Genomic DNA, 113,791 nt, shown 5'->3' with positions numbered 1-113,791 from the left:
GATGGAACCCAGAGAAAGAGAACAATTGGGTAAACAAGGGAATGGGTAAAGGTCGGCCTGGGAGAATCAACAACTGCTACTGGGGACCATTAGTGGCAGACATTGAGTTTGCTATGGTAGCAGCCCATGTGATGACAAATTCAAGTGTGTGGGTATTGGGTAAGGCCATGGGAGAAGGTGCTCTGGCCCTAAAATTATTGAACTCGAGATTGAATCCAAAATGCTGCATGCAGAGTCCTCAAGCGGAAAATGAGATACTGGTTTCAAGTATGGGTATATGAGGAGTGTGTGGAGTTCAACTGTTCTGTGCCTTCTCATAAAGAGGTACAATGTACAGTATCATTTGGGACTTCTAAGTTACAAACTAGAGGTAGATGTAGGTTTCTGTTTGACAAAGGTAACATTTTCCTTTAAGTCAAAATCATTTAGAACAGTGATCAAAATACATAATTTTCAAGAACACAAGACATGAAACACCTAGTGGGACACCTGTGGCTTTAACTGAAATGTTTATACTGCTGAGTTTGACAAACAGATCACAGTCACTTTGTGAGTTTGGCTTCTGTTCAGGAAAACTATCTATCCAGTAGAAGTTTCAAATTTTCAATTTGGGCAGCAAGTTTCACCCCAGCAGGAGGATTTAGTTGTCAAGTTTCCATGTTGATACAGTCTTTATACAAGTTTAAGTTGTCTGAATTGGAGAGGTTTAGGGCAACAGACCTGGAAAAAAACGTCAGAAATTGGACTATTAGTTATGAAAGAAATTAGAGTTTAGATGGGAGTGATTTTTCTCTGGGATAGCTAGGAAAGATATAATTGGAAACAGGTTAAAACTTGTTTTACTGTTCAAGATCTTTCTAAACTGTCATATAGCTTTGTTGGTTTGTTTTCTTGTGTTGCAGAATTTGGGCAACCTCATGTTATATTCAATGACAAATCATCATTGGTAAGCCACTGTAAACAAATGATCCCTTCAAGTCACTACTGTGGGATCCGACTTGTCCAGTATAACTATTAGTTAGGTGCATAACAGCCTTTTGACAACAATCAGATATCCTGCTGATTATGGAAAATAAGAAATGAGTTGTTTTTTTCTGAAGACATCATGTGTGTTTGTTTGTGTGCACAAATTGGAATGGGGTGCAGTGCACTCAAGCTGGGGAAAGTGGATGAATGTTTAAGTAATAGGAAACAGCCTGGAGACTTAATTTTTCAGCAACAGAAATGGTTAAGGATTGAAAGATGAATAAAACCAATACAAAATGAAAAGACCCCCCTAGTTTAAGTTTCAGGTAGTGTAAAATGAAGCCAAATGTTTAATTTCAGCTATTTATTAGACTTCATCAAATTCATTGTCATCAGAAACATTTTCAGAAGGTGTAGACACCAACTCTCGATAAATAGTCTCCTGGTGACATCATTGGGATGATTTTATTTCTGTTCAGAACATCTGATATACTTCTATGTGGGGCGTTCACGGGGTCGTGTGACAATGTTCCACCACAGTGGAGGAAGATCACCCTCCTTACGAGCAGGGGGCAGAGCCTCACTCTTAGGATTATCAGTCACTTCTTGCTTCAGCTGCTTCACCTACAGAGCGAATGGAAATGAAATGTTACTGCATAGATAATTTCTTTTCCTCTAATGTTATCTGTTACGTTGTAACATCAAGCAATTTCACAATGCAAGTTTACTTGCCTGTCAGTAGCCATGGTCTGACTTAAGGTTCAGTCTAAATTATTAACCATTTTATATCAAGAATGACACCTATGACCAAACTGTAGCCACAATTTTACTTCCAAAATGTGTAAAGCAATTTTTACTATAGACTTTTAACCTTAAACAAATTGGTTATCAAATCACAAATTTCATCAAAGGTTGAGACTTGCCGCTGCCTTCAAGGACATTAGTTTTCACTGCTTATACAATTGTTAACAATTCTCCAATGACATGCATTGGAACGTCAAACAATATCATGGAGAGTTGACGAATGACCATAAGATGTAGGAGCAGAAGTTGGCCATTTAGCCCATCTAGCCCATCAAATCTGTTCTGTCATTTAACAAGATTATGACTGGTCTGATAATTCCTTCATTCCCTTACTGATTAAAAATCTACCAGTCTCAGGCTCGATGGTACTTAGTGGCGCAGCCTCTACAACTCTTCCGGTAACAAATTTCATAGATTCACTACAGTCAGAAATTTACCTTACCTGTCTGAAATGGCTGACGCTTTATTCTGAGATAATGCCCTACATTCCACATAAGGGGAGACAACCTGTCTGCATCTACTCAAGTGTCCTAAGAATCTTATGCTTCAATAAGTTCGCCTCTCATTCTTCTAAACTCCATCAAGTACATTGGAATGCATGTATTCTATCATTTAAATTTCTGTGCAGTGAGGGGAAGTGGAGGCAGGTGTTCACTCCCACTCACTAAAACACAAAAGAGAAATATGTAAATGGGAAAGTTACTGTATTGCATCCAATGATTATATAATATTCCCTATTTCTCAGTTGTAGTTCAGTCAGTAGCACTTTCACCATTAAGACAAACCACAAAATCTAGTCTGAAAAGATAATGTTGGCATTTTGTATATGAGTTTTTTTTTAAAAAGAAAACTTTAATTCAGTAAACTACTGAAACCATTAAAATTCATGGCTTTCACATTTCTGATCTAAGATCACACATGGCTCAGGAGTGGGCCACTTACTCCAAAGCCTGTTCTGCTATACACTAAAATCACAACTGAGATGATTATTCCATATTCCCACCCACTCCTGATAGCCATTTACTTCATATTACAATCTACTTTTACATTAAAAATACTTGAGGACTCTTCTTCCACGAGCTTTTGAGCAAAAAAAGAGTTCTAAAGACCCATGGCCCTGTGAGAAATGTTTTCTCATTTGTCCTAGTTGTGCAGCACCTTATTTTTAACATGGTGACCCCTGGTTCTAGATTCTTCCATAACTGAAGCATCTCTTCCACGCATCTATCAAGGCTCTAGGATTCTGCATTTCTAACAAGTCATTTCTTACTATAACTCCAGTAAAGAGTTATGGATACAAGCCTAAAATTGCCTTAACCTTTCCTTCCAAGACTATCCATCATATACAGTATTCTAGATGTGGTGTCACTAATGCCTTACATAACTGAAGCAGAAACCTCCTTACTTTTGTGTTCAATTCCCCAGGAACGTCCTAGTAGATCACTTCCAAATGGTTTTGCAATTCATGCACGACAACACCTGGATCCCGTGCACCTCAGAGCTCTAAAATCTCTTACCATTTAGATTTTCATATTCTTCCTGCCAAGATGAACAGTTTTCCCTATTTTGTTCCATTTGTCAAATCTGCCTGCTCACCTAACCCATCGATATATCAATTTGTAACCTCATAGTATTCTCTTCACTAAAATATTTGGAAATAATTTTAAGGTAATAAGCCAGGAATAAAGTTTTACAACACAGATTCTCTTGTTTCTCCCCTCTGACAAGTTGCCTCTTCTAATCCAACTGTACAGTTTGTTCTCCATACTCTTGAATATTCCAATTTTACAATCAACCATTTATTTCCTTTCTAAAAAGAATTTAAGAAATCTTTACAGATTTATGGCATAGAATTCTACATCCCAACAGATGACAGCATTTATCCATTTAAAAAAACTATGCATATTTTTAGATTGGAATGTGATACTAAAAAACATTGGGATGACAATTTCTTTACAAATACCGGTAAACTTTTGAACAATAAGTGCAGTAACTTGCTGCTAATAGGTTTGATAGCACTGATGATTTACTAGCCTCACAATGCTAAGAGCCCTAAAAGATGCCACAATTGTGCTTCAACAATGAAATGATTTTAAGTGAATGGGAAGCAGGTAAATGAAACATTTGGTTACAATCAATATAAATGCAGCATAAAACAAAAATCACCATGAGCTGATACCCACCTCTTTCTCCCAACTCATGAGACGCAGCTTCTTCCATTGCTCCCGCTTGGCAAAATAATCTGGATACATTGCTTTTTCAGATGGATGCCAATAATCCAAATAAGATTCAGGTGTCTAGGAGAAAGAGGGAAATGTTTCAAAATAAAATTAAAAACTCAATCTGAAAAACTGCTTCAGCACAATAAAATAAATTTTGAACTTGATACATAATTAAAACAGTATCAAGTTCAGGGAATAAGTCGAGATGAGAAATCTTCAAGTATCCATTAGTTATGTCCTGCTCTGATACATCTAAGTGCAAAACATAATTCAGTTTTGCTGATAACACTAAGTGCTTTATATTTGCGATGGAGCATCAAAGACTTTGTACTTCTTCTCAACATTCAAGTAGCTCAATACTCAGAAAATATTACCAAGCCCCAGCCAGTAGTAAACAAGAAGATTGGACAATTCCAGGTATCTGCTGAGCTAGGAAATGCCAGTGAATCAACAGCATTTTGACAATTAACCAAGCTGTAAAAAGATGTGAAAAAAATCAGATCATCCTCCAACAAACTATCTTTGAAGCACACATTTGCAAAGACTGGTAGAGGACAGGATTTCACTCTGAAAACAGTTGGAAAAAAAAAGACCTGCCAAAATGTTATTGGAGAGGACGACTGTGGTAGCAATTGGAAAAAAATGTCAGAGGGCCATCAAAGGCTTAGAGTCCTAAAACAGATGAGGAGAGACTAACAATGGTCCATAGACTAAATGAGTACTTTCTCTCAGTCTTTATTCAGAGAATTAAATGGTGCTATTTACAATTAAAAAGTATTCAAATACATGTGTGTAACAAATTTGGAACTTAAAATAGAGGGTGCTGGGGCAGATGATATTGTCAGCGGTCCTATAAGAAGGAGCTATGCCAGCCTGTAGCCTTCATCCTAATAGTTCACAGGAGTCAGAGTTCTTCTGGGAGACATACTAATAATGCCTAATCCTAGAAAGGGGGAGTAAAAGGAGGCCTGGGTTAAACTGGATGTATTAGATAAGCATGATAAAATATGTGCGGAACTCTTGATGGTTGCAAAGTGGATGCAGTTTCATAATAGTAATACAATGGGACTAAGAACCCACAGGCTAAGAATCTGGGGATACAGCTTCAAATCCCTCATAGCAGCTAGTGGAACTTGAATTCAACTAACAAGTCTGCAACCGAAATGGCTCAATAATGGTGACAATAAAAAATTGTAGATTGGCATTAAAAACTCACCTCCTTCACTTAATGACCTTTAGGGATGGAAATTCTCCAGCCTTATCTCCAAGTGATGTAAGGTGTGTGATTTATACCTTTTAGTACCAACAATTTTCAAGTTTTGTTTTTTGAATTTCAATTAGTGGATTTTTTTATGGGTGTACCTGAAAGAGGTTTAATGATTAACTTACAAGTATTTCTGTAACCACGATGATGTCTTTTAAAACAGTCAGAGAAGGACTTGGAGACTAATTGTTTCTTGTTTATATTGGGAGAGTGTACAAAGTAAACATTATGGTACAGTACGCTTTCAGGCAGAAGATTCTGGTATTTTCTTTGGGCTTAACAGAAAATATACATAACCAAGGGGGAAAAAAGATTATGTTTCGGTTTGGGCAGCTCTGCAGGGCTCTTAGGGTAACTCCTTTACATATTCAGCTTCTAATGAGAAAAAGATAAGATAGTTTAGAATTATTAAAAATAGATAACATTGGTTTAAGCAGTTTAGTAAAAGTCCCAGGCTGGAAATAGTTGGTTCAAACTGAAGGGGTTATTTGAAGTTGAGAAAGTTTATGCTCAGTTATATGATGAATCAAGAAAAGGCTACCAGATTTTCATGACTAAGAACTAAGCTATGTCAAACTTTTTTTGGAAGACAGAAATTCTCTCTGTAGCATGAACTGTAAAGGCATGTGGTTGAGATTGATTGGATTGTTCTTTCAACCACGTGTCTTGAATACTTAAATGTGTAATATGTAAATAACCCTTATAAAATCTTCCTTACAAACATCTGGGAACTTCAGTCAAAATTGGGCGAGTTGTTCTACAGATTGGTCAAAGATATTGCCCACCATAGTCTGACTCTCAGAAATACACTTTACACAGTAGCAGTGTCCCAGATATGACCTTAACTATTCTTGAATATGGCAGTACAGAGGTACACAGCCTAGAAGAGGTTGTTCCACGTGTCCTCAAAACTGACTGAATCCAATGAGGTTTCAAGGTACTGGGTCAAATATGAGCAAGCAAAGCTCCTACTTATGAACAACTTGGAAAGCACCAAGGGTAGCCAAGACATAGACTGTATTTTTGCGGGCGGCTTCAAAGTCCATCATGGTGAGTGGCTGGTAATACCACTACTGACCTCACCCCATCATTGATGATGACAGCCGGACATGTTCATCTTATGTGATTCCTACTGTTCTTATTTATTTATGTTCTTGCTTCATTTCAAAACTCAACTAATACAAAAAGTAACATTAGAAAGAGGAACAAAAACAAAGTTTCTGGAAAAGCTCAGTAGCTCTGGCAGCATTTGTGAAAGAAAAAAAACAGTTAACGTTTCAGGTCCGGTGACCCTTCCTCAGAACTTTAGAAAGAGGAGTTTTATTCCCCCGTTTCCTTGTACTGCCCATCAATCTCATTTTAGAGTAAGACCTTGTCATAAGTGTAAACAATTATATTCCACCTTTTTCACTCTACAAACATACAAAATACATTGAGCTTAATGCAGATAAATAGTAATTTTACATTACATAGACTTCACCTCATACCTTATAGCAATCGTATCTCTCATAAGATGTGCCTCCTGGTGAATCAGGAAAGATGTACGGCTGAGAATGCTGCGTTGCCCAGAATTCTTCTTCAGCAGCTTTCAGCAGCTTAGTAGCCTTCACCATGTCCTTCTCATCTTTATGTTCATCAAACCTTGCACGTAGCATGCAGGCATAAAAACGGTACTTGTCTCTAATTAGGAAAAAAGTAAACAAAGTCCAAACTAGTGGTACAGGTATTTTGCGTTAATCAAAGCAAAGTATTTTACAATTCATTCCAGCGGTTGTTTCAGTTACCCAAAATTATCCATCTCCAGATAGTGCTGGAAGGCAAAATGTTCAAAACTAGCATGCTATTGCAGACTATAGTGGGTAGTAAAGATACAACAAAACTAATGTCATGCTTTTCCAAAGGAGTTGTTTGTTTAGTCGCTAATGATATTTTTTTTTACCAAGATAAAATGAGTCTTAGCTTTGAAAGCTTTGCTGTGTTTAGTGAATTTTAATTGTAGAATTTGAAAAAGGTTACTTTGCCTTCACAGGACACAACGAGTACAATGTGATTCTGTTCAGAAAGCTGCAGTCAATAGAAATTGTAGTGGCACTTCGTCACATCTATTGACATCTTATCCAAAAATAAAAGTTACCTTCAAATTAACTCCTACTTTAAAATACTGTTTCACCCTCACGAGAGGCCATGCCTCACTGCTCAAGAAACAAAGCAACCAAACTGACTCTTACCACTATTCAAAATTTTATAATTCAGGACTAAGAATCCAAGCTAGCAATTTAGAATACTAAAACAAGTAGCTGCCGAAGGGGAGGTGAGAGAATAAGGTTGAGAAACTTATCAGTCATGACTGAATGGTGGAACAGTCTTGATGGGCTGAATGGCCCAATTTCTGCTCTTATGTCTTATGATCTTATATGTCCATTCATTTTACAAAATTCTATGAATGGGCTTTTGAAATTTGAGGGGAAAGCAAACGGCCATTGCACAGGAGGAGACTGAGCCTTGGAGGTAACATCCAACAATGGAAGTACCTCTACTTAATCCAACTTATTAATAACATTATTTCAGCACAGGGTTTGGAAATAGGGCTATATGCTGACGACTGAATACTATTTCACTCCATTCACAACTGCTCTGATAAAGAAGGGAGCATCAACATCCAAGAGTGGGCTGATAAATGGCAGCTAATAGTCATGCTACACAAGTGATTCCATAAGAGAATGCCCAAGTACCCATCCATGCATCCCTAGCTGACAAAAAATTAATTGGATTAGCCAGATCAAAGCAAATGTAAACAGGGCCGAGCCTACCACTCTGCAACCAACGTCTCCATGTCTTCTTACCAATGATAAAGTTTTAGTCAGAAATGTGATGGAATTGCTCACCACTTGCTTGGCTGCATTCAATTGCAGTAGTTGAAAAAGCGCAACAGCATTTAGAACACTACACTCTCCATCTATCATTTGACTGAATTTCTAGTCCCTTCACCACCAACACATCGTAGTCGTTCTGTCACATACATGATGTATGACAGTAACTCAAAAATTATTTCAACACCACCTCCAAGCCTTGCAAATTCCAACATCTAAGTCAACAAAAGGGCTATACTCTTGGAGCATAATCACCAATTTCATCTCAAGTCACAAAGGTCACAATAGTCACAAGAACTGCACTGGTTCAAGGTAGCAGCATGCGATCACCTTCTCAGAAGAAGCGAATGAATAACTAATCCAGCTAACACTGCTGCATATAAATAAATTTTAACAATCTGATAACTTCACAAAGTACCAGTAAACAGCAATAGCGTCAATGCTAGATTTGGAAAAGAAAATATGTTTCATAAAAGACAGTACAGAAAAATCTGAGATAACAAGGTGTAGAGCTGGATGAATGCCGCAGGCCAAGCAGCATCATAGGAGCAGGAAGGCTGGCATTACGGGCCTAGACCGTTCTTTAGAAATGGGCGAGAGGAATGGGGTTCTGAAATAAATAGGAAGAGAGGGGGAGGCGGATAGAAGGTGGCTGGAGGAAAAGATAGTTGGAGAGGAGGCAGACAAGTCAAAGAGGTGGAGATGGAGCCAATAAAGGTGCGTGTAGGTGGGGAGGTAGGGAGGAAATACGTCAGTCCAGGGAGGGGGCAGGATGAGGTTAGTAAATAGGAGATGGGGGTGGGGCTTGAGGTAGGAGGAAGGACAGGTTAGGGAGGCAGGAACGAGCTGGGCTGATTTTGGGATGTGATAGGGAGGCGGGGAGATTTTGAAGCTTGTGAAATCCACATTGATACCATTGGGCTGCAGGGTTGCCAAGCGGAATGTGAGTTCCTTCGGGTGCATCATTGTGGCACTGCAGGAGGCCCAGGATGGACTTGTCTGCGAAATGGGAGGGGGTGCTGAAATGGTTCGTGCCTGGGAGGTGCAGTTGTTTAGTGCAAACTGAGCGTAGGTGTTCTGCAAAGTGGTACCCAAGCCTCCGCTTGGTTTCCCCAATGTAGAGGAGGCCACAATGGGAATAGCGGATGCAGTACACCAAATTAGCAGATGTGCAGCTGTGGGAGTCGGTGGGCTTGGAATGGATATCGGTTCCTAGGTAGTTGCCAGAGATGGAAACAGAGGCGCCCAGGAAGGAGAGAGAGGTATTAGAGATGGTCCAGGCAAACCTAAGGTTGGGGTGCTAGGGGTTGGTGAAGTGGATGAACTGTTCGAGCTCCTCGTGGGAGCACGAGGCGGCGCCAATACAGTCATCAATGTAACAGAGGAAGAAGTGGGGTTTAGGGCCAGTGTAGGTGTGGTACGGGGATTGACCCACGTAACCTACAAAGAAGCAGGCATAACTTGGGCCCATGCAGGTACCCATGACCACCCCTTGTGTCCATAGGAAGTGGGAGGAATTGAAAGAGAAGTTGTTGAGAGTGAGGACAAATTCAGCTAAAAATCACAGTAATTCAGTTTCATGCCAACATTGAATTTACTTTTACTTTTAAAATACACATTCATGGAATATAGGTTTCACTGGGTGGGTCAGCATTTTCCACCCAGCCTTCTTTGTCCTCAAGAGCTTTGGGGTGAGCTCACTCCTCAAACCACAGCTATCGATTTAGCCTAGGTAGATATACAATGCTGTTATGGACAGACGACCAAAATACTGACCAAGTGAAGGAATGGCGATGAGTTTCCAAAACGAGATGGTGAGTGGCTTGGATGTGAACTTACAGTCAGACAGTAATACAGCATAGAAACAGGCCCTTTTGCCTAAATTGGTCCATGCTGACCATGGTGCCTATTCAGCTAGTTCCACTTGCCTGCATTTGGTCCTCATCCCCCAAAAGTTTCCCATCCACATGCTTATCCAAATATTTTTCTAATGTTTCTATGGCACCTGCCTCAACCACTTTTCCTGGCAGCCCATTCCACAAACGCACCACTCTCTGCATGAAGCAACTGCCCCTCAGGTCCTTCTTAAGTCTCTCTCCTCGCCACCCCTCTTTCCCTTCCCTTCCTCTCCTCTCCTCCCTGCACCACCGCCCCCCCCCCCCCCAACTTTAAACCTATACCCTCTAGTTTTCAATTCCCCATCCTTGGGAAAAAGACTACATACATTCATCCTATCCAAGCCCCTCATCCAGGCAAGTGGAAATATTCTACCACACTTCTGACTTCAGCCTCAGTTTGTGGTCTGTTTTTGAGGAGTCAGGTGGTGAGTTACTTGCAGTATTCCTAGCTGTTGGCCTGCTGTTGCAGCCACTGTATTTATATGGTGAGTCTGATTACGTTTCTGGTCAATTGGAAACCCATGATGTTGATAGTGGGGAAGTCAGTGATGTGAATGCCATTGAATGTCAAGGGACAAGAGTTAGATTCTCTCAAACTTAGAAAATAGGAACAGGAGTATACCATTTGGCCCATGAGGCCTACACTAACATTCAATGTGATCATGACTGATCATCCAATTGTGCTCTGTTCTGCTTACCCCCCTCCCCCTCCCCCACCCTTTCCCTTTGGTTCCTTTATCCCCAAGAACTATATCTAACTTCTAGAAAACATTCACTCAATGTTTCAGCCTCAACTGCTTTCTACGACAGAGAATTTCACAAGTTCACCACTCTCTGGGTGAATGATTTATCATCTCAGTCCTAACTGACCTCCTCCATATCCTTAGACTGTGAGCATGGTTCTGGATTGCTGGGTCATTAGGAACATACTTCCTTCATTTACATGGTCTTTCCTTGCTGGAATTTATACATTTCTTGAAAAAAAACTTGTTGAAGATGGTCATTAGCTGGCACTTGTGTGATACAAATGTCAACTGTCACTAATCTGGATATTGTCTTAGGTCTTGTTGCACTGGACATGAGCTGCTCAGTATCTGACAAGTGCTAAAGCATGAAATCATTGGAAAATATCCTGCCAACTGACTTTCTGATGGTGTGAAAGTCACTGATAAAGCAGCTGAGGATAGTAGTGTCCATGATATATTTTTGAAGAGCAAGGTGTACTGGAACAGCTTACAGCTTAGCTTGTTTTGCAAAAGATTCCGAATAAAAGTCTTCAGTAATGTAGCTAGAATGTTATTGTGGCCCATAGCTTTTGCAGTAACTATCACCTCCAGCCATTTCTTGATATCATATAAATCTAATTGGTTGAAGACAGAGTTGAGAGATGCTGGGAACCTCTGAAGGAAGCTGAGATAGGTCATCCACTCACTAAAATTTGGTTGAAGATTGTTATAAATGCTTCATTCTTATCTGCTGCAATGATGTGTTGGACTCCCCCAGCATTGAGGATGAGAATATTCGTGTAGTCTCTTTCTCCAGTGAGTTGTTACAATAGTTGAACACCATTTATGACTGGGTGTAGTAGTATTACATACTTTAGATCAGATCTGATTCTTGTGGAATTGCTTATCCCTATCAGTTTCTGCTTATGTTGTCTGGTAAACAAGTGCACTGAGCATAGGTTCAGGAGGTTAGATTACATTAGATTCCCTACAGTGTGGAAACAGACCCTTCGGCCCAGCAAGTCCACACCGCCCCTTGAAGCATCTCACCCAGACCCATCCCCCTGTAACCCACACAGCCCTGAACACTACAGGCAATTTAGCACGGCCAATCCACCTAGCATGCACATCTTTGGACTGTGGGAGGGAACCGGAGCACCCGGAGGAAACCCACGCAGACACAGGGAGAATGTGCAAACTCCACACAGACAGTTGCCAGAGGCTGGAATCGATCCCGGGTCCCTGGCACTGTGAGGCTGCAGTGCTAACCACTGAGCCACTGTTGACCGCTCAGTTTTACAAATGGCTGGAACTGCTCCTGGCATGCTGTCTTGCAATTTTCATTGAACTAGAGTTGATCCTCTGACTTGATAGAAATGGTAGGTTGGGGAATATGCTGGACCTTGAGGTTGCAGATTATGTTGGAGCACAATTCTGCTAATAGTCCACAGTACCTCATGAATGCCCAGTCCTGAACTGCTAGATCCACTTAAAAATCAATCTTATTTAACATGGTGCTTGTGCCACACAACATGATGGAGAGTATCTTCATTGTGAATGCAGGATTTCATCTCCACATGGACTGTGCAACAGTCGATACGGTCACGGACAAATGCAAGGCCGGCAGCTAGATTGTTGAGGATAACATCAAGTATATCTTTCTTACTTTCAGAAACTGCTGGCAATACTTGTCAGCTCTGGCAGCTTCTGAGGGGAGAAAGCAGAGTTAACGTTTCGATTCTGGTGACTCTTCATGAGGCCTCCACTTTCTCCCAAAAATGCTGCCAAATGTGCTGTGTTTTTGCTTCGGATCTCCTACATCGGCAGTTCTTGGTTTCATTTCAGTATTTTTCTATCTTGTTAGTTCCTTCATCATCTGCTGCAAACCCAGTGCAGCCACTATGTTCATTAGGATTTGACCTGGCAGAATGGGGAGGACAAGATCACTCAGGTTGTTCTTTCTTTTTGCACTGAATTTCCCTTTGATTCAAGATCCTGAGGGCACCTACACCAAAGATTCTGAAAGGATTTACTGGCTCTTGTGGTAGAGATTAGGTCTAGAGTCACAGTTTAAAAGTATGGGACCTGCTATTTAAAACAGACATTAGGAGACCTTTCTTTCCTCCCCTCTCTGAGATCTGAAACTCTATGAAATTATCTGCAAAACTGGCAGAAGTGGAGGTTAAGTTATTGAATAATTTTTAAGGGACAGTAGAGGTATTGAGAAAAAAAACAAGGTACAGTTGAGGTCACATTATTTTGTCACAGTTTATCTTACTCAACAATTGTAATGGCTTGAGGGACCAAATAGTTACTCCTGCACCCAATCTGTACATCCTACAATGCTGGAATGGTGAAGATGCAAAAGTGTTTCTGAAAAAGGCTCATTGGACCTGAAACTTAATTCTGCTTTCTCTCCACAGATGTTGCCAGACCTGCTGAGTTTCTCCAGCAATTTCTGTTTTCATACAGAAAAATATTTCATAGTTTCAAATTTATATTAATACTTTAAATTAAACAATTGTAATGTTAGGATGTTGAAACCATAACTGGAAATAACAGAAATGCCAACAGATTTTATACAAAAAGACAGAATTTGTGTTAATGTTTCCCCTTCATCAAAACACAACAGTCCAGCATCCAGCAACATTTCCCCCTAACAGTTTGTAATCTACTTAACAAAGATGTAAACGTGTTATAAAAATTATTGTCGAATATTACACGAGTTCAGTTACATGTAACATTCAAACAGAATATCTCGATATTGCATTTCCACACCAAGTATCTTCTATGAATTAACTATCAAAAGCACCGACTACATATCTTGTCAACTCCACCAATTTCTCTGACACTTAATCCCCGTCATCACACTGACTCAAGTGAGAAGAACACACCTAAATATGCACCAGGATTCTAAGTGCCGCAGAGCCCGTTTGTAAAGTCGAAGCACTTTCTGTTGGTGAGTCAAATACGCAGCCATCGTCCTTTCCGGTCACCTTCCCGCCCGAAGAACCCTGGGAAATTGGAGGACCACAGCCTGCCGGTGCCGAAAGCGATCATGGGAAGGTCGAGGATTACAGACCGCCAGCCAGGAACGACGGGAACTTGAAGGACTACGGTTACCGCCTACACAAAGCCGCCTATGGTAACATTTAAAGTCAGTTGAAAGGGAAGGGGTTCTTCCACTCACTGATTACAGACCATAAGCCATACGAGCAGTAGACAATCAAGTCTCTGTGATCTGCTGCATCATTCAATGAGATAATAGCTGATCTGATAATCCTAAACTCCACGTTCCTGTCCTTTCCCCATAACCCTTGATTCCCTTACTGATTGAGGATGTATATTGCTCATCCTTCAGTGTATTTTAATGATTCAGTCTCAATAGCCCTTGAGATAAAGAACTTTACAGATGCACAACAGTCTGAAAGAAATTTTCATCTGTTTTAAATGTAACCCCTCATTCTGAGAGTATGCCCTCTGGTGTTAGATTCTTCCACAATGTGAAACAGTATTTCCACATTTATGCTGTCATGTCCTCTAAGACATGTTTCAATAAGGTAGGCTCTCACTTTTCTGGATTCCAACTATACCAAGAATAATAAACAGCACGTTTATGATTCTGCTCGACGTTTCACTGCATCTCACTGTCTCCAAGCAATGACACTACATTAAGACTGAGAGATAGTAGGAACTGCCAGTGCCGGAGAATCTGAGATAACAAGGTGTAGAGATGGATGAACACAGCAGGCCAGGCAGCATCAGAAGAGCAGGAAAGCTGACGTTTTGAGTCTGGACCCTTCTTTATTAAAACTGTTTTAGTTTTTAATGTCGAATGATTTTTCATCGATGAACATACTGGTTATGTAAAATACTTATGTAGTCTTTTACATGTAGCATTTTTAACAGTAAAATGTCCCAAGGACCTTCAAATGAGTACTCATGGATGAAATGTGAATTTAGAAGGTATAATTAGAATATATAACCAAAAGCATAGTCAAAGCTTTAAAAGCTAATTTTTAAGAAATGTCCTAAGGGAGGAGAAAGGAGAACATTAGCAAAAGAATTCCAATAATTAGGGCCAACAGCTGAAGGTACTACTTTTAATCATGGGTGAAGGAAACCAGGAACATTGGTTAAGATAACAGTGTGGAGCTGGAGGTACACAGCAGGCCAGGCAGCATCAGAGGAGCAGGAGAGTTGACTTCTCGGAAGAAGTTTCTGAAGAAGGGTCCCAACAAGAAACGTCAACTTTCCTGCTTCTCTGATGCTGTCTGGCCTGATGTGTTCCTCCAGCTCCACAGTGTGTTATCTCTGACTCCAGCATTGGCAGTTCTTACTATCTCACATTGGTTATGATATTTGTCATATAATATTCATATTTTTAGTTATGTATAGCATTCCCCCCCCATTTCTATAAGAACAATAAAAATGTGTATGGAGTTTTAGACCAAATCAGCCGGGGAAGGTGAAGGAGTAAGAAAAAATGCTTCCAGATGAATCGAGATGACTGAATTAACAGTATAACAATTATACTTTCCCATATATTATACCAACAGAGTCATCATAGTCATAATTACACCGCAGCAAATGAAGGAAAATGTCCCAAGTTCTCTGCTATAACTGATAGCACATTCCAAACATGTGACCTCTATCAAATAGAAGGACCGTGAATGAATGGGAACCCCATCACCTACAAGTTCAAGTGCAAGCCACGCACAGGCCTAACGAACTATATTGCCATTTTTTTGATGTTGTGCCTGACTCGGAACAAGCGGGTGGATTAAAGCGCATTAATCATTACGATATTTCCATTTGTTTCTGTTGCAACACCACAGCAAGCTAGGCTCGTTGGCGTTTCGTGCGTGTGCGCGCCAGAATTCCTGCTTGCTAACCTTTGCTGGGCATTAGATGCAACGCGTGCACCCCGGGATGCGCAAGACGCTCCTCGCGGGATGTGTGCGGACCGCGTCGTCAGATTCGAACCGCCGACGGTTACGGGAGTTCGGGGCCGCGGACCAGGCGCCCTTGGCGTCGTCTTTGCGAAAATAGAGCAACTGTCTGCCGCTTGACTACAACTGGCTCCTCCGCCTGGCCGGAGTAAGACAAGAGTTACCACCATATTTAATTGGATCCCCAACCTCAACTCCACAATCACGACCACCCCCCCCCCCCCGAACTCCCGCGGGAAGAAAAACTCAATAGAGAGCATCAGCGTGCGAGACGAGCTCTTCTTGGACGGAGACTTTGCATCGTTCTTTGGGGTTCCCCAGAAAGAAAAAGACGAGCGTTCATGTAGTGCTTTTCACCATCAGGATTTCACAAAAGGCTGTACAGTCAAGAGAAGTAGATTTGAAATGTATTCATGTTGTCTTGTAGCAAAACGTGTGTACTCACAGCTCCTACTGGAATATCACACTAATAACTGTGAGAGTGACCATTTGTTTTGCGAAGTTAATTGAGGATAAATACTAATTGGCCAGGACAGCAGATATAAACGTTCGTCAAAGAAGTGTAATAAGATCTTTAATGCTTGCCTGAGGAAATAGGGCCTCAAGATTATGGCCTAATCCAAAAACGCACAACTGTTAACATTGCCACACTCCTACAATTACTGCACGATTCTTGATCTCAATTCGGCGGGGGGTGGGGGGGAGGGCAACATGATGAGATTAGAAAAACAGAATATATTTTCAATAGAGAGAGATTGTAGAACTAGAAGTTACAGAGGGATCTGGGTGCCCAGGTACACAAACTAGATTTAGTTTGACAGCAACCGATTAGAGTTAGAGATGTACAACAGACCCTTCGATCAATCTCGTCCATGCCGACCAGACATCCTAAATTAATCTAGTCCCATTTGCCAACATTTGGCCCATATCCTTCTAAACCTTTCCTATTCAAGTACCCATCCAGATGCCTTTTAAATGTTGTAACTGTACCAGCCTCCTCTATTTCCTCTGGCAGCTCATTCTCTTTATGCACAACCCTCTGTGCAAAAAAGTTGCTTTTAAGTGCTTCCCCTATCACCTTAAATCAAAACCCTGTAGTTTTGGACTCCCGTACTCTGGGGAAAAGACTTTGGCTGTTCACCCTACCCATGCCCCTCATGATTTCATAAACTTCTATAAGAGCACCCCTCAGCCTATGACGCACCAGGGAAAATGGCCCCAGCCTATTCTCCCTCACCCTATAGCTCAAACTGACAACATCCCTTTAATTTTTTTTCAACCCTTTCAAGTTTCACAACATCCTTCCTACATCAAGGATACCAGAATTGAACGTATTATTCCAAAAGTGGCCTAACCAGTGTCCTGTACAGTTACAATATGACTCCCAACTTTTATACTCAAAGCACTGACCAATAATAGTAAGCATACCAAACACTGACTTCATATCTTGTCTGTGACTCTACTTTCACGAAGCTATGAACCATGGTGTCTTTGTTCAGCATCACCCCCCAGGTTCTTACCTTCAAGTGTGTACTTCTGCCCTGACTTGCCTTACCAAAATGCAGCATCTTACATTTATCTCATTAAACTCCATCTGCCACTCCTCAGTCCATTGGCCATCTGATTCTGTTGTACTCTGAGGTAACCTTCTTGACTTTCCACTGCACCACTAATTTTGGCATCATCAGCAAATTTACTAACCATACCTCCTGTATTCACATCTAAATCATTTACATAAATGACAAAAAGCAGTGGACCCAGCACCAATCCTTGCGGCACTCTGCTCATCACAGGTCCCCAGTTTGAAAAACAACTCTCCATCACCACCCTCTGTCTACCACCTTCTAGCCAATTTTGTTGCATGGGTAGTGCTGTCCTCTCTGGAGAGCAGTATATTCGATATAACACAGTAATTCTTTTTGAAAGTGACTGAAAGTCTCAGAAAAAAAAGGTGCATTTAAGTCCCTGCTTCTATGTTCTAGGAAGTCACTTTTCATCAACCTATAACTACAACCTGGAAGGGACCTCGCATTGCTGGAACCTCTTTACATAACTCTCCACAGTGTTTTAGCCATTTAATATATTGCAATACTACTATCTAAAAATCAGACATTAATATTTTAAATTTTAGTTATGCATTGCCTGTGGTGGTTCTCACCATGAATAGAAAGACTTGCTAACATAAAAAATAGGAGCAGAAGAATATTGTATGACTGCCAAGCCTTCTCTGCGTTCTCCCCTTCAGTATAATCACAGCTAATTCATGTCAAGAGGAGTTTGATTCAACTTTCCTACCAGTTTCACATTTGCAGTCATGAAATGGTAATGTCACTGCACTAGTAATCCAGAGCTTGTGGCTAATGTTCTGGGAAATGGGTTTGAATACCACCATAATAGATGGTGAAATTTGAATTCCATAAAATTTGGAGTCAACAAAAGTGAGTCTTAAATGATGACTGTAACAATTGTCACAAAAAACATCTGATTCACTAATAATGCTTTTTAGGGAATGAAATCCGCCATCTTTACCTGGTCTGGCCTACATGTGGTTCCAGATTCACAATAACATGGTTGACTCTTAAGTGTCCTCTAAGATGGATGATAATACTAGCCTAGCCGGTAATAGTTGTATTCCATAAGCAAGTGAAAATAAAACAAGTTTGATTCTAAAAGGCCAAATATCTGTCTGGCTTAGCTTTAAATCTATGTTATTTTATAATCACTCGTGTATTCTAGCAGGTAATAAACATGCCATTTTAATGAAAGCAAAACGCTGCGGATGCTATAAATCTGAAATAAAAACAAAACATGCTGGAGAAACTTAGCAGGTCTGGCAGCATTTGTGGAGAGAGAATCAGAGGTAGCATTTCAAATCCAGAAGAAGAGCCATACTGGACTCAAAACATTCTGTTGTCCTTTTGGTATCCTGATCTGCTACAGTTTCTAGAAATAAACCCAGACTAAAATTAATCAGGATTTAATTACTGCTGGCCACAGAAACATTGTAAGATGTAAGAACGTTCATTGCATTTAGGATGTGTGCATATTAGTCAAAGTAAATGGGCAAGACTTAATCATGATGTAGATGGTAATAAGGGAATAAAATTTCAGGAGCATTGTTTCTAGGTGCTTTCTAGGACCCAGGCTGCAGCCTGCTTTGAAGTTGCATCATTTCCAAGCTACCTACTTGGACTTGGGGTAGGTGCCAGTCGACTGGAAATTGTAAACGTTACTGCTTTGTTCAAGGAACGTTGTATCCCAGCAATTATAGATTATCGTTTGACTTCAGTTTCAGGGAAGCTTCGAGAAACAATTGCTTGGGATAGAATTAGTAGTCACATGGAAAAAGGTGGATTGATTAGGAAGAGTCAGTTTGGATTTTGAAAGGGGAAATTGTATTTAACTAACTTGGAATTTTTCAAAGAGGTAACAGAAAGGTTTGATGAGGGTAATGCTGTTGATTTGATACGCATGAACTTCCAGAATGTGTTTGTTACATGCCACATAATAGACTTATGAAGAAAACTATCGATAATGGTGTAACAATGTGGATACAAAATTAGCTGAGTGATACAAAACAGAGAGTAGTGGTTCATGGATATTTTCTGGGCTAGAGGTAGATCATTAAAGGTGACAAGACAGGTGGAGACAGCATACGGTATTCTCAGCTTCATTAATAGAGGCATAACGTACAAGAGCAACGATTTGAGGCTGAACTTGTAGAAGACACATGAGATTTCATTTGGAGTATTGTGTATAGTTGTGGCTATTACATTGTAGGAAACGTGAACTCATTGGAGAGATTGCAGAAGGAATTTACAAGAATGGTTTCAGGAGTGAGAAACTTCAGTTATGAGAATAGATTGAAGAAATCGGGACTGTTCTCCTTGCAGGTAAGAGGAAATTTGTTAGAGGTTTCCAAAATTATGAGAACCTGGTGAGGGATCGTTTTCAATAATGACCAAGATTGGTGAGTGATAAAGAAATCCTCTTTAGTGAGCATCTGCTATAGTACAGTTTGAGGCAGTGAAGGAATCTAAAGTACAGTTTTACAGTAGCCTTTTAAGTACACAGTTTTTACATACAATAAAATTTTAGCATTGTGTTGTCACTTAGTTGTTTCTATTGTACACAAGTTTGCATGACATCTGTCCTGGGGAAGCAGGAGATGGTTAAGCACTTCCTAAATGCTGGCTGTTACTCCTGGTGGGGTTAGAATATCTGACCAGTCTAAGATTGCATGATTAAGAGGTGTTAGTCACTAAATAAGTGAAAAATTATGCATGTACTAAATAAAAGTATAGAGCATATTAAACTGATCTCCTGCAGCTGGGTCATGAGATTTCATTTACTATTGCTGGCTTTGACAGTTCTTACACATTCATTCATGCAGTTTCATGGAAGCACTGTTTTGATAGTAAATTTCTAGTAAGATAGTGGCCCTATTTAATAGGTATTTAAAAAGTTCATACTATTGAAGGAAATGGTTTGATGTTCTGCAACCCATTCTGGTCCCGAGAAATAGTTGCTAAGGACTAATTAATATTATAATCTTTCCATAGTTTTGAGTGCGTTGTAGAGATACGATGTTGGGGATGGCATTGTTCTGAGCAGGTTACTGTGTTAACTCTTATTTCGGAGTAGCATTTCGGTTGCTAAGAACTCAGTGATATTATAATCTTTCCATAGTTTTGATAGAGTTATGAGACTCATTGGTGGGGATGGCATTGTTCTGAGTAGGTTACAGCATTAACACTTACTCAAAGGTACCATTTGATATGGAAACAAAAGTCTAAATGCTGCTTGCAGCATGGGGTCAATAAGAATTGAAAGGTATAAAGAAGCAGTAATTGGTTGGAAGGGATATTTAATTTAGTTTAATGAGGTTTTATGAATGACTGAATGGAAACGCAGTATAGTAAACATAATGCACTTGTGAATGAGTTAGTAAAGAGAATCATAATACAATACCTCACACTGGACTGAGTAGATAGGAAGAAACCTCATTAAAGGAACAGAATGAGAGGACATGGATTTAAAATAATGTGCAATAGAAGCAGGGATAATGAGAGAAAAAAACTTTTTCACTCGGGGAGCAGCTGGGGTATGGGAATACAATATCAGGAATGGTGGTGACTGCACTTTCAATTGAGGCATTCAGGACTGTGTTGGATGACTATTTGAATGGAAATAGTGTGCAAGAGTTTGGAGAGAAAACAGGAGATTGAAGTTAGGTAATAATGCATATTTGAAGAGCCAGATGGTCTTACCCTGCACTATAACAATTTTGTCATTCTGTGATACAACTTGCTTCCTATAATGATATTACAAGACCACAAGACTGGCAGGGAAAATAACTCTTTGAGGGTGCTCATGTCAACAATTTTCTACTGTTGATGAGTTGATAGGGCAAAGGGTAGAACAATGCAAGATGAAGTTCAGTGAAGAGTCATAGACCCATACAGTACAGAAACAGAACTTTCTGATCCAACCAATCCATGCCGACCATAATCTCAAACCAAACTAGTCCCACCTGCCTGTGCATCATATGGAAATGAACAAACTATTTTTCTATTCACTCACTGGATGTGGGTTTCCCTAGGTATGTACATTTATTACCCATCACTAATTGTCCAGAGGACAGTGAAGATTCAACACATTGCTGTGAATCTGGAGGTACGCAGGCCAGACCAGGTAGAAACTGCAGGTTTCCTTCCCTAAAGGAATTGTTGAAATGGGTGGATTTTTATGACAATCAACAATGGTTAGCATGAGGTTAGATTTTAATTCCACATTTTATTGAGTTCAAATTTCACCATCTGCTCATGGTGAGAACATCAACATCGGGTTCGGGATTAAAGATTCATTGATACCAGCGCTACCCCAATAAACTCCCCAACTGATTATCATGTTGCTCCATTTTGAAGTGAATGCCCGTTTTACTGGTTATGCCTTCCGGGGCCTTACAGAAGTTTCCCATAGCACCTGCATCTTATTGTCACCTTTCCAACACAGAGAGATGATTACTACTACACTGTCCTTTGCAGCCTTTCCAGCAAATGCAAGTGATTTCCTCATTTGGGTCTTGTTGCTTCAGCAGTGCTGAGTATGCAACACACCAAACAGTTAATGGCAAGACCAATCCAAAAAAAGTGTCTGCTGTGTGATGGAAAATAATTTCACACCCTCATTGTTCTCCAGTTTGGTGACATAAAGAAATATCTTTATAAGCAAACTAATATGGGAAAGGGATAACAAGGTGCAGAGCTGGATGAACACAACAGCCAAGCAGTATCAGAGGAGCAGGAAAGCTGACATTTCGGCCCGAAACATCAGCTTTCGCTCCTCTGTTGCTGCTTGGCCTATTGTGTTCATCCAGCTCTGCACCTTGTTATCTCAGATTCTCCAACATCTGCAGTTTCTAGTATCTCTAATATGGGAAATGTTTTTTTTATCTGGCATAGGTATAGCCACTGAGCTGCTATCATGCACAGTTACACTTTATCCTATCATGAGTTAAACATTTTTGCCCATGTTTGATCCAAGCTCTAATTACCTTAGGAGCCAAATGGACTTAGTAGAAACCCACCAGAACATTAGTTAGCAGCTTATTGTGAGGTAAATGGTGTCTGAGAACCCTGTCTATAATACCACTGTCATTTTACTGATGATTGAGGGAAGGCTGATTGTGCTGTAATTGGCTAGTTTGGATCTTTTTTTTAAAGACAGGATGTACCTGATCAATTTGCACATTGTTGGTTGATATCAGTGTTTTAGGTAAACTGGAATAATAATCTGGATCAGAAAAATAAAAATTAGAGTATTTTCTTAGTGGCCAGAGACTAGAATTTCAGCAGGAGCAAAAAGAAAATTTATTTATGTACAGAAATCAGCAGAGGCTAGTGTGAAGGAACACAGCATAATCAAAAAAGTCTATTAGAGTGATTTTGTTTTATCTCAAAAGCATTGGGATAAAAAAAATTGAAAAAAATATACTGCTTCGGTTTATAAGCCTTGGTCAGACTCTTCCTTATTTAGTTTTGAAAACGAATGAGGGCTCTAGGCCCGAAACCTCAGCATTTGTGCTCCTGAGATGCTGCTTGGCCTGCTGTGTTCATCCAGCTTCACACTTTGTTATCTTGGATTCTCCAGCATCTGCAGTTCCCGTTATCTCTCAGGAAACATGTACTGGCTTTAGAAAGAGAACAGTGGAGAGTCACCAGAATAAACCAGATCTTAGCCATTTAAATCATGAAGACAAATTGTTTGATTTGATAAAGTTTTGACAAACTTAAATTACATTCCCTTGAAGTTAAAAGATTGAACAGGTAACCTAATCAACGAATGTAAAATAAGACCATAAGACATAGGAGTGGAAGTAAGGCCATTCGGCCCATCAAGTCCACTCCGCCATTTAAATCATGGCTGATGGGCATTTCAGTACCACTTCCCTGCACTCTCTCCGTAGCCCTTGATTCCTTCTGAGACCAAGAATTTGTCGATCTCTGCCTTGAAGGCATCCAACGTCCCAGCCTCCACTGCACTCTGCGGCAATGAATTCCAGAAGCCCACCACTCGCTGACTGAAGAAATGTCGTCTCATGTCAGTTTTAAATTTACCCCCCCTAATTTTAAGGCTGTGCCCATGGGTCCTAGTCTCCCTGCCTAACGGAAACAACTTCCTAGCGTCCACCCCTTCTAAACCACTTCTTAAAATGATACAAGAATTCAATAGCTTAGATTCAGAGAATGTATTTCCTCTGATAGAGGAATTCAGAATAAAAGGGCATGAAATTAAGGGCAGAATTACTGTCACAAAATTACAGAATAGTGATAGCCATTCAGCCCATCATGTCTCTGCTGGTTTTACTGAGGAGCAATGCACCTAGTGCTACTCCTCCAATATCTGCCTATAACCCTACAGGTCCTTTTCAGATAATTCACTGTTAACTGCCTCAATTAACATTTCTAACACTTTCTAACAGTATATTCCAGATCTTACCCAATCAATGCATGAGAAAAGTTATCCCCCATGTTGTCATTGTTGTTTTTGCCAATGACGTTTAAACTGTGCCATGCTGTTTTGATCATTCCAATTCCAGTGGGAATTGTTTTTGCCTATCTCTCTGACCAGACCCTTCATGATTTTCAATGTCTCTATTAAACATTCGCTCAAGTTCCTCTTAACTAAGAAGGCAGTCTCAACTTATCCAATCTGTCTTTGTAACTGAAAATCTTTATTCCTGGAGCTATTTTTGTCATTTTTCTCTGCACGCTTCCCAGTATATTTCTTTTCAAGGATGCTGGGAGGTACTAGAATGGGGAGGGAAAGAAACACTCTGGTGTGTGAGAGAGATGTGACAGCAAGGGAAGGCGTGAGGTATTTAACCAAAACAGAAATTCTAAGTAAAAAAAACTTCTACTCTCCACTGGAATTTTCAGGACAGGATTAGGTCCCAAATAGGTGGCAAATAATTGAAATTAAAGCATCTGGGATTAAAGACAATATGCTGGATTGCATGTTAGCAGGTTAACAGGTAAAAGGCAACAGTAACAATAAATGGGTCTTTCTTTGGTTGGTATGCTGTAGCCAATAGAGTATAGCAAGAATAATTTCTTGTGTGCCAGCTGTTCATAATATATATCAATGGTTTGGATGTGCCAATTGAAATATTTCCAATTTTGCAGATGATACAAAAATTGTTGGAAAAGTGAGGAGAATGCAAAGAGGCTTGAAGGGGATTTAGACAGGCTGAGTATGTGGGCAAGATCACTTTGGATGCAAAATAATGTGGGTGGTTTAGAGTTTTTGAGAAGATTTGTAGCTTGGGTTGTGGATGAGGTTGTAGACATGCTTGCTGAGCTGGTGGGTTTGGTGACAAATATTTTATCACCCTGCTAGGTGACATCATCAGTACACCTCCAGTGAAGTGTCAGTATTCTGTTCTGCTTGCTATTTATATGCCTCGGTTTAGTGGTTGGTATTACTTCCAGTTCTGTTTCTCATTGGTTTGTACACAGGGTCTAATTCAGTGGCTTGTTGATGGAGTTCCAGTTGAATACCAGGCCTCCTGGAATTCCCTGACATATCTCTGTTTGGCTTGTATGATTATGGATGTGTTGTCCCAGTCAGTTCGTGTCCCTCATTGTCAGTGTGTAGTGAGACAACTGAGAATTGGTCGTGTCTCTTGGAGGCTAGTTGACATTTGTGTATCTGTATTGTCAGTTTTCTTCCAGTTTGGCCTATGTAGTATTTCTCGAAGTCTTTGCATGGTATTTTGTATATTACACCGGTTTTGCTGGTTTAGGGTTTCGGATCCTTTACATTCATCAATGTCTGAGGCTATTTGCTTTCTTAGGAGATCATAAGACCATAAAATATAGGAGCAGAATTAGGCCAGTCTTTCAGTCTGTTGAGTCTTCTCTGCCTTTGATTGTGGCTGATATGTTTCTCAACTCCATTCCCCTGCCTTCTCCCCATAATCCTTGACTCTCTTATTAATCAAGAACCTATCTATCTTCATCTTAAATACACTCAATGACTTGGCTTCTACAGTCCTCTGGGGCAATGAGTTCCACAGAGTCAACCCCTCTGGCTGAAGAAATTCCTTATCTCAGTTCTAAAATGTTGTCGATTCACCTGAGGCTGTGCCCCCAAGTCTAAGCCTCTCCTAATAGGGAAACATCTTCTCCACATTCAGTCTGTCCAGACTTCTCAGTGTCATGTGAGTTTCAATCGGAACTCCCCTCATTCTTCCAAACTCAACCGCTGCTCATCCCTAGCATCATTCTTATAAACCTCCTCGGGACCCCCTTCAATGCCAGCACATCCTTCCTTCGGTACGGGACCCAAAACTGCTCACAATATTCCAAATGTGGTCTGACCAGAGTCTTATACATCCTCAGCAGTACATCTCTGCTCTTGTTTTCTAGCCCTCTTGAATACCATCATTATATTTGCCTTCCTACTTGCCAACTGAACCTGCATTGTTAACCTTAAAAGAATCCTAAACTAGAACTCCCAAGTCCCTTTACACTTCAGATTTCCGAAGCCTTTCCCCATATCCAAAATACTGTGAACTTCTATTCTTCCTTCCAAATGTATAACCTAACACTTTGCCACATTGCTGCTTCTTTACCAACTTGCATAGCATGTCAAAATTGTTCTGCAGCCTCTCTGTTTCCTTAATATTACCTGTCCCTACACCTATTTTGTATCGTCTGCAAGTGAGCAACAATGCATTCAATTCCTTGGCCCTGATTGTTAATGCATAACGTGAATAGTTGTGGTTACAACACAGATCTCTTTGCAACTCCATTAGTCACAATCTGACATCTAGAAAAAGACCCTTTTATACCTTCTCTCTGCTTTCTGCCAGTCAGCCAATCCTCCATAGTACCTGTTAGTACATTACTCCTAACACCATTGGTTCTTAAATTATTTAGCGGCTTCCTGTGTGACAACTTGTCAGAGGCTTTCTGAAAATCCAAATAGATCTTGCCCACTGGTTCCTTTATCCAATTTTCTCATTTCCCGTTGAAAGAAATTCTAATAGATTTGTCATGTGTTACTATTGCTTGATGAAACTGTGCTGACTCTGCCCTATTTTATCATGCTCTTCCAAGCACACCATAATCTCATCCTAAACAATTGACTCCAAAATTTTACCAACGACTGAGGTCAAACTAACCGGTATTTAATTTCCTGCCTTCTCCCTCCATCCCTTCTTAAACAGGGATGTTGTATTAGTCACTTTCCAGAATCTCCCTGGCTCATGTAGTTCCTGAAAAATCACCACCAATACCTCTATAATCTTCTCAGCTATCTCCTTAAGAACTCTGGGATTTAGTCCATTTGTTTCAGATGATTTATCCAACTTCAGACTTTTCAACTTACCCAATATCTCCTTAAGTGATGGCCACTACACTTAACCTCTGTCCTCAGACTCTGTTGAAATCCTTGTATGTTGTGGGTGGCTTCCATTGTGAAAACAGATGTAAAATACCAATTTAACTCTTCCTCCATTTCTTTATTCTCCATGATTACTTCTCCAGTCTCATTTTCCAGTGGTCCAATATTCACTGTTGCATCTCTTTTACCTTTTAGGTAGCTAAAAATAAACTTTTGTAATCTTTTTTCATATTTTTAGCTAGCTTACGCTCATATTTCATCTTCTTCACCCTTACTGCTTTTTTAGTTATCTTCGGTTGGGTTTTAAAGGTGCCCCAATCCTTTGATTTTCCACTAATCTTCATCGCATTATCTGCTTTTCCCTTTGCTTTTATGCTGCCCCTGACTTTCCTTGTCAGCAACGGTTGCTTCATCCAGCCCCTATTATTTTTCTTCCCTGTTGGGCTTCAGTTCTGAGGAAGGGTCACTGGACCCGAAACATTAACTCTGTTTTCTCCTTCATGGATGCTGTCATCAGACCTGCTGAGCTTTTCCAGCAACTTTGTTTTTGCTCCTGATTTACAGCATCCACAGCTCTTTTGGTTTATATTTCGTCTTTCTTGGGAATGAGTTTCTGCTTTGTCTTAGAAATTACCCCCAGAGACTCCAGTCATTGCTGTTCCACTGTCTTCCCTGTTAGGCTTCCCTTCCAATCAACTCTTGGCCAGTTCCTCCATCACGTCTTTGTAGTTAACTTTACTCAATTGTATTACCATTACATCTGATTCCAGTTGTTCCCTCTCTAAGTGCAGGGTGAATACTATCATATTATGGTCACTGCCCCTTTGGGATTACTTCAGTTTCAACTCCCTCATCAAGTCTGCCTCATTGCACATCACTAAATCCAGAATTGCCTGTTTGCTAGTGAGCTCTACCACAAGCTGCTCCAAAAACAATCCTGGAGGGGGAGTAAAGGAGCAGCATGATTTTTAAATACTGAGAGTTTGGAAAGCGTTGATGCCCAAAGGCACCTAGGTGTCCTCGTTCATAATGTGGAGCTGACGGTGCTAGATTGGGGTGAGTGAGGCCAGAAATTACACGACACTAGGTTAAAGTCGAACAGGTTTATTTGAAAATACAAGCTTTCAGAGCGTTACTTCAGGTGTTAGTGAGAGAGGAAGTATCAGACACAGAATTTATAAATAAAAGATCAGAAGGTCACACCATTGATGATGATATACTAAACAAACCGAAGATGCCATTAAGTCTTTAATCAGAAGGTTTTAATTGATTAATATTTATATGTAAATTTCTGAATTCCTTTCAAATCAGTGCCCTTTGAGAACTAAAGGTTTTATTTGTGTAACGAAGAAGTGACATTTTAGGTCAGACAATGCTTGTTAGGTGTGAGAATCTGTTTAGAATTGTTTGTGTTTTGGTTTGGAGTCAGACTGGCTTTATTTCTAAAGTAGGAATTCATAAAATGCTGCATTGATTGACTGTCAATAAGATGGGTGCTTTTTGACCTAAATAGAATGTATCTGAAGTAGAAATTCACCCCACAGATTCATGTGTGTGCATGTGTGTCTGTGTGTGCGCGTGTGTGAGTGTGTGTGTGTGTGAGAGAGACAGAGAGAGAGTAATTGTGTGTATGCTTGTATGTGCGTGTGTTCATGGGAGTGTACAGTGTGGTGGGGCCACCTGTAGTGCGACATGAACCCAAGATCCCACTTGAAGCCATCCTCATGGGTACCAAACTTGGCTTTGAGCACCTGCTCAATAACCCTGCGTTGTTGTGTGTCCTGAAGTCTGCCTTGGAGGATGTTTACCTGAAGATCTGAGGCCAAATGCCCTTGACAGCTGAAGTGTTCCCTCGCTGGGAGGGAACATCCCTGTCTGGCAAAGATTGCGCGATGTCCATTCATCCATTGTTGTAGCGTCAGCATGGTTTTGCCAATATACCATGCCTTGGGGCTTCCTTGCCTGCAGCATATGAGATAGACAAAGTTGACCAAATCAATGAGTATCTGCCATACACGTGGCGGGTGGTGCTCCCACGTATGATGGTAGTATCCAAGTCAAAGGTCTGACATGTCTTGCAGAGGTTGCCATGACAGGTTTGTATAGTGCCAATGTTTTCCTGAAGGCTTGGTAGTTTGCTGTGAACAATGGTCTGTTTAAGGTTTGGTGGTTGTTTGAAGGATTGAGGTGAAGGTTGGGGAAGATCTTGGCAAGGTGCTCATTGCCATCGATAATGTGTTGAAAGCTGTGAAGAACATGGCGTAGTTGCCCTTGACATAGCCAGAGAGGGACTTCTGTTCAACTAAACAGACTGGTCAAGACTTTTGATCCAGTCCTTCAGACTACTCTACACACACTTATCCCGTGTACTTCCTATGTAGGGGACTTCTACTGCCTTCCAAAGATACACAAAGCCACCTGAACGTCCAATCATATGAGGCAATAGGAGTCCTTGTGAGAACCTCTCTGGCCATGTTGAGGACATCTTGAAACCCATTGTACAGGGAAAACCCTGTTTCTGCCCCCACACTACAGATTTCTTAGAGAAACTCAGCACCCACGGACCAGTCGAACCAGGAACATTCCTTATCACAATGGACGTTTTGGCACTCTACACTAACATCTCTCATGAAGACCGCATCGTTGCAACAGCCTCAGTACTCAAACCACTAACTGCCAATTTCCAGACACCATCCTACAACTCCACTTCATCGTTGACCACAACGTCTTCACAGTTGAAAACCAGTTCTTCATCCTGACCCACAGAACAGCCATGGGGACCAGATTTGCTCCCCAATGTGCCAACATTTTCATACACTCGTTCAAACAAGACTTCTTTGCTGCACAGAACCTCCAACCAATGCTATTTACCAGATACATTGACAATATTTTCTTCCTTTGGACTCATCGCAAGGAGTTACTGAAACAACTACGTAGCAATATTATCAGAGATAATGGGAACTGCAGATGCTGCAGAATTCCAAGATAATAGGATGTGAGGCTGGATGAACACAGCAGGCCAAGCAGCATCTCAGGAGCACAAAAGCTGACGTTTCGGGCCTAGACCCTTCATGAGAGGGGGGGATGGGGAGAAGGAACTGGAATAAATAGGGAGAGAGGGGGAGGCGGACCGAAGATGGGGAGTAAAGAAGATAGGTGGAGAGAGTATAGGTGGGGAGGTAGGGAGGGGATAGGTCAGTCCAGGGAAGACGGACAGGCCAAGGAGGTGGGATGAGGTTAGTAGGTAGATGGGGGTGCGGCTTGGGGTGGGAGGAAGGGATGGGTGAGAGGAAGAACCGGTTAGGGAGGCAGAGACAGGTTGGACTGGTTTTGGGATGCAGTGGGTGGGGGGGAAGAGCTGGGCTGGTTGTGTGGTGCAGTGGGGGGAGGGGACAAACTGGGCTGGTTTAGGGATGCAGTTGGGGAAGGGGAGATTTTGAAACTGGTGAAGTCCACATTGATACTATATGGCTGCAGGGTTCCCAGGCGGAATATGAGTTGCTGTTCCTGCAACCTTCGGGTGGCATCATTGTGGCACTGCAGGAGGCCCATGATGGGCATGTCATCTAAAGAATGGGAGGGGGAGTGGAAATGGTTTGCGACTGGGAGGTGCAGTTGTTTGTTGCGAACTGAGCGGAGGTGTTCTGCAAAGCGGTCTCCAAGCCTCTGCTTGGTTTCCCCAATGTAGAGGAAGCCACACCGGGTACAGTGGATGCAGTAAACCACATTGGCAGATGTGCAGGTGAACCTCTGCCTAATGTGGAATGTCATCTTGGGGCCTGGGATAGGGATAGCAATATTAACAAGTTTCATTCCATCATCAAACTTACCATGGACTACTCTTTATAATCAGCCTCATTCTTAGACACACGCAGCTTCATCAAGTACGGACACCTCTGTACCTCACTCTACCCCAAGCCCACAGATAACCTTGTGATGCTGCACTTCTCTAGCTTCCACCCCAAACATATTAAACAACCATTCCCTATGGACAAGCCCTGTGCATACACAGGATTTGCTCGGATGAGCAGGAACGAGATAAACACTTGAAGGTATTGAAGGATGCCCTCATAGGAACAGGATATTATGCTCAACTTATCGACCCCCAATTCCCACGTGCCACAGCAAAAAACTGTAATGACCTGCTCAGAAGACAGACACAGGTTACATCCAATAGGGTACCGTTTGTTGTCCGGTACTTCCCGTGAGCAGAGAAACTACACCATGATCTTCGCAGCCTTCAACACATTATTGATGAAAATGAGCACTTCTCCAAGATAATCCCCATACCTCCACTTCTCATCTCCAAACAACCGCCAAAACCTGAACAGACCATTGTTTGCAGCAAACTACCCAGTCTTCAGGACAACATCGACCACAACACTCTACAACCCTGTCATGGCAGCCTCTGCCAGACATGTCAGATCTTCGACATGGACACTACCATCACACGTGGAAACACCACACACCTTGTGCACGACAGATACTCATGTGACTCGGCTAATGTCTATCTCATACACTGCAGGCAAGGAGGCCCCAAGGCAAGGTATATTGGCGAAACCGTGCAGATGCTACAACAACGGATGAATGGGCATGGCACAGCAATCGCCAGACAGGGATGTTCCCTCCCAGCAAGGGAATGCTCAAGCATTCAAGGACATTTGGCCTCAGATTTTCACGTAAACATCCTCTAAGGCAAACTTTAGGATACACAACAGAGCCACCGATTAGAGGTTGATAGCCAGGTTCAGTAACCATGAGGATGGCCTCAACCAGGATCTTGGGTTTATGGCGCACAATATTTGAGCCCACCACACTATACACTCTCATATACACACACACGCACTCGCACAAACGCCTACACACATTCACACAGATCCTCTCTCATACACATGCTGTCTCTCAAGCACACAAACACGTGCACAAGCACACTCTCTGTCTCCCCCCCAACACACACACACACACACACACACACACACACACACACTCCCTCTCTGTCTCACACAGACACTCAAACACACACACACACACAGTTTGTGAATCTGTGGGATGAATTTGTATTTGCAGATATAGACAATCAGTCAATGTGACTTTTTATGAATTCCTACTTTAGAAATAAAACCAGTCTGACTCCAAGCCAAAACACAGGTTCTAAACAAGGCTTCACACTTAATATGCATTGTCTGGCCTAAAATGTCACCTCTTCTTACACTGATAAAACATTTAATTCTCACAGGACAGTGACTTGTAAGGAGTTTGGGAATTTATATATACATATTAATCAATTTAAACCTTCTAACTGATTAAAGATTTAACAGCATCTTAGGTTTGTTTAGTATATCCTTATCAATGGTATGACCCTTTGATCTTTTACTTATAAAATCTGTGTCTGATACTTCCTCTCTCACTAAGACCTGTGGCTGAAGTAAGGCTCTGAAAGGTTGTATTTTTAAAAAAACCTGTTAGCCTGTAACCTGGTGTAGTGTGATTTCTGTCCTAACTCATAAGTCACTAAAATCTAGCATATAGGTGCAGCAAGCAATCTAGAAGGCAAATGATGTGTTGACCTTTATTACAAGAGGATTTCAGTAAAGGGGTTAAGAAATCTTGTTTCAAAGATATAAAATATTGGTGAAAGCAAACCTTGAGTATTGCGTGAAGTTCTGGTTCCTTTGCCAAACAAAGGTTATATTTGCAATAAAAGGAGTGTAGCAGATGTTCACCAGACTTAATTCTGGAATGGGGGGATTGTCCACTGATGAGACTGGAATTATATTATTTGTTTTGTAGAAGAATGAGGGACAATGACGTAAAATCTTGTATATTTCTTAAAGGGATAGATAGATTAGATGCAGAAAGGATACATCCTCTCGGTGCAGGGTCTAGAACTGGGGCAGAGTCTCAGAATAGAAGGCAGTACCTCTTCACTCAGAGTATGGTGAATCTTGAAATTCTCTACACCAGAGGAATCTGGAAGGGCAGTCATTTAAGTAATTTCAAGGCAGAGATTGATAAATTTCTAGTTACTAATTGTGTCGAGGAATTTGGGGATAATGCAGGAATATGGCATTGATGCAGATGCACAATCTAGAATGGCAGAGCTGGCTTCAGGGCCTCATGTGCTCCCATTCACACCTCAAGGATCAGCCAGTTAGGCCATGCATGCAACTATGGAGGAACCTGAGATTTAAAGAGATCACACAGCTGTTAATCTTTGGTTGGAACTTCGCAGTAGCAATTTCTGCCTCAGAGGTCGCAAATCCAAAACCTTGGTTGCAGACCGAAGACCCACAGTTAGAGAAACTGGACACAGTATTCCAGTAGAAGCGAAACTAGGGTTGTAAATTTGTGTAATATATCTTCCTTGTTTCTGTGTTATACACCTTATTAATAAAACTGGAATGCTATATGTTTTGTTAACCCTCTCTTAATCTGTCATGTCATCTTCAACAATTTATGCTGTTCTGATCATGAGGGAGAGCATTAATATTGGCAAAATAGTTGAAATTCCAGATATTATCTGAAAGAACTACTCTACAAAGTTTAATACTTTAAGTAAAATCATTGACTCTTCAAAAATTAAAGTGTGTATTGCTAATTTAGCATCATATATAGTATATCTGTGTTTGCCAAATTCTGAATAGGTTAAGAGATCACTTTCCATCTGTTTTTAATTCCATCCTAGGGTTTCCCCATACTCTCTAGAATTTTGAGAAATTCATTTTGTCTTTTCAATTTTGCAATCTAGCAAATTAACACAGAGCTATTTCTGTATCTGAGGATTCAACTGTTGTTTCTTCCTTGGCTCTATCAGACAGCCTGACAATTTTAATTCTTCATTAATTTAGCTTTTTCTTCAGGGCATTCTCAATTCTTGCTTCGTGAATATAGACATAAAGTACTCTTGTTTCTTAATATCTACTACGCCCCTTGATCAGACAGCTGGCAGATGTACTTCTGACAGTCTGCCAAGCCATCTATTTCTGTGAGAAAAATACACATATAAACCCAAAACAAAAGGTTGCCTCCCCTTATCTATCCTCAAGGAAATGTGGCACTCATTGGATGTTTCAGATAGAGATTTCAATTAATAAAGCTCAATTTTAAGCTGTATTTGAAAGTATTTGGATACTTTAAATGCTTCCCTTTTTTACTCATTGCTTCCAAACCTTTCTTTGGTCAGGTACACACATAAGTAACCTAAAACCCTTATGAAGACAAATGTAGACATCTTGTCTCCATCAAAACTCAGGAAGGAGCCACATAATGTTTACAGTTTTCTCCTCTGAGTCATAATTGTCTTAGAGATCTTTGCCCATTTCCCTTACATTTAAGAATTCAGTTCTCCAAACATGTGAATCATGAAATTAAATATTTTTATATCAAAGCACAAATGAACCCATGTCATACTGTGTGGAAACAGGCCACTTGAGTTCACCCTGATCCTCTAAATAGCATTCCAACTTGAACCCTTCCCTGCTTCCAATTCTTCTAACTCAGCTTTTTCAATGGCTTATCTGCCTAACCTGCATATATTTGGACTATGGGAGGAAACTGGTGCACCTGGAGGAAATCCATGCAGACACATAGAGAATGTGCAAACTATACACAGACAGTCACCCGAGGGTGGAATCAAACCTGTTTCCTGGTGTTGTGAGGCAGCAGTGCTACCTACTGAGCCATGATGTCACCCAAAATCTTTCTGCTCCTGCTCTCCCTTTAAAATTGTACCCTTTATTTTATGTTATCCCTCTGTGTTCTTCTTACTAATCATAGAGTTACACAGAATGGAAACAGCCCCTTCAATCCAATCAGTCCATGCTGATCATGTTCCAAACTAAACTAGTCCCACCTGCCTGTGCTTTCCTGTTCATGAACCTTTCCAAATGTCTTTTAAACGTTTTAACTGTATGTACATTAACCACTGTCTCTGGCAGTTCACGTCACACACAAACCACTCTCTGTAAGCAAATTGCCACTCATATCCTTTTTAAATCTTCCCTCCTCTCACGTTAAAATTATGCCCCCTAGTTTTGAACTACCCCACCTAGGAAAAAAACCCTTGTTGTTCACCTTATCTATGCCTCTCATGATTTTATAAACCTCAATAAGGTTATACCTAAATCTCCAGTGGAAAACTCCCAGCCTTTCAGTCTGTTTTTGTATCTCAAATTCTCAATTCCCAGCAATATCCTGGTGAATCTTTATGAATCCTCTCCAATTTAATAATATCCTTTCTATAACAGGGTGACCAGAATTCCATACAATACTGCAGAAGAAGCCTCACCAACGTCCTGTAAACATGATGTCCCAACCCCTATGCTCAAAAGTCTGAGTAATGAAGGCAGGCATCCTAAATGTCTTCTTAACTACCCTGTCTACCTGTGACATAAATTTCAAAGAATTATGTTCCTGAACCCTTAAGTATCTGTTCTACAACATTACTAGGGCCTTACCATTAATTGTATAATTGTCCTTGTTTGAATTATAGAACATAGAACATTACAGCGCAGTACAGGGCCTTCGTCCCTCGATGTTGCGCCGAACCTGTGAAACCAATCTGAAGCCCATCTAACCTACACTATTCCATTATCATCCATATGCTTATCCAATGACCATTTAAATGCCCTTAAAGTTGGCGAGTCTACTACTGTTGTCGGCAGGGCATTCCATGCCCTTACTACTCTCTGAGGAAAGAAGCTACTTCTGACATCTGTCCTAAATCTATCACCCCTCAATTTAAAGCTATGTCCCCATGTGCTAGCCATCACCATCCAAGGAAAAGGCTCTCACTGCCCACCCTATCTAATCCTCTGATCATGTTGTAAGTCAGTATTAAGTCACCTCTTAACCTTCTTCTCTCTAACAAAGACAGCCTCAAGTCCCTCAGCCTTTCCTCATAAGACCTTACCTCCATATTAGGTGACATTTTGGTAAATCTCCTCTGCACCCTTTCCAATGCTTCCACATCCTTCCTATAATCAAAATGCAAATTAAATTCCATCTGTCACTCCAGCCCATCAACGCATTTAATCACTTCGTAATCTCTTCGTATTCTCCAAACAGTTCACTATACTTCCAAATTTTGTATTTGCCAACAGATTTCTAAAATGTGCCCCATATGCCAAGGTGTTGATTGATAATATACATACTGGGAAAAGGGGCCCTAACTGACCCCTGCACAACTCCACTATAAACCATTTGCCGGACTGAAATACTTATATTAACCATTACTGTTGGTTTCCTGTACCCGCAGGCAAATTTTTTATTTATGTTACTTATGTTCCATTAACCATAAATTTGCCCTCAAGTATGTCACATGGTGCTGTTTTCAATGCCCTTTCGAAGTCCATGCTTTTTATGTGATTATGATTACTTTCGCAAACTTTCTAAAATACCTCATATCAACAAATAAAGGAGGAACTGTTTCACACAACTAGTAGTAGCAGAAAATTGGATTTTCTCCCCAAACAGATGCTGATTCTGGGTCAAATGAAATTAAGACATATTTATAATATACTTTTGGGTTGTAAGGTTACTTAAGCATATGTCATTGAAATTTGGTAGAGATCAATTGACAAATGTTAAACAGGCTCCTGGTCGTTCTTGTTTCAAGGATGTGTTACAGATATTGTTGTATATATTGATGTAGAAATCTAATGTGAGTAGGGATCAGTTAAACAGAGCACTGAAATAAACTTCCAAGGCTGACTGTGGAATGGTTGATGCCAGGCACAAGGTGATGAGGAAGGTATTTAGCATGCTGGCCTTCATCAGTTGAGGAATGAGTAAAGGATTTGTGATGTTATGTTACAGTTGTAGCAGTCGTTGGTGAGGCCACACTTGGAGTATTGTGTACAGTTTTGGTCACCCCAGAAAGACATAGTTAAACTGGAAATGTGCAAAGAAGATTTACAAGGATGTTGCCAGGACTGATGGGTCTCAGTTATACAGAGAGTTGGCCAGGACTTTATTCCTTGGAACGTAGGAGAATGAGAGGAGGCCTTATTGAAGTGTATAAAATCATGAAAAATCATGTTTTTCCCAGGGATGGGAATTGAAAACCAGAGAGCATAGGTTTAAGGTGAGGGGGCAAAGATTCAAGAAGGACCTGAGGGGCAGCTTCTCTTCATGCAGAGAATTGTGCATATATGGAAAGGGCTGCCAGGGAAAGTGATCAAGGCAGGTACAGTAGCAACGTTTAAAAAACATCTGTATATGTTGGAAGCATTTAGAGCGATATGGTCCAAATACGGGTAATTGGAACTAGCTGAAAGGGCACCATGGTCAGCATGGATCAGTTTGGGCAGAAGGGCCTGTTTCCGTGCTGTAATATTCTGTCACTCAATATTGATAGTGAGGGAGAAAGGAAGATGCCGAAAATGGTATTGTCAGTTCCAGAAACCTCAGAGATGGTGAGGCTATAAGAAATGATAAGATTAAGGATACAACTGTGGAGATTGGTTCATGAGTTGACATGGAGAGTGTCTGTGAAGGTGGGAGTGCACAAAAATTAGGAGAGGGTGATGGAGAATATAAGAATCAGCTGAAATTGTTCAGGTTGCAAAAGCAAGGAAAATAAGAATATTTATTTACACTTAGCAGAGATTTCTAAAAGAAATCTTTAAATAACAGATCTACTGTAACTCAACGTGTGGAATGGGGTTTGGAAAAGAGTGATTTAGTGTAGAACATATATTTGAATGCCAGTAAGGAGAGCACTGTAGTCAAATTGAGGTGATAGAGGAATTTGGATAAATTTTTGCAGTGGAGAAGTTGAAATTGAGTGAAAGTGAGGGTAGTAAATGTCACAGAATTGAAATCGATGACTGATAAATCAACTGTAACTGGCCCTCAGTGTATGTGTCTATTCACCTGCAAACATAACCCTTGCCACCGTAACTTTACTGACAATTACTACATTGACATCATAGCTTTGCGTGAAACTAATTCCTAGGTGTTTACATCATAGTGAAATTTCACTCTCTGACAATATTATTCTGCCCAAGCAATGTGGTTTTAATCACCAAATCACATCTAGATTTCTTTCTATTCTGGAATCTTCTTCCTTAAGCTCCTTCAATAGCACATTCTAAACCCATTATCTCTATCACCAAAGGATAAGGGCAGAAAATGCATGGGACCACCACCAGCTAAAGGTTTCCCGCCAAGCCACATACCATACTAACTTTGAACTAAAATTACTGTTTTGTTCACTGTTGTTGGCTCAAAATTCTGGACCTCCCTTCCCTACAGTACTGTGGGTGCACTAAAACCTCCACAGACTGCAGCAACCTCATATCACCTGAACAAATAAAACAAGGTTGTCCTTTACAGAACTCCTGAGAATTTTGACAGCCTATTGTAAGAGAACCATCGAGATGTACAGCACTAAAACAGATTCAACTCAGTTCAGTCCAACTCATCCATGCCAACCAGATATCTTAAATTAATCTGGTCCCTTTTGCCAGCATTTGGCCGAGATCCCTCTAAACTGTTCCTGTTCATATACCCATCCAGATGCCTTTCAAATGTTATAATTGTAGCAACCTCCACCTCTTCCTCTGGCAGCTCATTCAATACACGCACCATCCTCTGCGTGAAAAAAATGCCCCCAAGGTTCCTTTTAAATCTTTCCCCTCTCACCTTAAGCCTATGCCTTCTGGGGAAAAGACCTTAGCTATTCACCCTATGCATTCCTCTCTTGATTTTGTAAACCTCTATAAGGTCACCTTCAGTTCCTGGAAAAATAGCCCCAGCCTATTCTGCGTCTCCCTGTAGCTCAAAATCTCAAACCCTGGCAACATCCTTGTAAATCTTTTCTGATCCCTTTCAAGTTTCCCAACATCTTTCCTATAGTCGGGAGACAGTTCAAACTGTCAGAATGTAAAGTAGTGGGCTGAATCCATTTTTTCTCAGTGTAGGGCCTGACCGAAAGATGGGAGATACTCATGATTGGGAGTCGGGGGAGACTGTGTCACTCAATTACGTTTTTGCTCGTGCATATGCATTCAAGAATGCAATGCCAAATCTTATGTACAGCCTGTACTGAAGCTCACTGTAACCTCCAAATCTTCTACTTCTGTGTGTCATATATAAAAAGCATCTGTAGTGATTTGGAATAAGGTCAGTCAGGTAGACCTCAAAGAATATGATCCCCCTGACTGAATGCATTAACTGGTCCATTCAGGGAGTCCTGGCTGACAGATATAAGCAGGAGTGTTAGGGGTTCTGTTCACTCTAGAAACCGGCTCTGAGCTAGCTGGGCCATTGTCAGGTACTATACACGTGCAAATAAAAGGTAACTTGGTGATGAGATATCGGCCTTCATGGAGTTATTTTTGTGGCGACAAGAGAAGACAACGCCCCTGAAGAGATTCACTTGCCACAGTTATCTTTGAGTTGAGGCAAGTGAATCATTTCTAGCATCATGCAGCTATTTGGAAAGCTTGACTCATTCAATCCTGCTGTCAAAGACTGGGATCCGTATGTGGAAAGAATGCATTATTTTTTGTGGGCAAATGACATGGGGGCAGACCAAAATAATAGTGGATCCACATGTATTTCTGTGATTAGAAACCTAACTTTCCTTGAGGTACCAGGTACTGAAACCTTTCAAGAGTTAACAGATTTGAGAAAAAGAACCTTCCGACCTCATACTTCCTCTAATTCTGAGGTGCTATTGGTTTTACTCAGCAGTTTGACAACCAGGGAATCATATCAGGATTAAGATGACTGGCAGAGTCATGTGATTCTAGTTTAACCCTAAGTGGGATGCTGAGAAACCATATAGTATATGGGATTGATGATGTGACCATGCAAAAGCGCCTGCTGGCTGAAGCTAATCTGGATTACAACTGGCTTTGTCATTAGAAATTGCGGCAACTGGAGCTTATGAGTTACAACAGAAGTGGATGCCCTCACCAGGCCAACTGAGCTTGGGGATCACCAGTTGAGTGAAATTAATTGCATAGCCTCAGTCTGAACAGACGGCCAGCCTGCAGCAAAACCCCAAAATAAGGCCAAGTTTCTCAGCCAAATGGTTAAAATTTTCTTGAGGATCTGCCCCAAAAGGCCATTGTAGTTACTACTGGTATGTGGACTCAAGACGGTGAAAGAATCTCACTAGGCATGAATTGAGTAAGATAAGTCATAGACTGATATCAAGGAGAGTGCACACCCTGGAAAGTCTGTCAGCATCTGGTTTGAAACAGTTATATTGCTAATCAGAATAGATGTCTGGTTAAATGGCCACCGGTTCTAATGGAGGTCGATACTGGTGTGGTTTTATCAGTGATTGTGGAGCCAGACTTTATCAAAATTTGCTGTGGTCTCCAAGCCTTATGTTTGCTAAGAATGTATACTGAGAAAACTTTACAGATTAAGGGTACACCTTCCGTTTGGTCTGTTATAAGATGGAGCTGGTTCAGTTATCACTGATTGTAGTAAAAGGCTCGGCCCAAACTTGACAGGGCAAAATTGCTTAAGAAAGATTCAATTTAGTTAGCTCAACATTATATTAGAAAACGGCTGCCTGAGAGAAGTCCCCATTAAGTACCTGGAGGTTTTTCAGGAAGTTCCAGGGACTGTCAAAGGGACCAAGGCCACCCCACATGTTGCCTAATAAGCAATTCCACAAATCTGCAAGGCCTGCCCAGTGCCATTTGCCCCACATGCAAAATAACAGGTAGAAATCAGGCTGGAAAGTGAAGGAATCATCTAACCAGTACTGTTTGTGGAGTAGGCAGCACCAGTTACACCAGTTGTGAAGCACAATGGGCCAGTTTGCCTTTAAACAAACAGTAAACTGCTTTTCGCAGCTGGATACGCAATCCATCACATAGAGGACTTACATGCAGAACTGGAAGCAAAAGACTGTCCTTCACAAAGCTGGACATGAGCCATGCATGCTTGCATTTGCAGTTAAATGAGGATTCCCAAGAGTATGCTACAATTAATATCCATAAGGGTTTGTACCAAAATACAAGGCTGCCATTTTTGGTATCATCAGCCTCTGCCATTTTCCAGTGGTCTATGGAGAACATTTTACAAGATCCACCCAGCATCATCATTTATCTGGATAATGTGCTAATAAATGGAAATACCAATAAATAGCATTCAGACAACTTGAACATAGTGCTTAACTGGTTCTGAAAGGTGGGTGTATGCCTTAGAAGGGGAAAATATGTGTTCAAGGCATCCAAGTAACCTACTTGGGCTACAGTTTCAACAGCGCTGGGTTACCACTGTTGGAAGGTAAAGGTGTCCAGGCTCCTGTGTTTATATGGGAGCTTAGGTCTTTCCTTGGGCTGGTGAATTATTACAGAAAATTCATACATGACCTGGCCTCCATCCTGACAGCCTTAATTCCGCTATTGAAAAAGGGTCAGTTTTTGAAGTGATCTTGTAGCCAAGAAGTAGACTTTAGGGAAGTAAAGAAGCAGTTATTGTCATCTGTTGTCACACGATGACCCTGAATGAGATGAGGTGCTGACATGCAATGCCTCTTGTTACAGTATCGGGGTTGTGGCTTAAGAGTGGCCCAATGGAGAGGGACATCTAGTAGCATTTGCTTCTTGGACTTCAGCTGATGCTGATTGAAGGTACGCCCAGATAGAGAAGGAAGGTTTAGTGGTCATCTTTGGTGTAAGAAAGTTCCTTCAAAACCTTTACAGAGGCAAATTTGTAATAGGAACAGCCCATAAGCCCCTGCTAGGACTACTTAAAGAGGAAGGCCTACAGCTTCAAATCAGATTTAGCAGTGGGCTTTTATTCTGAGTGTGTACAATTACAAGTTGAAACACTTCGTTAGGCCAAGTAGCCAATGTGGATGCCTTGAGCCATCTCTTGCTGGTGGATACGCCACCGGTGATACTGCCTCTAGAACAGAGATAATGGGAACTGCAGATGCTGGAGAATTCCAAGATAATAAAATGTGAGGCTGGATGAACACAGCAGGCCAAGCAGCATCTCAGGAGCACAGTCTGTTCTGGTTTTAAACTTTCTGGACACCTATCTGGGCACTGCTCACAATATCAGACTGCAGGCACAAAAAGGTACCATCTTGACAAAATTAAATCAGATGGTGGTGTTAGGGGAAACAGAAGGGCCATCTCGACTCAAATTGAAACCTTTTCAGACCTGGTGAGACTAGATCACCATAGAGGACAGCATATTATTATCGGGAGCGGAGTGATTGTCCCAAGAAAAGATTGCCATTGGATACTAGCTGGATTCCAGGGTGATTCAGGGGTTTCCAAACTGAAGATGTTGGTGAGAAGTTATATCTCATGGCCAGGATTATAGCCGTGTTATTTGGGCAGTGCCCAGAGTGCCAACAGAGTAAAAATTACTGCCAGCAGCTCCCCACATTCATGGGAATGGCTGGGTAAACCTAGACACAGATATTTGATGACTATTCCAGTCATATCATGGGCCCTATGTTTTTAGTCATTGTGGACGTTCATTCAAAGTGATCAGATGTGCATAAAGTCCATTCGTTAAACACAGGGATAATGATTGAAAAGTTGCGAACATCTTTTGCAATACACAGATTTCCAGAGGTTTTGGTCACAGACAACAGGGCCATTTTGTACCAGCAGGGAATTTGAGTATTCCCCAAAGTGGAATGGCGTTCGGCATGTAAGGACAGCTCCAAACCATTCATTGTCCAATGGTCTAACGGAAAGAGAAGTCCAAACTTTGAGGGCAGGCTTAAAGAAACAATCTACATCTTCACATGATACTAAACTGTCCCAGTTCCTGTTTGATTAAAAGATTACCCCTCATACAACTGCAGCAGAATTGCTAATTGAGAGAAGACTCTGCACCAGGTTAAACCTGACATTCCTGAACCTGGGGTGAGGGTGTAACAGCATCAGGCCAGACAGAAGACTCTTCAAAGTCCAAGAGGCAGTTTATTTCAGAAGACAAAGTTTGGCGTCCTTTGGAATGGCCCTGCATGGATACAAGACAAAGTCAGTGTGAGGATAGGTCCCGTGATATACAAGATTCAAGTAGGAGAGGTAGCCCTAAACAAGTATGTGTACCACATGAAAACTGCAACCTTGCAAATGGAGCAGGAGCAAAATGTATTCGCTACCTCAGAACATCTGGCAAGGCTGTCAGAACCCAAGGGTTCTCCCGCTAAGCTAAGCGTCAAAGAAGCCCCTGAGGACAGATAGCAGATGTCACAGACTGCACACCATTACTGCCTGAAGCAGATGAATTTCTGCCAAGAAACTCTGGGCACCAGAGGCAGAGTATGGTCCGGTACACGCCGCAGGTATCCATGGCAGATCAGGAACCGGACCTGCTGCGAATACCCAAGGAGAAGCTACAGGCAAAAAGCTGGCCTACACCCCAGAAAATAAAGGAAGAGGGATGTAGTGATTGGAACGAGATAGGCCAGGTAGACCTCTTTCAATTCCTCCCACTTCCTACAGACAAAGGGGGTGGCCTTGGGCACCCACATGGGCCCAAGCAATGCCTGCCTCTTTGTAGGATGTGTGGAACAATCCCTCTTCTGTACCTACACTGGCCCTAAACCCCACCTCTTCTTGTGTTGCATTGAAGACTGTATCGGCACCGCCTCATGCTCCCACGAGGAGCTCGAACAATTTATCCACTTCACCAACACCTTCCACCCCAACCTTAAGTTCACCTGGATTATCCCTAACATCTCCCTCACCTTTGTGGACCTCTCTGTCTCCATTTCTGGCAACCACCTACAAACTAATGTCCATTTCAAGCCCACCGACTCCCACAGCTACCTAGAATACACCACCTCCCACCCACCTTCCTGTAAAAATGCCATCCCCTATTCCCAATTCCTTCACCTCCACCGCGTCTGCTCCCAGGATGAGGCATTCTACTCCCGCACATCTCAGATGTCCTCATTTTTCAAAGACCGCAACCTTCCCCCCTCAGTGGTCGAGAACGCCCTCGACCGTGTCTCCCGCATTTCCCACAGCTCATCCCTCACACCCTGTCCCCCCAATAACAACCCAAAAAGAATCCCCCTCATCCTCACATACCACCCCACCATCCTCCGGATCCAACGCATCAACCTCTGACACTTCTGCCATCTGCAATCTGACCCCACCACCAAAGACATTTTTCCGTCCCTGCCCTTATATGCTTTTCAGAGATACCACTCTCTCCGTAACTCCCTTGTCCGCTCCACACTCCCCTCCAGCACCTGGCACTTTTCCCTGCAACTGCAGGAACTGCTACACCTGCCCCTACACCTCCATCCTCCCCCCATCCCAGGCCCCAAGAAGATTTTGCACATCAAGCAGAGGTTCACCTGCACGTTTGCTAATGTGGTATACTGCATCCGCTGTACCCGTTGTGGCCTCCTCTACATCGGGGAAACCAAGTGGAAGCTTGGCGACGGCTTTGCAGAACACCTACACTCGTTTCGCAATAAACAGCTGCACCTCCCAGTCGCGAACCATTTCAATTCACCTTCCCATTCCTCAGACGTTGTGTCCATCCTGGGCCTCCTGCAGTGCCAAAACGATGCCACCTGAAGTTTGCAGGAACGGCAACTCATATTCCGCTTGGGAACCCTGCAGCCCAATGGTATCAATGTGGATTTCACAAGCTTCAAAATCTCCCCTCCCCCTACCGCATCCCAAAACCAGCCCAGCTCGTCCCCGCCTCCCTAACCTGTTCTTCCTCTCACCTATTGCCTCCTCCCACCCCAAGCCTAACCTCATCCCGCCCCCTTGACCTATCTGTCTTCCCTGGACTGACCTATCTCCTCCCTACCCCCCCTCACCTTTACTGGCTCCATCCCTGCCTCTTTAACTTGTCTGTCTCCTCTCCACCTATCTTCTCCTCTATCCATCTTTAATCTGCTTCCCCCTCTCTCCCTATTTATTTCAGAACCCTCTTTGCCTCCCCCATTTCTGATGAAGAGTCTAGGCCCAAAATGTCAGCTTTCCTGCTCTTAAGATGCTGTTTGGCCTGCGATGTTCATCCAGCTCCACACCTTGTTATCCCTAGACCTCACTGAATATCACTTCCCTGATTGGGACAGTTAACGGGGTCCAATCAGGGATTCCTGAATGATAGATATAAATAGGAGCATCAGCAGTTCTGTTCACTCTAGGAACTGCTCTGAGATAGCTGGGCCTGTACTATGAATGTGTAAATAAAGGGTGACTTGGTGATGGGATAATGGCCTTTGTGGAATTATTTCAGCATCCAGATCACAGTTCTGAAAGCCAGAGGCATCTGTTGGTTGCCCCACCCACCCCTGGAAATGTCTAACTCCATACAGAAAGTGACTCCATGCTTTAGCACTGCTTCCCTTGAGGATCTTCAGCAGACTGTCTGAGAGAGATAGAGAAGTTCTGTTGGCCACTGGAAACTACCCTGACTGACAAAAGCAGTCCAGTCCAACATCAGCGCCTGTGGGCATTTTAAGAGAATATTTATTCAACACTGCAAGAGAATGAATAATCCTCTATGTATCACCAGTGCAATTGCCACTGTTTACTCAATGCTTTATGCAACTGTGAGTATGAGTTAGCATTGCAAATTTACAACTACAGAGAATTGTTAAAAAGAGATTGGTGGCCAGTTTGCATCAGATGCTTCATTTCTAGGGAGTGTATCTCAATTAGTGAGAGCAACCCATTGCACAACAGTTCTATGGGCTCTCATACATTAGCCAGGGTTTGCAATTAAAATATAAATGGAGCTTCAACCCTCACCGGTGTCTGGAAGACCAGGCTACTGACCTTTCATCTTGAAGAACTTGCATGTCTGAAAATTTTTCACCAAGTGGCTGCTTGGGACAAGCTTCCAACTGCAAAAGGTGGCTTTGATCAGAACAGCACTATCTGAGAAACACAGTGTGCTGAGTCCTGAAGTATTGTATCCTGTGCAGCCCATGCAGTGGAAGTGCATCTTTATTTGACCAATTGTCTGCAGAGTGGTAATCGTTGTGGATCCATGGGTAGCATTGTACAGCTGTTTAGCATTAGTATGCAGGCTATGCATTGGGGTGATTAGCCAAGTCTTCTGGGAGTATCCCTTGTCTTCCAGAAACCAACCATAGTGATGATTCTGGGGAGTGAAAATCTGTGGCACCTGAGGGTTGTGTGAAGTGGAAGCATTCAGACAGCTCCCTGGATAGCAGGCACGTACCAGCAGGAATTGTTGCCTGTGGTCACCAGCAAGTTCAAGAATCTAGCTGGATGATGCCAGGAAACCTGAATTCCACATGCAGTCAATATCCCCTTAGATCTGAGGGAACTCAGCAATGAATGAAAATTTGGCAGTTCAGTTTGCTTAGCTCACTGAGTCCATGATGAACTGCTCAAACAAATGTGCTTACATGAGATGGTCATCTGTGGACAGATGCCAGTTGCGTTTTGAAAGGTGCCAGCGGTGAAAAAATTCAACCCTCTTGTGATCTTCAGCACCACAGGCATAGCACATTCTCCCAAACCATCCAACTACTGATCCTGCTACAGGCATAGTTAACAGTGTCCTGAATCATGTGAAGAAGCTTGTGGCATTGCTGTTCACGCATCTATAGGTCACTGCAACTCCTTTATCAGACTCTCCCACAGGACATTACTCAATGGCACTGAAACTCTGATTGCCCTTTTCAGGTATAGCTTGTTGCTTCACTATGAAGTTTCAGGTTCTGTTGGTACTGAGCATTCCTACGTCTTCTTCCACTGGCACCTACAGCAACCACACCATTTAAGCTGAACTAAACATCCACAATTCTTTTGGTTTTGTAAATCAGAAGCTAAAATTGAAGTTGCTGGAAAAGCTCAGCAGGTCTGGCAGTATTTGTGGAGAGAAATCAGAGTTAACTTTTTGGGTCGAGTGAGGTTCAGTTAATGTTTCAGGTCGAGTTCTGAGTAAGGATCACTTGACCCAAAACGTTAACTCTAATTTAAGTTTAACTCCTTGCTGCACCACCTACCTTTAGTTGTAATTTTTATGTTGAGCTCTTTTTATCTTCAATCTCTTGCTATTGAACCACTATCCTTATGCCTGCTGTGGTCAGGTTTGCTGGTGTCAGCCAGTGTGGCTGGACTACCTCACTTAGGTGAACTATACAGTCTGCATCCCTTGGCATTAAAAACTCAGTTCTGAAGAAGAAGCATGCTCAAAACATTCACTTTGTTTCTCTCTCCACAGGTGATGCCAGACAGGCCAAGTTTCTCTTGCATTATGTGTTGATCCCATCATGGTTGGGAAATGTTCTGAAAACTTAATTTCAAAGCTTTAATCTGATAAAGCAAAACTGAATTTTGTCTCTCTGCGCAATTAAGGTACTCCTCCCACCTTCCTAAACACACCAATCATCCCAGTACAATAGTAACAACAGATTGCTTATTGGTTTGGTGTGTGTTTCGGTGCAAATACAACAGGTGTAGTTTCACTAACAATCATAGTTACTTACTTTTTGTCTGTTTTAGTTTTAGATTTTTTCTGGATTTAAAGGAACAAAGAGTAAAATGCAGTCAAAATCTAAACCAAAGCAATATGAGAACATTCAAAGAAACGAAAGTACCACTGCACCAAGTAAGTGAATTCCTAAAAAATTACGATTTTTACAAAATTTCTTCAAACGTAATTGCAGCTGAATTAAACAATCCAGGTTTTTAGATTTTGAATCCCTACAGTGTGGAAACAGGCCCTTTGGCCCAACAAGTCCACACTGAACCTCAAAACATCCCACCTAGACCCATCCCCCTAATCTACACCTCCCTGAACACTATGGGCAATTTTGCATGGCCAATCCACCTAGCCTGCACATCTTTGGACTGTGGGAGGAAACTGGAGCACCTGGAGGAAACCCACGCAGGCATGGGGAGAGTGTGCAAACTCCACGCAGACAGTTGCCCAAGGCTAGAATTGAACTTGGGTCCCTGGTGCTGTGAGGCAGCAGTGCCCGCCACTGTGCCACCGTGCCGCCCCTTTGTAAAGATTTTCATAGTGCACTTGGGAGGAGTCCTTTGTTAGACAGCCGTATTACTATTCTTAATGCACCCCATCCATTATGTTGGTTGAGGCCAGAAAAATTCCAGGGCTTGTGCTTGGATAGGTGATAGGCATATTCAAATATGGGGTCAATGGCCATTTAATTCAGCCTCTGTCTGCTGTGTTCAAGAAAATTATGTTTTGCGTTTCACGAAAGCAGGAATTCTTGAAGTGCCACCATCAATACATTTTATAAAATTACTTGAACATAGAGCTGATAAGTGTAAGAATGCTAGTGATGCTTTTGGCTAAATGACACTGAAACAAAATCCTTCTCAGCCCCTGATCAGCTCCCTCCCTCTCCAATGGTTGCTTTGTCCATCAACCACATTGTTCCCTCACCCACCCAAGACCTACCTAAGGGTTTCTGTCAAAATTGCAATATTCAAAAATTGAAATCATATTCAGTGGTGAGCTGCCTACTGGTGCTATGGTGCTGTCTGGAACTCCCTACCGTTATGTAAATGAAGCCTGAAAGACAATATCTTGTTCCTTCTATTTGTCCCAGTCTTCTATAGGACAGCAACATCCCTTTAAAATATCCTGATCTGGATATGCCCAGACATGTTCCTAGCCTGAAAAGCAACAGGTAGGGTGGCATGGTGGATCAGTGGTTAGCCATGCTGTGTCACTGCACCAGGGGTCCAGGTTCGATTCCAGCCTCGGGCGACTGTCTGTGAGGAGTTTGCACATTCTCCCCATGTCTGTTTCCTCCGGATGCTCTGGTTTTCTCCCACAGTCCAAAGATGCACAGGTTTGTTGAATTGGGGCTGTGCTAAATTGCCCATAGCCTTCAGGGATGTGTAGATGGTTTATAGGGGGATGGGTCTGGGTGGGATGCTCTGAGGGTCGATGTAGACTTGTTGGGCTGCAGGGCCTGTTTCCACGTCGTAGGGATTCGAAGAGCTACTTTATGTGCTTGTGCATAAAATGACTAAAATCATGAAGGCTTGAAGATTTCTATGAAGAATGGTAAGAATGATAGCAGCCAAAATAAATGGCTAGCAATAAGAGCAGGTACCATAATTTATGTACCTGGGAAGCATCTTGACTTAAGTTAGTAACTGCCACAGAATATTCAAAGATAGAAAAACAGTACTATGGAATGTATTCTCCAAACATAAAGCATCGGTCAACTTATGTATCAAAAGAGATCATAAGTAAATAATTGATAACTGATATTGAGGATCATGTGTGGGGTTTTAATATGGACCTTGAGAAAAACATACATTCAAAGGCTAGAAAGTTGTGAAATGTCCACCATCTACAAGGCACAAGATAGGAGTGTGAGATAACAAAGTTTGGAGCTGGATGAACACAGCAGGCCAAGCAGCATCTCAGGAGCACAAAAGCTGACGTTTCGGGCCTAGACCCATTATCTCTGATCACAAGCTAGGAGTGTGATGGAATACTCCCCACTTGCCTAGAAGAATGCAATCCCAACAACACACAAGCTTAACACCATCCAAGACAAAGCAGCCCACTTGATTGGCACTACATTCACAGGGATCCACTCCCTCTGCTGCCAATGCTCAGTAGCAACAGTGTATACCATCTACAAGGTGCACTGTAGACACTCACCAAAGATCCTCAGACAGCACCTTCCAAACTCATGACCACTTCCACCTAGAGGCTCAAGAGCAGCAGATATATGGTTCCCCTACAAACCACACAATCCTGACTTGAAAATATATTGCAGTTACTTCACCATTGCGAGGTCAAAGTCCTGGAATTCCCTCCCTAATGGCAATGTGCGTCAACCCACAGCAGGTGGACACAAGTTGTTCAAGAAGGCAGCTCACCACCACCTTCTTAAGGCCATCTAGGGAATGGCAATAAATGGTGGCCAGTCGGTGTTCTTCCCCTCCTCCCCCAACACACACACACACACACACACACACACAAAATGAATTTTAAAAATCATAATAAGACAACAAGATTGGATTCGCCTTTTTTAAAGGAATGCAAATCTGCTGAAGAATGTCCTCAGGGGAAGATTAAGGATATGTAGACCAAAAGGGAGATAGAGAATGATGTTAGACTATATACAATTAGAAATGGTAGGCTGCTGCAAACAACTAAAGAGGACAATGCAAGAATTCAAAGTTTGAAGGAACTTATCACTGTTACGTAAATTTGTTTGTTTCAAAAGCAGTTAAACATTCTAAACTGAACTGAGTTCTTTTGACCTCTCCTAGACTCTGTTGCTGCACAAGCTTCCTCATACATATGATTTCTACTGTTTTATGCATGCCTGAGCTCAACCTTATTAAACTAAAATTTTGTCAGTCTTTATCATCATTGTGAATTGATTCATTTTAGACAGAACTGAAGTGTTTTAATTTTAGTGGCTGCAGGAACAGCAGTACCTGGGGATGTATTTTGAAGTCAGAAACAAAAACAAATTTGCTGGAAAAGCTCAGCAAGTCTGACAGCATCTGTGAAGGAGAAAACAGAGTTAACATTTTGGGTCTGGTCACTCTTCCTCAGAACTGATGGTTGCTGGGAAAACGTCAGTTTATATGCAGAAAATAGGGATGAGTGGGGTAAAGAGTAAATGATAGGATAGAGCCCAAAGAGAGAGAAAGACAAAGGAGTTGCTAATGATCAGGCTGGGAGGGTGAATAGTTGTTAATGGGGACTGTTAGTGACTAACAACAGGGGGCATGTACTGGCAGGCTATGTGATTTACAGTATCCGCAGTTCTTTTGGTTTTTATTATGTGTATTTTGAAGCGTTTGAAGTCTCATGAAGTAAACTTAGTGGGTGTTAAAGAGGCATATGGAATCTATGGCTTTGTTAATTGACACATAGGGCAGAATTTTATTGATGTAGACTTGTTTACAGCAGAATGGGGTGAGTACTGGCAGTATGTTGGCAACCTTTGATTTGATTGTCGTGCAGACGGAGATATGGTGAAAAATATTGTTTTGTGTGCATTCCAGACAAGTTAGACATCAAGGTAATAGAACAGAATGCAGAATATAGTGCTATAGCTGTAGAGAAGGTGCAGAGAAAGATCAACTCTAACATATGGGAGGTCATTTATAAGTCTGACAATAGTGGGGAAGAAGCTGTTCTTGAATCTGTTGGTATGTGTTTTCAAACATTTGTATATTGTGCCCAATGGAAGAGGGTGGGAGAGAGTATAACTGGGGTGAGAGGAGTATTTGATAATGTTGGCTGCTTTTCTGAGGCAGTGGGAAATAGAGGTGGAGTCAATGGAAGGATTGTAGCATCAATGTGGATGGACCAGGACAGATTATTGGTGATATTTATTCCTAAGAACTTGAAGCTCTTGACCATTTCCACCCCAACACCGTTGATATAGGCAGGGGTGTGCCCTCCACTCTGCTTCCTGAAGTTGATGATCAGCTCATTCGTTTTGCAGACATTGAGGGAGAGATTATTGTCTTTACACCTTGCTACTATGGTACTCTATCGCTGACTTCTTTGTCAAACAAGTGGCTTTGCTGTGCTTATTTAACTCAGCAGCGGCATCACCCTACTTCCAGGCTTCCTGAGCAATCAGAGTGAGCCTGATGATGACCTATGCTCCATCTATTTCATGATAGAGATTAATGTGGCTGAATTCTGCATTTTTTGCTGACACTACAAGCAACTGCAATATGGAAAAGATACACTGGAGGCTGACCTTGCCTCGCCACCCAATCACCTGCACTCCTATCCTAACCTGTGACACTTCCTTGGTGTCCTGTTACAGAATCTGAGAGACCAAAATCAAATGCTGTTTCCTCTGGACAGAATAGATCAGCTTCTGAAATTAAACAGGCATGAATGGAAGTGGCGGAGGAAGTGAGTAGCAGGAATACGGCCTTTGAACCTGAAAATATGCTCAAAGAGGTTCAGTGACCTCATGAGAAAAGGAATTATGAAGAAAATCCCACTTTCACATACCAATTCCCATACACTGACTTCCCCAGCACTCTCTACACATTACTTCTCCTACTGGCATATCTTACAGCTCCATCCATTCCTCTGTTTCTAAGCAACTTCTCAAATCCCCTTCCGAACAGTCAGAAATCGTACTGCCTGTTTTGTGATACTTTGCAGTGATTCTTCACAGTTGCCCTTTGCAAATGTTGTAATTGCATCACTTCTACAAAAGCCATCTTTCATAACTCTCTAAATTCCTCCTGGCAGAAGGAAGTATACTATTATAGGGAGAGACAGAGAAGCCAGGATGGCCTTCCAGTGATAGCCACCTTGATGACTGTTGACAGTGCACACCCAATTATGTTATGGTAAAGGCTCTCTTTCTCTAGAACGTTGAAATGTTAACAGAAGTCTTCTGTGAAAACTTGAGTTTCATGAAATAGTAAAATTCAGATATATCATGAAAGCTAATCAGCATCTGTGCAGTTTCATTGTCGAAAAGCTTTCACTATCTAAAGTCTGGATACTGTCCATTTCTGTGATTCATAGCTCTCCACTGTGTTGTCTTTATATCATGGCAACATCCACAAAGCTCAGGAAACCAAACTGCTAATTCAAAATTCAGGCTTAACGACTGAATTGTTAATTTATTTAAATATTTAAATGACTGCCTACTGCTCCATGGACTTTTCCTCTCATCCCCCATGGTACTCAAAATGAAGTTAGAATTTGATGGGTTTATGTTGAGTTTTCAATCCTCCTGAACCTGGACCCAGACCTGTAAGTTACAACCAGATCTCAACACCATACTTTGGGAAAGATATCAAGGCATTAGAAAGATTACAAAAGGAATTTACTGGAATGGAGCCAGGCTTGACTAAGTTCAGTTGCATGAAGAGATGAGACACAGCTCTTTAGAGCAGAGAAAGTTAAGGGTAGATTTGATAAAGGAAATCAGGAACTAGGTACGTAAGATTTTATCACCATGGCCACCCTCACAGCCAATGACAGCAATATTTCACAATGGAAGACAAGCTTAGATTGTGTCTGCTGCAAATGTAACTTGTAAACAGGTCATCCTTCGTAATATCTGGAGCACAGTAAAATGTGCTTATAGAGTCATAGATTTATAGAGATGTACAGCACGGAAACAGACCCTTAAATCCAACTTGTGCATGCCGACCAGATATCCAAAATAAATCTAGTCCCATTTGCCAGCATTTGGCGCATATCCCTCTAAACACTTACTATTAATATACTCATCCAGATGCCATTTAAGTGGTGTAATTGTACTATCTTCCACCACTTCCTCTGGCAGCTCATTCCACACACACACACCATCCTCTGTGTGAAAATGTTGCCCGTTAGGACCCTTTTAAATCTTTTCCCCTCTCACCTTAAACCTGTGCCATCTAGTTTTGGATACTCCAACCCCACTGAAAAGACAGTTTTTATTTACCCTATCCATGAACCTCATGATTTTATAAATCTCTATAAGATCACCCTTCAGCCTCCTATAGCCCCACTCTATTTAGCCTCTCTAGTTCAAACACTTCAACTATGACAAAATCCTTGTAAATCGTTTCTGAACCCTTTCAGGTTTCACAACCTCCCATAGCAAGGAGATCAGAATTGAACACAGTATTCCAAAAGTGGCTTAACCAATGTCCTGTACAGCCGCAACATGACCATGTTTGTTTTAGAAGCTGGATTTTAATAGGTTTGGAGATAGACTCTGGAACCAGGTGCCTTTGGTTTGAAACGAAAGAAACTGCTGAGCAACAGCTTTGGATTGATTAAAAGTGAGAGGTTGACACAGACAGAGAAGAGATACAACAGATGGGCTGACAGACCTCCAGTCAACCTCCAGCAAATCAGATGCCTCTCCTTCTGTGGGTTTGCAAGGACAGTGGTGTCAAAGGTGGTCCATTGGAAAGGAGGCATGCAGGAGAGGCAGCTAATCGAATTGTTTCAATCTAAGTCACAAAGCTTCATGAGCTCCTCACACTTGGTATTGGACCTGGGAATTGAGGAGACAGGGGAAAAGGAGAGCTCTTCACAAGGAAACGACCTGGGATATTTCTTGTGAGCACTATAAAGACTCAAGACACTATACTTAACACAAAGCTGGTATACTTGGCTTTTGTCCAGAATATTAACCCCTATAACTGGGACGAATTTGTGAACGTCAGCAGAAAAAGACTCCAATGAACATGGTTCAGCACTAGATGGGATTACCTGAAAAATCCATCATTAGAGTGACTTGTGAGCTCACTGGTGTTTCAGAAGAGAAGATGACCAAGTGAACTTCTTCCCACACTCAGGGCAGGTGAATGGTCTCTAATGGAGTGAACTCGATTGTGTGCAAACAGGCTGTATGACTGAACAGCACCTCATATTCCGCTTGGGAACCCTGCAGCCCAATGGTATCAATATGGACTTCACAAGCTTCAAAATCTCCCCTTCCCCCACTGCATCCCAAAACCAGCCCAGTTCTTCCCCTCCCCCCACTGCATCACAAAACTAGCCCACCTCCTCCCCTCCCCCCACTGCACCCCAAAAACAGCCCAGCCTGTTTCCGCTTCCCTAACCTGTTCTTCCTCTCACCCATCCCTTCCTCCCACCTCAAGCCGCACCTCCATTTCCTACCTACTACCTCATCCCGCCTCCTTGACCTATCCGTCTTCCCTGGACTGACCTATCCCTTCCCTACATTCCCACCTATACTCTCCTCTCCACCTATCTTCTTTTCTCTCCATCTTCGGTCCACCTCCCCCTCTCTCCCTATTTATTCCAGAACCCTTTCCCCATCCCCCTCTCTGATGAAGGGTCTAGGCCCGAAACGTCAGCTTTTGTGCTCCTGAGATGCTGCTTGGCCTGCTGTGTTCACCCAGCTTCACACTTTGTTATCTTTATGACTGAGCGAATCCTTTCCCACACAGAGGGCAGGTGAATGGCCTCTGTCAAGTGTGAATGCACAGACGCACAGTCAGTTCAGATGATGTACTGAAACCAGACCAACAGTGAGAGCACGTGAATTTTTTCTCACCAGTGTGAACACATGGATGAAACTTCAGCCCCTGGAAACTTATAAAGCACTTCACACACCCTGGACATTTAAATGATCTCAGTTTGAACCCCCTGGTGTATCAGTAGGTTGGATGACTGAGTGTATTGTTTCCCACATTCAGAACATTGAAATGGCCCCTCACCAGTGTGAATAAACTGGTGTCTCAGCAAATTTGATAAGTGAGTGAATCTTGTCCCGCCTTCAGAGCAGGTGAATGGCCTCTCTCCAGTCTCGGAATAACTCTCTGTATCAGAAGTCAACAGCATAATTCCCCGGAATGGCTACCTCTACATTGGGGAAACCAAGCGGAGGCTTGGGGACCGCTTTGCAGAACACCTCCGCTTCGTTCGCAATAAACAACTGCACCTCCCAGTCACAAACCGTTTTAACTCCCCCTCCCGTTCCTCAGACGACATGTCCATCATGGGCCTCCTGCAGTGCCACAATGATGCCACCCGAAGGTTGCAGAAACAGCAACTCATATTCCGCTTGGGAACCCTGCAGCCCAATGGTATCAATATGGACTTCACAAGCTTCAAAATCTCCCCTTCCCCCACTGCATCTCAAAACCAGCCCAGCCTGTCCCCGCCTCCCTAACCTGTTCTTCCTCTCACCTATCCCTTCCTCCCACCTCAAGCCGCACCTCCATTTCCTACCTACTAACCTCATCCCGCCTCCTTGACCTGTCCGTCTTCCCTAGACTGACCTATCCCCTCCCTACCTCCCCACCTATACTCTCCTCTCCACCTATCTTCTTTTCTTTCCATCTTCGGTCCGCCTCCCCCCTTCTCCCTATTTATTCCAGAACCCGCTCCCCATCCCCCTCTCTGATGAAGGGTCTAGGCCCGAAACGTCAGCTTTTGTGCTCCTGAGATGCTGCTTCATCCAGCTTCACACTCTCATCCAGCATCTGCAGTTCCCGTTATTTCTGAGCATAATTCCACTCCACTTTCTTTCTACGAGAGACTTTAATATGAGACTGACATGTTCTTCATCTCTTTCTATTGCATATGTACATAAGGCCAGGACAGTAGTTCCTCGGACTGCATACCTCTTTTTATTCAGTCATGGGACGTGGACATCATTGGCTTCACCAACATTTATTTTCTGTCCTAAGATGCCCTCAAGAAGGTGTTGTGAGCTGCCACATTGAACTGCTATAGTCTTGCAAATAGTTCCGTAATGCCATTAGGGAAAGAATTCCAGGGTATCTGACCAAACAAAACTGAAGGAACAGTGTTACATTTTCAAGTCAGGATGGTGAGTGACTTGGAAGGGAACTTGCAGCTGGTGGTGTTCCCGCATCCTTGCCCATGTCCTTGTAGAGAGAAGTGATTGTGAATTTGAAAGGTATTCTTTAAAGATCGTTGATGAATTTCTTAATTAATGATGGCAATATACTGATAGGGTGGTTATTAACCACATTGCCTGCATTTTGTATAGAGGACATATGGGAGTTTACAGATTGCCATGTAATTGCCAGTGTTGCTGCTGTACTGAAATAGCTTAGTTAAGTCTGCAGCCCAGTCTTCAGGACTCTTGGCAGAATATTGTCAGGTTCATAAGCCTTGGAATATCCAATGCCTTCAAACATTTCTTGACATCATGTGGAGTGAATCAAATTGGCATCTGGAGATCTCTGGAGGAGACCGCGATGGATGATCCACTTGGCATTTCTGGCTGAACATTGTTGTGATTTTTTCAGCCTTAATGTTCTTTATTTTTGCTCTCTGCCTTGCCCCTCAGCTCCCCGACTTAAACAAATTTGATTTAATTGCTGTCCCTTCTATTTTGGAAGAAAGCTGTGAAAGTATATAGGTAGTTTTTTTTGTTTTTTGGTTCCAGCCTTATGATTGACATGGTTATGCAATTTGACTTCCTGAGCAGGTCATGGAAATTCTTTTAATTAGAACTGCACATATTCTATCTTCATGTTTAATTAACTTATTATTAACTTGCATGACAAAACTCTTACTGGTTGCCTGTTCATTCTTACCATTTGTTCTGAGCAGCTATTTATAGAAAATTAAGGGTTAACTGATACCTAACTAGACTTTCAGTATATAGTATATAATTTGAAAAACCATAAATGGTATCACCAAAGAATTTGCATGATAAGAAAACAAAGGAAAAAAATGGAATTTTTAATTTTGTTGTTTTGAGGTAAATATGAGTAATCTTGTTGTGCTTATTGCTATCTAAGATATTGTAAATAGTCTATCCTACAGAAGTTGCAGTATGCTTAATATATTTTCTTTTCCTCACAGCTTCTGGAGTTCCTCCTAGAACCTTTTCAGGTTTAGAATGGATAAACCTCACTGCTCTGAAATTCGATCATGACTTTGAAAGGATTCCTGAAGCAGAAAATACAATACAATTACTAAGCGAAACCTTGATCTACCACTTTATTTCCGCTGCAAAATCAAATCAACCAAATTCCATGGTACTATAAAACTCTGCATTTGTTGTGGATGGTTGTCGTTGGCAAAAGGTGTTGAAAAGGCATATTTAGCACTGAATATATCATCAGAAAGAATTGGTATTTTCCAGAATTTTTAGAATGTTCGAAGTGCTATAAAGACAGATATTTGTACACTTTCTGGTGCATCCTAACTGTGCCTTTGTTCCTTGAACTCTTTCTTTAAAATTATTGGATTGAGATTGTCATTTTATGTATTTCACAATGCAGCATTCCCATTCTGTAAAATAGAATTTTATAATGCTAAAGGAAAGTCTTTCATTTGCTCTTAAGTTCTCACTAGTTGTGAAGTAAGAATAAATAAAATATGTTGATAATTCAGGAATTCTTACCTGGATGGAGTTCTGCTCTACTCTCCAATGGAGTTTCCATTTGATTCTCCGACCTTGTTCACCTACCTTGCTTTGTATTTCCTTTTTTGTGCTTAGTCACATAAAGATAAACTACTTCTGCAGTCATATTTCCTTCATTAGCAAATGTCTCTGGCTTCAATTTATACTGCATGGATTCATGCTTAAGTTCTGCTCTTCTTAGTACGATCAGAGATATCTCTGAGACTTCCATAATTCCTTGAACTGCTGTTTCCACTGCACCCCAAGAAGCACTCTCAATGTCATGGACTACCACATGCACTCTGTTGATCTTTCCATTTCATTCTTTGCCTCATTCAGCGTTTTAACAAAAAGACTTTTTATTCTCCTTCCTGTTGTGAAAATCAGGTTCCATCAACTCATGGCTACTAGTATCACTCTGCATATTTCATCCTCTTCTCTTCCTCTATTGCCTTCTGTTCTTCAAGATTCATCTATTGCCTATCATTCACAATATCTGCTGACCCTGATCTCTCTCACTGAATGCTCTGTGCATAGTGAAAGCCTCAGCTTCATCCCCTAATTTCCCATCTATCCCTCTGCTTTGATGTGCAACTGGATCTTTCCCTCTGGCCTGTTACCCTCTTTGAATCATTTCATTAATAACTCCCTGCATGACATTGGTCATCCCTCAGTTTCTCTTCTATCTAGCTCTAACCTGCTCTCTGTTCTTTGAGGTCCAAGCATAAGACTGTCATTAAATCTGCCGACAAGTGTGCTGCTGTTGTTGGAGGACTAACCTCTCCTTAGCAGAACTGAATGCCAACTCCTTGACACTTCTTCTCAGCTCCACTTGGACTATGACCCCACAACCAAACATCAAGCCATTGTTCCCAGCTCCAAACATGGACAAAAGTGCTGAATTACAGAGGTGACGTGAGAGTGACAACTCTCGATATCAAGTCTGTATTTGACTCAGTATCAAGGAATCTTAACAAAACAGAAGTCGGGAAAACTCTCTGTCATAACCCGCACAAAGTAAGATATTTATGTTTGGAGATTAGTCATCTCAGCTTCAGGACATCTCTACAGGATAGTGTCCTTGGCCCACCCATTTTCAGCTGCTCCCATCAATGACCTTTCCTCCATCATAAGGTCAGAAGTGTGGATGCTTGCTGCTGTCTACACAATATTCAGCACTATTGTGACTCCTTAAACGCTGAATCAGTCCATGCCCAAATGTAACTTTCAACATCTGTGTCCTCACTTCCTCTGAGGAAAAGACTCTTGTCCTGCTGGAGAAGACAGTGACCCCAGGGATATAGAAATACCCATTCCTGGCACTTAATTAATGCTTGACATTCCACCGCAGTGGTCACATTAACTAGGCATTGAACACCACTACTAACCAGTGGCTATAATGCCATTTGTGTCTTACAGATAGACCCATACTTTTGTCCTGACCAGCCTGTCTCCTGCAGGGGAGAGTTTCTTCACCTCCGCAATTATTATAGGGAAAGATTGGAGGGACCATCAGCAGCATTACCTTTTAGACACCAACATCACTAATCTCATCATATTGCTAGGGTCTGAGAAGTCATCCATTGCGTTCTGCACAGCTGCATCTCTGCAAATCAGTGAAAGATAAATGCCCCAGGCCACTTGCAGTTGGAGGACAGCTGGAGATCAGGTACCTGCTGAGTCCCCAGCTGAGGCCTTGGCCATGAGGGATTTTGTGCAGATATACAGGGAGGAGCACTGGTGCAGGCAGGCATTCAGGACTCACCATCTCTCATTGCTGAGAAGTTGGAATGATGCAGCCACTGTATGGATTTGCTACTTGTCATTGTTCAGATACAATAGCTATGCAGGTGGTCTATCAATTTGTTACCTCGTTGCTCAAATTCTGACTCTTGAGCCAGACTTAAGACTTACTTGCTTCCGTTAACAGATTGGTGGCAGCCCAAGGGGCTGCTGGAGAATTGACAGCACATGTACTTCCCAGCACTAAAGGCAGAGCAGGAGTGGGACAGGGAGCCTTGATCTAATCCAGGTGCTCCATCCTATCAAGGAGGCAGGGCAGTGTCATGGGCAACCAACCAGAGGAAGAGTCATACTGTCCAGTATATAAAGATAAATATTGCCTACTGTGCAGGTGTTAGCGTGCGCAGGATTATAATCCCAAAGAGTTTCCGAGCAGTGGCAGTGACATGGAGGTGCAACTGGGATAGTCTTTGCTGCACAATATCCAGGGAACCAGCACCATGTACATCTTTGCAGACAACATTTCATTTGTTTGAGGACAATATTGCTCCCCGTACAGATGCAAAGTCAGCTCGTCTACCCTATCCAATGAGAATCCCTTTGAAGCTGTTCCCCTGAACATTGTGCAGTATCCGTAGCAAGCAATAAATTATCATCAATTTTGAACTTGCTGCTCCCTGTTGGCAATCTCACCATGCAGCTTGAACAAAGGAGTAAAGTTCTGGCAAGATCATTGAGACATCTGTTCAGAGCCTGGTTCGGATTCCACCCCGTAGTTGGATTAACCATGGTAAAATGGAGTTACTGGGGTAGGTTGGGGATTGCTGGGTCTGGGTGGGATGCTTTCAAGAGGATGCAGACTCAATGGGCTGAATGGCCTTGTTCCACACTGGAGGGATTCTGAAATTCTAAGCTGGGTTGTTGCTATTACACACTGTTCTCCTTACTACCCTAGGTGGCAACACAGATGGCAGCTGTCACATAACAAAATGAATGACATTTAATTATAAAAATTTACAGCACAGAAAGAAGTCATTATCCTATTGTGTCTGTGGTGGACCAATGCTAGAACAGTTCAAAACCAAACTACTATTTTGTTCATGGTCCTTTTAATATCATGCATCCCCCTCCCCATCTCCGGAAGGTCTGTAACGTGCACTGATGCTGTATCCACGCCTCCCTCCTCCTACAACATGCTGACAATGTTCTCACATCCAATCCCTGCATGCTACACTCTACCCATTCACCCAGGCCTCACCTCCTGTCACCTTCCTGACACCACACACTCGGTCTTGGACCCTGGGAGCTGTTAAGTACTGGCCATTGCATCTTCCTGCACTGGGATGGAAGAGCTGCTCACCAATCAACTCTCTAAAGCAGGATCTCTTCAGGATGGGGTAGTATTCCCATTTCCAGTCAATAAATGAACCTTAACAAAAAATAGAGATTGCTGGAGAAACTCAGCAGATCAGGCAACAGGGAGAAAACAATGTTAGCATTTTGAGTACAGTGACCCTTCATCAGAACTACTGCAGAGATGGAGACACTGGGAGAATGGAATGGAATCTTTACAAGATGTAAGGTGTGAGGATGTGTAGTCCAGGTAACTGTGAGAGTCAGTGGATTTATCGTTGATATCGGTGGCCAACCTATCCTCCGGAGTGGAAACAGAGATTTTGAGAAAAAGAAGGGAGAAGTCAGGGAAGAACCAGGTGATGGTGAGGTCAGGGTGTGACTTTATAGAATCCCCAGTGTGGAAGCAAGCCTTTTGGCCCATTGACTCCACACCAGTCCTCTGAACAGCAACCCATTCAGACACACACTCCTACCCTGCCTGTAGCCCTGCATTTCTCACGGCTAATCCACCTAGCTTGCACATCCATGGACACTATGGGCAATTTATCATGGCTAGTCCACCTAACCTGCAGATATTTGGACTGTTGGAGGAAACCTAAGCAGCTGGAGGAAATCCACGCTGACATGGGGAAAATGTGCAATCTCCACACAGACAATCATCAAAGGGTGGAATCAAACCTGAGTCCCTGCTAACCACTGAGCCACCGTGCCAAAATTAGAAGCAAAGTTGTTAAACTTTTCTAATTCTGAATAAGAAAGGGAGGCAATACCAACCACCAATCAGGTCACTGATATACCAGAGAAAGAGTTTTGAAGAGGGACCCAAGTAGGATTGAACAAGGAATGTTCCACTTATCCGACAATAATCCTGAAATGTTTGCTGGGCAGCCAGTATTGGTAGAGTACATTCCCACCAACACTTTGGGTGGTGAGCTAGGAGTCCTCCTGACCCTGGCCTCACTGTCACATGTTAAATTGCTTTACTCATTTTAAACAACACTGAAAGCCTTTAAAACGTCTAATATCTTTTATTCCAAAGTGCAGTAAAATTCGATTAAACTAGATCCATTATGTTCTAGGTAAATCTGGAATTCGTAGATAAATTGTTACGAAAGGGAGCTAGAATTGACACTTCAGATAAACATGGACAAACCTTGCTTCATGAGGTATATATAAATTTTAATCTTTTTAAAGTGTTATAATAATTCTTTTCAAAATACAAAGTTTTTTTAAATTTGTTCATAAGATATGGATGTCACTGGCAAAGTTAGCTTTACTAGCCCTTCTCTTATGGTCCTTGAGAAAGTGACAGTGGGCTACCTTCTTAAGTCTGTTGTATTCCATCTGCTGCAGGTGTACCCATGTTGCTGCCTGGAAAGGGACTTTCAGGAATTTGATTCTGTGATAGTGAAGGAAAGACAATATAGTTTATGTCAGGAGGATGTGCAGGCTATGTGGAATAGGCATGGGAAAAACCAAGTTGACTTGATAAAAGCAGACTTGATAAGGGAGCTCAAGGTGAAGGAACCTTTAGGGGGCAGTGATCATAATATGATAGAATTTACTCTGTAATTTGAGAGGTAGAAGATAGAATCAGAGGTAACTGTATTATGGCTGAATAAAGGCGGCTACAGAGGAATGAGGGAGGAGCTGGGCAGATTTGGATAGAAGACGAGCCTCGCAGGAAAGACAGTGGAACTGCAATAGCAGGAGTTTCTGGGAGTAATTCAGCAAAAATTCATCCCTAAGAAAAAGAAACATGGTACCCGGAGAATGAAGCAACCATGGCTGACTATAGAAGTCAGGGATAGCATAAAAGCAAAAAAGAAAACATATAATGTGGCGAAGGGCAGTGGGAAACCAGAGGACTGGGAAGCTTACAAAGACCAACAGAGGACAACAAAGAAAGAAATATGGAGGGAGAAGATTTAATATGAGGGTAAGCTAGCCAGCAATATAAATGAAGACTGTAAGAGTTTCTTTAGATATAAAAAAAAGGACAAAAGAGAGGCAAAAGTGGACATTGGGCCATTGGAAAATGACAATGGAGAGATAGTAGTGGAAAACAAGGAATTAGCTGAGGAACTGAATAATTACTTTGCGTCAGTCTTCACAGTGGAAGACATGAGTAATCTTCCAAAAATTCAAGAAAGTCAGGGAGCAGAGCTGAATCTGGTGGCCATCACCAAGGAGAAGGTGCTAGTAAAACAGATTGGCCTGAAGGTGGGCAAATCACCTGGACCAGATGGACTATACCCCAGAGTTCTAAAGGAAAAACTAAAGAGATAGTGGAAGCATTAGTGTTGATCCTTTAGGAATTGCTAGAGTCAGGGAGGGTCCCAGAGAACTAGAAAATTGCTAACGTGACGCCCCTGTTTAAAAACTGAGTAAGGCAAAAGATGGAAAATTAGTGGCCAATTAGCCTAACCTCGGTCGTTGGTAAGACTTTGGAGTCCATTGTAAAGAATGAGATTTCTGAATATTTGGAATTGTATGATAAAATAGGGCAAAATCAGCATGGTTTTGTTAAGGGGAGGTGATGCCTGACAAAATCTGCTAGCATTCTTTGAGGAAGTAACAAGCGTGGTAGACCAAGAAGAGCAAATTGCTATTATCTATCTGGACTTCAAGAAGACCTTCGACAAAGTGCCACACAGGAGGCTGCTGAGTAAGATAAGGGCTCATGGTGTTACAGGCAAGGTGCTAGCGTGGATAGAAGATTGGCTGTCTGGCAGGAAGCAGAGAGTGGAGGTAAAAGGGTCTTTCTCAAGATGGCAGCCAGTGACAAGTGGTGTTCTGCAAGGGTCAGTGTTGGTACCACAACTTTTCACTTTATACATTAATGATCTAGTTGAAGGAACTGTGGGCATTCTGGCTAAGTTTGCAGATGATACAAAGATAGGTGGAAGGACAGGTAGTATTGAGGAGATGTAGAGGCTACAGAAGGATTTGGACAGGCTAGGAGAGTGGGCAAAGAAGTGGCAGATGGAGTACAATGTGGGTAAGTGTGAGGCCATGCATTTTGGTAAGAAGAATAAAAGCATGGACTATTTTCTAAATGGGGAGAAAATTCAGAAGCCTGAATTGCAAAACGACAGGAATTTTAGTCAAGGATTCTCTCAAGGTAAACTTGCGGGTTGAGTCAGTAGTCAGGAAGGCAAATGCAATGTTCGCATTTATTTTGAGAGGACTTGAATATAAAAGCAGGGATGTACTACTGAGGTTTTATATGGCCCTAGTCAGGCCACATTTGGAGTACTGTGTGCAGTTTTGGGCCCCATATCTCAGGAAGGATGTGCTGACCCTGGAGTGGGTTCAGAGGAGGTTCACGAGAATGGTCCCATGAATGAAAAGCTTAAAATATGAGGAATGTTTGAGGAGTCTGGGACTAATTGGAGTTTAGAAGGATGGGTGGGGGTGGGGGTGGCACAGGAAATCGAATTGAAACTTACAGAATAGTAAACAGCCTGGACAGAGTGGATGTTGGGAAGATGTTTTCATTTGTAGGAGAGACTAGGACCCGAGGCCAGAGCCTTAGAGTAAAGGGAAGACCTATTAGAATGGAGATAAGGAGAAACGTCTTCAGCCAGAGAGTGGTGAATCTATGGAATTCACTGCCACAGAAGGCTTTGGAGGCCAGGTCATTGAGCATATTTAAGACCGAGATAGATAAGTCCTTGATTATCAAAGGGATCAAGGGTTACGGGGAGAAAGCAAGAGAATGGGGTTGAGGAACTTATCAGCCATGATTGAATGGCAGAGCAGACTGGATGAGCTGAATGGCCATATGTCTTATGGTCTTATTGTTACAGGGATAAGGTGAGGGGTTGGGATGCTCTTCAGAGGGTCAGTGTGGGGTAAATGAGGTGATATTGCAGGTGGTGATTTACCCATGTGTCTACTTCCCTTGTCCCTCTTGATGATAGAGATAGAAAAGTGATGGGAGCATCAGTGAATTGCTGCAGTGCTGCAGTATATTGTATATAAAGCTACCACTGTGTGTCATTGGTGGAGGGAGTCGATGTTTTAATTGATGCATGGGGTGTGAGTGAAGCGGACTGCTTTGTTTTGGATGTTGTCAAGATTCTCAAGTCTTGTTGAAACAGGACTTCTCTATGCAAAGTACTTTATTATGTCTGTGTAAGGTGGACATGCATAGCAGTCAGGAGTGTGAGTTACTCACCTCAGATTTCACACCCTCTGACCTGCTGTTGTAGCTACCGTATTTACATGACTGGCCAAGTTCAGTATCTAGTCAGTGGTAATGCCCAGGATGATGAGAGTAGGGGAATTCAACAATGTCAATGTTTTTAAACCTCAAGGAGCAATGGTTAGATTTCTCATCTGAGATGGTCATTGCCTAGCACAAATGTGGTAATTAGCTGAAGACTGGATGCTGTCCAGGTCTTGCTGTATATGAACACAAACTGATTTAAAATCTGAGGAGTCATCATCAGTGAACATCTCTAATTCTGGTTTTATAGTAGAGGAAAAGTCATTGATGAAATAGCTGACCACAGTTGGGCCCAGGACACAACCATGAACAACACCTGCTGTGATGCCCTGGACTGAAATGATTGACCTTCATCAACCTCAGCCATCTTCGTTTGGGCTGTGCAATGCTCCAAGCAGTGGGCAGTTCTTTTCTGATTTCCATTGATTCCAGGTTTGAACATAGAACATAGAACAGTGCAGCACAGTACAGGCCCTTCAGCCCACAGTGTTATGCCAACCTATTATCCTACTAAGATCAAACTATGCTGCATACCCTATATTTTACTATCGTTCCATGTACCTATGCAAGAGTTACTTAAAGGTCTCTAAAATATCTGACTCCACTGCCAGCAGCACATTCCACACACCCACCACTCTCTGTGTAAAGAACCTACTTCTGACATCCCCCCTATACTTTGCTGCAACCACCTTAAAATTATGCCCCCTCGTAATAGTCATTCCCACCCTGGGAAAAAGTCTCTGGCTATCCACTCTATCTATGCCTCTCATCATCTTGTATAACTCTATCAAGTCACCTCTCATCGTTCTCTCCAATGAAAAAATCCTTAGATCCCTCAACCATTCCTCATAAGATCTGCCCTCCAGTCCAGGCAGCATCCTGGTAAATCCCCTCTGCACCTTCTCTAAAGCTTCCACGTCCTTCCAATAATGAGGCAACCAGAACTGAACACAATATTCCAAGTGTGGTCTAACCAGGGTTTTATAAAGTAACCTCGCGGTTCTTAAACTCAATCCCCCTGCCAATGAAAGTCAACACACTGTACGCCTTCTTTACACACCCTTTTTAACTTGGGTAGTAACTTTGAGGGATCTATGGACGTGGACCCCGAGATTCCTCTGTTCCTCCACATTGCCAGGAATCCTGCCATTAGCCCTGTATTCTGCATTCAAACTTAATCTTTCAAAATGAATCACTTCACACTTTTTTGGGCTAAATTCCATCTGCCACTTCTTTGTCCAGCTCTGCATCTTGTCAGTATCCCATTGGAACCTACAACAGCCCTCCATGCTGTCCACAACTCCACCAACCTTCCTGTCATCGGCAAACTAACTAACCCCCCCTTCATCGAAGGCATTTTTAAAAAATCACAAAGAGCAGAGGTCTCAGAAGACATCCCTGCAGAACACCATTGGTCACCAAGCTCCAGGCTGAATACTTTTCATCTATTACTATCCTCTGTCTTCCATTGGATGGCCAGTTTTGGATCCAGACAGCCAAATTGCCCTGAATCCTATGCCTCCTTACTTTGTGAATGAGCCTACCATAGAGAACTTTATCAAATGCTTTGTTAACACTGCATCCACTGCTCTGCTTTCATCAATGTGTTTTGTCACATCCTCAAAGAATTCGGTAAGGCTTGTGAGACTTGATCTGCCCCTGACAAAGCCATGCTGACTTTCTAATCAAACTGTGCTTTTCCAAATAATCATAAATACTATCTCTCAGAATCCTCTCCAATAATTTGCCCACCACAGAAGTAAGACTGACTGGTCTGTAATTCCCAGGATTGTCTCTATTTCTTTTCTTGAACAGGGAATGACATTAGCCACCCTCCAATCATCTGGTACTACTCCAGTGGACAGTGAGGACACAAAGGTCATTGCCAAAGGGGCAGCAATCTCTTCCCTTGATTCCCATAGTAACCTTGGGTGTATCCCGCCTGGCCCAGGGGACTTATTTGACCTCATGTTTTTCAAAATTTCTAACACATCCTCCTTCCTAACATCAACCTGTTCAAGCATATCTGCCTCTTTCCTGTTGTCCTCACAGATGTCAAGGTTCCTCTCACTGGCAAATACTGAAGCTAGGGCTTTTTGCTAGGGCTTTTGGTGCTAGTGTTGTCAAATGCTGCCTTGGTGTCGAGGGCAGTCATTGTCACTCATCTCTCCAGTTCAACTGTTTTGTCACCATTTAGTTCAAGTCTGTAACAAGATCAAAAACTGAGCAGACCTGGCAGAAATGAAAGTGAGTGAGAGTGGACAGGCACATACTACACAAATACCACTCCAATTTAACATGTTGTTATCACTACATAATATCATGGAGGGTAAGTCCATGTTAAGATGGAACTTCTTCTCCGCACACCTTCCTATACTGGTGTAATGCCTCAGATGTCAATGAAAACAATTCACTGTCAACAAGAGCTTGTAGTTTACTGCCCCTGGGTTGATGTTGACTGGTCCATCCAGTTTCATTACTTACGTTCGACTTTACAGCCATTTTGATACAGCTGAATGGTTTGGTAGTCCATTTCAGAGGACTCTTAAGAGTCAGACATTTTACTTGGGATCTGAAGTTGCAATTAGGCCAGATCAGACGAGGTTGACAGATTTCTTCCTTTAGAACGTTAGTGAAGTAGATTGGTTTTTAATTCCAGATTTTTTTATTGAATTCAAGTTTCACAATCTGCTGGGATTTGAACTATTGCCTGTAGATCATTAGTCTGGGATTATGGAGTACTAGTCCAGTAACAATAACACTACACCTCCACCTCTCAAAATTTCAAAACTATGCCTGGGAGGGAAGCATACCAACTCCTGGACTTGCATGTTGAATGTCTGCAAAATCTAGGTAAGTATATATCCCACTACTCTGTGTCGTTGTTGAATACTTTGTGTGGTAGTTGAAACATATTACTGATACATTTGTTGGGAAGTTTGATACATGTGCAAGGAGGAGGAAGAATTTGGAGACATACGGATTTTGTAATCTGATGTACTTGTTCCTTTAAAGATATGCATCTTAAACTGTTGCCAATCACCAACACCTCTATGGTACATGATCTTCTAATCTCATGACCTTTAGGCAGTCTACAAAAGCAGGAGTAGAAGTGGATGCTATATCCACTATTTTCTCATGAACGTTATTTATATATAGTCTTATTCCGAATTAGGAATCTGCATTATTATTTTACAAATCCATGTTGTGCAATTGATCTATTTATGTCAAATAGAAGAACGTTACACATGGCAGAATAGATTTTGAAGATTTACTGTAATGTATTATACATACCTTAAGTATTACACATCTGGTTTAAAAGCTGACATAAAAATGAAACAACTGTATGTAACTCAATGTACGTATGTTAGTTTGCAACTGTGTACCGATCTTACAGATCCTATTCCTTCATTTGGGGATTGTGTCTTGCTCCATGCAGTAATCATTGGGTCCTGGTATGATTATTCAAATTTGTGAGAGCTTAACTACTACAAGTGTACTTGCTGCAAATTTTGTGCAGGTGAAGAAATTAACGGTGAACTAAATAAACTAGGAGTTGTAAGCAGGATTCTTTAGATAAAACAGAATCCATTGCTACTATTTGCTGTCCTTACGAAAGATCAAGAGAAAGTTACACATTGCAGACTAGGATGCGAGAAAGAATCCATCTAGTATAGCTCATAAGAAATGAAAGAAGACAGTAAAAAAGCTTTTTTTGAGCACTGTTTAATTCCTTCTCTGACACTTGTAGTATATTTACACACCATAATTTTATTAGCAGAACTTCAGTACTCTTGTGAAATAGTGCCAACACAGCTGTCAGGCAACACCCATTAAAAGTATTTCAACTCAGGAACAAAAAAATGTTGAGTAGGTGTCAGTCATGATATCAGATAACATGACAAATCTTGCAAAAAGCAAAATGATAACAATAAAGATTCTAATGCTCAATAGATGGGAAAGAAAGTTACAATAAAGAAATGAGAGATTTATAAATGGATATTGATACGTTGGGTAAATGGGTCAAAATTTGGCAGATGGAGTTTAACCTGAATAAGTGGGAACTTATCCAGAATAAAAAAGTTCTGGTGCCGTCATGCTTGAACCTCAGAAAGCTAGTATGTGTGTACATCAAGTTATAAGGCAAGCAGATGGAATTTTGGCATTTATTGCTAAAGGAATAGAATATAAAAGTAGGGAAGCATTGTTACAACTGTACAAGGCATTGATGAGACTGCCTTTAGAGTACTGCACACAGTTTGGTCCTCTTACTTGAGGAAAAATGTAATTGCACTGGAGGCAGTTAGAGAAGATTCACTACATTAATTCCAGTGATGAAAGGCTTATGAGTAGAGATTGAGCAGTTTAGGCTTGTACTCATTAGAGTTCAGAAGAATGAGAGAAAAATCTAATTGAAGTGCATAAGGTACTAACGGGGATTGACAAAGTAATTATAGATGTTTCCCCTTTGGGACAATCTAGAATGAGAGGTCAGGTGGAGGGATGCATGGTGGCTCAGTGATTAGTACTGCTGGCTCACAGTATTAGAGACCTGGGTTCATTTTCACCCTCAGGCAACTGTGTGGAGTTTGCGCATTCTCCCTGTGTTTGTGTAGGTTTCCTCCAGGTTCTGCAGTTTCCTCTCACAATGCAAAAATGTGCAGGTTAGGTGTATTGGCCATGCTAAATTGCCCCATAGTGTCCAGGGATGTGGATCTAGGTGGGCTAGCCATGGAAAATGTAGGGATGACCTAGTGGTATGTGGATATATGAGTGGGAAGCTCTTCAGAGGGTCAGTGTGGACTCAATGGGTGAAATGGCCTGCTTCCACATTGCAGGAATTCTATAATAGCTTTAGGCTAAAGGACAGCAAACTTAAAACAGAAATGAGGACAAATTATTTTTCTCAATAGCTGGTGAATCTCCGGAATTCGTTAGCCAAGATGTGGTGGATGCTGAGACACATAGTAAATTTAAGGACCAGATAGTCAGATGTTTAATTAGTAATATGTAGGGCCTCTTGAAGCGGGCAAGAAAAATTCTTGAGGCTGAGATGAGATCAGCCATGAGCATATTAAATGGGAAAGCAGGCTTGAAGGACTGAACTGCCTACTCCTGCTCTTTGTTCTCATGCCTCATATTTAATTGGAAGGCGACAGATTGCTGATCTGAGTTTACTTTATTCCAACTATTGGTGGATCTGTGTTTTCTGGACCTCAATATTTCAGAATCAGATGAACATGCCACTAAGTTTTGAAACTATCAGAGGCAGTGAAGGTTTCCACAATCTAAGTGCATTTGGCCTTTTCAATGACCATCTTACAAATCCAGGTAAAATGTGGCCAACCACTCGAAGATTCATAAAACTTCTGAATTCACAGCATGGAAGTCATGCTCTTCAGCTTACAACTGACTGAGACCATTGATAGATTCAGAAGTAGATGCAAGGGCAAGTAGAGTGATTGTGACTTTATAGCTTCATAGAATAATTGAAGTCAGTTATTTATTGCCATATATATCTAGAAAGTTGTGAGAAGTATTTTGTCATCATAATCCAGTGCTGTTTTGACTTACAAAAAGAACTAAAAGAAATTACGTAAACAGAGTTCATCATCTGTACAAGGGATCTTTACACAATGGAATCATTACAAAGAGACATCCTGGAGAAACTAACAGGCACAGGAGCACTACTGTTAAGTGGGTACAAGTATATACTTATATTACTGGGTATGCAGTGTCTACAAGCTATACATAATTTGCCCATTGGCACTGTAGTCAATGCAGAGAAGTCTAGTAAACAAAGTGGACAATGTTGCCTTATACATGTAACTTTCAGTGATCTATGCAAGGCATTGGGCACCAGAGGAAATTAGAGGTATAAATGCGGAAAGCTAAGACGAAAAAGTGGTCCAATGTCATTGAAAAGCAACACCCAGAATCCAGACAGGGACAATATTCCAAATAACCAAGAAATCATATTGAACTGTGTCAAGCCAAGATTCAAGAAATTTCTAGCCAAGGTAGTCAGTCAAATAATGGGGCTGACCAGACCAGTGAGATACAAAGTGAGTTGGTGAACATCAAAGAGTGTATTTTCACAGTGGTACCAACAGATCCAGATTCTATGTCCAGGATCAACATAGTCTGAATGAAAAACTGGATTCTGGTACAGGTGCAATTAAAGTGTTTTTATAGAGTGAGAGTCATAGTATCCAGTTTGCCGTGGCTTGGAGTCAGTTTTCTCATAAAACTTTCTACTCTTCCCTTGTTTATTAGGCAACCAGATTCTTGGCCACGTACCTCAGGGAATCACGTGGCAGGAAAGGTGGAAGTACTCACCATTTCAGCTATGTTCTGGCTTTCATATCACTTGTGCTTTTTTAAAAGCACAACTACAGACTCAAACTCTGAAGCTGGTAACTGGTCTTCAAACTGTGATGCTTGACTGCTATTGTTAAAAACATGGCCCAGAGGAAAGGAAAAATCACTCACAGAGGGAAGGTGTTAGTAGATGAGGTGGTAGAGACAGGAAGCAGTCCTGTTTTACCAATTGACCACCAGTGAAGGCCATGTTGCCAAAAAAGCCACCCAGGACACAGGTTTGCAGCCCAGGTCAGTGCTGTATCCCAGCAGGATACTAAACATGTATATGATCTTCTGTGCTCTGCAAGGGTAAGTGCCACCACCTCCTCTCTGCTGCCATACACTTATAGAACCAGAACTCAGTCTAACTTTGCCAGAGCACACACATCTCACCAATGCTCCTGGACAACAACTATCAGTATTACATTCATGATAACCATTTTCCTCATTCTCCAAACTGTTAATCTAGTTTGCTTACAGTGCTTTTTACTCACTCAAGATACTTCATCACCTCTCCTGCTTATGCACCAAGCTACTCAATTTTTCCCTTTCTGTAATTGCAGAAAAAAAACTGACCAGCCTCAGGCTCATATCTTAACAGCACCCTGACTAACTTACCTGTAATCCATGGACTACTTGCACTTAACCTGCAGGACTGTTCATAATGGCCCAGTCCCCCAACTGCAAGGATATGAATCATGTACCTGACTGACCATGAACAGCTGATAATGGGAACTGCAGATGCTGGACAATCCAAGATAATAAAATGTGAGGCTGGATGAACACAACAGGCCCAGCAGCATCTCAGGAGCACAAAAGCTGATGTTTTGGGCCTAGACCCTTCATCAGAGAGGGGGATGGGGTGAGGGTTCTGGAATAAATAGGGAGAGACGGGGAGGTGGACCGAAGATGGAGAGAAAAGAAGATAGGTGGAGAGGAGAGTATAGGTGGGGAGGTAGGGAGGGGATAGGTCAGTCCAGGGAAGACGGACAGGTCAAGAACGTGGGATGAGGTTAGTAGGTAGGAGATGGAGGTGCGGCTTGGGGTGGGAGGAAGGGATGGGTGAGAGGAAGAACAGGTTAGGGAGGCAGAGACAGGCTGGACTGGTTTTGTGATGCAGTGGGTGGAGGGGAAGAGCTGGGCTGGTTGTGTGGTGCAGTGGGGGGAGGGGATGAACTGGGCTGGTTTTGGGATGCGGTGGGGGAAGGGGAGATTTTGAAGCTGGTGAAGTCCACATTGATACCATTGGGCTGCAGGGTTCCCAAGCGGAATATGAGTTACTGTTCCTGCAACCTTCGGGTGGCATCATTGTGGCACTGCAGGAGGCCCATGATGGACATGTCATCTAAAGAATGGGAGGGGGAGTGGAAATGGTCCGCGACTGGGAGGTGCAGTTGTTTATTGCGAACTGAGCGGAGGTGTTCTGCAAAGCGGTCCCCAAGCCTCCGCTTGGTTTCCCCAATGTAGAGGAGGCCACACCAGGTACAGTGGATACAGTATACCACGTTGGCAGATGTTCAGGTGAACCTCTGCTTAATATGGAAAGTCATCTTGGGGCCTGGGATAGGGGTGAGGGAAGAGGTGTGGGGGCAAGTGTAGCATTTCCTGCGGTTGCAGGGGAAGGTGCCGGGTGTGGTGGGGTTGGAGGGCAGTGTGGAGCGAACAAGGGAGTCACGGAGAGAGTGGTCTCTCCGGAAAGCAGACAAGGGTGGGGATGGAAAAATGTCTTGGGTGGTGGGGTCGGATTGTAGATGGCAGAAGTGTCGGAGGATGATGCGTTGTATCTGGAGGTTGGTGGGGTGTTGTGTGAGAACAAGGGGGATCCTTTTTGGGTGGTTGTGGCGGGGGCGGGATGTGAGGGATGTGTTGCAGGAAATGCAGGAGACGTGGTCAAGGGCATTCTTGACCACTGTGGGGGGAAAGTTGCAGACCTTGAAGAACTTGGACATCTGGGATGTGCAGGAGTGGAATGCCTCATTGTGGGAGCAGATGTGGCAGAGGCGGAGGAATTGGGAATAGGGAATGGAATTTTCGCAGGAGGGTGGGTGGGAGGAGGTGTATTCTAGGTAGCTGTGGAGGCTTGGGGACTGCTTTGCAGAACACCTCCGCTCGGTTCGCAATAAACAACTGCACCTCCCAGTCGCAAACCATTTCCACTCCCCCTCCCATTCTTTAGATGACATGTCCATCATGGGCCTCCTGCAGTGCCACAATGATGCCACCCGAAGGTTGCAGGAACAGTAACTCATATTCCGCTTGGGAACCCTGCAGCCCAATGGTATCAATGTGGACTTCACCAGCTTCAAAATCTCCCCTTCCCCAACTGCATCCCAAAACCAGCCCAGTTTGTCCCCTCCCCCGACTGCACCACACAACCAGCCCAGCTCTTCCCCTCCACCCACTGCATCCCAAAACCAGTCCAACCTGTCTCTGCCTCCCTAACCTGTTCTTCCTCTCACCCATCTCTTCCTCCCACCCCAAGCCGCACCTCCATCTCCTACCTACTAACCTCATCCCACGTCCTTGACCTGTCCATCTTCCCTGGACTGACCTATCCCCTCCCTACCTCCCCACCTATACTCTCCTCTCCACCTATCTTCTTTTCTCTCCATCTTCGGTCCGCATCCCCCTCTTTCCCTATTTATTCCAGAACCCTCACCCCATCCCCCTCTCTGAAGAAGGGTCCAGGCCCGAAACGTCAGCTTTTGTGCTCCTGAGATGCTGCTGGGCCTGCTGTGTTCATCCAGCCTCACATTTTATTACCATGAACAGCTCCCTGGAATGGAGCATGAAGAGACCCTTGACTGACTGTGGCAGTATCCCTTGACTGAGTCTAGTTCCCCTTCACCCCACTAAGGATTGCTACCTTTGACTCTCACATCTGGTCATCTGCTTGAAGTACACACAGTATGTTTGCCACATAATGTGCTGGCACATACTGCATTTCTGACATTGATGTATAATGCTCCAACACAGCAACTTATTAACCTTCAATCTGACAGATAAATTGACTTTTCAGTATTCCCCACTGCCATAATCTGCCTGCCTCTCCCTCTGCACTGAAAAGCAATATACGTTCCAGAGACTGGAAGCCTATAATTGAACACTAAAACCGCTGTATCATAAGAATGCAAGGTGAGCCACAGAAAGGCTGGCAGCCTGTACATTGGTGCTGAAGTCAGTGAAAAACTAATGTGAAGAATACAAAGGATTTCAGCCTCCAAGTAGGTTCAAAGTGAATGAGTGCGAAGGAAGCAAGCTAAGAATCAAATGCTGCATCCTGTGCAGATGCATGAGATGTGTATTTGTGTCTCTGCAAGTTGTAGGTGGTTGTGAGGTGCAAAGTAAAGTGTTATAGGGCTGAACTGCATGTATTATCCTAGAGAAGGCATGGTGACATGGTGAGATTGGTAGTTTGCCAGTGCCAACTTGCATGGATGAAGGGCTGAGGACAGTGGTGGCTATAGAGCATGCAGGGAGGTGAAGAAGCAGGCGCATGAGGGACTAGAATTGCTGCCAAGTATCTACAGTGATGTACATGTCAGGAATTTGCGTATTTAGTTTCTTGGTAAAGGAAAAAATTTAAATTGCCATATAAATAAGGCAAGTTTGGACATTAATAAGAACAAATGCATCGAAATAACACAAGTCATCACTCAATACAAGATTCTGTTTCACCATTTATTGCTTGAGGAGAAAATTAGGAAAATGTTGACATTGAGAATCATCTTTTTTGTTCCCACCGTACTTTGTGTACAAACATACAGTATTTCCCACTTTCCTAGCCATTACTTATTTTATATCATGCAAGGGAAGGGAAAGTGCCATCCAGTGTCTTTTTATGTTGTATCTGTGGCAGGATGGGAAGTGATTATTAGAATGAGTAGAACATCATGTACAGTACAAACAATGGTATAGACTAGTTAGGCCAGATTTCTCAGTAATAGATTCTATTTTTTTGTGCTCAAAAATGCATTACTGCAGGAAAGCAAGTATGTTTCCTTCATCTAGTAAATGTAGAAGGAAGAAAATTAGATTCCTCTTAACATTACTGCCAAATAAATGCTCCTCTGATAAGTATGCTAATATAATAAGTATGATGGAACTAAATGTCCAATTTTCAGTTTTTATTTATTTTCTAGGTTGCACGTAATTGGCATGTTGATGTAGCCACCTTTTTAATAGAAAGAGGAGCTTCTGTAAACCAACCTGATCATTACGGTCGAACACCACTCCATGTTGCTGCGTCCTTGAACTACATTGGAATGATCGAGCTGCTGGTAGCAAATAATGGTAAAACACAACTCTTTAATTTCAGTTCTAACAAATTAGAACTATACTTCAAATTTAAATTATTCCTAAGTTTTGGTAGTGCTTTTTGATAATGTGATATGACTTATGTGCATTTCTGATTTGGATACTAGAATACAGTTAGAATAACGTCCAAACCGTGTAAGTGGTCATTGATTGCATTCATATAGTCATCTGGGTCAAAGTGCAAAATAGGGTTTAATATTAGTTTCCAGCTAATGTGTGACCATCAGGGCACACTGATACATGTGATGCCTGTGTTTTTTGGGTCTCTCACATTGCTGTCATTGCAATCTATATTTGAAATGGTAGGAAGATTGGAAACTAGTTTCTGGGAGGTGGATTAGGGACAAAATGTTATTATTTAAGTTTCTGGAACCATTGCAGAATATTTTCTAGTTGTGAACTCAAGCCCTTGATTCACACGGCCTTCTTTTGTTCTTTATCAGAGCCAATTATTGGGGACTGCCTGGACTTGAATAGTTAGAGAGGGTGACAAAATGATTCCTCAAAGCCTGTCTGTCATGTACAAGGCACAACTGAAGAGTTTGATGGAATATTGCCCACTTGTCTGGATGAGTGTGGCTTCAATAATACTCAAAAAAATGAACAATCTGCGGATGCCAGAAATCTGAAACAAAAATAGAAATTGCTGGAAAATCTCAGCAGGCCTGGCAGTATCTGTGGAGAAAAACCAGCGTTAATGTTTTAGAACATAGAACTTAGAACATTACAGCACAGTACAGGCCCTTCGGCCCTCAATGTTGTGCCGACCTGACATCCCGATCTCAAGCCCATCTAACCTACAGTATTCCATGTACGTCCATATGCTTGTCCATTGACGACTTAAATGTACCTAAAGTTGGCAAATCTACTACCGTTGCAGGCAAAGCGTTCCATTCCCTTACTACTCTCTGAGTAAAGAAACTACCTCTGACATCTGTCCTATATCTTTCACCCCCCAATTTAAAGCTGTGCCCCCTCGTGCTCGACGTCACCATCCCAGGAAACAGGCTCTCCCTATCCACCCTATCTAACCCTCTGATTATTTTATATGTTTCAACTAAGTCACCTCTCAACCTTCTTCTCTCTAATGAAAACAGTCTCAAGTCCCTCAGCCTTTCCTCGTAAGACCTTCCCTCCATACCAGGCAACATCCGAGTAAATCTCCTCTGCACCCTTTCCAAAGCTTCCACATCCTTCTTATATTGCTGTGACCAGAACTGTACGCAATACTCCAAGTGCGGCCGCACCAGAGTTTTGCACAGCTTCACCATAACCCCTTGGTTCTGGGACTCGATCCCTCTATTAATAAAAGCTAAAACACTGTATGCCTTCTTAACAGCCCTGTCAACCTGGGTGGCAACTTTCAAGGATCTGTGTACATGGACACCGAGATCTCTCTGCTCATCTACACTACTAAGAATCTTGCCATTAGCCCTGTACTTTTCCTTCTGGTTACTCCTACCAAAGTGCATCACCTCACACTATCCAGTGACCCTTCTTCAGAACTGATGGTAACTAGGAAAAAGATAGTTTGTATACAGATGATGGGGTGAGAGGAAGAGGGAGAAGAAATGATAGGTGGAGCCCAAAGAGCCCGGACAGACAAAGGAGTGTTTAAAGGTCAGTCTGGGGGAATTAATAGTTGCTAATGGGGGCAAATTGTGGCTGACAATGTGTAGTGTGTGGTAACAGCCAATGCAAAGGCAAGGCCTGGAGTGTGGGGTGGGGGAAAGCATGGAGGAAAGGTGCTTAAGTCCTAAAACTGTTGAACTCAATGCTAATCCCAGAAGGCTACAGTGTTCTCAAGTGGAAAATGAGGTGTTGGTTTTCCAGCTTGTGCTGCTCTTATGAGGCTGGAAAGATTGCTTGCTGAATATACTGCTTAGAAAAATGATGACAATAGGTTTGGCAATATTCAAGTGAATAATATTTCTGTTGCTTGCCTGACAGGGCAGAGGGAAAGGAAGAATATGGATGCATAAAAACAAAACCTGGAAAATTTGCAGTCCCTGTACCTTTTCATTTTCTCAATCTTTTAAATTTGTGACCAAAGAGAAAGCAACTTGGGAAAATAACTATTCACCAAGAACTTCTACAAATTTTACTGCTGCTGCAGACCCAATCTTTGAATTTCAGATTCCTCTCCAAACCACACACCATCCTGACTTGGAAATATATTTAACCCCTTCACTGTTACAGGGTCAAAATCCTGGAATTACCTCCCTAAGGGCATTGCCAACCTGCAGCACATGGACTGCAGCTGTTAAAAAGGCAACTCACCACCACTATCTCAAGGGTAACTAGGAATGGAAAATAGATGCTGGCCAGCCACTGACACCCAGGGAACCAGGATTGAATGAAAAAGAATCAGCCAGTGAAACTACCAATATTCTATCACCTCCCAATTTGGAGTCACAGAGTTGTAAAGCACAGAAACAGATCCTTCCATCCAATTCATCCACGCCAACCAAACATCCCAATCTGACCTGGTCTCATTTGCCAGCATTTGGCCCATATCCCTCTAAATGCTTCCTGTTCACCTACCCATCCAGATGCCTTTTAAATGTTGTAATTGCACCTGCCTCCACCACTTCCTGTGGCAGCTTGTTCCACATATACATCATTTTCTCTTGAAAAGATGACTTCTTCTCAAATCTTTCCCCTCTTACCTTAAACCTATGCCCTCTAATTTTGGACTCCCCCACCCTAGGAAAAAGGCCTTTGCTATTCATCCTATCCATGCCCCTCATGATTTTATAAATTTCTGTAAGGAAAACCCCTCAACCTCCATGCTCCAGTGATAAAAGCCCCAGCCTGTTCAGCCTTTCCCTATAATTCAAACCCTCCAGTCCTGGCAACATCCTTGTAAATCCTTTCTGCACCTGTTCAAGTTTATTACATCTTTTCTATAGAAGGGGGACCAGAATTGTATGCAGTATTCTAAAAGTGGCCTCACCAACGTCCTGTACAGTCACAAAATAGCATTCCAACTCCTGTACTCAGTTTTCTGACCAATGATGGCAAGCAGGCCAAATGCCTTCTTCACCACCCTGTCTGATTGTGACTCCAGGAAGGAACTATGCACCTGAACCCCTAGTTCTTTTGTTCAGCAACACTCCCCAAGGCCCTACCATCGACTGTATAAGTCCTACAATTTCATGTTTCCCAAAATCAGTTTTATGTTCGTACTACTTCAAGCTCGGGTGACCATTGTTAGTCTTCAGGAATACTGGACTCCAATACATGCACAGTTGTTTAAATTAAAATAGAATGCTGCACATAATAGCCCCAATGTCTTAGAATGATCTGGGCAAAACCAAGCAAAAGACTGCAAAAGATTTTAATTGTAAATTAAAATGAAATCAACCTGACTGGATTGATCTTTTTCTGTAATCCTTTCCATGAATCAAAACTTAATTCAACCTAATCAGGCTACCATTCTGGTTAAAAATTGAGAAATTCCAGCAATAGCACAGGTTCAGAAGACTTTTTAAAATTGTTGTCATTTACTTAAACACTCAGGCACTTTTTCCGTTTTTTACTTCAAAAAACATTAAGTTTACTGCCAATCAAACTGTTATGAATGAAACTACTAAATGGTTCATCTATATGTGTCTGAAAGGGGTAAAATCTGCCCGAAAGTAATAAACACTGCCCATTCTGATTATGTCAAATATGGCCAGCTGGGCAGAGATACAAGGAGATACAGAAGGAGAGAAAGAAAGAGAGAGACAGCAAATGGGAGTTATGGATGTTTTGTGTAACTTGTATATAGTGCAGTCATGCAATAAATTGTTATATTTAGCTGCTTCTCATGCAACAATCCAGTTTTGTCTGGGATAGTCCTGTATCCAAAATGATTGATACCATTCATGTACGGGTTGATCAGCATAACTCAATAAGCTGGTGAGAAGATAAATCCTATTTCTACAGCAGATGAAAGTTTAGCAAAATGTTCCAAGAGCAAAATATTCACAAAACTTGTGAGGAATAGTAGCTTTTAGCAGGTTCCATTAGATGAACAATCAGTGCTACCAATGACTTTCATAATCCCCTTCATAAGATTTTGCTTTAATCACTTATCATTTGGCATTGCATCAGTGGCAGATATCTCCCAAAGTGCAATGCTGAATAACTTAAGGATGTAATGAAATTGCCTGCCACACGGATGACATTTTAATCCATGGAAAATCAGCTGAAGGCCATGTTCTGAGAGAGTAGTTTTAAATTGTTTTCAGGGAGAAGGCCTCACACTTAAAAATGAAAGTAAATTCTCCAAAGTGTCCTCTTGTTTTCTTATGTCACCTTATTAATAATAAAAAGGCTCAATGCAGTCTCACAAGATGCAAAAACCATCAAAAAATTCTAATCCAAAATTCAGTCCAGGATCTCCAAAATTTTCTGGGAATGGTCAATTAGGTGGCAAAAGCCTTACTTAATTTTACAATCATCATTGAACTTTTTGGAAAATTCTTAAAGAAGGCACAAGCATCGTGCTGCTTATCAAGGAAAGTAATTTTAGAACATGGGAGAAATGCCAATTTCCATAGACATTTTGACACATTACAATTTTATGTTACTGAATCTACAATAGCAGACTTTTCAGCTACAGGCTTCGGTGAAGTACTTTTTTAGGAACAACCAGATGGTGTCCAAACCAGTTTATTATGCATCCTGAGCACCAGCAGACACAGAGATAAGATTCACTGTTATAGAAAATTAAGCACTCTCAGTTACATGGACTTGAAAGAAATTATCATACTATATTGCTCTGAAAATAGTTATTGCAGCAGACCACAAACCCTTCATATACATGCTTGATAAGAATAAACTTGCAACAATTCCTCCAAGAATGATTAAAATTTATGAGGTTGCTTTATTTTAAAGGTAAAACTACGTAAAATAGTAGATGCATCTTTCAGAGTGTCTGATGTTAATCTTAAACAATAAGCAGATAACATAGGTGAAGAAATCAAGTCATACACCCAGTCTGCTTGGCACAATGGCCAGAAGCCAAAATGAAGTCAAACAGGAACAATTACAGGACAAAGGGTGCATCAAAGGTTATTAATTTTGTATCAGAGATAATGGGAACTGCAGATGCTGGAGAATTCCAAGATAATAAAATGTGAGGCTGGATGAACACTGCAGGCCAAGCAGCATCTCAGGAGCTGCTTGGCCTGCTGTGTTCATCCAGCCTCACATTTTATTATCTTATTAATTTTGTACCTAGGTTTGGCCAGATTAGTGATCTGGTGTTAGAATCGTGAACCTTTATTGTTAACATAGAAAACACTTCACTATTGATGATATATCAGTCTATGACGAGAGATGAGTTGCTGAACTTCACTCAGAAAAAAGATTTTAGAGAAGCTACATCAGTTCGCATGGGCATTACCGAGTGTCAAGCTAGGGCTAGGTCATCAATGTGGTGGCCCAGAATTTGAAAGTATATTGAAAAAATGATTTCCAGTTGCCAAATATAGACAACATACTGGCCAGAACACAGACAACCATAGATGTCAAATAAATTTGTAAACAAGCCATGTGAATGCATCAATTTGTATTCAGTGGTGAGTGATGTTTGATTATTGACTATATTTCAAGATGGATTATAGTTAGAAAGTGTATAATTTGATTACAGAAACAATCATGATAGCATTGGAAGAGATTTTTGCTACTTATGGAATTCAAGATATGGTTGTTCCTGACAGCAGACCACATTTTGCAGTTGGATACTTCCAGTATTTTGCAGAAAATAGTGAATTCCAAAGTATTACGTGTTTGTCAATATATCCTCAGTTTAATGGAGCAGCATAATGTGGGGCTAGAACAACCAAATCAATTTTGAAAAGAAATGAAGAATTGCCCACAGCAGTACTGGACTATAGAGCAACTCTATTATAATATAGACTAGCCCCTTCTGAATTATTAATTGGAAGAAAACTCAAAACTCAAATTCATATTCTAGGAAATCATTTCCAAGATTACAACAAGAGTTTACCAGATAATTCAAGACAAAGATAAGTCTTACAGAAAGCAACAGCTCTAGAATTATAATAAAACATTTACCAAAGCTCTGGAAAGGTTAGAAAGATCAAACTAGAGAAGGTATGATTTTTCAATCTGATAAAAATCAGCAAATATCTTTTGTAATATGTATAGCTGGAAGGCAACTGATATCACGTTAGATTGATCCAAATGTTGAATCTAACATCAGAAGGAACAGGAAACATCAAACCTTAAGGAAGACCATTTAAGTCATGAGCCAATTTCTGTAGAGAGATATTTATTCTTCCGGGTCAGAAGTAAATAAATATGGGAAAGTCGTTAAGTGTCCAAACTGACTGAATATGTGAAAACCTAAGGGGAGATGAGGGTTGAATGTTAAGACAAAGTTAACAAGATGATTATATCATAACAGTAATAATTGGGACCACAACTCAAAGGTGGCAAGGCACAAGGGTTGTTGTATAAGGGTTTGAATAGGTTAATTTCTGCAAGTGTGATGAACACACTCACTTTATGATGATATGCAGAAAGTCACATTGACAGACTGAGAGATAGGGAGAAACAGAGGGACAAAGGAGAGATCTTGAAGTTTTTGTTTGGTCAATGGCTTTGTGTAGTCATGGGTCAAGAAGAAGCCCTATCAGCTGTTTGATAGCTCATGCAATTAGAACTCAAGGGAAGCTTTAGTGGGTTGAATTTAGTGATCAACTGCATGGAAAAGAGTCTTTAACCTGAAAAGGGGGCTGCTGAAGCAGGTTCTGCGCAGTAGGACTAAGAAAAGTCATGGGAACTTGCAGAAACAGCAAAGTATTCTGGCTTGGGCTCAGCCAAAACCCTTGCTTGGAAGGGCTTGTCTCCTAGGGCTAATCATCTTCAGCTGCTTCATCAATGACTTTCGCTTTGCCACAAGGCCAGAAGTGGGGATGTTCATTGATGAGTACACAATGTTCAGCACTATTCACAACTTCTCAGATTCTGAAGCTGCCTGTGTCCAAATGCAGCAATATCAAGGTTTAGGCTGACAAATAACAAATGTCATTTGTGCCACGCAAGTGCCAGGCAATGACCATCTCCAATAAGACAGAAATCTTACAATCACCCGTGACAGTCAATGGCATCACCAGTGCTAAATCCTCCACTAGCAACATATTATGCATTACCATTGACCAGAAACTGAACTGGACTAGCCATATAAATACCAGCTAGAGCAGGTCAGTAGCTAGAAATGTGGCAGTGAGTAACTCACATCCTGTCTTCCAAAACCTCTTTACCATCTACAAGGCACAAGTCAAGAGTGTGTTGGAGCATTTTCTACTTACCTGGATTACCAGCTCCAGCAACACTCAAGAAATTTGAAATGATTTAAGACAAAACATTCTACCTGTCTGGCACAACATCCACAAATGTTCACTCATCTACCACCAACACTCAGAAGCAGCAGTGTGAACCGTCCACAAGATGCACTGAAAGAATTTACTGAAGTTCCTTCTATTAGCATCTTCCAAACCCTAGAGTACTACCATCTGGAGGGACAAGGATGGCAGACACATGGATACACCACCACTGCAAATTCCCATTCAAGCCACTCACCACCCAGGCTTGGAAATACATTGTCATTCCTTCAGAGTTGCCAGTCAAAATCCTGGAACTCCCTCCCATCTGTATTGTGCGTTTACTTACATCAGGTGGATTGCAGTGGTCCAAGAAGGTAGTTCACCAACATCTTGTCAAGAGCTATAGGGATATGTTATAAATGCTGGCCCAACCAGTGACACTTACATCTCATAAATGATTTTTAAAAAATGCTCATTCCCCTTTACTGGGTGCATCTAATGTGTAACCTTGTGTTAGGACCAGTGATAGTGGGAGGTAACATCATCCTGATTGTGGACAGGATTGACCTTCTCAGCAATAGTCTGGCCAGTTCAAACGTGATAGTGATAATTAATGGTCTTCTAAGAAGCCGCTTGAGGTCAGGAAGACAAAACAGCTGCAAACTAGGGGGAGGTGATGGCCTCGTGGTATTATAACTGAACTGTTAATCCAGCAATCTAGATAATGTTTTGGGGACCTGGGTTCAAATCCCACTTTGACAGATGGCAGAATTTGAATTCAATAAAATATCTGGAATTAAGAGTCTAATGATGACCATGAATTCATTGTCAATTATTGGAAAAACACATCTGGTTCAACAATTTCCTTTAGGGAAGGAAAATGCCATCCTTACCTGGTCTGGCCAACATGTGACTCCAAACCCACAGTAATGTGGTTGACTCTGAGCTGACCTCAGAGCAATTAGAGATGGGCAATAAATGCTGCCTAGGCAGTAATGTCCACAACCCATTAATTAATTAAAAAAAAGGAAATGTGCCTGGCATTTTCCCTGATTTTGTGGTTACCTGGTCTAGCTCAGCCAGTGAAAGCTGAGGTGATACTACAAACAAAAGACTCTCTGGTCTGGTCATATGACACCTTTTACAAAGGTGTAGAAGACTGTAGGAGAGTAATAAATGGATCATTCTCAGTAGAAGCTTTGTAATTAGAATTAGATTTAATTGTCATGTGTATTCAAGTACTGGAATACAGGAGTGTAGTGAAAATTGTACAAAGTTGCCATTTCACAGCACCATCTTAAAATAAAAGATACCAGACCAGAATTTTCAAAAATCAAAGAGAGGACATAAAAGAATCAGAGCCAGAAGGAAAAGAAAAACACCCAGATCTTAAAGTCCTTATCCAAAAAGCAAGTAAGAAGTCCAGATTTTAAAGTCTTATATCCCTGGGCCTAGCCTTGGCCTGGAGTTTTGGTCAACTACCTGCTGGGACATGCTCCACTGATTGCATTTTCTACCATCACAGATTGCTAGGATGAGCTGCCTCTGATGCCTCCGTAGCTGCCACTGATCATTAGAACAAGCCGCCTCCATTGCTGCTGTTGCTGCCGTTGCTGCCACTGATCAGCAGGAGGAGCTGACTGTGTTGCTGCCACTGTCACCTCCAATTGCCGGAATAGGGATGGGAAGGTCTCCAACATGTTTCAAGAGCCTCTTGGTTGAGTTGCCAGAACCAGCAGCCTCCATAGTCCCACCAAATTGTTAATGGTCCAGGAGCAGAGGGAAAACTCACTCCTCCATCACCTTGACTGCTTCTGTGCATGCTGACTCACTGTTGAAAATGCTAGTACAAGTTGCTCACACTGAACCTGAGGCAGGAGCAGTCTCTGAGTAGTACTATTGTGGATACACCACCACAAATTACCCATAATTCAATTACTTATTAAGAAATCTCACATATAATTAAGTACTGAAGCAATGATTTAAATTTTATTCCATGTAGCAACCAAAATAAGATCCTTCAGTAAGCAAGTTAAGCCTCATGATTCAACTTGACTATTGCCTTGGAACATCTCAGAAAAAATTTGTTTTCTTTCTCAGGTGGAAAAGGTGTTAAGGCGGTGACTTCCGCTGTGTCTGACTCAGATTCTGAGGTCTTTTCAATGCTTGATGGAGAGGGAGAACCCATGGGTTACAACTGCCTTGTTGATTGTTTTGAGGAGCCAAGCACATTTTGCTCCCTCCCCATTTGTAAGTTTGCAGCATTCATATGGTCCACATTCTTCTTCAGGACTGTTGCACCTTCACTTCACTTTGTGTGTCCCTGGACCTGACCTTGTGTTGACCATGCTTCTTACCCATGCAGGGCTTTCCCCATAATTACTATGCCCTAACTTTGGCCCCTGAAGTAAACTGCCTCTCTTGCTTTGCGGGGTCTAGTGTCTAGCATTTATGATTCTGTTTCGCCCTCCCCTTACTCCACCCCAAGATCATATTTAACCTTGTGAGGAGTCTTCTCCCCATTCGCAACTCTGCTGGAGCTATCCCTGGAATTGCATAGGACTGGTCCTGTAATCAAATAGGAACCAGGACAGTCTGTTATCTAATGATGTTGTACACTATTTCTTTAAGCTTGCCTTCAAACTTTGGACTGCTGTTTCTACCAGACCAGTGGAGCTGGTATGGAACTGTCTTTTAATGTCAAATGCCTTTCAACTTTAGGAAATATTCAAATTCCCTGCTGGTAAACAATGACCTGTTATCTGTGACCAACATTTCCAGGAGCCCATGTATTGCAAAAGATGCACACAGGTTTTCTATTGTTTTCTATCCAAAGTCTGATATTGTCAGCTGTGACTAGAAGTGTATCCAAAAAAATTTAAACCATTAGGGACTGGTGTACCTGCCAGTGGGAGGCAGCTCAATGTATTTGCATTCACGACTTGGCCTCCCAGATAGTGTTCTCAGTTGTAATTATACACATTTAGTATTAGAGCTCACCACTAACATCAGCCTTGAAGGTATGGGCAGCACTGCTTAGACTTTTTTAAATAGACCGAGCAGGGATTTGTGATCCATTATTTATTATTATAAATTGAAGGCACCTAGGGTGCCCGGAACATACATTTTTCCTTCTAAAGCATATGCCTGTCTGGCAAAAACATCTAAGGACTATGTTCAAGTTCTGTAAGTCCTCCTTATTGGCCTTCCCCGATATTGGCACTTCATCTAGATAAATGGCGACCTGGGGTAGATCTTATGTAATGTTCTCCATCGTGAACTAAAAAATTACACAGGCTGATGAAACCCCAAGTAGCAGCCATGTATATTGATACAAACCTTTATGGGTATTAATTGAAGCATACATCTGGAAATCCTCATCTAACCACAATTGGCTCGTGTTCATTATTGAGAAGAAGAGGCTCCTGCCAGCTGTTTGCATAAATCCTCTATGCAAGGGATTGGGTATTTATCCAGCTGTGAAAAGCAGTTTACTGTTTGTTTAAAATCCCCACAAAGGAAAACCTGTCAAGCTTCACAATTCGTGCACCCAATGTTGCCCATTCTACAAATTGTACTGGTTTGATTCCAGCCTTCTGATTTCTGCCTCTCCTTTTGCCAATAAGGCAAATGGGGCAGGCTTTGCTGAGTCGTGCAATTGCTTCCGGATCAATGTGCAAAGTGGCCTTGGCCCCTTTGATAGTCTTACAACGTTGCTGAAAAACTTCTCGGTATTTAATGAGGACATCACTGCCATTTTCTGATCAAAAACTTTTGAGCCAATCCAGGTGATTCTTTATCAAACAATTCCACCCCATTAAATTTGGGCCCTAGCTTTTTACCATAATCAGTGATAATTAGACTAGCTGCTTCTTGTAAGAGACTAGAACTAAAGTTGTATCCTCAATCTAGCCAAGGACTTGTGAAAACTTAAGAGTGGAGTCCAGAGTGAATTTTGTTAAAGACTTGTTCTGCGATCACTGAAATGGCTCTGCTGGTATTGACCTCCATTAGAACTGGGTGACCATTTAACCAGACGTTTATTTTGATTGGTTCTCGTTTGGATATTGCTAAGCAATTTAAATGTTCCAAACTAGATGTAGGTGGACTTTCCAGGGTGTAGACTTTCCTGGATACAGCCTGGAATTCGCTTAGTCAGTTTAGATGTAGTGGTCCACGGCTCACTGCTATATAGGAGAGTGTTGAAGACAATTGCTGTGAACACTAAAATTTAAAGAGTCATGGAATCATTCAGCATGGAAACAGACCCTTCAATCCAACTAGTCCACTCCGACCAGGTTCCCAAACTAAACTTGTCCTACTTGCCTGTGTTTGGCCCATATCCCTCCAAACCTTTCCTATTCGTATACTTGCCCAAATGTCTTTTAAAATATACTTATTTTTACTTATGAATGACTTTGTTGTAAAATGCTTACTGCCATAGCTTATGGAAGACTGAGCTGGCACATCTAGTGTTGATTATCCTCATCATTTGTCCCTTTTGAATGAGATAGCTGCCAAGATATGGAAGGTGCTCAATGTATTCCAGAGTTTGTGTTTTAACGCATATGAGAAATGGAATATTTGGCTGACCAGATGAGGACTGATATTTGAGTTTTGTTTTGATAATGTTCAAAGACTTGCATCAGTTTCTTCCATGCAGAATTCAAGGATCGGGAGTGGCTTGAAAATCTGATAGAGTAGGCAATATCGCTGCAGTCATCCTCAAACTATAGATCATGCAAGTTTATGATGACCAGTTTAGTGCTGGCATGGAGGTAACTGAGGTTACAAAACTTACCATCTAAATAGTATTTAATACTAACACCAAAGGACCAATGATCCTTGATGAGGTTAATAATCACTTTTGGGTAGATTGCTACTAATTTGAGGGTTATCATATAGCCCGCTTGAACCCTGTAGAAGTTCCCCATCTCGAACAATATAATCAAGCAAGCGCATGATCTGTGGAGTATTGTGTAGTCACATTATAGACATATGCCAAAATTATATATATTTTTGAGGTATAATTATTTTTATGCACATTTTGACTCATGGCTCCCAGCATTCCAGTTATTAGCTGGTTGCATTAGACACAGAACAGAGTAAACCTCAAGGTTTTAGGCTGGATATTTGCAGGGTAAAAATAATAGCTAGGACCTAGTGCTAGGATTCCTGCACTCATTCCCAGCATCTGTTTTGACTGCGCCGGAGAAGGGTGTGGCGAGCTTTCAAGTGATCTACCAACTTCATCATTGGGATAGGCATCGCCTAGGTTCCTGAAATTATCATGGAGTTGGATCAGCTTCTCAAGGAATCATGGTTCACAGTCCCTTAGCAGGGCCATGAACCATTGTCTACATTAGGGAATCTTCTGAACCAACACATCAAAATGATTTACTTGGGTTCTCCACGCCAACTTATATATCCATCCAACCACAATAGATGCTCAAACCTGCATTCCAACTCATTTTTCATTTGCCCTAATGGCCCCTTACACACTTGACAACAACACATTGCACTTCTACGCCCATTCACCTAGTATATGCTTTGGATATACCAAAAAACCCTACAGTCACATTGGCTTAAAAAGCTGAACATTAAGAATCTATAACAGTTCAGTCCCATTCAAGAATATATTCTGTGTTTTGGCTGAGAAGTGACATATTCACTAGTCTGTTGAAACAGGCACACGGAGTGAAAAAATGCTTTATCGATAGCTTTTTTTCCCTCTTAGATCTATTTTGTCAATTTTATAATGCTTAATTATTCAAGATAAAGAGCAATCAAGGGCTTGTAGCTTTTGCTATCAATACTTTAAAAGTCTGATTGAAGTGGGATTATTTTCTTACATCCACTATGGTTAAAATAAAATCTTTTCCACATATTCTCAGTATCTGTTCATTTATTTCTAGCAAATATTGAGGCACGGACTAATGGCGAATGGCAGACACCATTCCATTATGCAGCTAAGTATGACGCAACAAATTCTCTTCAGTGCTTACAGAACCACGGTGCGGCTATTAATGTTCTAGATTACAAGCGGAGAACTGCATTGCATCTTGCAGCACTTTATGGTAATTATCAAGATGAATAAAACTAAATTATTAGTTAGTACAAACCTTCGGTGAAAAGATTGTTTATGATCTTAGTAATGCAAGGTACATGTGTTCTTATTGTTATCAGATAAGATTTTTAAGAGAAAAAAATGAAGAATAAATAAAACAAACATTGTAGTGAAAATTAGAGTTAACTGAATTTAGAAATAGAAAATGTTGAAAATTGTCAGATGATCAGACAGAGAAAACAGTGCTTATGGGTTGAAGTTAACACTCAGTGTTGGTAGATTTGAAAGTGGTGTGGCATGTCCATTAGGTAGAGTGTCTGCTACTTACCTACATGCCACTGTTATCATTGATTTAAGCAGCCTGCCTACCATTGGGCCAATTGAGGCCTTACGTGGGCAGTTAACACTGCTTTTTAACTTGTGATGAGAGAAGACCGATCAAAGGACCTGCCTCGCCAGCTTCCTTAACTGCTCTCCAGAATGCATTGGAGGGCTGTCATGGTGTAGCCCTCTCCCAGGTTTCCCTGCACCATAGCCTCTGAATTAGAGCCACCAGCTCCTCATTGACCTCCAAATGCTTATGCAGTTGACCGGTAACTTTCTAAGTGCAATAACTGGGGTAACCACTGCTTCCATACTGGTACATCAACAACTGCTGACGTGTAGATGGCCGCAAGCCTCTCAGGGAAGACTTCCTGTTCCTCAGAGTCAGAGATTCTGCTTCTATCATATAAAAGTCAATTGAGAAGGCTTTTGTTGACATTTTTTCCAAGTGGAGTAGGGACCATAATGTCTTCTCTAATTCAGTCTACCATTGCAGGTTAATGATCTTTCATCAGAACTGGCAAAAGTAAGAATGTAAAACAGAAACAGAAATAGCTAGAGAAACATGATCAGGTCTGGCAGCATCTGTGGAGAAAAAATTAGAGTTAACAGCTCAGGTCCAGTGACCCTTCTTCAGAACTGATTGTCACTAGGAAATGGTAGTTTATATGTTGAAAACAGTGGGAATTGGTGGGGTGTTAAAGGAGAAAGTGAGTAATCGACAGGTGGACAGAACAACAAAGGGGCAGACAAAGAGATGGATCATATTGAGCTGGGAGAAAGATAAGCTGATAATAAGGACCATTAGATTGTTGGCAAAAGATCTGAAAAATATGGTGTTCAGGCCCTAAAAATTATTGAACTTGATTTTGATACCTGAAGGCTACAAGGCCCCTAAATGAAAAATGAGGTGCTGTTCTTCCACCTTGCACTGAATCTCTAATTCTAACTCCTTTACAACAAGGCAGAGCATCAGCTGAGGAAAAAAAATGAAAGCAAATTCTGTACTCCAAATCCAACTACGTCATTGGGATGTTCTGGCCCATGTAGCCCAAGATCTGTAGGATAAGAATCCATCACTCAGCATGAAGATCCATGGCAGAAACACATGATGCCGAATAGACGTCATCTTCAAATCGAGGGACAGCTGCATTTAACCTTGCAGCAGACCCAAGGGAACACAATGGTGTTTTGAGGAGGAGCAGTCTCAAAGGTCTTATTAAGTACAAGCACCAGAATGGAAGGAAGATTGAGAAAACAAGGGAACATCTGTGATAGGATGAATGACAGGAGAAAATAAATGAAGAGAAGTATGATGGTGCAATGTAAAAGAGGGAGATGATGGAACAAGTGAAAGAATTAACAATGTGTCTCAAAAAGATCTAAATTTTGGCAGCAGAATAATCGCCAACAGCTGCTGTCAGAAAAAGATAGCTAGACTGGATTCAATTTAAAGTCATTAATTCTAAGTTAATTCCAGAAGGCTGTAAAATGTCTAATTGAATGATGAGTTATACTTGATTAGGTGACTTACAGTATCATTTTGAGAATTGTCTTTTTTTATATTTTGGCATGAAAAGTGTGTTCCTGCTATAGAAATACATTAAATATTGCAGAAAAGTATATTGATAGGGAAATTAACATTTTAAAGTGCGCAAGCAAAAACGTTAGATATTATGAATTTGCCAACAGCCGAACCTCGATTTGAAGATGACGTCTATTCGGCATCATATGTTTCTGCCATGGATCTTCATGCTGAGTGATGGATTCTTGTCCTACAGATCTTGGGCTACATGGGCCAGAACATCCCAATGACATAGTTGGATTTGGAGTGCAGCATTTGCTTTTTTTTTCCCTCAGCTGATGCTCTGCCTTGTTGTAAAGGAGTTAGAACTAGAAGCATCATGCACCACAGTGGTCAAGTTTTTAAAAATTTAACTTATTTTTCCTAATCAATCTGTTTATAGATGTTATTACACATCTCTGGAGCAAGTGGGTCTTGAACCCTATCCTCCTGGTCCAGAGGTAGGCACACAACTACTGCTTCACAAGAGGGCCCTCAGTGGACAAGTTTACTGGCACTCTGAATGACTGATAGTCAGCTCCTCTCAGTCACTAAATTCAATCTGTCATTCATTAGTGATAACTTCAAAGTGCCTTTGAAGCATTTACTTTGCTCTCTCCTAGAATATGGGCCATTTGAGAGTGGAGAGAATATGGACCTGAGGGGAGAGATAGTTTTGGCCATATGAGCGCTCTGGCTAGTTAATCTAAATTGATTTTGCAACAGGTTTGTTTATAAGCTGCATGCAAGCCTAGCCTTGAGAAGGATACCAGTGCAACTGAACCCAAAAGATACGGTTGAGTCAAACAGTCGTACAGATGTACAACATGGAAACAGACCCTTTGGTCTGACTCATTCACGCCCACCTCATATCCTAAATTAATCTAGTCCCATTTTCCAGCATTTGGCTCATATCCATCTAAACCCTTCCTTATTCTTGTGTCCTTAGGATGCCTTTTAAGTGTTGAAATGTACCCCAGTTGCTCTGCAAGCTTGTTCCATACATATACCACCCTCTGTATGAAAGAGTTGCCCCTTAGGCTCATTTTAAATCTTTCCTCTTTCACTTTAAACCTATGCCCTCTAGTTTGGAACTACCCTACCCTGAAACCATGGCTGTTCACCCTATTCATGCTGCTCATGATTTTATAAAATTCTATAAGCCAACCGCTCAGCCTTTGACACTCCAGGGAAAATAGCCCCAGCCCATTCAGCCTCTCCGTATAGATAAAACCCTCCAACCCTGGCAACACCCTTTGGACTTTTTCTGTTGCTTTTATACGTTGCTGATAGAACAAAGAGCAAACAAAACAAAGAATACAGCACAGGAGCAAGTATTTCAGCTCTCCAAGTCTACCCCGACACATTTTATCCTTCTGTGCTAACACTGTCTTCACTTAAAGGACCCGTATCCCTCTGTTCCCTTCTTATTCATGTATTCTTCCAGGTACTTCTTGAATGCTGCTTTTGTATCTGCTTCGACCACCTCCTCTGGCAGCGCATTCCGGATACTCACCGCCCTTTGTGTGAAAAACTTGTCTCATACGTCTCTTTTAAACTTTCTCCTTGCACCTTGAACCTGTGTCCCCGATTAATTGTCCCCTCCATCTTTCCACTCTGTCCATACCACTCACAATCTTATAAATTTCTATCAGGTTGCCCCTCAATGTCCTGTGTTCCAGTGAAAACAAACCCAGCCTATCCAACACGTCTTCATAGCTAAAATTCCCCATACCAGGCAACATCTTGGTAAGCCTTTTCTGTACCCCTCTCCAAAGCATCCACATCCTTATGTTAGCGTGGTGATCACAACTTTAATCAGCATTCCGAGTCTGGCCTAACTAAAGTTCTATAAAGCTGCAGCATAACTTGTCTATCCTTATACTTAAAGCCCCTTCCAATGAAGGCAAGCATGCCATAGGCCTTTTTTTTAACTACCTTATCTACCTGTGCTGCCACCTTCAGTGATCTGTGGAAATGCACACCCAGATCCCTCTGCATATCAATACTCCTGAGGGTTCCATCATTCACTGTATAATTTCCACCTGTACTTGACCTTCCCAAGTGCATCACCTCACATTTGTCCAGCTTGAACTCCATCTGCCTTTTTTCTGCCCATGCCTCCAACTCATCCCTATCTTGCTGCATCCTCTGACAATCCTCCGTAGTATCCGCAACTCCGTTATTTTTAAAATTGTCAGCAAATGTACTTATTAGACCAACTATGTTATGTTTTCCTCCATATCATTTATGTAGATCACGAACAGCAGAGGTCCCAGCTTTGATCCAATGGAACCTCACTATTCACAACTCTCCATGCTGAAAAGCATCCTTCCACTGCTACGCTCTGTCTCATGTGACTCAGCAGTTCTGTATCCATCTTGCCAGCTCACCCCGATACTATATGACTTCACCTATTGTACCAGTCTATACCAGTTTTGAGTCTGATAAGACTCTTCTTCAGAACTGAGTAGCTGCTCAGAAGCAGGTATTGTCAAAGGCCCATTTGTGTATTCCTGAGTCTGCTTGTTATTTTCCCAAGCTGAATACTCCACAGATAACTTTTCACCTCAATTTGTTAGTTCCAGAAGCTTGTGAATTAGCCAGGTGATGCAGATCTGAGTTTCAGTGCACTTTTATAACAATATTAATGTTGGCTGAGACTGATCCTTGTTGACTGACGTACCAGGAGCTTGACTCAACCTAGTCATGTAATCATAGTAGCAATTCTATGCTAGTAGCTTTTGTGCTCCTGAGATGCTGCTTGGCCTGCTGTGTTCATCCAGCTTCACACTTTGTTATCTCGTTATTACGCTAGTACCCGTCCTTTTTGAACTCATTTTTACTCCATGAAAGCCTTGGATATTAAAACTGAATGATAAAAGTTGAAAATGGACAGTTCATTTTCACTACAGTCATGACAAGACATATAACCAACATGTTTTGAAGACTCTTTAACAAACTTTTGTTCATTTCCAGGTAGCGATTGTGTTCGAAGATAGCAATTTCATGAGTTTAACTTTCACACAAAATAGATGGATGTGAAAAATAGTTTTAATGCTTGTCATGTTGACTGAATTATTCTGGCCACCTGTGATTTTGTTTTGAATGGTAGTTTATTTAAAAAATTAAATAATTTTAATTAAACAGACTGCCCAAAGATGTTATTATACAGCTTTGTAGCAAGTGGGATTTGAACCTGGGCTTTATAGGTCTGAGGTTGGTAGGGACTCTACCTCTGCACCACAAGAGCCTCCCCCTTTGAAGCACAGAAAGCTAGAATCATCAACCTGCCTGTTTGTGACAACTGAATACTTGAGCCTGTTGCCAGTTCATCCAGGGCCAGTTGCCGACAGCTGGAACACCAGTCATATTCTGCCCAAGTATCAATGTATAGCTCTCGTCGTCGGGCTGCATTGTTAAACCCCAGCTCTGTTAACTCATAACTCTATGGCTGGTGGTTCACACAGAAGATGAAACTCAGATTGTATTGAGCCTGGCTAGTTGTGCCCATAAAATATGGAAATATAATTCCACTATACTCTTATTTCTACCAATGGTGTCACTTTTAATTTCCGTATTTCATGATTGAAGATTTAGGGAACCAATACCTGGACCCAGACAAATAACATGGCTAACTGTGATATCACTGACTACGTCTGAACACATATGGGAATTGCTATCACTGGCATTACAGTGACAATATGTATAGCCCTCTAAAAATCAGAGGTGGCCTTTTGGAAATGAAACACTTTTCACAGCACCATTAGTAAATCTACCATTAATCTTTAGTTTTGTTTTTGAGCATTGTATGCTGCTTTCATTTTTGCAAGGAATGTGGGTGTCACTGTCAAGGCCAACATTTGTTGCCCATCCCTTGAGTTGATTGGTTCTGTATGGTGTTTCAGAGTGCAGTTAGCAGTCAGCCATACTCTGAGAGACTGGAGCCACATGTAGGCCATGCTGTGTAAGAACACCAAATTTTTATTACAACAATTGACAATGGCCACCATTAGCTTCTAATTCCAAACTATACTGAATTCAAATTTCACCATCTGCCATGTGGAAATAGAAGCATGTTCCAAGAACAATAGACTGTGCCTCTGGATTACCAAACAGTGACATTCCACTACAACACGTTGTACTCCAGTGCTTTCTTTAACTGAAAGGATAATGACAGGACCCACTTTAGAACAAGAAAAGAAATGCTCACAGAGGTAATTTGACTTCAAATTGTGGCATTTCTTTTACTATGGTGGCCAGGATTCATGTCAACGTTACAAAAAGATATTTTGATATAAAATACAGTCACAATCATTTGTGGGATAATACTGTCAAATTTGGTGAATAAATTGTATTTATCACTGTTGAATAATGAATGTATCGGAACAACAATGACTTTTCATCATGAAGCTATAATAAACTTTTTTTTAGGTCGAAGTGAAGCAACAATGTTACTCTTAAAGTTTGGTTGTCATGCTGATGCTCTAGATGCCTTTGATCAAAGTTGCTTGAATATAATATTACTCAAGATTCCTCATTTGGTGAGATATTTATTAAAATTTCCTATATTTGCCACAAAAACCTTTCCTTCAGAATGTGAAACTTAAGAGTTGACACTGTTGATTAGCGTTGGTAATATATTTTACAGAAATGCTAACTCAGTGCTGTAGAGATTTTGTTTTAGGCATAATTAGGGATTACATCAGAAATTGTGTGCATTTTGAAAATTCTTTTGTTCCCTTTTGAATTTCCTTGCCAATTCATGTGTATATCAACAAAATTTGCCAATGAATACATCAAACTGATACAATTTTAACATAAAAATAAGCTTTAAAATATTGTTTAGTATATTTAAGAGTGCTGGTATTCTAGCTGAAAGTGAGTTTAATCAGAAAAAAACTTTTTGAAATGCATTGATAATTCACCACAATAACTCAATTGAAAATTACTTTTAAGGAATATGCAAAACTATTTTCCTAATGGCTGGGAGTACAGTATTAATTTCCTTAGTAATTATTTTTAGATTCATCATAACCTTTAAAACAAATGGCTATTTATGTTCTTGCACCTATAAGTTCAAGCATGAGTTTTTTCTATTCATGGGGTGTCGGAATCATTGACGAGGTCAGCATTTATTGCCTATCCCTAGTTGCTGTTAAATGGTAGTAGTGAGCTCTTTCCTAAACTCCTACAGTCCATTTACTGTAGGTAGACCCAAAACCTCGACACGGAGTGAGTTGTAGGATTTTGACCCTGCAATATTGAGGGAATGATGATATATTTCCAAGTCATAAGTCCCACAGTGATCCTCATGTTTGAGCTGGGCTATTCAAATCTCCTTCCTCCTGAAATAAGGTTGGCTCTCTTCCAAGAATGTAGGACTTGCAGGTCAGGTCGATTTTCTCTCCGTTTCTCTCTGTGTCCATGCCTTTGGCCAATGAGGTCATGTGCAGGGTTCAAAGCATCCATTAAGGTCACCCCAACACTCTTTGCTGTTGCTTTGCCAGGAAAGCGTAAAGTGCACACTTTTAGACACTGTCTGCAAGTCAAGGTGCCAGAAATTCCAATCGATACTCCTCCAATACACAACTCTGGTTGCATGTAAGATAGTAAAATGTGAGGCTGGATGAACACAGCAGGCCCAGCAGCATCTCAGGAGCACAAAAGCTGACGTTTCGGGCCTGCACCCCTCTGATGAAGGGTCCAGGCCCGAAACGTCAGCTTTTGTGCTCCTGAGATGCTGCTGGGCCTGCTGTGTTCATCCAGCCTCACATTTTATTATCTTGGATTCTCCAGCATCTGCAGTTCCCATTATCTCTGGTTGCATGTAGCTGGTTTCCCTGAACCGTCATGATAATTTGACCTTGGTTTCCACTATTCTCTGTAGTCAATAGCTACTGGTTAGTGTTTAATTTAGTTTAGTTAGTTTGCTGTCAGAGCCAATTTCTCTGGTTGTGGGCCAGTTCAGAATGTCCAAACGTGGGTTCATGGTCTCTTGATCACAGTCCCTCCTGTTGATCCTTTGCAGCATCTAGCAGTAATCGGATCACAGGCTTAATCCATGCTGTCTTGCTAGTATATATCTAGTCTCAGATGGATAGCCTAACAACCTGAGTACCTGGGTTCATAGTCAGCATTGCTCTATACACTATCTCCTTTATGCACATTAGTAAGCTGAACAGTACTAAACACAAATGATTTAATACATAAATTGAGAGTTAGCGACTATTTACATAAATTGGCTCATGCTCAAGCCTCTTTGCCAATAAGTAACACTCAATAGAGTAAAATTCATCCTGCGTAGCAGTTTACGTAGTCCTTTTTTGATACAGTCTGAGTTAATTAATCCCTTGGCTCTTGCTGTTGGAGCATAAGGTCCATATTTAGTTTCTGGATGAGTACCTTCTTCCAGTGGATGAATTTAACCACAAGGATGGTGAGGTAGATCAAAGGAAACAGGATGAACAACACAGCCAAGTGGGATAGGAGATGTACCCATGTGTGTGCCTGGATGTTTGAGTTCCAGTCTCAGAAGTCATTCCACCAAATAGTCGCCTTGATTTCCCTACTATCTTTTTGAATTTGCTGTGTCTGCAGAATAACAGGAACAAAACTAGTATTTGCCAATTGTGTCCAGACCTGCTGTAATTTTTTCTGGTAGGAGTTCAGTGTCAGTGTCGCACTTCTCCCAATAACCCCAAAGTTTTGCCTGAGTTTGTCACCAACATTGACAAAGATATCATTCCTCCTGTGGATGTCAGTGAATTCAGTTAGGCCTAACCTGTTTGGTATGTGTTGTCCATTACAAAAGATGGTATTTTGGATATGAAGGTCCAATACTCTTCGTGTTTTAGGCAATTTGTGATGCAGTATTCTTCCTTCTACATATATACTCTCCTGCTGATGTGTTTTGTTTTGGCTTCAGATCTCTAAAGTACAATTTAGAATGGTGTTTGTCCATAAACCACACAAGACATGTTCATTTGAATATATGGGGTAAGGGCACATAAGTACTTCTTTTGTCTGATGACGTTTATCCACAGTGGTGCCTTCGAACATTCCCTCTTTCACAGCAGCGTACAGAGCCATCATATTCAAACCATACTCGGTCTCAAATAACGTTAAGACTTGTAACCCATTTTGATTTAGCATTATGCTCAGGCCTTTCCTGGGGTTCCTTTATAATTAGACCTTGGTCAATATTGAGGTATCTCTTCCCATGGGACAGATGCTCTATCTCCTCATATACTGATCCAAGATGGGATCTGTTCTTGCTTTGCCTGCTGAAGGATCTTACTCAACTGTTCAATCATCCACTGGCCATAAATGGCGTTCTATTCTGCTGCCTACAGAAATTATCTATCTTTACCAGTTGATCTCATCCATGTGTATGGCATGCTTTTCTGTCAGCGTTACCAAGTGTTACTTTGCCTGGTTTCTTAATATGCATCTTGCCAACTGTCCAGCTTTATTTTATACAAGTTCAGTTTAATTTGCAGGGTTAGAAGTCTGACCTTATTATCCACAGAAGCTCTTGATCTGTAAGTTTTTGCCATTTCATTCAACATATCTCTTATACTATGTTCCACTGGCGTGGGTTTGGCCTCCCCCTTGTCAATTCCTGTTTTCTGTCCTAATAATGTTGTCAAATACAAGTATAATTTTTGGAATTAGGAAGGGCAACAGTCAGGCTGCTGGGTTCCGGATATATGTAACACCACCCATACCAGTTCATGGTGTATGTTGTCATAGAGGGTTTTGCCTCTGTGTTTAAAACCACTCCATTTTGTGGTCCCGGGACAGGGTGGGGGTGTAGTCATTGTAAGGGCATAACTCTGGCTAGTTTTAGCCCATTCCTAATTTTATGAGGATATAGCTTCCCTTGTGACCTTCCCAGTGTGTCACTGCCCGATTTCCAGCCCTTTCTCCAGGCCATGAGCCAAACATCCCCTTTCTGCGCACCTGTTTGAGGAAAACTGTGGTGTCTGTGCTCAGGTAGCAATAATCAGATCTCCCATTTGTTTTCCTATACACAACCCATTGGTTGTTAGACCCAAGCACCATGGATTTGTTGGGATCGACCCGCAAAATACCATTATCACTTCTGCCTGCCTTTTGTGGGGCAAACCACATCCAGCCCAATTAGTGCTTCCAATGATCAAGTCCTCGCAATCCAGCTGACAATGTAGACCAGCAGGCTTAATTTTGTACCTGAAGGGGTGACAAAGGTGGCATCTGTTATTATCCTTATGTAGTATCTGACCTTGTTGAGATACCTCCTTACTCTTCAACATTGGTGAAAATTTTTTTAAACTTGGTTTCGTCTTGACTCATAAATAGCCAAACTGCTCCCAAAGTTTGCTTTTATTGATTTTTCTCAATTCCTCTTTTGTCAGTAAATTGCACACGTGTCGGGCCTAACATTGGTTAATTCAAAATGGTGGGTCGGAAATAGCTTGGTGCATTGGTCATAGGTCAAGATGATTAAAATTTAGTCGATGAAGTGAAAAACGGTTGAAAGACAAAATGGCCTTTGATTTAAATCAGACAGAGAAATGATGAGAAATGGTCAGAGGATGAAGATGGCCCAAAAGACGACAATGATTATGGTGGCTATCTATCATGCTGTGTGGTGCTGTCGCCCTTTACAACCTGGATGGACTGACAGATTTGGCTACAGTAGTAGCAAAAGTTTATGACAATGTTCTTTTATGTGGAGGATGGATTAGTGGAACACAAGGGTTAAAATGAAGTGTGTGTGCATGACTGTATATATGCATGTGTGCACATGTTTGAGAGATAACAAGAGAGAATCAAGGCCCCTGCCAGGGACTTGCTCCTCCATCACATTGAAGTGTCCAGTTTCTCAATTAAGGAAAAAATGATTTGGGAAGAGAAAATTAGAAGCAGTTGTAATTAAGAAGAGGTAAAATGCATGCAACTTGTTATCTTACCACTTCATTCTAAGAATGTGACCTTGCAATTTAAGAAGCCAGAACTTAATTGGAAGAGTTTTCCTTAACAGTCAGAATCTGAAGTTTGGACTCTTTCCTGATTAAGTCAACACTTAACATTCTCACTACTTCAGGCAGGGGGAAATTACACCCAGTGTTCAAAACAGTTGAGTTACTGTTGGTCAATATGTGAAGAAATCTACATGATAGAATATCTACTCTCATTTGAAAACATACCCACATTTGATGAGGTACCTCCACAGGCATGTCTTAACTAACTAACACAGAAAAGACAAAACTTGTCAACATCAATGATCATCCAGTTGAATTTTTGCTTGACACAGGTGAACTGTCAGAATCATAAGAATGCCACAAGTTACATTACAGTACAATGCCCCAGTAGACAGTTAAATTTGTTTGCAATCAACCACCGTTATTTGAGCCTGTGCAATTGCCCTGATTTTACCTTCATTAGAAGAGTTGGGTCTTCCAAAGGACAACTTGTCCAGAGGCAAACAGCTTTTTAAACACTGGTCCACAAACAAACCATTATTGAGCAATCAATGATGAGCAACGACAAGATTTCATTTGACTTCCCAGATTCATATTGGAACCATAACAGATGACACAAGCCAATGAGATCACTTATGTTGGCATAAAAGAGTTGTTTCATATTGCCATCATAGAGCTAATCACAGACTTCATAGGCCAGGTGGAAAATTTCATAATTGTATCTTCTAAATTAGAACAGTCAACATCAGAGAAACAGGTGGCACTGAGCTACATTCCCTTTAAATTTTACTGCTATTGTAAGGACCTCTGAAGTTTATGTGTGGTAACAGCTTTCAGAAGTAGATGCTAATGTTTCCACATACCAATTGGTATGTACAGATTTCTGAGTGGCTGCGTGATTGCACAGCTTAGAAAAAGTGCTGAGTGAACAGCAATCTTTTAAGTAACATGACTGAGAGCCTGAAAAAATTAACTTCACCAATCAAGCAACTACAATGGGTGACCGGATGCCCAAGACCCTCTCTTGATCAGTCACAAGTTTTGTTTTAGCGCATAGCTATCATACTTCAACTAATCTTAGTTAAATAGATTAAAAATAGAAGAAAACAAATTCTAGGACTTTCCCATGTGAAAGAGAAGTTTCTTTACTGGAAAAAATTGCAACCTCATACACACAAACATATACAAGTAATGAGCTTACAGCAAAAGGAGGGATTAGAATCTGGTACAGACAGGAAGGTAAAGGATTTTCAGAAGTCCTTGAATTCTGAGAATAAGGTCTGGGCTCTAACTTTTAGCTGCTGTCATGTTCCTCTGTAACAGCGAAGCTACTGATATCTTGGCAATCTCATCAATTATTCCGGTTCTATATTTATTTTTCACTGGGTAATTGCTTGAGGTTCAGACAGACAGGTGACATAGTTGTCTTTCAGTTCTTGCTTACAAGCCCATTTCTTAAAATTGTCTCTCCTCTGTGGCACAAAAGCAGCTGTTGATACAGGTATAGTAGGAACTGCTGATGCTGGAGAATCTGAGATAACATGGTGTGAACCTAAATGAACACAGCAGGCCAAGCAGCATCAGAGGAGCAGGAAAGTTGATGTTTCGGGTTGAGACCCTTCTTCAGAAATGGGGGAGGGGAAGGGGATTCTGAAATAAATAGGGAGACGGGGAGGCGGATAGAAGATGGATAAAGGAGAAGATAGGATGAGAGGAGGCAGATGGGTCAAAGAGGTGGGTTAGAGCCAGCAAAGGTGAATGTGGGTGGAGAGTTAGGGAGGGGATAGGTTGTCCAGGGAGGATGGACAGGTCAAGGAGGCGGGATGAGGTTAGGGGATAGGAGATGGGGGTGGGGCTTGAGGTGGGAGGAATGTTTAGGGAGGCGGGGGATAGCTAGGCTGGTTTTGGGATGCGTTCAGCGGAGGGGAGATTTTGAAGCTTGTGATGTACACATTGATCCCCTTGGGCTGCAGGGCTCCCAAGCGAAATATGAGATGCTGTTCCTGCATCTTTCAGGTGGCATCATCGTGGCAATGCAGGAGGCCCAGGATGGACATTTCATCTGAGGAGTTGGAGGGAGAGTTGAAATGATTCGCAACTGGGAGGAGTAGTTGTTTGTTGTGAACTGAGCGTAGGTGTCCGGCAAAGCGGTCCCCAAGCCTCCGCTTGGTTTCTCCGATGTAGAGGAGGAACAGTGGATACAGTATATCACATTAACAGATGTGCAGGTGAACATCTGTTTGAGGTAGAAGGTCTTCTTAGGGCCTGGGATGGGGGTGAGGGCAGAGGTATAGGAGCAGAGGTATCACTTGCTTCGGTTGCAGGGAAAGTGCCGGGGGTGGTGGGACTGTTGGCGACTGTGGAGCGGACAAGGGAGTCACGAAGAGAGTGGTCCGTCCAGAAAGCGCATTAGGGTGGGGAGGAAAAGATGTCTTTGGTAGTGGGATCAGATTGCAGATGACGGAAATGTTGGAGGATGATACATTGCATTTGGAGGTTGGAGGTTTGTGAGGATGAGGGGGAATCTGTTTTGGTTATTTTTGCAGATCAGGTCGTTGTGGGAGTCGGTTGGCTTAAAATGAATATCAGTTTCCAGGTGGATGCCAGAGATGGAGACAGAGAGTTCCAGGAAGGAGAGAGAGGTATCAGAGATGGTCCAGGTGAACTTAAGGTTGGGGTGGAAGATTTTAGTGAGTGGATGAACTGTTCGAGCTCCTCATGGGAACACAAGGCACTGCCAAAACAGTCATCAATGTAACAGAGGAAGAGGTATGGGGATAGGGCCAGTGAAGACAATTTTAAGCCTACTGACTCCCACAACTAACTAGAATACTCCTCCTCTCACCCACCTTCTCCTTCCCATTTCTGAAGAAGGGTCTTGACCTGAAACGTCAACTTTCCTGCTTCTCTGATGCTGCTTCGCCTGCTGTGTTCATCCAGCTTCACGCTGTATTATCTCTGTTGATACAGATACTTTGCTATTTCCAAGTCTTTGTTTTTCCAAGCTGAATACCCTACAAACCTTCATCTACAAACATCAAGAAACATGAAATGCAGAGCTGAATTTCAGTGCCATTTTAAATAGCATTAATTTTGGCTTAGACCTTCATTTTGTCTTGATGGTTTCATGAGGTTGTTTCAGTGTAGTCAGATGATCATTGCAGCAATTTTAGGTCTGCATTTGTTGTTAATTCCAAAATCCAGCATACTAGAAGGAGGAAAGTGTTTATTTCAACACAGCAGCTATTTTCTAGGAAGGAAAGTGAGGAGACTAAGAAATAATAAATCAACAAAAATATCTACAGTTAATGATGTCCTCTACAAAAATATCAAAGAGAATAAGATTGCCTAGTGGTGAATTGATCTATAGATCAGAACCAGTGTCCCTCTCTCCACACCCTCATCCCTCAAACCATCTTCAGCAGTATAGCATAGTACAAGCCCTTCAGCCCATGATATTGTGCTGACTTATTATCCTACTCTAAGATCAAACTACCCAGCTTTTGTGCTTCTAAGAGGCTGCTTGGCCTGCTGTGTTCATCCAGCTCCACACTTTGTTATGTCGGATTCTTCAGCATCTGCAGTTCCCGTTATCTCTGCATACCCTACATTTTGCTATCATCCATGTGCTGATCCAAGAGTCGCTTAAATGTCCCTAATGTATCTGACTTCACTACCACTCTCTGTGTAAAGAATCTATCTGTGACATCTCCCCTACACCTTCCTCCAATCACCTTAAAATTATGCCTCTTCATAATAGTCATTTCCACCATGTGAAATAGTCTCTGGGTATCCACTTTATCTATACTTCTCACCATCTTGTAAACCTCTATCAAGTCACCTCTCACCTTTCTTTGCTCCAGTGAGAAAAGCCCTGGCTCCCTTAACCTTTCCTCATAAGACCTGTCCTCCAGTCCAGGCAGCATCCTGGTAAATCTCCTCTGCACCCTCCCTAAAGCCTCCAAATCCTTCCTATAATGAGGGGACCAGGGCTGAACACAATATTCCAAAGCATGGTCTAATCAGGACAACCCTTTCCCATTACAATACAACAAGGATTATTCTGCTGCCTTTTAGACCTCCTGAAGAGACATTGTTTGTCCCTTTACTTGTTACATTACCACCATCTTTTGCATTTCTCAATTGTCCTTTTCTTCTTTAATTTCTCCAGTCTTCCACCCTATCACAGATATTATCTTGTTTTATCTACCTTCCTTCCTTCTTAATATTTGTACTTCATAAAACCCTTAAGATGGCTCCTCCTGAATACACCATCGTGTTACCTGCCAACATCTCTGTCTCAGGCCTGTTGCAGTGCTCCAGCTTACATTTTCACCTAATAACAGCCCCTACTATCAGTTTTTTTCACTCTGGCTCACCATTATCCATCCCTTTGTCTGTCCAACTGCTGTTTTCTCTCTTTGGGCTCCATCTCCACATATTGTTTACTCCTTTATTCCTTTAACCTCACCACTACCCACCCCACTGCCATCTTCAGAATAGAAACCACCTTTTCCTGGCTATAATCAGTTCTGAAAGAGTTACTGGACCCAAAATGTTAACACTGCTTTCTGTTCGAAGACGCTGTCAGACCTGCTGAGCTCTCCCATCCATTTCTGTTGTTGTTGTTTATGTTCATGTTACTTTAGCTCCATTCACCCTACTGATTCCACAAACATCTTACAACTTATGAGCGGAGACAAGGAGTTGTAGGTTTGCTTTCAAAGGGAGCCAATATATCCGTTCTATCTCTCTAAAGTCCTAGCAGTTATGCCTGACCAAATGTACTTGTATTTAGTGCTATCACCAACAAATCTTCTTGTTATCTAAAAATAGTGCACCTTCTGTAGATATTCTGTTGTGATGTATTCCTACCATTAAAGCAAAAGCAGACAGAGGAGCATTGGTGACAGTGAACTACCTCAAACTGCCCTTACCTCGTATTGCAAACTAGTAAAAGTGGAAAATATTGCAAGATGCCAATAGTTGCTGTCTGGTAACTACCAGAAAGGTGATATCACTATGGAAATTCTACTTTTCTTCTCTGTCCCCTTTGCTCAGTGCAACCCTCATCCTGTCTTAAATGCTTTCACATGGAGAAGTGCTATTCTCTGAAGGCGATGTCCACTCCCTCACTTTATGTCACACTCAGAGCCATCACCTCGGGTTCATGGCTGTTACTATGTAAGGTCAAACTGCGTTCATTCAATCTCGGACTGATGCCATTGCAAGTACATGCCACAGCCCAGCAATCGGTGTCCATGGGTCTATGAAGGCATGAACCTACTGTAAAGTTCTCAGGATGACAATATTTGTGCTCCCATTACTGTCAGTTCACTGATGCTCTTGCTATTGCATCTCAGCCAGGGAGCCGGCCTGTACTACTACTGCCAAAGCTGACAGTACTTTTCAAAGCTGGGCCTTCTAAAACTGTAATGGAGCTGCAGTTTGTTGAAAGACCATCTGCAATCGATTTCCAGGGAGATTCTTCTATTAATCATGCTGCAGCCACTGAATTAACACTGCACAGGAGCACTAGGACACACAAGGAAGCTGGAAGGCCAGGAATAAGAGAATATATAATGATGAATTGTCTAATATGCTATTGGATGTGGGCTCAGGGTCTTTTCTTCAGTGGCTTTCATTTTTGAATGATGGAAAACTGTACACTGTGGTGAAATGGATGTGAGGGTGAAGAATAGAGGGCTAATTTCAGAATGGAACAAAGAACAATACAGTGCAGAAACAGCCCGTGAGCCCATGTACTGACACATGATGCCTTTCTAAACTGAAAACCTTTTGCCTTTACATTGCCTGTCTCCTTCTATTCCCTGCCTATTCAAATATCTGTCAAAATGCCTCTTAAACATTGGTATTGTATTCACCTCAAACACCCACTTTGGCAGTGCATGCCTGGCACTTGCCATCCGCTGTGCAGAAAGCTTGCTGCTCACATCTCCTTTAAACTTTCCCCTTTTAGATTCAACCTTTGTACCCTAATAATTGACATTTCTGCTTTGGGGAAAAGACTTTGGCTATCCATTCTACCTATGGCTTGCATAATTTTGTAAAGATTTCACAGGTTGTCCCTTATCCTTTGCTATTCAAGTGAAACTAGACTAAGTTTGTTCAATCAATTTTCATAGCCAATACCCTCAAAATCAGGCAACACCCTTGTAAACCATTTCTGTACCGTATCCAAAGCCTGCACACCCTTCTGTTAGTGTGGCAGTTAGAACTGTACACAATATTCTAAATGTGGCCCAACTAAAATTCTACATAACTGAAACATTACTTGCCAGCTTCTATATATATGCCTTCTTGACTACCTTATCCACTTGTGTTGCCAATTTCAGGGAACTTTGGGCCTGTACATCTGGATCCCTCTGCGTGTTGATGCTATTAAGGGTGCTGCCATTACTGTGTGCTTCCCTTCCACATGAAATATTCCAAAATGCATCACTTTGCATTTGTCAGGATTAAACTCTATCTGTCATTCTTCCGGCCAAGTTTTCAGCCTATCTATAACCTGCTGTGTCCTCTGGCAATCTTCCTCATTATCCGCAGTTTCCCCAACTTTTGTGTTTTCTGCAAACGTACTGATCAGGCCACCTACATTCACCTCCAAATCATTCATATATATTACAAACAACAGGGGTCCCAGCACTGATCCCTGTGGAACACCTTTGGGTGCATGTCTCCAGTCAGAAAAACACTTTTACCGCTACTGTCTGTTTTCCATGTTTAAACCCAGTTCTGTATCCATCTTACAAGCTTACTGCGCATCTAATGTGACTTCACCTTTACATCAGTTTGCCATGAGGGACTTTCTCAAAGGCCTTGCTGAAGTTCAGATGGATGACATCCACTGTCCTGCTCTCATCAATCAATAGGGAAGTTTGATATATGTGAAGTAGGGTAAATAAGGTAGATAATCTATCTTTTATTTACCTCTCATTTCTAGAAGAGATAAAAACATTTGGACTTCACAGTGGAGACCTTTGCACCCATTTCAGGGTATACCAGTCTGTATTAATAAATAATGTATCATTTCTGTACAAATTACTTTAATTTCCTGTACTTGATAATGGAGAACCCAAAAAACAATATGTAATCGTGGTAAAAATAGACTTTTCACGTTAGTGTTTTATAACGCAAAATCCTTCTCACAATATGTCACTATTTCAGCGGTGTTATCAAACTCCAGAACAACACTTAAAATCATTTTCCTTAACAGTTTACAGCATTGCTGATGAATGAGAGGAGATGAGGTTTTTAAGATGCTAAAGAGGATTGACAAAGTAGATGTAGAGAGGATATTTCCTCAAGTTGGCAATCTGGAGCAAATAGTCACAGTTTTATTTTGAAGAATTCCAGGTTTGAAACAGAGGTGAGGATGTATGACTTAGCATAGAGCATAGAACATTACAGCACAGTACAGGCCCTTCGGCCCTCGATGTTGTGCCGACCTGACATCCCGATCTGAAGCCCATCTAACCTACACTATTCCATGCACGTCCATATGCTTATCCAATGACGACTTAAATGTACCTAAAGTTGGCAAATCTACAACCATTGCAGGCAAAGCGTTCCATTCCCTTACTACTCTCTGAGTAAAGAAACTACCTCTGACATCTGTCCTATATCTTTCACCCCTCAATTTAAAGCTATGCCCCCTTGTGCTCGCCGTCACCATCTTAGGAAAAAGGCTCTCCCTATCCACCCTATCTAACCCTCTGATTATTTTATATGTTTCAATTAAGTCACCTCTCAGCCTTCTTCTCTCTAATGAAAACAGCCTCAAGTCCCTCAGCCTTTCCTCGTAAGACCTTCCCTCCATACCAGGCAACATCCTAGTAAATCTCCTCTGCACCCTTTCCTCTCTCAAAGGGTTGTAAATCTGTGGAATTCACTGCCTCAGTGGATGCCAGGACATTGAATAAGTTTAAGGAAGAGATAGACAGATCATTAATTAGTAATAGGTTTGAAGGGTTATGCTGAGAGGGCAGGAAAATGGAGTTGAGTTTGAGATGAGATCTGCCATGATCATATAAAATGGTGGAGCAGGCTTGAGGGGATGAATTACTGACTCCTTCTCCTAATTCTTATGTCCTATTCCTTGTGGTCAAAAAAATCTGCAGTTGATTCATTTATAATTGGCACATACTCTTAAAAGTTCTCTTCAAGCTTTCCTAAAACAATTGTAGATTCCACAGACTTTTCAAAGAAATTATAAGTTTTCCCTACTGCATACATCTGGGTCAAGGGCAATCACGTTTGAAAACTATAATTCTCCAATATTTGGTGGTAATGGAGTTGCATTAAATAGTCAAGCTGGAGCATTAATGATATTTAGTTAATTTAAATATACATATTAATTCTATTTACTGGTCTTATGGTTCTCCTCAGGCAAATGATGCACTAAACCAGCTCCACCTTATTGATCATTCGAACAGAATACAATTCTTTTACCTCAAATACCTGGAGCCAAATGCACGTGAAGGTGGGATTTTTTTTTGTATATGATCAATCGTAGTTGAGATCGTATTTGATTAAAGATGTAAATTGCCTGTTGTGTTTCATTCTGGTAGAGTTCCATAGGACTACTGGATGGAAATAGTGGGTTTTTGTGTAAGGTTACCACACCAAACCTGCTCCTAACCCAGTTGAGATAATGGGAACTGCAGATGCTGGAGAATTCCAAGATAATAAAATGTGAGGCTGGATGAACACAGCAGGCCAAGCAGCATCTCAGGAGCACAAAAGCTGACGTTTCGGGCCTAGACCCTTCATCAGAGAGGGGATGGGGAGAGGGAACTGGAATAAATAGGGAGAGAGGGGGAGGCGGACCGAAGATGGAGAGTAAAGAAGATAGGTGGAGAAAGTATAGGTGGGGAGGTAGGGAGGGGATAGGTCAGTCCAGGGAAGACGGACAGGTCAAGGAGGTGGGATGAGGTTAGTAGGTAGATGGGGGTGCGGCTTGGGGTGGGAGGAAGGGATGGGTGAGAGGTAGAACCGGTTAGGGAGGCAGAGACAGGTTGGACTGGTTTTGGGATGCAGTGGGTGGGGGGGAAGAGCTGGACTGGTTGTGTGGTGCAGTGGGGGGAGGGGACGAACTGGGCTGGTTTAGGGGGAAACCAAGCGGAGGCTTGGAGACCGCTTTGCAGAACACCTCCGCTCAGTTCGCAATAAACAACTGCACCTCCCAGTCGCAAACCATTTCCACTCCCCCTCCCATTCTCTAGATGACATGTCCATCATGGGCCTCCTGCAGTGCCACAATGATGCCACCCGAAGGTTGCAGGAACAGCAACTCATATTCCGCCTGGGAACCCTGCAGCCTAATGGTATCAATGTGGACTTCACCAGTTTCAAAATCTCCCCTTCCCCAACTGCATCCCTCAACCAGCCCAGTTCGTCCCCTCCCCCCACTGCACCACACAACCAGTCCAGCTCTTCCCCGCCACCCACTGCATCCCAAAACCAGTCCAACCTGTCTCTGCCTCCCTAACCGGTTCTTCCTCTCACCCATCCCTTCCTCCCACCCCAAGCCGCACCCCCATCTACCTACTAACCTCATCCCACCTCCTTGACCTGTCCGTCTTCCCTGGACTGACCTATCCCCTTCCTACCTCCCCACCTATACTCTCTCCACCTATCTTCTTTACTCTCCATCTTCGGTCCGCCCCCCCCCCTCTCTCCCTATGTATTCCAGTTCCCTCTCCCCATCCCCCTCTCTGATGAAGGGTCTAGGCCCGAAACGTCAGCTTTTGTGCTCCTGAGATGCTGCTTGGCCTGCTGTGTTCATCCAGCCTCACATTTTATTATCCTAACCCAGTTGATGTCAGCTTTGGAAGGTCAGTTGCTGGATGATTAGAATCAGCTAGCAAGACCATCTAAAAAACATTGTTCGTGTTCTGTGTTTTGTCAGGTGGAGCTGCTGAAGAGTTCAAAAAGCACGTTTTAAGTTCTACTTGCAAGACTTGCAAGAACAGGGTTGTGGGGGGGTGGGGGGTGTGGGTGGGGTTCATCCAGTCTCCACAAAGCTGCTACAATCCTGGATTCTTTCTGCTCAGAATGTTCTCATTGCAGTGGAACTATCTTTTTGCAGTTGGGTTACATGAATTCTGCCTGCATTGTATGTATTGCCCACATAATGGTTCAAACCTCCATCAATGATTCAGGCAACTAACTACATGAATTTAAAAACATATGCCATCATATTTCCCTTTCAGAACAGGAATTTTACTAAGTGCAGGGTTCCACCATTGTTTTTTGCATCTTACCTAAAGAAAAGTCGCACAAGCAGTAGCCCTTTTAAGATGAGCACGTTGAATCACAACAGCACAGAATGATTATAGCTTGGAAAAAGACCTTTCAGCCCTGTCAGTTTTGAAAAATTTGTTTTGAGCAGCTTTAGTGTACACACCTAAATAAAAATCTTGTACAAACCCATTTTTTTCCCGTTATTCTTTAACAGGTTAGGGTCACTGGCAAGGCAGCATTTATTGTTCATCCCTAATTGCCCAGAGGGCAATTCAGAGTCCACCACATTGGTGTAGGTCTGGAGTCACACTTAGGCCAGACCAGGTAAGGATGGCAGTTTCCTTCCCTAAAGGACATTAGTGAACCAGCTGGGTTTTCCCCCCAGCAATTGACTCATGGTCATCATTAGAGCCTTAATTCTAGATATTTTATTGAATTCAAATTCCACCACCTGCCATGGTGAGATTTGAGCCCGAGTCCCGAGAATGTTATCTGGGTCTCTGGTTTAACGAGCCAGCGATAATACCACTTGGCCATTGCCTCCCATTCAACCTGCGTAGCTCAGATGCTTCAAGTGGAACAGAAATATATGATCAGGCAAGGCAAGGATGCTGAGTTGATGAATAATATGAAACCTTATTGAACAATGTGCTTATCTAACAACTATGTAACTAACAAAAGAGACAAAAGTTATACTTAACAGAAATATAAATCAGCCTTGAAACTGGATAGACAAAGTCTGGCTCACAGACAGGAAATGTTTCCAGTTTTTACACTGACAGAAAATGCTTGACTAACTGTCCCTCAAAACTACTCACACTTGGACCAATCTAAATTTTGGCCTGAGACCAATTCCCTCCTGAATGCTTCAATTAACCCTGCTTCCGTCTCCCTCTTATAATTCTATTTGAGATTTTTAATCACTTAATTTACTTGCTGTATGAAAAGACTTTTCCCCACATTGCCATTGCTTCATTTGTCAATTATCCATAGTACATTGCTTTTACTTTGAATGTATTCCCTCTTGTTCTCAGTCCTTCCACCAATGGGAACAGTTTGTCTCTACCTCTTATGTCCAAACTCCTCATGGCTTTGCACCAATTCCCATTTCAACATTCTATTTATGGAAAACAACCCCAATTTCTCCAACTTATCTTCATAACTGAAATTGCTCATCTGAGGAACCATTCATCAATATTTTTTCTGCAGTCTTTCCAACTCCCTCATATCCTCCCTAAACTGGATACAATACTCCTGTTGAAGCCAAATTAGTGTTCCTTGCTTTTGTACCTGGTCCACTGCTCTTCCACTCCCTGTACCTCTCCATACCCCCATAGCACCTTCCCATACAGTCACAAATGGTGCAGCACTTGCCTGTTTATCTCCTCCCTCTTCGCGGTCTAATGTTCCAGAGACACCTTCGAGGTGTAGCAGTGATTTATCTGCAATTCACTCGATTAACTCTACTGTGTTTGCTGCTTGCTGGGGTGTAAACTGGTTGACTACTTTGCAGAACACTTACGTTTTGTTTGTAAAAATGATGCTGAGCTTCCAGTTGCCTACCACTTCAACTACCACTGAGTACCCTGGTCAATATCTCTGTCTCAGGCTTGCTACTGTGCTTCACTGTGCCTCAGCACAAGCTGAAAAAATTGCATCTAATTTTCTGCTTCGGACCCCTGCAGCCTTCAGGGCCTAATATTAAGTTCAATAATTTCAGAGATCTTCCGTGTTCTTTATCCACTCCCAGACCCCAGGACCTGGCATGTCATGAGCTGCTTTCATCATGGTCAACCCATTTTCAGCTACTCACGGTCCCACTGAGATTTTCTCCATCCCAGGCTTATATCAACCATCCCTAGTTCTGCCTTTCTTTCTCTCGCTGGGCTCCATTTCCGCCTATCTGCTCACTCATTTTCCCCCTAAACTCCTGTTATCGGCTTATATATACCTACTTTTCTTATCTACTGTTAGTTCTGCAGAGTCTGAAATGTTAACTCGGAATTCTCTCCACAGATGCTGCCAGGCCTGCTGAGGTTCTCCAGCAATTTCTTTTTTTGTTTCAAATCTTTAGCATCTGCAGTTCTTGATAAAATATTCTCTCCTTGTTCTTAGGATGTTCTCTTCACAAATGCTAAAGTTCTTTTCTTGTTTTTGTTTCATTGTGCAGTTCCTAATTTCTGTCAGTGATATTGAAGTTTGGTCCCAAATCAAGAGTTCTGAGGAAGGGTCACCGGACCCAAAACGTTAACTCCGATTTCTCTTCACAGATGCTGCCAGATTTGCTGAGCTTTTCCAGCAACTTCTGTTTTTGTCACAAATCAGACTGTATGAAGTGTAATCCTAATTTTTATTGATACAATTGATGTTTGTTGTGTATTTCCTTGAAGTATCATCATAGTAATTTCAAAGTAACTTTGATTTGGAACTAAAGAAATTCACTCCATGTGCTTCAGGGATCTTCTGACAGCAGGAACAATGAAGGCCCATACTGTTAGCCCCACTGACGCTCGTTCTGCCTGATATTGCTGACACTGCTAAACTCACGCAATAGTTAATACCATTCTGACAGCTAAGTTTAAGATTCAGCTTATGACATCAGCAGTATGTACTAAAACCTAACACCATTTGACCTGCATGGGATTCACCAACAAACAATGATACTGTTACTGCTAACTGGAAGAAATTTATGACCTTTATACATTAATCATCACTGAATTTCATTCATACATAATCAAGGAATATCTTGCTAGTGCACACCCGCTGTGGCCCTCTGTAGAAATATTTGACCAGTTTGTACGGTAATTTGACATATTTAACTTCAGATTGCCGAGAGCTTCAACATGGTGGCAATGTGATTAGCCCCTTTAAGGGACAAGCATTATTGAGTCGATCTCTGACTCGGCATCTAGTTCTGGCCCAATGTTCAAACATTAATCTTTGTTGTTACGTGTTGAGGTGGTGGAGCTGGGGTGCAGGGATGGCACAATGGGATAGTGATGAGCGCTACTGCCTCAAAGTGCCACAAGCCTGGGTTCAATTTTAGCCTTGTTTGGCCGTCTGTATGGAGTTTGCACATTCTCCCCATGTCTACATGGGTTTCTGCTGGATGCTCCAGTTTCCTCCCTCAGTCCAAAGATGCGCAGGTTACGTGGATTGGCTTGAAGTCTCTAGCATCCAGGGATGTCTAGGCTATGTGGATTAGCCATGCTAAGTACAGGCATGGGATGCTGTTCAGAGAATCAGTACAGACTTGATGGGCTGAATGGCCTCTGTCTGCTCTTTAGGGATTCTATGACATATATCATGACACACACCAATATCATAATCTTTCATGTTGGCAGGTGACTTTTGCCTTACCTCCATACTTTATGCATTGATCCATCTTTCTCTTCCACTTAATGACCTTCTTTTATTCATTCTTTTATCTCTTTGTCAATGTTCAGGTTCCACAAACTGATAATATTCTCCAAAATGACATTGACTTACCTCAGAGAATTTGAATCTTTGAAGCTGGTATAGATTGTTCTGTTTCTTTTTTTCCTGCTAAAGCACTTGTCAGTTCATCCTGACAAAGATATTGAACACCTCCTGAGGCAACTGGGAATTTGGCAAAATTTACTGGTCTCCACTGGTGGATGGAGGAGGACGTAAGAATCCCTGAATGGCCTTCCACTGCCCTTTCTCCCACTGTAACCTGATTACTATTTTATAATGGGGCAGATAAGTCCTAAGCCATCTGGGCACCCCCAACGGTGACACTTAAGTGAGGAATTAATGACCACTTAAATGCTATTTGTTGCCTAGCCCAAATTTTGAGGCTGGGGGTAAGAG

At 41.8% G+C, this 113,791-nt stretch overlaps 1 protein-coding gene and 1 long non-coding RNA gene across 3 annotated transcripts; one reads left to right on the top strand and one right to left on the bottom strand.

Annotated features, from left to right (window-relative positions):
• Positions 1 to 1,315: 1,315 nt before the first annotated feature.
• ndufb9 (NADH:ubiquinone oxidoreductase subunit B9) lies at positions 1,316 to 13,781 on the bottom strand. The gene is made up of 4 exons (XM_048530093.2): positions 13,644 to 13,781; positions 6,744 to 6,936; positions 3,954 to 4,067; positions 1,316 to 1,590 (listed from the first exon to the last, which is right to left on the bottom strand). Exons 1-4 carry the CDS (start codon positions 13,727 to 13,729, stop codon positions 1,462 to 1,464), a joined length of 522 nt encoding a protein of 173 aa, XP_048386050.1. The 5' UTR covers positions 13,730 to 13,781; the 3' UTR covers positions 1,316 to 1,461.
• Positions 13,766 to 57,211, top strand: LOC132209583 (uncharacterized). Of its 2 annotated transcripts, none has more exons than XR_009445745.1 (4): positions 13,766 to 13,894; positions 15,309 to 15,849; positions 47,066 to 47,171; positions 56,865 to 57,211. It is a non-coding gene; the product is annotated as an uncharacterized LOC132209583 (long non-coding RNA). The 2 variants fall into 2 exon arrangements; XR_009445744.1 differs by having other exon boundaries at positions 15,309 to 16,095.
• Positions 57,212 to 113,791: the final 56,580 nt, after the last annotated feature.

This window comes from Stegostoma tigrinum, chromosome 5 (genome assembly GCF_030684315.1).
Source record: "Stegostoma tigrinum isolate sSteTig4 chromosome 5, sSteTig4.hap1, whole genome shotgun sequence".
Taxonomy (NCBI): Eukaryota; Metazoa; Chordata; class Chondrichthyes; order Orectolobiformes; family Stegostomatidae; genus Stegostoma; species Stegostoma tigrinum.
This window is presented reverse-complemented; position numbering and strand designations above follow the sequence as displayed.

Coding starts and splice junctions, on each gene's coding strand:
- ndufb9 (XM_048530093.2), bottom strand. CDS start 13,729: ATGGCTGCGTATTTGACTCACCAACAGAAAGTGCTTCGACTTTACAAA. Junction 6,937..13,643: donor GAATCCTGGTGCATATTTAG/GTGTGTTCTTCT, acceptor TTTCCTAATTAG/AGACAAGTACCGTTTTTATG. Junction 4,068..6,743: donor AGAGATACGATTGCTATAAG/GTATGAGGTGAA, acceptor TCTTTCTCCTAG/ACACCTGAATCTTATTTGGA.